At 43.4% G+C, this 119,849-nt stretch overlaps 3 protein-coding genes, 1 non-coding gene and 2 pseudogenes across 5 annotated transcripts; 5 read left to right on the top strand and 1 right to left on the bottom strand.

The window, feature by feature from the left end:
* The first annotated feature begins 16,575 nt into the window (after positions 1–16,575).
* Positions 16,576–18,141, top strand: LOC123459269 (annotated as a pseudogene).
* Positions 18,142–31,559: 13,418 nt separating this feature from the next.
* On the top strand, positions 31,560–31,665 carry LOC123459653. Its single transcript, XR_006636411.1, has one exon. It is a non-coding gene; the product is annotated as a U6 spliceosomal RNA (small nuclear RNA).
* A 1,690-nt stretch (positions 31,666–33,355) lies between these two features.
* Positions 33,356–75,205, top strand: Sec11a (SEC11 homolog A, signal peptidase complex subunit). The gene is made up of 7 exons (XM_045146108.1): positions 33,356–33,405; positions 34,194–34,689; positions 50,995–51,104; positions 58,404–58,553; positions 65,623–65,742; positions 74,343–74,400; positions 74,684–75,205. Exons 1-7 carry the CDS (start codon positions 33,356–33,358, stop codon positions 74,732–74,734), a joined length of 1,035 nt encoding a protein of 344 aa, XP_045002043.1. The 3' UTR covers positions 74,735–75,205.
* On the bottom strand, positions 57,193–57,291 carry LOC123459709 (annotated as a pseudogene).
* Positions 75,206–89,655: 14,450 nt separating the features above from the next.
* On the top strand, positions 89,656–93,089 carry Nmb (neuromedin B). 2 transcript variants are annotated; one of them, XM_004658207.2, is made up of 3 exons: positions 89,656–89,821; positions 90,362–90,534; positions 92,824–93,089. In XM_004658207.2, exons 1-3 carry the CDS (start codon positions 89,665–89,667, stop codon positions 92,959–92,961), a joined length of 468 nt encoding a protein of 155 aa, XP_004658264.2. In that variant the 5' UTR covers positions 89,656–89,664; the 3' UTR covers positions 92,962–93,089. The 2 variants fall into 2 exon arrangements, with proteins under 2 accessions (XP_004658264.2, XP_004658265.1); XM_004658208.2 differs by having other exon boundaries at positions 92,819–93,089.
* A 2,314-nt stretch (positions 93,090–95,403) lies between these two features.
* Wdr73 (WD repeat domain 73) lies at positions 95,404–113,924 on the top strand. The gene is made up of 8 exons (XM_004658100.2): positions 95,404–95,484; positions 95,769–95,836; positions 96,491–96,579; positions 104,953–105,041; positions 105,530–105,594; positions 111,211–111,375; positions 111,879–112,244; positions 113,081–113,924. Exons 1-8 carry the CDS (start codon positions 95,444–95,446, stop codon positions 113,314–113,316), a joined length of 1,119 nt encoding a protein of 372 aa, XP_004658157.2. The 5' UTR covers positions 95,404–95,443; the 3' UTR covers positions 113,317–113,924.
* Positions 113,925–119,849: the final 5,925 nt, after the last annotated feature.

Below are 119,849 nucleotides of genomic sequence, written 5' to 3'. Positions count from 1 at the left end.
AGGAGTGGGCAGACAATAGATAAGTAAATATGCCAAGTGGTGATAAGTGTTCTAGAGAAAAGCACGGGAACATAGAGGGATAAAATTTTGCCCATCTTATTATGACAAACCTCTTGATTTAAACCACACACCCCATCATGTATCAAATATGAATCCCAGTTCAGCCTGGGTTAGAGTGAGATCCTACCTCAAAAACAAAACCAAAAATAAAAAATAGAAATAATAAAGAAAGAAAGGGATAGTGATAAGCAGGCCAGCTGTGCCTCTACATTATAGGCAAGAAAGCATTAGAGCAGGTTTTCTGTTGTTTTTTTAAATTTATTAGAGACAGAGAGAAAAGAGTGAGAATGGGCATGCCACAGGCTATAGCCACTGCAAATGAACTCCAGATGCATGCACTACCGGGGTCCTTAGGTTTCACAGACATGCACCTTAACCACTAAGCCATCTCTCCAGCCTTTTTTTTTTAACCTAGATTTCACTATGAAGTCTCAGGGTGGCCTTGAACTCATAGCAACCCTTGTACTTCTGCCTCCTAAGTACTGGGATTAAAGGAGTATGCCACCATGCCTAGCCAGCCCTTTCTTATCTCTTGGATCCATCCGTCCACCAACTCTCCCTCATTGCCCTCCCCCCACCCAGCCCCCCTTTCATTTTTTTTTTTCACTACACTCCCTTTCCACTTTCTTTTTTTGCATTGTTGGGGATTGAACCCAGAGCTTTGTGCATGCTAGGTAAGAGCTCTACAACCGAGCAATATCCAGTCCTTTTTTTTTTTTTTATCTTTTAAAGATTTTTTTTTTTAATTTTGTGAATTTGAGTGGGAGAAAAAGAGGCAGGAAGAAAGAGAGAGGGAGGGAGGGAAGGAGGGAGAGAATAAGTGCACCAAAGCCTTCAACCACTGTAAATGAACCCCAGACACATGCACCACCTTGTGCATCTGGCTTACGGGGTCTTGGGGAATCGAACCCAGGTCCTTTATTTTAGCAGGCAAATGCTTTAACCACTAAGCCATTTCTCCCACCCCCTTTTTTTAATGTATGTTTAGAATTTATTTTTTAATAAAAAGATATCAGAGAATGCCCAGGCTTAACATTTCAATAAGAATATTGGCCTCCCAAGTAGCTGTGATTACAAGCCTGTACCATGAGGCCTCGCTTTCTTTCCCCTTCTAATACTTTCCTATGACCCCTGTTCTCCCCAAATTTGATAATCCTCTAGTCTATTCTACAACAATCATTGGTCACTATTCACTTTGCTCAAGCTTCTCTGAATTTTCAGAGATGAGAGTAACTTCCAGCTAATTTCTTCCTATCATAGTGTATTTTATAGATACCTATAAATGTGTATGTGTGTATATGTGTGTGTGTGTGTGTGTATACACACACACATACATACTGTATAATCTTATTTCTTGAATGTCAAGAATTTAAAGTTGGATTAAACATAATACATGAATCAGGACATCACATTTATTGATCTATGTGTTGCCTCTTTGGTGTCAGGGTGTGGGGGATGGAACTCAGGGCCTCATGCATGTGAGTAACATGCTCTAGCCACGCATGTGCCCTACAACTGACATCCCTATCTCTTGTGAGCTTCTTTTGCTACTTATCACTTATTCTAAAACTAGAATTGACAACTTACACATATCCTGCTACCTGGCACTCATTTTCACTCATTTTGTTATTGTGATTATTGATTTGGCTATAGTTTAAGAGTAGTGTACAAGACTTTAGATTCAACCCACAGCAATTTAAAAAGTTTTGTTGTTGTTGTTGTTTTGATTTTTTTTTTGCTTATTTATTTATTTGACAGCAACAGACAGAGAGAGAGAAAGAGGCAGAGAGAGAGAGAGAGAGAGACAGAGAGAGAGAGAGAGAGAGAGAGAATGGGCGCGCCAGGGCTTCCAGCCACTGCAAACGAACTCCAGACGCATGCGCCCCCTTGTACATCTGGCTAACTTGGGTCCTGGGGAATTGAGCCTTGAACCAGGGTCCTTAGGCTTCACAGGCATGTGCTTAACCACTAAGCCATCTCTCCAGCCCCTGTTTTGATTTTTTGAGGTAGGGTCTCTCTCTAGCCCAGGCTGGCGTGGAATTCACTCTGCAATCTTAGGGTAGCCTCAAACTCACTGTGATCCTTCTGCCTCTGCCTCCTAGGTGCTAGAATTAAAGACATAGGCCACTATGCCTGGCTTAAAAGATTTTTTTAAAATATTTTATTATTTATTTATTTATTTGAGAGACAGAAAGAGAGAGGAGAAGGGAGAAAAAGGCAGATAGAGAAAGAGAAAATGGTCTGTCAGGGACTCCAGCCACTGCAAACGGACTCAAGATGCATGCACCATTTTGTGAATGTGGCTTATATGGGTCCTGGGAAATTGAGTCAAAAAATATTTTTTTATTAATATAAAGTTTATTTTATTAGATCATTTTGATAAAACCATAGGTGATGAACCAGCTCTCAGGTGTTTTTCAGGCCGACCTTGACGTGTGACGCTCTGGCTCAGAGCCCAATGTAGACAACACTGTGTATCTGCCTCCACAGCTAATAGCATATTAAGGGTGGTTTCAGGCCAGGTTTTGACCCAGTAAGTCAACAGCTGCTCACAGGATAGGGCCATCACAACTTCAGATGATCCCATGTACATGCAGACTCCACAGCAACAGGGCAGTGGGCTTGGCTCAGTGTCAAGATAGAACAAGACTAGAGGAGAGACGAAGAATGCGGCCCCTCGGATCAGTGTGCCAGCTCCATCTAGAAGTAGGCTCCAGAACTCAGTCTGCTCAACAGCACACTAAAACACATTGAATGGCATTAAAACGTCTTAAAACCTCCATATCCCCGGGGGCTCCAAGGTCAGCAGGACACGTCACTGACACCGAAGCTGTGGTCAGTCATGGGGCCGCAACACAGTGCAGCCGATGCAGGCCCCGGGGAGTACGCAACTCCCACTCATGGCAGCGCACACACTCCCCGAACCCTCTGTGCACAGACCCAAAAGATAAAATTTTTTAAGCTGGGTGTGGTGGCATAGGGCTTTAATCTCAACACTTGGGAGGCAGAGGTAGGAGGATCACTGTGAGTTCGAGGCTACCCTGAGACTCTGTAGTGAATTCCAGGCCAGCCTGGGCTAGAGTGAAACCCCACCTTGAAAAACCAAAATAAATAAATAAAATAAATAAAGGTGTGTGCCACCAGGCCCGGCAAGATAGATTTTTTTTTTTAAGGCCTGGAGAGATTGCTTAGTGGTTAAGAAGCTTGCCTGCAAAGCCAAAGGACCCAGGTTTTGATTACCCCGTACTCACATAAAGCCAGATGCACAAAATGGAACATGTATCTGGTGTTTGTTTGGAGCGGCTGGAGGCCCTTATATGCCCATTCTCTCTGTCTTTCTCTTCTCTCTATCTCATTCAGATTGCAGATAAATATTTAAAAAACACATGGTGGAAGAACAATTGAGAAAGATACTACACATCAGTCTTTGCTTTATACACACACGTACTCACACACATACAGACACAGCCTACCACACATACACATGCATAAAATTGTACATGTTCACTTTGTGTGGTGCTTCTTTACATATACTTAGGGATTTTTAAAAAATATTTATTTGAGAGGGAGAGCGAGAAAAAGGCAGATATATATAGAGAGAATGGGAGTGCCAGGGCACTGGCCACTGCAAATGAATTCTAGACACATGCGCCACCTTGTGCATCTGACATTATGTGGGTACTGGGGAATTAAACCTGGGTCCTTAGGCTTTGCAGGCAAGTGCCTTGACTGCTAAACCAACTCTCCAGCCCCACCTTTTTTTTTTTTTTTTTTGCCTTTTAAAATTATTTCTTTGTGGTCTCAGAAGATTGCTCAATGGATGATATGTTTGCCGTACAAGCCTGAATAAATAAGTTCAGATCCCAGAGGAGAATTTACTGGAAACTTGTGGACCCGCCAGCCTGGAAAATGCAATAGCGAACAACTACAAGAATGAGAGACCCTGTTTCAAAATGAGGTTGAAGTAAGGACTGATACCTGTAAGTTGTCCTTCCACCACACGTGTGGTATGGCATGCACATGCCTATACTCACACACACAAACGTACATACACATGCCAAAAATTGTTTGTTCATACATTTAGTGGTGTCAGGAACCAAACCCAGGGTCTTATACATGCTAGAAAGTGTTCTGCCACTAACTTATATCCCCAGGCCTCCATTTTTCTGTTGATCAGTGATCTTTTTCTCACTAATTGTCAAGACTTCTTTAGTAGCCTTTTGTCATTCTTTTCTTGGATTTCAGTCATCCAGAAGAGGTTAATTTTCAAAATGTATATATATATATGTGTGTGTGTGTATATATGCATTTACATATATATGTGTATGTATGTATGTGTTTTTTCAAGGTAGTGTCTCAATCAAACCCAGGCTGACCTGAAGTTCACTCTGTAGTCCCAGGCTGGCCTCGAACTCACAGTGATCCTCCTACCTCTGCCTCAGAAGTGCTGGGATTAAAGGCATTACCACCATGCCTGGATATTTTGGGATTTTGTTTTGGTGGGCTTCTAAGTTATTTTTGCTTTGGAGGCAGGGTCTCAGGTAACCCAAGCTGGCCTCTACCTCCAGCGCTAGAATTATAGGCATTCACCACCATGACCAGCTTTGTTGTTGTTTTTTTATAGTTGTTGTTTTCATTTACTTATTTATTTTTATTTTTTATTTTTTGCACGTGTGTGTATGTAACTGAAGTAAGGCCTCTTGCCACTGGAAAAAAAATGCCAGACATACCACTTTATGTATATATATATTTGAGAGAGAAAGAGGTAGAGGGTGAGAGAGAGAGACAATGGGTGTGCCAGGGCCTCCAGCCATTGCAAACAAACTTCACATGCATGCGTCCCCCTGTACATCTGGCTTACATGGGTCCTGGAGAATCAAACTGGGATCCTTTGGCTTTGCAGGCAAGCGCCTTAACCACTAAACCATCTTTCCAGCCCTCAAAATTTTTTTAAAATTTATTTTACTTTGAGATAGAGAGGGAGAAAGACCCAGATAGAAAGAGAGAGAATGAGTGCATCAGGACCTCTAGCCACTGCAAAGAATCTCCAGGTGCAGACACCCCTTGTGCATCTGGCTTTTCGGGTACTGGGGAATTGAACCTGGGTCCTTAGGCTTCATAGGCAAGTACCTTAACTGCCAAGACGCCTCTCCGACACCCAGACATGCCACTTTTTGTGTCTGACTTATATGAGCTGCTTGGGAACCTAGGCCAGCACGCTTCTTAGGCAGGCACCTTTAACTGGTGAGCCATCATCCCAACTATCTTACTTGTTACCTTGTTTATTGTTTTTGAGACAGTCTTATTTTATAGCCCAGGCTGGGTTCAAATTTAGGACAGTCCTCCTGCCTTAGCCTCCTAACTGCAAGGGAGAGTCCTGAAAGGCTGACAAGGAGGAGGATAGAGCAGAGTAGATGGCACTAAGGACTTAATTATCTGCTCTTTCCCCTAAAGGTGCTCAATGGCGGAAGGAGAGCCATCTGAGGTAAAGGGGGAGGCCGAGCTTTGGATAGAAAGATAGTTTCCTTGTAAGCAGTAGGGAGAAGTAACAGGTGCAACAGGGACAGGTGTTGATTCTTAAGTAACCACAGGCCAGAGGGGAGGAATGTCACCCTTGGGGAGGGGCAAGGAGGGAGGGTGAGAGGGGAGAGAGGGAAGGGAGAGAGTGCTAGGGATTGTTCAGGGCTAGTGAACTGAGGGGGACACCTACCTGCCAGGTTGGGTAAGTTTTTCTCATGGTCCTGGCTGCTACAGAAAGCGAAAGCAGGCATTCCCCAAGGCAGGCCTGACATAGAATGTCATATGGTGGGGGCAGGAAGAATGGAGGCAGATGGTGGATTGCTTTACTTCGCTTTGCCAGCTGACTGGCAGTAAAGGCTGAGGTAGTATCTTTTTTAAAAAATATTTTATTCATTTATTTACTTGCAAGCAGAGAGAATAGGTGCACCAGGGCCTCCAGTCACTACAAACAAACGCCAGATGCATGTGCCACTTGTGCATCTGGCTTTACATAGGTACTGAGGAGTCGAACCCAAGTTGTTAGGCTTTTCAGGCAAGTGTCTTAACTGTTGTGCTATCTGAAGTAGTATGTTGAAGGTCTCAGAGTGTCACATGGCAATACATTGCAGAGAAGAAAGGTAAGGCAATAAACTTGAAGTTGTCCAACAACACTGACTCTGAAATGAAAGGAGAAAGTAAGACATTAACCAGAGAGCATTCCAGAGTCAAGTGAGGCATATTTTTCTTTCAAAAGGTCAAGAAAGCTGTATTTTATTTTAATTTGCAAAGCAGGAATTGTAGATACTGGCAGGAAAGGGGTAAAAGAGTCTGAAAAGTCAGGTGGGGCATCATAGCAACATAATATGGTAGTTAACACCTCTGTGGGGTCAGGAGTTTCCATAAAACTATGTTATCTGCAGAGGAAGAAAGGGGGCCAGAGAGGTTAAATAACTTGCCCTGGATCACAGCGCTAATAAAGGACAATGCCAGGGTTTGAACACAGGCCATGGGACTCCTGCAGGCAAGCAGGAAAGCCGGCACCTAGGTGAGAAGGGGCCCTTCTCTCAGCACTGAAAGAAAGAAGACAGAGCTGAAAGAGATTGCTGTACTTATGATTTCTCCATATGGGTTGTTTTCAGTTATTCTTCCCACTCACAATACTTTCAAGGGTGGCATGGTTTTTAAAAGCTTCACTTTACACTGAAGAAAACAGGCTGACCTTTCCAGAATCAAACAGTGAGTTGGACATGAAGAAGAAATTTCCATTGGAAGATTCAAAACAACTGTGTGGCTATTGATTCAGCTGGGCCTCTACCCCAGTCATGGGATCGTTACTTTGAACTTTATGCAGGATAATAGAGGTATAGTTGGGCGTGGTGGTACACGCCTTTAATCCCAGCACTCAGGATGCTGAGGTAGGAGAATCACCATGAGTTCGAAGCCACCCTGAGACTACATAGTGAATTTCAGGTCAGCCTGGGCTAGAGTGAGACCCTATCTCAAAAAAAACAAAATGCAAACAAAAAAAAAAAAAATAGAGAGCTATATTGGCAAGTTATGAATGACAATTACAAGGATGTCTACATGTATTTTTTGTTTTCTGTTTTCTTTATAAAAATTTTTGTTTATTTTCATGCGGAGGGAGGCCATGTCAGGGCCTCTAGCCACTGCAAATGAACTCCAGATGCATAAACCACCTTGTACATCTGGCTTTACATGGGTACCAGAGAATTGAACTCTGGTCCTTAGGCTTTGCAGGTATCTGGCTAAGACATCTCTCCAGTCCTCTTTCTTTCTGTCTGAGACAGGCACTCATGAAGCTCAAGCTGGCCTCAAATTCTCAAATTTGTTGAATTTGTAATTGTTTCTGACTCCTGTCTCTACATCCCAAAGCCTGGAATTACAGTTGCATGCCATCATAACAGGTTGTAGATGTATTTCTCATCTGTCATTATTTTCTGATGGAGGACTTCAAAATACCTACCTACAAAAAGGCCTCAGTTATGTTTGCCAGATTCCCATATGCAGTGAATGCAGGGAAAACAAAACCAAACCATAGGGCAAAGGAAACTGCAATGTCATGATCAGGTCACAGCTAGGGTCAGATGTTTCATGAAAACTGGGAACTGTGGTAAGCAAACTAGGCCAACAAGACCCAAGGTCTAGGACACAGGAGAAGGAGGGGCAGTTGCCACACCTATGCCCAACCCCCAGAGGCCACACTAAAGGTAATTGAGAAAATGCCAGGGTTCAAAGGCATCTAGACCAGGAGAGGACTAAAAAGCAGATCTAAGCAAAAAAGAAATGATCACCTGACCGAGTTACAGATTAACCCCTTCTTGTCCAGCTCAGGAGAAGCTTGTTCATCTTACCATTTTTTTGCGTAGAAATATGATGTGAGCCGGGAGTGGTGGTATACGCCTTTAATCCCAGCACTCGGAAGGCAGAGGTAGGAGGATCGCCATGAGTTCAAGGCCATCCTGAGACTACATAGTGAATTCCAGGTCAGCCTGGCCTACAGAAAGACCCTACCTCGAAAAACCTGTGTGTGTGTGTATGTGTGTGTGTGTGTGTGTGTGTGATGTGAGTCACATATGCAATTTAAATCGTTCTTATTTGGTGCTAGGGGAAGCTTTGAATTTCCAGTCAATCCTTCTATAAACCACCATATTTGACTCAGGAAGAAATTTAATTTTTTTTCTGTGGGGTAAGGAGATGATTCAGAGGTGAAAGACACTTGCTAGCAAAGCCTGTCAGCCCAGGTTCAATTCCACAGTATACATATAAAGCCAGGTGTATGATGTGGCACATCTGCAGTTCATTTGCAATAGCAATGTTGCAGTCAGGTTCACATTGCTGGCAGAAATCACCCAACCAAGAGCAGCTTGTGGGGAAAAAAAGGTTTATTTTGGCTTACAGATACAAGGGGAAACTCCATGATGGCATGAGCAGAGGGTGGATATCACCCCCTGTCCAACATAAGGTGGACAATTGTAACAGGAGAGTGTGTCAAACATTGGCAAGGGGAAACTGGCTATAATACTCATAAGCCTGCCCCCAACTGCTTCCAGGAGGCATTAATTCCCAAATCTCTGTCAGCTGGAAACCTAGGATTGAGAACACACCTAAAACCTAAGTTTATGGGGGACACTTGAATCAAACCACCACAAGCAAGAGGCCCACTGGTGTGCCATACTCCCACTCTTTCAGATAAATAATTATTTTTTAAAAATACATAATTTAGGGCTGGAGAGATGGCTTAGCGGTTAAGCGCTTGCCTGTGAAGCCTAAGGACCCTGGTTCGAGGCTTGGTTCCCCAGGTCCCACGTTAGCCAGATGCACAAGGGGGCACATGCGTCTGGAGTTCGTTTGCAGAGGCTGGAAGCCCTGGCGCGCCCATTCTCTCTCTCCCTCTATCTGTCTTTCTCTCTCTGTCTGTCGCTCTCAAATAAATAAATAAATAAAAATATTTTAAAAAATACATAATTTAGTTGGGCGTGACGGTGTATGCCTTTGATCCCAGCACTTGGAAGGCAGAGGTGGGAGTATTGCCATGAGTTTGAGACCACCCTGAAACTCCATAGTGAATTCCAGGTCAGCCTGGGCTAGAGTGTACATCGGAAAACCAAAATAAATAAATAAATAAATAAATAAATAAATAAATAAATAAATAACATGCTGGGTGGTGGTGCATGCCTTTAATCCCAGCACTCAGAGGCTGAGGTAGGAGGATCATGGTGAGTTCAAGGCCACCCTGAGACTACATAGTGAATTTCAGGTCAGCCTGAGCTAGAATGAAACCCTACCTTGAAAAACCAGAAATAAAATAATAATAAAATTAAAATAAAAAACATAAAGATTAAAATTCAAATTTCTTTTTTTTATTTTTTTAAAAATTTTTTATTTATTTATTTGAGAGCGACAGGCACAGAGAAAGACAGATAGAGAGAGAGAGAGAGAGAATGGGCGCGCCAGGGCTTCCAGCCTCTGCAAACGAACTCCAGACGCTTGCGCCCCCTTGTGCATCTGGCTAACGTGGGACCTGGGGAACCGAGCCTCGAACCGGGGTCCTTAGGCTTCACAGGCAAGCGCTTAACTGCTAAGCCATCTCTCCAGCCCTAAAATTCAAATTTCTAATAAACATGTTTAAAAGTGCAGATAGCCAGGCAAAGTGGCCCACACCTTTAATCATAGCACTCGGGCGGGGGGCAGAGGTAGGAGTATCACTGTGAGTTCGAGGCCAGCCTGAGACTACATAGTGAATTCCAGTTCAGCCTGGGCTAGAGTGCGACCCTACCTCAAAAAAAAAAAAAAGTAAGTAAATAATGTTTAAAATTAAATTAAATGTAGATATAGTGATTTCCACTCTAGAAACCCACACTTACCCCTTAAATGTGTATCTTTGTAATGTTTCTTCCCAATTCTTTTAATAAAAGACAAGTCAAATAAATTTTAATAATAAAGTTCATATATCAAAATTAATGTCATTTTTAGTTGTAAAAATATAATGGATATGTTCTATTCTTTTTATTGTTTTTATTTATTTATAAGGAGAGAGAAAGAATGGGTACACCTCTGGCCACGACAAATAAACTCCAGGTGCATGTGCCACTTTTCACATCTGGCTTTAGGTAGGTATTAGAGAATCAAACCCAAGTCACCAAGGTTGTTAGGCTTTGTAGGCAAGCTCCTTAACCACTAAACAATCTCTCTGGCCCCCTTTTTTCTTTTCTGAAACAGAGCTTCATTATGTAGTCCAGGACCCAGTATTTGTTCCTATTAAGTCTCCAAGAGCTGTGGTGTATTATGCCATACAGCATATCTTAATTTGAACTGGCCCTATTTCAAATGCCCAGGATCAAACCTGGCAAGTTGGCTCATACCTACAATCTCTTCATTTGGGAGGTAGAGGGAGTTTGATCAGGAGTTTAAGATCACGGTCACCCTTGGCTACATAGTAAGTTGAGTTAAAAATTCAAAACAAGGTGGCTGGAGAGATGGCTTAGCAGTTAAGGCACTTGCCTGTGAAGCCTAAGGACCCAGGTCCAATTCTACAGTGCCCACATAAGCCAGATGCACAAGGTGACCCATGTATCTGGCATTTGTTTGCAATGGCTAGAGGCCCTGGGGCACCCATTCTATCTTTCTCTTTTTCTCTGTTCTGTGTGAGAAGGATAAAAACTTCAGGTCTCAGTAAACCTTACTGGCCTCAGTAGCAGAGACAAGTGAGCTAGAAAAGAGATATAAACAAAAGAGAAAGGAAGAAAGGAGAGTACTTAATAGGATGGTATTGTATATATGTAAGTAGAATAAATTAATGGGGGTGAAAAGGCCCAAAATGAAGTCAGGGGTGTTGGGAGCTGTAGCTGTTCTTTGACCATGGGAACTATAGCTGGTCTTGGATCTTTGGGCACAGAGGCCTTATTGTAAGGCCTTGATAAAGCATACTTTAGACACAGAGACATTGACGGCCTTGGTGGAACGGACTTTAGGCACGTAGGCATTGTCAAGAAAGTTTCATTTTCTGTATAAGCTTGTGCTTGCTAAATAAATTTGAGACCTTGATCAGACTCTAGACTTGGTCTCCTTCTTTGTGTCTGTCTTGTCTCTCATCCAGGTTAATTTCCCCTCGGGTCCTTGTTTATCTCCCCACTGGCTGGGACAAGGGGAAGAGATTGAGTAAAGGAAAGGTGGAGGGAGGGCTAATCAAAATCTAAGAGGATATAAATAAATTATATGGAATCCTACTTTTTTGGACAATGGAACACTCAGGAGCTGTAGATTGTTGCTAGAAAATTTTCAGTGCCAGGGATGGGATACCTTCCAGTGAGTTGTTGGCCAAGGAGGCCCCTGATGCCCCCAAAACATTATAGGCCATTGCCGAGGCCCTTGGTTTCCCACCAGGAATAGATGGTAAGACCCTATTGCTGAAGACTCCACATACTTGGGTTGCAAGGCCACTGAGAAATCCTGCTGGAACTGAGCTGATAACCTCCTCCATGTAGACCAGCTGACAGAAAGCTAGAAGAAGCCATTCTGCATGCAGTTCAATGGGAGAAAAAGAAATCACCAGTGAAGATACTCAACAGTAGACACTGCAAGCCTTAGATTTGGCCAGCCAGGCCAAATGAGCCAACAGGTGCAATAGTGGCATGTCTGTTATGGGGGAAATCAACTGCCCTCTAATTGGACTGGAAGCCTGCTCCACAGGAGGGAATACATCCCTGATACTGAAAACTTAAAACAGGGGTAGTCATGAGCCCTAGGGGTATAACATCTGCTGTTGTCTGGCTAAATGTATATACTATGCTTATCAAACTGCCCAGTAAGCACTTCTGTTTATGTTCATACCCTTTTATCAATGCTACTCTCACTTTTGGTAGAGAATCTTCTCTTTTCAGATGGCACTGGCCTTGGGACGACTCAGAAGGCTCAGGGTCTAATGTGGAAGAGGTAGTGGAAAGAATGTAAGAGCCAGGGACTTCTGGTTAAGATGGCAGCATAGGAACCATGCCAAAGCAGTCTAGGGGAGAAAAAGCCAAAGAAAATCCAGCAAAATACATACTTTTACTAAAAAGTGAGGTGTATGAGAAATTAAAACAGCAGCAGAGAAGTAGGAGAGTCCCAGAGCATCCAGAGCCCACACAGGCAGGCCAAAGCAGCTCCAGCTGCGGTGCCCTGGCTCTGGTGGAAGCCACGGCTCCAGCAGCAACAGTGACAGCTCCAGCAGCGGTGGCTTCAGCAGCGGCAGTGGTGGACCCAGCAGCAGTGGCAGTGGTGGGCCCAGCAGCGGCAGCTTCAGCAGCAGTTCCAGCAGCGGGAGTGCCCATCTGCAGAGCCACAGTTGCCAGGCTGTGCTTGCCCCGCAGGAAAAGCCAGTGTCCAGCTCTAGAAAACAGAACAGCAGTTCAGTGACCCAGCCAGCCTACTTGACTGAGACAAAAATCATCCAAAAAGATAACTGGGATTGCACCAGGGAAGGGTCTCACTTGGTCACAAGCTGACTTGGAACCCTCAACAGACCAGGAATCTTAACCTCTTTGTTGATAGAGGATCTGGTTGTTACAACATCTACTCTTGCATAAATATTCGGTGCTGTTGTTGATTGAATGTATACAGTGTTTAGTTAAATTTTAGAATCTACCTGTATTTTGTTCCACTCAGCCTACTTGAATACTCCCATAGCAGGCAAACTCAACCCCTAGGAACACTTTCCTAGATACTCTGAGAGTGTTAAGAGACACACCTAGCACCTTAAGGTCCTACACTGAAGATATATAATATCAGATCAATTGATACAGCTAAGAATACTCAGCAAACTAGAAAATACAAGCATTACCTTAATCCAAGATGCAAAAATATATACATTATAACACAAGAAACACCAAATTCAAAATAATATAAATCCACCAAAAAGTATTAGTGCATCAGAGATGACCTCCAGTAAGAACGAGTTGGAGGAAATGCCTGAGAAAGATTTCAAAAGAATGATTGTAAATATGTTCAAAGAAGTCAAATAACAAATCAAAAGAAACAAAGAGGAAATCAAAGGAATCAAAGAAGATATAGGACACCAATTTAATGAAATAAGGAAGGCAAACCATCATGAAAACAAATGATCATAAATGTTGGCGGGGATGTGGAAAAAAAGGAACCCTTCTGCACTGCTGGTGGGAATGCAATCTGGTCCAGCCATTGTGGAAAACAGTGTGGAGGTTCCTAAAGCAGCTAGAGATTGATCTACCATATGACCCAGCTATAGCACTCCTAGGCATATATCCAAAGGACTCATCTCATTTCCTTAGAAGTACATGCTCAACCATGTTTATTGCTGCTCAATTTATAATAGCTGGGAAATGGAACCAGCCTAGATGTCCCTCAACAGATGAGTGGATAATGAAGATGTGGTACATTTATACAATGGAGTTCTACTCAGCGGTAAAGAAAAATGAAGTTATGAAATTTGCAGAAAAATGGATGGACCTGGAAAGTATTATACTAAGTCAGGTAACCCAGGCCCAGAAAGCCAAGCGCCACATGTTCTCTCTCATATGTGGATCCTAGCTACAGATGACTGGGCTTCTGTGTGAGAATGAAAATACTTAGTAGCAGAGGCCAGTAAGTTGAAAAGGAGACATAAAGGGTGGAGAAAGGAAGGGAGGAGGATACTTAATAGGTTGATATTGTATATATGTAATTACAATGATTGTAATGGGGAGGTAATATGATTGAGAATGGAATTTCAAACGGGAAAGTGTGGGGGTGGGGAGGGAGGGAATTACCATGGGATATATTTTATAATCATGGAAAATGTTAATAAAAATTAAAAAAAAAAAATAAGGAAGGCAATACAAGACATAAATAAGGAAATAGAAATAATAAAGAAAAACCAGTCAGAATTACTAGCAATGAAGAACACAGTTAATGAAATAAAAACCTCTGTAGAAAATCACACCAGTAGAGTGGATGAAGGAGAGGACAGAATATCTAAGCTAGAAGACCAGGTGGCAGATCTAATACAGTCCTACAAAGAGAAAGACAAACTTATAGAAAAGTATGAATGGGAATTTCAAGATATTCGGGACACTATGAAGAGATCAAACTTAAGAATTCAGGGCATAGTAGAAAGAGAAGAATTTCACTCCAAAGGCATAGTAGGTGTCCTCAACAAAATCATAGAAGAAAACTTCCCCCAAATTGGGAAAGAGGTGCCAATGCAGATACAGGAAGCCTTTAGAACACCAGCCAGACAAAACCCAGAAAGAAACTCTCCTCGCCATATTATAATCAAACTACCAAACACACAATCCAAAGAAAAAATATTGAAAGCAGTCAGAGAGAAAAATCAAGTTACCTACAAAGGCAAGCCCATCAGGATTACAGCAGATTACTCAACACAAACTTTAAAAGCCAGAGGGGCTTGGAGTGATATATTCCAAATTCTGAAAGATAACAACTGTCAACCAAGGTTATTTATCCTGCAAAGCTATCCATTCAAATAGACGGAGAAATAAAGACATTCCATGACAAAAGCAGGCTAAAGGAGTATTTGAAGACAAAACCAGCTCTACAGAAAATACTTGAAAGAATCCTCCATGCCAAAGAGAAGGAAAAGCACACATATAAGGAACCTGGAAAAAACAAGCAATACTCAAATACTAACTAACACAACAGAGCAAAGGTAGAACCAGAACCACAAAAGAAAAGGCAAACATAAATACACACCTTTCAATAATATCACTTAATATCAACAGCCTCAATGCCCCAACCAAAAGACATAGGTTTGCAGACTGGGTTAAAAAGCAGGATCCTACAATTTGTTGTCTCCAAGAAACTCACCTTTCTACAAAGGATAGACATTATCTTAGGGTGAAAGGTTGGAAAATGGTGTTTCAAGCAAATGGGCCCAGAAAACAAGCAGGGGTTGCTATCCTAATATCTGACAAGGTAGACTTCAGTCCAACGTTAGTCCAGAAAGATAAGGAAGGTCTCCATGTACAAGAATTAAGTCCAAATGGATTAAAGACTTTAATATCAGACCTGAAACTCTAAAACTGCTAGAGGAAAAAGTAGGGGAAACTCTTCAACATATTGGTCTTGGCAAAGACTTCCTGAATACAACCCCAATTGCTCAGGCAATAAAACCACAGATTAATCACTGGGACCTCATGAAATTACAAAAATTTTGCACTGCAAAGGACACTGTGAATAAAGCAAAGAGGCAACCTACAGAATGGGAAGAAATCTTCACCAGCTATATATCTGATAGAGGATTAATATTTAGGATACACAAAGAACTCAAAAAGTTAAATAATAAGGAATCAAACAAGCCAATCAAAAAATGGGCTATGGACCTAAATAGAGAATTCTCAAAGGAAGAAATACGAATGGCATATAAGCATCTAAAAAAATGTTCTATGTCACTTGTCATCAGGGAAATGCAGATTAAAACTACATTGAGATTCCATCTCACACCTGTCAGATTGGCTACCATCATGAAAACACATGATCATAAATGTTGGCGGGGATGTGGAAAAACAGGAACCCTTCTACACTGCTGGTGGGAATGCAATCTGGTCCAGCCTTTGTGGAAATCAGTGTGGAGGTTCCTAAAACAGCTAAAGATTGATCTACCATATGACCCAGCTATACCACTCCTAGGCATATATCCGAAGGAATCATCTCATTTCCTTGGAAGCATGTGCTCAACCATGTTTATTGCTGCTCAATTTCTAATAGTTGGGAAATGGAACCAGCCTAGATGTCCCTCAACAGATGAGTGGATAATGAAGATATGGCACATTTACACAATGGAGTTCTACTCAGCGGTAAAGAAAAATGAAGTTATAAAATTTGTAGAAAAATGGATGGACCTGGAAAGGATTATACTAAGTGAGGTAACCCAGGCCCAGAAAGCTAAGCACCACATGTTCTCCCTCATATGTGGATCCTAGCTACAGATATTGGGCTTCTGCATGAGAAGGAAAAACTCAGTAGCAGAGACCAGCAAGTTAAAAAGGAGATATAAAGGGAAGAGAAAGGAAGGGAGGAGGGTACTTAATAAGGTTGGTATTGTATATATGCAAGTAGAATGATTGAGATGGGGAGGGGATATGATGGAGAATGGAATTTCAAAGGGGAATGTGGGGGGGGGATTACCATGGGATATTTTTTATAATCATGGAAATTGTTAATAAAAATTGAGAAAAAAAAATAATGAATGTAAGAGTCAAAGGAAGGGTAGGACTCCATACAACATGCTCCCTCCAGACACAAAATGGTCTGGATATCCATGGCCTCACAGTGCCTGACACTACCTGTACAAGACCATTAAAAGAGGAGGAAACGACGCCAGAAGCCGCTCCCCTGTGAGGCTGCGGACCCTGAGTGGCGGCCGCAGGTCCAGGCGCCATGGCTGCGGAGTGGACCGGCCACTGCGAGGCTCTGGCAGCCCGAGCGCGCCTAGTCGGTGTGAGCCAGGCGGGAGGTCCCGGGCCCCGGGGCCCTAGCTCAGGTAAATAATTCCATAACTTTATGGAGAGAAAGGACTTTGAGACATGGCTTGATAACATTTCTGTTACATTTCTTTCTCTGACGGACTTGCAGAAAAATGAAACTCTGGATCACCTGATTAGTCTGAGTGGGGCAGTCCAGCTCAGACATCTCTCCAATAACCTGGAGACTCTCCTCAAGTGGGACTTCCTCAAACTCCTTCCCTTGGAGCTCAGTTTTTATTTGTTAAAGTGGCTCGATCCTCAGACTTTACTCATGTGCTGCCTCATCTCTAAGCAGTGGAATAAGGTGATAAGTGCCTGTACAGAGGTGTGGCAGACTGCGTGTAGAAATTTGGGCTGGCAGATAGATGATTCTGTTCAGGACGCTTTGCACTGGAAGAAGGCTTATTTGAAGGCTATTTTGAGAATGAAGCAACTGGAAGACCATGAAGCCTTTGAGACCTCATCATTAATTGGACATAGTGCCAGAGTGTATGCACTTTACTACAAAGATGGACTTCTCTGTACAGGGTCAGATGACTTGTCTGCAAAACTATGGGATGTAAGCACAGGGCAGTGCATTTACGGTATCCAGACCCACACCTGTGCAGCGGTGAAGTTCGATGAACAGAAGCTTGTGACAGGCTCCTTTGACAACACTGTGGCCTGCTGGGAATAGAGTACTGGAGCCAGGACCCAGCACTTCCGGGGGCACACTGGGGCGGTGTTTAGTGTGGACTACAATGATGAACTGGATATCTTGGTGAGTGGCTCTGCAGACTTCACTGTGAAAGTATGGGCTTTATCTGCTGGGACACGCCTGAACACACTCACTGGGCATACGGAGTGGGTCACCAAGGTGGTTTTGCAGAGGTGCAAAGTCAAATCTCTCCTGCATAGTCCTGGGGATTATATTCTCTTAAGTGCAGACAAATATGAAATCAAGATTTGGCCAATTGGGAGAGAAATCAATTGCAAGTGCTTGAAGACGTTGTCTGTCTCTGAAGATAGAAGTATCTGCTTGCAGCCAAGACTTCATTTTGACAGCAAATACATTGTCTGCAGTTCGGCCCTTGGTCTGTACCAGTGGGACTTTGCCAGTTATGATATTCTCAGGGTCATCAAGACACCTGAGGTAGCAAACTTGGCCTTGCTTGGCTTTGGAGATGTCTTTGCCTTGCTGTTTGACAACCGCTACCTGTACATCATGGACTTGAGGACAGAGAGCTTGATTAGCCGCTGGCCTCTGCCGGAATACAGGAAATCAAAGAGAGGCTCCAGCTTCCTGGCAGGTGAAGCATCCTGGCTGAATGGACTGGACGGGCACAATGACACGGGCTTGGTTTTTGCCACCAGCATGCCTGACCACAGTATTCACCTGGTGTTGTGGAAGGAACATGGCTGACACCATGAGCCATTACCACTGACTGACTTTGGATGCCAGGGCTGTGGGTTTTGGGTGCAACCTCTGTGGCAGCCGACTGCATGAACCAAAGTTCTCACCTAATGGTATCATCACGCAGTGCACAATCATTTATCGATGTTATCCAGGGGCCAGGGCTTGGGCGGGGAGGGCTTGTTTTATTGACATACACCATAGCATGCTAATGGGGCACACCGTTGACTTCATTTGTACTTAGTTATGTTGGTCAGTATAAGAGGATACATTTTAGGGTTTGTCATTCTTGAGTGGAATACTGGTTTTAAGTAAAGAAAGTTAAATGATTCATTAATCTGCTAAAAAAAAAAAAAAAGAGGAGGAAAAGATCATGACATCAAAATTAAAAGAGAGCCTGAGATGGGGAGGGGGTATGATGGAGAATGGAATTTCAAAGGGGAAAGTGGGGGGAGGGAAGGTATTAGCATGGGGTATTTTTTATAATTATGGAAGTTATTAATAAAAATTTGGAAGAAAAAAATCAAAACAAACTAGAGGGCCAAGCAGATATCTCAGTGGTTGGAGGCACTTGCTTGCAAAGCCTGTTGGCCTGGGTTCAATTCCTAGCTACCCACATAAAGCCAGATAGCCATTCATTTTGCAGTGGCAAGTGACCCTGTCACGCCTGTATGCACATGTGTGTGCACATGTGTGCACACACACACACAATGTGCATGAAGCCCTGGCATACCCATACTCTCTTTCTGTCTCCCAAGTAAATGAACAAAAATATTATGTACGTATATGTATATGTCAGAGACAGGGTCTCATGCATCCCAGGGTGGGCTCAAACTCACTATGTAGCCGAGGATAACTTTCTGATCCTCCTTATGGGATTACATGCATGGGCTGCCACACATAGTCTATGTGGTGCTGGGGCTCAAACTCAGGGCTTCATGCATGCTAGGCAAGCACTCTAGCCAGTTGAACTAATGTTATTATTTTTTAAATCATTTTTGGCCAGGCATGGTGGTGCACTCCTTTAATCCCAGCACTCAGGAGGCAGAGGTAGTAGGATCACCATGAGTTCAAGGCCACCCTGAGACTACAGAGTGAATTCCAGGTCAGCCTGAGTTAGAATGAGACCTTACCTCAGAAAACCAAAAAAAAAAAAAAAAAAAAAAAAAAAAATTTGAGAGCTGGGTGTGGTGGCACATGCCTTTAATCCCAGCACTAGGGAGGCAGAGGTAGGAGGATCACCATGAGTTCAAGGCCACCCTGAGACTGGATCCTGGGTCAGCCTGGACTAGAGTAAAACTCTACCTCAAAAAACAAACAAAAAAAAATTTTTTTTTGAAGCTGGGTGTAGTGGTGCATGCCTTTAATTCTAGCACCAGGGAGGCAGAGGTAGGAGGATCGTGGTGAGTTCAAGGCCAGCCTGGGGTTACACAGTGGACTAGAGTGAGACACTACCTTGAAAAATAAAAAATTATTTTGAGGCAGGGTCTTACTGTATTTCCCAGGCTAGCAGTTAAAGGGCCAAGTGATCCTCCTGCTTCTGGCTCCCAAATAGCTTGACTACAGGCCTGGCAACTGTCTTAGCTTCCCTTCTTGCTGTAAACATGCTAGGGTTATAAACATCCATCACAGCATCCATCTGTTTGGTTCTGGGGATCCAAGATCCAAACATAGATGTGCATGCGTGTGCAGAAAGCACTTAAAAAATTTATTTATTTGCAAGCAGCGACAGATAATAGAGTCAGAGAGGATGGGCACACCAGGAGAGCCTCTAGCCACTACAAACAGACTGCAGATACATGTGCCATTTTGTACATCTGGCTTTATGTGGGTACTGGGGAATCAAACCAGGGTTGTTAGGCTTGCAGGCAAGTGCCTTAACCACTGAGCAATCTCTCCAGCATGGCAAAGCACTTTATCTAAGGAGGCATCTCCCTGATTTTTGTGGGTTTTTTTTTTTCTTTTTTTTGGTTTTGTTTGGTATTGTTCTCCCCCACCCCCAGGTAGGGTTTCACACTAGCTCAGGCTGACCTGGAATTGAAATTCACTATGTAATCTCAGGGTGGCCTTGGACTCACAGCGATCCTCCTGTCTCTGCTTCCTGAGTGCTGGGATTAAAGATGTGCACCTTTTTTTTTTTTTTTCTTTTGAAAGAGAGAGAGAGCTACAGAGAGAGAATGAGAATTGGCACGCCAGGGCCTCAGCCAAAGCAATGGAACGCCAGACAATTGTGCCACCTAGTGCTCGTGTGCAACCTTGCGCTTGCATCACCTTTGTGCATCTCGCTAACATGGAATCTGAAGGGTAGAGCATGAGTCCTTAAACTTCACAGGCAAGCTCATTAAGGGCTTTAACCGTTAAGCTATCTCTCCAGCCCCTTTCTTGTTTTCTGAGACTAGGTCTCATATTATAGCCCAGGCTGGCTTGACAATCTTCCTGCCTCAGTTTCTAGCCTACTGGAATTATAAGCATGAGTCACCATGCCCAGCTGACTTAATTAATTGTTTTCAGTACTGGGGACCAAACCAAAGGCCTTGACTGTCCTATGCTAGTACTCTATCACCATTGTCCCGCCCCACACCTTTCTTTCTTTCAGCATGTTGCATAGGGTATGGCTGGGCTGGTTTTGGAAAGAAGTGGAGAAAAAGGCTCATATTCCGAGTCTCTAATTTGAGACTTAACTGTTATAGGCATAGTTCTCCCACATACATCAAAATAAATAAATAAATAAAATGAAAGCACATATAGGGCCAGCCATGGTGACACACACCTTTAATCTCAGCACTCAGGAGGGTGAAGTAGGAGGTTCACTGTGAGTTTGAGGCCACTCTGAGACTACATAGTGAATTCCAAGTCAATTCAATGAGTTCAAATTCAGCCTGGGGCCGGGCATGGTGACATACGCCTTTAATCCCAGCACTTGGGAGGCAGAGGTAGGAGGATTGCTGTGAGTTCGAAGCCACCCTGAGACTACATAGTGAATTCCAGGTCAACCTGAGCTAGAATGAGACCCTACCTCAAAAATCTAAAAAAAAAAATAATAAATTAAAAATAAATAAAATAAAATAAAATAACTAATCCCAGCACTCGGGAAGCAGAGGTAGGGAGATCACTGTGAGTTAGAGGCCAGCCTGAGACTACACAGTGAATTCCAGGTCAGCATGGGCTAAAGTGAAAAAAAAAGAAAAGAAAGAAAAAAAGAAAGCCTGGAGACCATAGCATAATTAATTCCTGCTTAATGTTGTGGGTTTTTGTTGTTGTTTGTTTGTTTTTCAAGGTAGGGTCTCACTCTAGCCCAGGCTGACCTGGAATTCACTATGTAGTCTCAGGTTGGTCTTGAACACACAGGGATCGTCCTACCTCTGCTTCCTGAGTTCTGGCATTAAAGGTGTGTGCCACCATACTCATGCTTTTTTTGTGTGTGGGGGGGGGGTTGCTAGGGATAGAACCCAGGGCCTCCTGCATGCCAAACAAGTGTTCTACTTCTGGGTTATGCTCCAGCCACTGTATTACTGTTTTTGTAAATGAGAAAATGAATGAATAATTAAAACTCACTAGAACAGTTCCTGACACTTGACAAATGATAGTTATTATCAGAATATTCGTCCCCTTAGAGGGATAATAAACTCCGGCTTACTCTTCCAGACCCTGTTCAAATGAAATATCTTTTATGAAGCCTGCCCAGACCTCCTTTGGGCAGAGTTATCACCCTTTTACTAGTTCCATGCCTGTATTTTATATGTGCTGTTTGTTTGTTTGTTTGTTTGTTTGTTTGTTTGTTTGTAAGCAGGGTCACTTCTAGCCCAGGCTGACCTGGAATTCACTATGTAGTCTCCGGGTAGCCTCGAACTCATGGCAATACTCCTACCTCTGCCTCCCAAGTGCTGGGATTAAAGGCGTGCACCACCATGTCTGGTTCTGATTCTTGCTTATATATGAAGAAATGGAGGCAAAGAAGATAAGGTTAACTTGTCCAAGCCACACATTTGTAAGACTAAAGCAGCTTGCCTCCAGACTGTACTTTATTAACCCCTCTTCCATATCCTGGGGCTGCATAGGTGATTGTGTATGTCAGGATTGTAGGGTAAAGTGTTGGCAAGAAATATTAAGAGACTGAACCAATGAGGAGGCAGGGGCCAAAGATTGCAATTTCAGCATGAGCACTTTGAAGTCAAGCTCATGATAGCCTTTAGCTAAGTCTGGATTTGGGGGTATTTTGATTTTTTTAAATATTTTATTTATTTATTTATTTATTTATTTAAGAGTGACACAGAGAGAGAGAAATCAAAGACCTAAATAAATGAAGAGATCGATTGTGTTCAGAAAAAAAAAAAAAAAAAAGAGTGACAGAGAGAAAGACAAAGACAGAATGGGTATGCCAGGGCCTCTAGCCACTGCAAATGAATTCCAGACATATGTGCTACCTTCTGCATCTGGCTTACATGGGTGCTGGGAATCAAACCTGGGTCCTTAGGCCTCACAGACAAAACCACCTTAACCGCTAAGCCATCTCTCCAGCCCCTGTTTTTTTGTTTTGTTTTGTTTTGTTTTTGAGACAGGGTCTCATGTAGCCCCAGCTTTGTCTTGAGAACTCATTATGTAGTCAAGGATGACCATCAACTTTTGATCCTTCTGTCTCCATCTCCTAAATTCTAGGATTACAGGCATGTACCATCACATCTGGTTTTATGCAGTACTGGAGATGGAACCCAGGGCTTTATGTATGCTGGAGAAGCACTTTACCAAATGAGCTATATCCTTAGCTTCTAGTTAAGTTATTTTTATTACTCAGTATATATATGCATATATGTATGCATATATGTATGATTGCTAATCATCATATCTTTGAATATGGTTAGATTAAGAGAACATTATTGGGGCTAAAGAGATTGTTTAGTGGTTAAGGCACTTGCCTGCAAAGCCAAAGGACCCAGGTTCGATTTCTTGGGACCCATGTAAGCCAGATGTACAAGGTGGTACATGTGTCTGGAGTTCATTTTCAGGGCTGGAGCCTCTAGTGTGCCCATTCTCTCTCTCTCTGTCTCTCTCTCATAAAATAAAATATATACATATTTTTTAAAAAGGGCAAACACTATAAGCTAAACATAGTGTTTTGTTACATGTCTTTAATCCCATTATTCTGGGGGCTGAGGTAGAAGGACAGCCGTGAGTTTGAGGCCTGCATGTTGAGTTCCAGGTCAGCTGGGGCAAGAGTAAAACCTTGCCTCAAAAAAAAAAAAAAAAAAAAAAAGAGAGAGAGAGAGAGAGAGAATAAACATTATATTCATACCCAATTTACTAGCCACAGTCTATTTCTGGTGGTGATTCACTACCTCAACAGATTCCTATAAGATCCCTTAAGCTATTAAGAAAAACCTCCTGCTGTTATATATAAGCACTCAAAATGAAGGACTAGGGGTGTGGGGGAAATAAAGAAAAAGAATAAAAGCATCTCATGAGGGAAGAAGGAGGTCCCAGTGGAGGCACAAGGCTGAAGTGTGTTCCCTGTTCTTGGTCTCTACCTACAGGACTTCCACATTGACAACAGGCCTCTCTCCTCTCTAAGAAATACAGGTTCCTTTCTTTTTTCAGCCAAAGCAGTATAGCATAGCAGGAAACTGGTTGTCATCCCCTCTGTCATTCTGTGTACACACCTACCAACCCAGAAAGCAGGCACTTCCATCTCCCAGCTGTCCTTACAGCTGTCTGGGATTTTACAAAAGGAGCTCTCCAAAAGTCTTTTAGGGAGATCTGAGTGACTCCAGTAATCCCTCCTTACAGCAAGTGCCTTTGATTTGGTGGGGGGATGGGGGGAGGGATGAGCTGTCTTCCTGACAGTCCATGCTATACAGAGCTTTTGTAACTATCATGGTCTCTAATTTCTTAACTCCTCAGTAGTGAGCAGAAAGTTCCATGTCTGCAGACCCCTGAGCTGACCTTGGAGATGCTAAATCCTTCTGGGCGACAGTACTGGGCAGAGCTTCAGCTTACTATGATATGGCTAGGCGACTTCCTTTCTTGGAAAGGGACTTTCACATACCACTTCCTTTATTGAGAAAGTCAAGGAGAAAAACTCGTAAGATTTTATTTATTATTCATTCATTCATTCATTCCTGGGATGGAGCCCAGGGCTTCACATGTGCCACCCATACCTTAGATTATAGTGGACTTTTTTTTTTTTTTTTTTTTTTTTTTTTTTTTTGGTGGGGTCTCGTTGAAGCCCAGGCTGACCTGGCATTAGTCTCAGTCTGGCCTTGAACTCACAGCAATTCTCCTACCTCTGCCTCCCAAGTGCTGGGATCAAAGGCATGCTCCACAATGCTTGGCTAGAATTCCAAGTTTAAGCCTGAGCTATATTGTAAAACTCTGCCTCAACAAAAAACCAATCAGACTAGGGAGTTGGCTCAGTCAGTAAAGTGCTTACCTTGCAAGCATAAGGACCCAAGTAAGATCCCTAGAACCAATGTGAAACAAAAGCTGGAGGGGACAGACTGCGGAGATGACTTAGCAGTTAAAGTTTATAAGGCCTGCCAGCCCTAGTCCAATTCCCCAGTACCCATATGAAGCCAGACACACAAAATGACACATGCATCTGGAGTGTTTGTAGTGGCAAGAGGCCTTGTCATTCTCTCTCTAATAAATAAATAAAATATTTAAAACAAAAGTAAACTCCAACTTTACTTCATACTAACTCATCCTGAAATTCTTTTCTGTAGAGTAGTTAAGAATCCTGACTTAGCAGTTAAGGCACTTGTCTGCAAAGCCTAAGGAGCCAGGTTTGATATGCCAGTACCCATGTAAGCCAGACAGACATGGGGTACATACATCTGGAGTTTATTTGCAGTGGCTAGAGGCCCTGGTGCACCCATTCTCTATCTGCCTTTCTCTCTCTCAAAATAAATATAAATAAAATATTTTTTAAAATGAATTCTGGCTTCCTTCCTAAATCTCCACCACCTAAGACTACATCTAAAGCCATTTTGCTCTTGAAGGTTTTAGAGCATGTACAGACTAGCAGTTAAACCTTAAATTGTAGTTAGGCATGGTGGCTCACATCTGTAATCCCAGCACCTGGGAGGTCAAGGCAGTAAGAGCACCATAGTAAGACTGTCTCAATAAAACAAACAAACAACAAAACAGCCTCATAAACCTTAAATGCCTAAACTCCTACAATTTCTTCTTTTCTGCTGAAAATGGTCCTAAAAGTTCTTCCAGAATGAGAGCTATGTAATTTTATTTTCCTTTTTCTTATTTTTGAGACAGGGCATCACTGTGCAGGCCATATGGACCTCAAATTTACTTTATTTATTTATTTGCAAGCTGAGAAAGAGAGAAGAAAGACAGACAGAGAGAGAGAGAGAGAATGGGCATGCCTAGGCATCTAGCAATTGCAAACAAATTCCAGATACATGTACCACTTTGTGTATCTGGCTTTACTCAGGTACTGGGGAGTTGAACTAGGGTTGTTAGGCTTTACAGGCAAATGCCTTAACCACTGAGCCATCTTTCTAGCCCTGTTTGTTTTATTTCTGGAGACATAGTCTTACTCTAGGCCAGACTTACTTCATATTCATTTTTTTTTTTTTTTTTTTTTTTTTGGTTTTTCGAAGTAGGGTCTCACTCTGGTCCAGGCTGACCTGGAATTAACTCTGTCATCTCAGGGTAGCCTTGAACTCATGGCAATCCTCCTACCTCTGCCTCCCGAGTGCTGGGATTAAAGGTGTGCGCCACCACTCCCGGCTCATTTTTTTTTTTTTTTAAAGGTAGGGTCTCACTCTAGCTCAGGCTGACCTGGAATTCACTATGGAGTCTCAGGGTGGCCTCAAACTCATGGTGCTCCTCCTACCTCTAAGTGCTGGGACTAAAGACATGTGCCACCATGCCTGGCTGGCATTCATTTTGTGGCCCCAGGCTGGCCTCAACTTCACAGTGATCTTCCTGAGAGCCAAGATTAAAAAGCATGGAGGAAAGCCAGGCGTGGTGGTGCACGCCTTTAATCCCAGCACTCGGGAGGCAGAGGTAGGAGGATTGCCATGAGTTCAAGGCCACCCTGAGATGACAGAGTTAATTCCAGGTCAGCCTGAGCTACAGTGAGACCCTACCTTGAAGAAGAAGAAAAAAAAAAAAAAACATGGAAGGAATGTTGTTTTGCTTTTCAGACAGTCTTCCTATGTTACCCTGACTAACTTGGAACTTGTAATATAGGTGAGACTGGTCTTGAACTTGTATTAATCCTCTTGCTTTTGTCTCCTGAGTGCTGGGATAACAGGTCTGTACTGCCATGCCTGGCTCAATAATGTGTTTAAAATATTTATTATTTTTTTTATGTATTTAAGAGTGAGAGAGAGACAGAGAGAATGGGTGTGCCAGGGTCTTCAGCCACTGCAGACAAACTCTAGATGCATGTGCCACCTTGTGCATCTGGCTTATGTGGGTTCTGTGGAATCAAACATGGGTCCTTTGGCTTCATAGGCAAGCACCTTAAACACTAAGCCATCTCCCCAGCCCTCAATAATATGTCTAAAGTATTTATTCCAGATAAAATGCAGAGATACATAATTAGCAGGTGAATATTTTGTTTGTTGGTTGGTTGATAGGTTTTTCAAGGTAGGGTTTCACTCTAGCTCAGGCTGACCTGGAATTCACTATATAATCTCAGGATGGCCTTGAACTCATGGCAATCCTCCTACCTCTGCCTCCTGAGTGCTGGGATTAAAGGCGTGCACCACCATGCCTAGCTAGCTGGTGAATATTTTAATAGAAATGGAATGAACTCTGTTCAGAAGGGGTGATGCAGGAGCTAAATTTGAAAGCAAGAAGGAATATACAATATTGGAGCAGAATGGAAGGCTTCCCAGGCACAGGAAGCAGCTCATACAAAGTAAGGGTGTGGCATTTAGGGAACCACATACTTTCATACATGAGAGAAGTGAAATTTGTTGGAGAAGTGGGCAAGGACCAGATCATAAAATGCCTCCTGTAGGAATATGACCTTATCCTAAAAGTCCTGGGGGTCTTCTGAAAGATTTTACTTAGAAGGGACCATAATCAAAGGTATGGTATGGAGGGCTGGAGAAATGGCTTAGTGGTTAAGGCGCTTGCCTGCAAAGCCAAAGGACCCAGGTTTAATTCCCCAGGACCCACTTAAGCCAAATGCACAAGTGGATGCATGCATCTGGAGTTCATTTGCAGTGGCTGTAGGCCCTGGCACACCCATTCTCTCTTCCTCTCTCTACCTATTTCTCTCTTTCTGTTAAATAAATAAAGAAAAATATTTTAATATTTTAATATTAAAAAATATTTTAATAAAAGGTATGGTGTGGAGACATCATTCCTTCTGCCGCACTGGAGAATAGGTTAGAAAGAGGCAAGACATGGAAGCAGAATGACAGACCAGGAAACCAATTAGAAGTTCATTGCAGTATTAGAAGCATGAACTAAGTCAATAACAATATAATAACAAAAGTTTGCATTACATTAGGAGAGACACTAAGAAAGTGGGTTAACAGGGATGGAGAGATGGCTCAGTAGTTAAAGGCAGATGCATAAAGTGGTGCATGTATCTGGAGTTGATTTGCAGTGATAAGAAGCCCCAGTGCACCCATACTTGACTCTCTCTCTCTCTTGTTTTTTTGAGGTAGGGTTTCACTCTAGCTCAGGCTGACCTGGAATTCACTAGGGAATCTCAGGGTGGTCTCGAATTCGAGGCAATCCTCCTACCTCTGCTTATCAAGTGCTGGGATTAAAGGTACGTGCCACCACATCCAACTCCCTTGCACGCACCTGGTTCCCTCCGCATGCCTTTAATCCCAGCACTCCAGAGGCAGAAGTAGAAGGATCTTTGTGAGTTCAAGGCCACCCTGAGACTACATAGTGAATTCTAGGTCAGCCTGGACTAGAGTGAGACTTTACCTCAAAAAACTAAAAAGGGGGCTGGAGGGATGGCTTAGCAGTTAAGGCATTTGCCTGCAAAGCCAAAGGACCCAGATCCTATTACTCAGGACCCACATTAGCCAGATGCACAAGGGGGCACACATGTCTGGAGTTTATTTGCAGTGGCTGGAAGCCCTGGCATGCCCATTCTCTCCCTCTCTCTCTTCCTCTTTCACTGTCAAATAAATGAAAATACAAAATATTTAAAAAAATAAAAAGATCTCCTCACTGATTTCATAAGTTAGTCACTGAGTCTTGAGCTGGCTCGCTTGTTTGGATCATTCACTCTAATGGAAGCCATTTGTTATGTGGTAAGCTGCCCCAAGGAGAGGACTATGTAGTAAGAAACTGAAGGAGACCAGTTTGGTGATCAGCCAAGCAGGAAATGATTCTTCAGTTCAATAACAGGAAGAAATGAAAACTATTCACTATCACCTCAGAGGAATTTGGAAGTGGACCCCCCCACCCCATTTAGGCCTTTAGGACCTCAGCCTCTCTGGAGAGCATGACTAGAAAGAACTTCTTGAGACCTTGAGCCAAAACTATTCAACTCTGCTGGCTTCAAGCTTCTGACTAATGAAAACTGTTAGATAATGCTCATTATCTTAAGTTGATAAATTTGGAAGGAATTTATTATGCAGAAACAGATAACTAATTCAGCAGATCAATAAAAATAAGGGAGGAGGTGAGTTGAGTTTCCTGGATCTAGCCCAGCTGGATAACTTTCTGCAACAACTCTAGACAATGTGCTCTACACTCTGGATACTATGCAATGCCTAACAGCATTTTTCTTTCTCTTTTTCTTTTTATGAGAGAGAGAAAGAGACAGAGAGAGAGAAAGAGAGAATTGGCCTGCAAGGGTCTCTAGCCACTGCAATCATACTCGAGATGCATGTGCCATTTTGTGCACATGTGTGACCATGTGCACATGTGTGACCTTGTGTGTCTGATTACTTTTGTTGGTTCTGGGGAGTTGAACCTGGGTCCTTAGGCTTCACAGGCAAGCATCTTAAATGCTAAGCCATCTCTCCAGCCCAGGATCTTTCTTTTAACTGTATCTTTTTTTTTGGTTTATTTTTATTTATTTATTTGAGAGCGACAGAGAAAGAGGCAGATAGACTGAGAGAGAATTGGGCACACCAGGGCCTGCAGCCACTGAAAACGAACTCCAGGTGCATACGCCCCCTTGTGCATCTGGTTACGTGGGTCCTGGGAAATTGAGTCTCAAACCTTTTTTTGTTTGTAAAACAGATCTTTCTGCCTGAAGTGCCTGTAATGCCAGTGTTTGGGAGGCAGATGCAGGAAGATTGAGTGTCCAGGCCAGCATGGATTACAAAGCAAGATCCTATCTCAACACACACACACCATTTTCCTCGTGAGCATGAAAGGCCCAAGAATTCAGATGCCCAGAAATACTATCACGCTCTAAAGGGAGCTTAAGCGGGCCCCTGCATACCTCAAACTCCAGGCTTTACTCTCTGTTGGAAGCAAGTAAAGAATCCCTCTTCTCATTATATCAGAGCCTGCTCCTAATATAAAACTAGTTAAAAAGGGCATGAGATAGCCCTCAAGGATGGGAAATGAGTAATAAAGTGAACCAATTATTTGGTGCCTGTAAATAGCCTGCACCATAAGCCTTAGTAGCCCGCACCATAAGCCGTAGCAGCCTGCCTCAGACCACCAAGGTCATAGGAGACTAATAACACACTATGCTACTCCCACCCAAGGACCTGCGCAAATGCTGACCACCAAGGTCATAGGAGACTGATTGGTCCACGAGGGGCTTGAACAAATTAAACTAATTGGCTTAGAAAATATGGAGTGGCACAAACTGACTGGCTTGCACCCCACGAGCTCCTGATGTTAAAAAAATGATTGGTCTAATGCACAGGCTTTGTTAGAAACCCTATAAAAACTGTCCCGTTCCTGCATTCAGGGCTCTGCAGTCCTCTACCCCTGCGTGGTGTACGACTGTGGGCCCCAGCGTGCTTGGAATAAAAATCCTCTTGCTGTTTGCATCAAGACCATTTCTTGTGAGTGATTTGGGGTGTGGCCATTTCCGGGCAGAGTGTGGGGTCCTCGTTCTGGGGGTCTTACAAGCATCTCCCCTCTGTTTCTTTTTTTTTTCAAGGTAGGGTCACTCTAGCCCAGGATGACCTGGAATTCAATATGTGTTCTCAGGGTGGCCTCAAACTCATGATGATCCTCCTACCTCTGCCTCCCAATTTCTGGGATTAAAGGTGTCACCACACCTGGCTCTCTTTTTTTTTTTTTTTTTAATTATTTATTTGAAAGAAGGGGAGAGAGAGAGAGAGAGAGAGAGAGAGGGAGAGAGAATGGGTGTTCCAGGGCCTATAGCCACAGCAAATGAATTCCAGATTCACGTGCCACCTTTGCGTCTGCTGGGGAATTGAACCTGGGTCCTTTGTCTTTGCAGGCAAGCACCTTAAGCCTTAAGTCATCCCTCTAGCGCTCCTTTTTTTTTTTTTTTTTTTTTTTTGGCTTTTCAAGGTAGGGTCTCACTCTAGTCCAGACTGACTGAAGAGCCCAAACCAAAGCAACACCATGAGAGGCTTTAAAGATATTAATAGGCCTAAGTTTCTGTATCCCTGCAGGGCCAAGTTACCGACATAGCACTTTGCAGTTACTGGGGAAAAAACCACAAACTTCCCAGTACCTGAAATAACCCCTGTAAAGGGCCAATCAAAAAGGACTGAGTAGATATTATACATTCCTGTGGCTGTTGTGGCTATAGATAAATTTGCTTAACGTTCATCAGCTACTATATAACCAATCAGCTTGTAACATGTATACTCTTGCTAAATGTCAACCAATCATGTAACTGCCAGGTTGGAAATTCCCCTTTTCTTTGTTTGAACACAATAAAAGCTTCTCCCAGATGCCATCTGGGGCTCTTCAACAGACCCACTGCATTGGTAAAGTCTGGAGCCCAAGCTTAAGCCCAAAATAAAGCTCTTTGCTATTGCATACATGTCCGACTATCTGGGTGGTCTTTGGGGACTCTGTGATCTGGCCATAATATCGACCTGGAATTCACTATGTAGTCTCAGGGTGGCCTCAAACTCACAGTGATCCTCCTACCTCTGCCTTCTGGGTGCTGGGATTAAAGGCATGCACTACTACGCCCAGCTCTTTTTTTTTTTTTTTTTTTTAATACTTTTGTTTATTTGCAAGCAGAGAATAGGCACACCAGGGCACCTGGCGGCTGCAAATGAATTCTAGACACATGCACCAGTTTGTGCATCTGGCTTTATCTAGGTCCTAGGGAATCAAACCCAGGTCCTTAGGCTTTGCAGGCAAGCTCCTTAACTACTAAACCATTTCTCCATCTCTGCAACTCAATTTTTTTTTAATATTCACTAAGTTATACAACTATCACCTTCCAAATGAAGCCCCATCCCAATTACCAATCACTCCTTTTCTTCTTCTTCTTCTTCTTTTTTTTTTTTTTTTCCGAGGTAGGGTCTTGCTCTGGCCCAGGCTGACCTGGAATTAACTGTGTAGTCACAGGTTGGTCTCGAACTCACGGCAATCCTCCTACCTCTGCCTCCTGAGTGCTGGGATTAAAGGCGTGCACCACCATGCCCAGCACCAATCACTCCTTATTTCCACACACCCCTGGGTGAAATTCTGCAGCGCAAATAAAACATTTAGAGGTGCTCACTTCGACAGCACATATATAAAATTGGAACAATACAGAGAAGACTAGCATGGTCCCTGCGCAAGGATGACATACAAATTCATGAAGCATTCCATATTTTACACACAAAAAAAGATTTAGGGGCTGGAGAGATGGCTATTAAGCTAAAGGTACTTGCTTGCCTGATAGCCTGGGTTCAATTCCCCAGTATCCATGTAAATTCAGGTGTACAAAGTGGTACATACATCTGGAATTCATTTGCAGTGGTAAGAGGCCCTTGTGTACCCATGTTCACTCTGCCTTTCTCTCTTTCAAATAAATATATAATAAAATTTAAAAAAAAAAAGATTTAGGGGAAGAGATTGAGTAAAGGAAGGGTGAGAGAGGGTTAACCAAAATATAAGAGGGTATAAATAAGTCATATGGAAACCTACTTTTCTGGACAATGGTGCACCCAGAAGCCATAGATTGTTAGAGAAAATTTTCAATGCCAGGAATGGAATACCTTCCAGTGAGTTGTTTGCCAGGGAGGTCCCTGATGTCCCCAAAACATTATAGGCCATGGCCAAGGCTCTTGGTTTCCCACCAGGAATAAATGGTAAGAACCTATTGCTGAAGACTCCACATTCTTGTGCTTCAAGGTCACTGAGAAATCTTCTGGAGCTGAGTTGAAAACCTCTTCCCTATAGACCAGTGGACAGAAAGCTAGGGGATAAAAGCTGGATGTGGGCTGGAGAGATGGCTTAGTGGTTAAGCGCTTGCCTGTGAAGCCTAAGGACCCCAGTTCAAGGCTCAATTCCCCAGGACCCACGTTAGCCAGATGCATAAGGGGGCACACGCATCTGGAGTTCGTTTGCAGTGGCTGGAGGCCCTGGCGTGCCCATTCTCTCTTCTCTCTATCGGCCTCATTCTCTCTGTCTGTCCCTCTCAAACAAATAAATAAAACAGAAAAAAAAATCTGGGTGTGGTGACACATGCCTTTAATCCCAGCACCCAGGAGGCTGAGGTAGGAGGATTGCTGTGAGTTTGAAGCCAGCCTGAGACTACCTAGTGAATTCCAGGTCAACCTGGGCTACAGTGAGACCCTAACTCAAAAAAACAAAAATAAAAACAAACAAACAAAAAAGCTGGACGAAGCTATGCTGCATGCAATTCCATAGGAGAGAAAGAAGTCCTCAGTGGATATAAACAACAGTGGACACTGCAAGCCTTAAGTTTGGCCAGTCAGGCCAAATGAGTCAATGGGTACAATAGTGGTATGTCTGTTATGGGGGAAACCAACCACCCTCTAATTGCACTGGAGGCCCTCTCCACAGGAGGGCATACATGCCTGACACTGAAAAACCTATGGCAGGGGAAGTCAGTCCTAGTGGATAACACCTGCTGGTGTCTGGCTAAATGCATATATTATGCTCGCCAAACTGCCCAGTAAACAGTTGTGTTAATGTTCATACCCATATATTAATGCTACTCTCATTCTTGGTTAGAGAAGCTTCTCTTTTCAGATGGCAGTGACCTCTGGGAGGACTCAAAAGGCACCATGGTGTTGAGAAGAGTGACAGAGGAGTGCTCAGCACTGAAATATCTCTATCACACTTTCCCAGCCTCAGGGTCCATTGTGGAAGAGGTGATGGAAAGAATGTAAGAGCCAAAGGAAGGATAGGACCCCTTACAATGCACTCTTCCAGACACAAGATGGCCTGGATATCCATGACCTCACAGTGCCTGGCACTACCTACACAAGACCATCATAATAGGAAAAGATGATGACATCAAAATAAAAGAGACTGATGGAGAAGGGGAAGGGATATGATGGAGAGTGGAGTTGTGAAGGGAAACGGGAGGGGGAAAGGACTGCCATGGTTTGTTGTCCATAACTAGAAAGTTGTCAATAATAAAAAATAAAAAAGACCCCCTAAAAGATAGATTTAGAGGACAGACGTGGTGGCACACGCCTTTAATCCCAGCACTTGGGAGGCAGGGGTAGGAGGATCACTGTGAGTTCAAGGCCATCCTGAGACTACATATTCCAGGTCAGCATGGACCAGAATGAAACCCTACCTCGAAAAACTTAAAAAAAGTTTTAGGGAGACAATACTGAAGGCAGGGTCAGTCACCCCAGAGTGTCAGGAAATAAAGACAATTTCTGTTTAGCAAGGGTCAAGATTGGGGAAGAAGGGGCTGGAGAGATGACTCAGCGGTTAAAGTGCTTGCCTATATAGACTCAGCACGATCCGGAGCACGACCAGTAGGAACCTAAGGACCCAGGTTCGATTTCCCAGTATCCATGTAAGCCAGACGACAAAGTGGCGCATGCATCTGGAGTTCGTTTGCAGTAGCTAGAGGGCCCTGGCGCGTCCATTCATTCTCTCTCTCTCTCTCTCTCTCTCTCTCTCTGCTTGCAAAAAAAAAAAAAAAAAAGGTTGGGGAAGAAGTGTCAGCATATGTTCCAGTGTTTGGTCGTTTGACAAGGTTTCAGTTTTCTTTCTAACCGGTCTAGAAACTCCTGAAAGGTTCACACAGTACTTTGAAAGTACCGTTCACCCTGACGTCAAAAGCGCTTCGTAGCAACGCCTCCGTCGTCAGCTTCCGGCACCCTGGGACCGAGGCGTGCTCTAGCTGAGAACTAACAGCCAGGCCACACGTCCAGTGTCACACCCAAGCCCGGGCCGCGCGCTGGAAGGCGTCAGCTGCCAACGGGCTTCCTCGGCCCGCCCAGACCAGAGAGACGGCTGCTGATTGGCCAGGCGTGCTCGAGGACCCGCCTTCCGCAGGTTGCGGGCCTATCTAACCCGGGGTCTCCGCCTCCGCGAGGAGTTACGGGAATCGGCGCGGAAAGCGGGTTCTGGGGAGGCGGAGGGCCGAAGCCGGAAGGCCGCGTATGCCGAGGCCAGATCCGGAGTGCGACTGGTAGCGGAGGTAGCCGCTTCGTCTGCTTTCAGCAACGAAAGGGTGGGGCCGCGTCGACTCCCGCCCCGGAAGCGGAAGTGCAGGCGTTGCAGGGGTCCAGTCCACTGCGAGCCCGTGCGCCTGCCGTTCCGCCCCGTGATCGTGTCGCGCCCTCTTCCTTGCCGGTAGCGTTCGCCGGTCCCACCATGCTGTCTCTAGACTTTCTGGATGATGTGCGGCGGATGAACAAGAGGCAGGTGAGGCTGGTCCCCGCTCTTTCTCAGGGTTCCTCGGCCCTTGGACGCTGTCCCTGTGGGTCCCCGCGGACCTCCGGGCCGGATGGTGAGGCCCTGCACGACGCTTACGCCCGGACCGTCCCCATCCTTTGCCGTCTGTGGCCGGAGACCGCTTTGTTTGCGGGGAATTCTTATCCCCGGGGCTGATGGTGGGACCCGGCAGGAAAGAACAACTTCGCGGACCATTGCTCTCCAGGAGGCAGGGGAGCAAGTGGAATCCGAAGGGTGACCTATAAGTGGGAGTGGGGATGCTCATTGTTTCAGACGTTATAAGGCGGCCGGCCGACTTGGGGTCTCCACGGGCAGAGCGACTCCGGATAGACTCCAGGGACAAGGCTGATGACTTCGCCGCCGCGCTGGCTTCCGTGGCGCTTGGAAAGGCGATGGCAGGTCCTCCCAAAGCCCTTCTGCCGCTTTCACTCCGTAGCCGCCCTTCCAGTGCAGCCGAGCTCAGCGTTCAAACAGTTATTCCACTTGTCCGTGACTACCCCCCTTCACAGTAAAGTGGCAACCCCCATCTGATGACAGATGTCAGTGGTACAGAGATACTGAAGTTTAGGTCTTCTGATTTTACCCATAGACCTTGTTCGATCTGTATCATCTAGATCGTGTACCAAAAGGCATTGAAAACACTAATTATTTAGTCACTACCAAAGGATTTGCCTTTTTGTCTTTTGAACCAGCTGTGTCTGGAGTGTAGTTTTGCTTACCGTTGAGGGTTTTTTTTTTTCTCCTTTTTACAGTATTTTGCTGTTAAGCATTGACCCAATATCACTATTTAAGCTTCTTGTTTTTCCTCTTGAATTTGTATTTTGAACTGTTATTAGAGAAGCATGGAGAATATAGCTTTCCCTTCTCTTCAGGCTATCTCTTTTTAGATATGTCTACAAAATTGTGAGAGTCTAGTCAGGGAATGAAAACAGCTTGGATAAAGACATGGCACTTAAGTTGAATCATTCATGACCCTTCTTTCTTTCTTTTTCTTTTGTTTTGGGGATTGAATTCAGGGCCTTAAATGCTATGCTACTACACTCGAAGTCATGAAGGACTTTTTTATTTTTCAAGGTAGCATCTCGCTGTAGCCCAGGCTGACTGGGAATTAGTTCACTATGTAGTCTAAGGATGGCCTCAAACTCACAGTGACCCTCCTACCTCCCTAGTGCTAGGATTAAAGGTGAGTGACACCACACCCAGCAAAAGACCTTGTTTCCTTATTTTAATCACTTTCCTTTTATTTATTTATTTTTTTGTTTTTCAAGGTAGAGACTCACTCTAGCTCAGGGTGATCTCAGGGTGGCTTTGAACTCATGGCAATCCTCCTACCCCTGTCTCCCCAGTACTGGGATTAAAGGTGCATGCCACCACACCCTGCCTATTACTTTCCTTTTTAAAAATATTTTTGTTTATTTATTCACAAGGGGGGAGAGAGAGAGCACAGCAAATGAACTCCAGATGTATGTCCTACTTTGTGCATCTGGCTTTATGTGGGTACTAGGGAATCGAACCCAAGTTGTTAGGCGTTGCAGGCAAGTCCCTTAACCTCTGAACCATCTCTCCAGCCTAACTTGTGTGTGTGTATGTGTGTGTGCACGTGCACCACTGTAAAGAGGCACCTGTGCTACTTTATTTTTTTCTTCTTTCAAATTATGTGGCTGGGGAATTGAACCTGGGTCAGCAGGCTTTGCAAGCAAGTCCTTTTAACCACCAAGCCATTTCTCCAGCCCCATTACCCTTTTTTTTGGCTTTTGGTTTTTGGTTTTTCGAGGTAGGGTTTTATTTTAGCTTAGGCTGACCTGGAATTCATTATGTACTCTCAGAGTGGCCTTGAACTCATGGTGATCCACCTACCTCTGCCTTCCAAGTGCTGGAATTAGCGGTGTGTGCCCCACGCCCAGCTATTACTTTACCTTTTTTTAAAAGAAATTATTATTTTTTTTATTTATTAACTACTTTACTTTTTTTTTTTGTTTTTTTTTTTCGAGGTAGGGTCTCACTCTAGCCCAGGCTGACCTGGAATTCACTATGTAGTCTCAGGGTGGCCTCGAACTCACGGCAATCCTCCTACCTCTGCCTCCCGAGTGCTGGGATTAAAGGCGTGTGCCACCACGCCCGGCAACTACTTTACTTTTTGAGGCAGGTTTTTGTTATGTAGTGAAGGCAGTCCTTCTGCCTTAGCCCACTGAGTGGTAACGTTACAATAAGCATACATCCCCCCACTTAGCTAGAATTACTGGTTGGTTTTGAAACTACTTAGCCCAGTCTGCCCTCAAACTCACTCTGTAGCCCAGGCTAGCCTTGAACTTGCATTCCTTCATCTGCCTCCTAGAGCTGGGATTACAGGGGCCTTTTGCACGCCTGTCCAAATGACATGTTGTTGTTGTTATTGTTATTTGAGGGGGATGCTGAGGACCAAACCTGGGTGCTTGCAATTGCTAGGCGAGTGCTCTACCACTGAGTTAAATTCCCAACTCATGACCTTATTTGTAAAGGTTTTTATTGTGTCTGTTTTTGCACTGCATACTAGGCAAGCACTCTGCAGCTGAGCTGCATCTTCATTTTTGTGGATTGGTTAGCTTTTTTGGGGGGGTGAGGTAGGGTCTCACTCTAGCTCAGGCTGACCTAAGAATTCACTGTGTAGTCTCAGGGAGGTCTTGAACTCATGGCAATCCTCCTATCTCTGCCTCCCAAGTGCTGGAATTAAAGGCGTGCATCACCATACCCAGCTGGTTAGCCTTTAAAAATATGTATATGTTATTTATTTGCAAACAGAGAGGCTCCAGATGCATGTGCCACCTTGTGCATCTGGCTTTACGTGGGCACTGGGAAATGAAACTGTGATTGTTAAGCTTTGCAGGCAAGCACACCACTGAGCCATCTTTCCAGTCAAGTTAACATTCCCCCCCCTTTTTATTTTTCAAGGTAGGTTCTCACTCTAGCCCAGGCTGACTTGGAATTCACTATGTAGTCTCAGGGTGGCCTCAAACTCAACAGTGATACTCCTAATTCTGCCTCCTGAGTGCTGGGATTAAAGGCATGTGCCACCACACCCAGCTTATTTATGTAATTTTTTTTTTTTTTTTTTTTTTGGTTTTTCGAGGTAGGGTCTCACTCTAGCCCAGGCTGACCTGGAATTCACTATGGAGTCTCAGGGTGGCCTCGAACTCACAGCGATCCTCCTACCTCTGCCTCCCGAGTGCTGGGATTAAAGGCGTGCGCCACCACGCCCGGATTTATTTATGTAAATTTTAAGATATTTTATTTATTTGAGAGATAAAGAAGCAAATAGAGAATGTGCATGCCAGGGCCTTCAGCTGCTGTTAACTTCAGATGCTGCATGTGCTACCTTGGGCATCTGGGTCCTGGGGAATTGAACCTTGGTCCTTTGGCTTTGCAGGCAAGTGCCTCAACTGCTAAACCATTTTCCAAGCCCTATTTATTTAATTTTTTTAAAATATTTTTATTTATTTATTTGAGAGCGACAGACAGAGAAAGAGGCAGATAGAGAGAAGGAGAGAAAATGGGCACACTAGGGCCTCCAGCCACTGCAAACAAATTCCAGACGTGTGCACCCCCTTGTGCATCTGGCTAACGTGGGTCCTGGGGGGGTCCTTAAGCTTCACAGGCAAGTGCTTAACCGCTAGGCCATCTCTCCAGCCCTTAATTTTTATATATTAATTATTATTATTTTTTTCAAGGTAGTATATCTAGCCCAGTCTGACAAGGAAATCAGTCTGTAGCCCCAGACTTGCTTGAACTGATGGAAGTGTTCCTCTCAGCCTTTTGAGTGCTAGGATTAAAGGTTTGTACCACCACACCCAGCTAATTGTAATTTACTTTTAGACAGTCTCAAGTAGCCCAGGCTGGTCCTGAACTCACTGTTTTACTACCTCCCAAGTGATGAGATTATGGGTATTTGCCACCCGTGTCCTCTGTTAAGTATCTTCACTGGTGATTTCTCTCTCTCCCCCATTGAACTTCATGCAGGATGGCTTCTTCTAGCTTTCTGTCAGCTGGTCTACATGGAGGAGGTTATCAGCTCAGTTCCAGCAGGATTTCTCAGTGGCTTTGCAGCCCAAGTATGTGGAGTCTTCAGCAGTAGGGTCTTACCATCTATCCTAGTGGGAAACCAAGGGCCTCAGCAATGGCCTGTAATGTTTTGGGGGCATCAGGAACCTCCCTGGCCAACAACTCACTGGAAGGTATCCCATCCCTGGCACTGAAAATTTTCTAGTAACAATCTATGGCTCCTGTGGTCCATTGTCCAAAAAAGTAGGTTTCCATATGACTTATTTATATCCTCTTAGATTTTGATTAGCCCTCCCTCTACCATTCCTTTACTCAGTCTCTTCCCTTGACCTCACTTAGGCCATTTCACCTCCATTAATCTATTCTTCTACTTACATATATACAATAACATCCTATTAAGTCCCCCCTCCCTTCCTTTCTATTCCCTTTGTATCTCCTTTCTATCTTACTGGCCTCTGCTACTGAGTTTTCTTCCTACTCAAACAGAAGTCCAGTCATCTATAGCTAGGATCCACATATGAGAGAGAACATGTGATGCTTGGCTTTCTGGGCCTGGGTTACCTCACTTAATATAATCCTTTCTAGATCCCTCCATTTTCCTGCAAATTTCATAACTTCATTTTTATTTACCGCTGAGTAGAACTCCATTGTGTAAATGTGCCATATCTTCATTATCCACTCATTAGTTAAGGGGCATCTAGGCTGGTTTCATTTCCCAGCTATTGTGAATAGAGCGGGAATAAACATGGTTGAGCAAGTTTCTGTAAGGTAGTGAGAGGAGTCTAGGATATATGCCTAGGAGTGTTATAGCTGGGTCATATGGTAGATCTATTTTTAGTTGTCTCAGGAACCTCCACACTGATTTCCACAATGGCTGGACCAGATTGCATCCCCACCAACAGTGTAGAAGGGTTCCTCTTTTTCCGCATCCTCACCAGCAATTATGGTCATTTGTTTTCATGATGGTAGCCAATCTGACAAGAGTGAGATGGTATCTCAACATAGTTTTAATCTGCATTTCCCTGATGACTAGGGATGTAGAACATTTTTTTAGATGCTTATATGCCATCTGTATTTCTTTTGAGAACTCTATGTAGTTCCATAGCCCATTTTTTAATTGGTTTGTTTGATTTCTTATTATTTAATTTTTTGAGTTCTTTGTATATCCTCAATATTAATTCTCTATTAGATGTATAGCTGGCAAAGATTTTTGTTTCCCATTCTGCAGGTTGCCTCTTTACTTTATTCACAGTGTACTTTGCAGTACAAAATCCTTGTAATTTCTTGAGGTCCCAGTAGTTAATCTATGGTTTTATTGCCTGAGCAATTGGGATTATATTTGGAAAGTCTTTGCCAAGACCAATATGTTAAGGGTTTCCCCTACTTTTTCCTCTAGCAGTTTCAGAGTTTCAGGTCAGGTATTAAGGTCTTTAATCCATTTAGACTTAATTCTTGTGCATGGAGAGAGAGAAGGATCTATTTTCATCCTTCTAAAGATACATATCCAGTTTTCCCAGCACCATTGCTGATAAGGCAAATATCAGGTAGCTGTAGCTACCTGGACTTACATCTGGGTCCTCTATTCTGTTTCATTGATCTACGTAAATGTCTGCTTTTTTTGCCAGTACCATGCTGTTTTTGTTACTATGGCTTTGTAGTGTAGGTTAAAATCAGATACAGTGATACCACCAGGCTTATTTTTGTTGTTTAATATTGGTTTAGAAATTCGAGATTTTTTTTGTACCTCCAAATGAATGTTTGGATTGTGTTTTTCTATTTGCATGAAGAATGCCAGTGGAATTTTGATGGGGATTGCATTTAAATGTGTAGATTGCTTTTGGTAAGATTGCCCTTTTTACAATATTGATTCTTCCAATCCAAGAACAAGGAGTATCTTTCCGTTTCCTAATGTCTTCTGCAATTTCTTGGTTGAGTGTTTTAAAGTTTCATCATAGAGATCCTCCACTTCCTTAGTTAGATTAATTCCAAGGTACTTTGTTTGTTTGTTTGTTTGTTTGTTTATTTATTTTTTGATGCAACTGTGAATGGGAGTGATTCTCTGATTTCATCCTCTGTGTGTTTGTTGTTAGCATATAGGAAGACTACTGATTTCTGTCTGCTTATTTTGTATCCTTCTGCATGGCTATAGGTGTTCATCAGCTCTAACAGTTTGCTGATAGAGGAGCCTTTAGGGTCCTTTGTATAGAATCAGATTCTGCAAGTCCCTTCCTGCTATTTCACTGCCTCTAACCACAGCGATTCTCAGTTACAGTTGCTTCCCTTTCACCTTCAAACTTTTTTAAAATTTTTATTAACATTTTCCATGATTATAAAAAAATATCCCATGGTAATGCCCTCTCTCCCTCCCCACAATTTCCCCTTTGATATTCCATTCTCCATCATATTACCTCCCCATCTCAATCATTGTACTTACATATATACATTACCAACCTATTAAGTACCCTCCTCCCTTCCTTTCTCTTCCCTTTATATCTCCTTTCTATCTTACTGGCCTCTGCTACTAAGTATTTTCCTTCTCATATGGAAGCTCAATCATCTGTAGCTAGGATCCACAAATGAGGGAGAACATGTGGTGCTTGGCTTTCTGGGCCTGGGTTACCTCACTTAGTATAATCCTTTCCAGATCCATCCATTTTTCTGCAAATTTCATAACTTCCTTTTTCTTTACTGCTGAGTAGAACTACATTGTATAAAAGTGCCACATCTTCATTATCCACTCATCAGTTGAGGAACATCTAGGCTGGTTCCATTTCCCAACTATTATAAATTGAGCAGCAATAAACATGGTTGAGCACGTACTTCTAAGGAAATAAGATGATTCCTTCGGATATATGCCTAGGAGTGCTATAGCTGGGTCATATGGTAGTAGATCAATCTTTAGCTGTTTTAGGAACCTCCACACTGATTTCCACAATGGCTGGACCAGATTGCATTCCCACCAGCAGTGTAGAAGGGTTCCTGTTTTTCCACATCCCTGCCAACATTTATGATCATGTGTTTTCATGATGGTAGCCAATCTGACAGGAGTGAGATGGAATCTCAGTGTAGTTTTAATCTGCATTTCCCTGATGACAAGTGACGTAGAACATTTTTTTAGATGCTTATATGCCATTCTTATTGCTTCCTTTGAGAATTCTCTATTTAGGTCCATAGCCCATTTTTTGATTGGCTCGTTTGATTCCTTATTATTTAACTTTTTGAGTTCTTTGTGTATCCTAGATATTAATCCTCTATCAGATATATAGCTGGCGAAGATTTTTTTCCCATTCTGTAGGTTGCCTCTTTGCTGTTTTCACTGTGTCCTTTGCAGTGTAAAATCTTTGTAATTTCATGAGGTCCCAGTGATTAATCTGTGATTTTATTGCCTGAGCATTTGGGGTTGTATTCAGAAAGTCTTTGCCAAGACCAATATGTTGAAGGGTTTCCCCTACTTTTTCCTCTAGCAGTTTCAGAGTTTCCGGTCTGATGTTAAGGTCTTTAATCCATTTGGACTTAATTATTGTGCATGGCGAGAGAGAAGAATCTATTTTCATCCTTCTACAGATATATATCCAGTTTTCCCAACGCCATTTGCTGAAGAGGCTGTCTTTTCTCCAATGAGTATTTTTGGCATTTTTATCAAATGTCAGGTGGCTATAGCTACTTGGGCTTACATCTAGGTCCTCTGTTCTGTTCCACTGATCTACATGTCTTGTTTTTGTGCCAGTACCATGCTGTTTTTGTTACTATGGCTCTGTAGTATAGGTTAAAATCAGGTATCGTGATACCAGCCTTATTTTTGTTGCTCAGTATTATTTTAGATATACGAAGTTTTTTGTGATTCCAAGTGAATTTTTGGATTGTTTTTCTATTTCCATGAAGAATGCCTTTGGAATTTTGATAGGGATTGCATTAAATGTGTAGATTGCTTTAGGTAAGATTGCCATTTTCACAATGTTGATTGTTCTAATCCAGGAACAAGGGATGTTTTTCCACTTCCTAGTGTCTTCTGCAATTTCTCGCTTGAGTATTTTAAAGTTCTCATTGTAGAGATTCTTTACTTCCTTGGTTAGGCTTATTCCAAGGTACTTTATTTTTTTTTTTGATGCAATTGTGAATGGGAGTGATTCTCTGATTTCATCCTCTGTGTGTTTGTTGTTAGCATATAGGAAGGCTACTGATTTCTGTGTATTTATTTTGTATCCTGGTACATGGCTGTAGGTTTTGATCAGCTCTAACAGTTTGCTAGTAGAGTCTTTAGGGTCCTTTATGTATAGAATCATGTCATCTGCAAATAATGATAACTTGATCTCTTCCTTTCCAACTTGTATCCTTTTTATGTGTGTCTCTTGCCTTATTGCTATGGCTAAGACTTCCAAAACTATATTAGATAAAAGTGGGGACAGTGGACACCCTTGTCTTGTCACCTTCAAATTTTTGACACGTTTCCCTTTTTGGCTAGATTTAATGTAGAACCATAGTGGAAAGGAGATTTGGGGAACAACCTAGTTGTAGCTTACCCAAATTAACAAAGTACAAAGCTACTTTAGCTTGCCTTTTGTTAACTTGGCATTTATTCACACCTACTCAAATCATAGTTAGTGTTCACATAAAGATGTTTATGATGTAATTTAACCTTTGTTTCTGTAATTGGTCATGTGGTCGTAGCTGTTTTCTTCTGCTGTTCTCATCAATACTTGGCCATACTTTTATGCCCATTGGGGTAACTCAGACCTTCTGCAGGGTTAATGTAATAAGTAGTCCTACATGTATTAGTGTATTTTTCACCAGCCTTTACACAGGTACCTAAGACAGTTCTTAAGGTCCTCTGTATTCATATTATTCTACTGTCTACCCAGTATCATAGTGTAGCAGCACTTTGATTTCTCTCTTAATGGTCTGGGTTGGTCACTTAGCCAATCAGTCGCCCCGTTCTTTGCATTTTGATTCACTGTCATGAGGAACCCAAAGTGGGTGGCAGTATTAACTTATAGTTGAATAGAACCATTGGGTTCCCTAAGTGGGTGGGTATCTCCTTTGAGAATTAAAATCTCTAAATTAGCAGGTGCCAAAGTATGAGCATAAGAAGCAGAATTCCACTAGCACCTCATGTGGGGTAAATAATGAGAGGAGTCTTTCCCATTTCCACCCTTCATTTCCTGGACTAGTGAATGCTAGCTACAGAAATAAAATAACTTTAATATCCCAGCTGCACTGAACTAGGTGCCATATAGCAGATGCCATATCTGCATCTTCAAAAGTTCTTTCTTAAAAAGTTATTTATTTATTTGCAGAGAGAGCTAGAAGAGAGACAGACACACAAGAGAGAGAATGGGCATGCCAGGGCCTCCAGCCACTGCTAACAGACTTCAGGTGCATGCTCCACCTCGTGCATCTGGCTTTAGTGGGTCCTGGGGAATCAAGCCTGGGTCCTTAGGCTTCATAGGCAAGTGCCTTAACCACTGAGCCATCTCTCCAGCCCTAAATTTTTTTTTAATTCATATTTTTGAGAGGGAGAGAGAGAATGGGTGTGACAAGGCCCTTAGGCTTCACAGGCAAACGCTTTAACTGCTGAACCATGTCTCCAGTCCAAAAATGATTATTTGTATTCCTTGGAAAACATATTTTGCCAGTAATTAAACAGGGAAATTTACTATTAAAGATCATTAACTCACAGCTGGCCAGTTAGCTGAGTTGCTTAGAACATTGTGCTAATAAAGATTGTTACCTAGTAAAAGATCCTTGACTAAAAGGTGTAAAAGAGGGTCCTAGAGTTGTCTTATTCACAAAATAGCTCCCACTTTCTGGGGTGAGATAACAAAGAAAAAATGAATTAAAAAATCACCTTTCTATAGTTCCCTCCTAAACTTGAGATTTGGACCTCTTTGGAGAGGATGTTACTGCCGAAAATATGCAACATGTTAAAAAGTGACATTTGCCAAAGTAGTGATCTGGTACTGTTCCACAGATGAGGCCTAAGGAGGTCGAGAAGTTTGTCAGTGGGTCTGTTGGAGCTGGAGGCTATCTGATGGTCATTAAAGCAAGTACTACCAGGCCCTCCTTCATGCACGTACACTGGCTACTGTGTAGAATAAAACAACACTCGAACCCAGAGAAGCCCCTTCCTCTGTAACCTTGTACTGGCCCTTCAACACTCTTTATTAATAAGCCTGATGTCAGCTGGGCATGGTAGCGCACACCCTTAATCCCGGCACTTGGGAGGCAGAAGTAGGAGTATTGCTGTGAGTTTGAGACCGCCTGGAACTAGAGTGAGTTCCAGGTCAGCCTGGGCTAGAGTGAGAGCTTACCTCTCAGCCCCCCCCCGCCCAGAAAAAAGATTAAGCCTGACCTCATTAATCCATCTGGCAAAGGAGAATGTTCATAGGATTCAGCTTGGCAGGAAAGGTAGATTTGGAGTTGAGATAACCCTTTGATAACTGGACACCATTCTGTTCCATTTCACACTAGCTTTAAAGATGTAGTGGGAAGAAGACACAGGCCAGTGAGTTCCATGCCCACATCTGTGCTGTAGTTTTAATTTTTTTTCTTCCCATGTATAAGTGTGTGGTGTATGTACACATGTTTCTAGATACTTTTTTAAGTATTTTATTTTATTTGTAGGCAGAGAGATGAGAGAGAGTGCATGTGGGAGTGAGAATGAATGGGCACTCCAGGACCTCTAGCCTCTGCAAACAAACTCTAGATGTATGTACCACTTTGTGCATCTGGCTTTATGTGGATACTAGGGAATTGAACCCAGGTTGCTATGCTTTTATTTATTTTTATTTTGAGAAAGAAAAAAGGGCACCAGTGCCTCCAGCCACTGCAGATGAACTCCAGATATATGCGCCACTTTGTGCCTCTGGCTTACCTGGATCCTGGGAATTGAACCTGGGACCTTTGGTTTTGCAGGCAAGCACCTTTAACTGCTGAGCCAACACCCCAACCCCTTTGTTCTTTTTTATGAGAGAACTGGCATGCCAGGGCCTCTAGCCACTGCAATCAAACTTCATATGTGTGCAACACCTTGTACCCATGTGTGACCTTGAGCATCTGGCTTATGTGGCTCTGGGGAGTAGAATCTTAGTCCTTAGGCTTTGCAGGCAAGGACTTTAACTGCTAAGCATCTCTCCAGCCTGATCCCTTTGTTCGTATTTTTGAGACAGGATCTCTCTGTAGCCATGCATGGTCGCAAACTCACTCTGTAGCCCAGGCTAGCTTTGAAACTCACCATACTGCCTCAGCCTCCAGAATGTTGGTGTTACTGATTCCCTGAGTAAGAGTTGAGTTCATTATGTCACAGTCACAAAGAATGACAAGCATGAACAAGCAAGGTTTTATTGAGAAGAGGAAAATAAAGTAAGAGCTCTCTACAACAGGGAGGGTCCCAGAAAGGATTGCCAAGGTAGTATTCACCTGAGATTTTTATGCAGAGAGTGAGCCTGATGGGTTTGGAAATTAGGCGTCAAGTTGGGATGAGCCTGATAGGTTAGTTTAAGTGTATATGGGGAACTCTGCTTGGTAGATGATGGGTTAGATGGAAAAGCACAGGTTCAGAAAAAGTCATAGGGATTACCAAAAAGTTTCAAGGAGGAGAAAGAACCAGGAGGTAAAAAGAACAAAGGGCTGGTGGTATTAGGCAGGCTTCTTGATTAATCAGGGCCTTTTAGATTTCAGTTTACTGACTATAGTTGCCCTCCTCTCTTTCCAGGGCAAGTTAATATTTTATGTTCTTTTGAGCCATTGCCCCTAACCAACTGCCTTTGGAGTGGGGCTGTCTTGCTACTAATCACTTATCACTAGGATTATAGACATGCCACTACTCCTGACTTAAAATATCTTTTTTTTTTCGAGATAGGGCTTCAGTGTAGTCCAGGCTGACCTGGAATTCACTATGTAGTCTCAAGGTGGCCTCGAACTCATAGTGATCCTCCTACCTCTGCCTCCCAAGTGCTGGGATTAAAGGCATGCACCACCACGCCTGGCTCAAAATATCTTTTATAGTTGAGAATCCTTTTATAATTTTTGTTATTTGAGTCAGGATTCAAAAACGATATGTTACATTTGGTTATTAGGTCTCTCTAATCCTTTCTAGTAGAGAACATTCTTGGCCCAGGGATATAGCTCATTTGATAGAATTAATGACTAGCATGAACAAAGTTCTAGGTTCAATCTTTGCACCTAATAAAACCAGGCATGGTGGTGCATGCCTATAATTCAAGCACTAGGGAAGTAGAGGCAAGAAGATCAGATACGTTCTCTGGTTACATAGGGAATTTGAGGCCAACTGGGGCTATATAAATCTATGTCTCAAAAAATTTTTTTTACCCATGACTTTTTTTTTTTTTGGTTCAAGGTAGGGTCTCACTCTAGCCTCTAGGCTCATCTGGAAATCACTATGTAGTCTCAGGTGGCCTCAAACTCATGGCGTTCCTCCAACCTTGGCCTCTGCCTTCCGAGTGCTGGAATTAAAAGCATGCACCACCCTGTCAGCAGAGAGAAAGAGAGCCAAAAAGGACACACCATGGCCTGTAGACACTGCAGACGGACTTCAGATGCATATACTACTTTGTACGTTAGGCTTTATGCGGTTACTGGGAAATTGAACTTGGGTTGTTAGACGTTAACGCCCAAGTGCCTTAACTGCTGAGCCATCTCTCCAGCCCTCAAAGTTTTAAAATTATTATTATTCATGTGTGTGTTCATGTGTGTGTGAACATGTTCATGTGGCAGTGTGGACATGCACATGCCATAGAAGACATGTGGAGGTCAGAGAACATTGAAGAGACTGAGACTATTACAGAATGTCAATATGCTTTATTTATTTAGTCAGTAAGTGCTGGAAATTGAATTACTTTGTTTTTGTTTTGCTTGAGTCAGAAATCTCCATGTATACCCTCTTGAAACTTGCTATGTAGTCAAGACTGGCCTTGAACTTGTGATGGTCCTCCAGCCTCTGCCTTCTAAGTGCTGGGATAACTGATGCAAGCCACCATGCTTAGTTTGAAATAAATATATAAAAAAATTAAAGTGTGCACATTTTAAGCTGGGCATGGTGGTGCTGCATGCTTTTAATCCCAGCACTTGGGAGGCAGAGGTAGGAGGATCACCATGAGTTCGAGGCCACTCTGAGACTACATAGTGAATTCCAGGTCTTCCTGGGCTAGAGTGCGACCCTACCTCAAAAAAAAAACAAACAAACAAAAAGTGCACACACTTTAAAACTTTTGTTTGTATACATTAAATTATATTATGTATGTTTTGGGGGCCCATATTATTGGTCCTACATTTAAGGCTCTCTATAATCTAAACTTAATATCATTTGCCATATTTCTTCCAGTAATTTCTGGTAGTGTTCTTTCATTCCTTAAACAATTTATCTTGTTATCTACTCATCTTCTCTACTTTTACCCACTTTTCCATTCTTGGCCACCACACTTGCATTATTTTTCTCAATTGGAATGCCTTTCTGGTATTGATTGTATCTGCTTATTCAAGTCATAAGTTCCGTAGTTTGTGAAGTATTGAAAATTTCACAAAACATAAGTCTGGTCTTCAATTTCTCTCTGTGTATGTATATGCAGAAGCCAGAGGTTGAGTCAGGTGTCTTCCTTAGTTGCTATTCACCATATTTATTGAGACAGGGCAGGTCACTAATCTAGCCAACCAGCTTACCTGTCCCCACTTCCCAGACACTAGGATTACAGATACATACCACCACTTGGCATTTATGTGGATGCTGGGGATCTGAAGCCATCGACCCAGCCCCTGGCCTTCATTTCTTGACTATGAATGACAAGCTGTAGAACTCTGTTAAAAACTATTCTCTCTTGGGCTGGAGAGATGGCTTAGCAGTTAAGCGCTTGCCTGTGAAGCCTAAGGACCCCGGTTTGAGGCTCAGTTCCCCAGGTCCCACGTTAGCCAGATGCACAAGGGGGCGCACGCATCTGGAGTTCGTTTGCAGAGGCTGGAAGCCCTGGCGCGCCCATTCTCTCTCTCTCCCTGTATCTGTCTTTCTCTCTGTGTCTGTCGCTCTCAAATAAAAAAAAAAAAAAACTATTCTCTCTGAATGTTTTCCCAACTCTCAAGATGGGATGTATTATTAAATGTTGACTATTACATACTTATGAAAGGAGACATTCTGTAGAAAATTAAGTATTATGCTGGGCGTGGTGGCGCATGCCTTTAATCCCAGCAGTGGGGAGGCAGAGGTAGGAGGATCGCTGTGAGTTCAAGGCCACCCTGAGACTACAGAGTTAATTCCAGGTCAGCCTGGACCAGAGTGAGACCCTACCTCGAAAAACCAAAAAACAAAAAAAAAAAAAAAAAGAAAGAAAATTAAGTATTAGAAGAGTTCAAGGAGGGTACTGTTGGCTGTGTATTGTGTGGGTGTAATTGAATTTGAGTTTCAGTGGTAATGAAACCCAAATGAAACAGAAGATTCTGAAAATATTTCGATATATAACTAGTGTTTTTAGCAAACAAAATAGAGGATAGTACATTGGGTAAAAGGTGTGCTGTTCTAGAATGTTGATTTATTATAGACTTTATATTACACACACACACACACACACACACACACACGCACACACGCACACACACCCCCCATAGCGCTGTCGGCAGGGCCTAGCGAGATGGCTTAGCAGTTAGAGATGCTTGTTTGCAAAGTCTGCTGGCTTGGATTCAATTCCCCACCTATGCACATGAAGCTGGGCAGGTGGGCTGGAGAGATGGCTTAGCAGTTAAGGTGTTTGCCTGCAAAGCCTAAGGACCCAGGTTTGATTCTCCAGGTCCCATGTAAGCCAGATGCACATGGTGGTACATGTGTCTGGAGTTTGAAGTGGCTAGAAGCCCTGGCATGCCCATTCTCACTCACTGTCTCCCTCTCTCTGTCTCTAATAATAAAAATAAAAGTGTCTTTTAAAGAATAAATAAAGGTGGACAGGCATTCAATTCCATGAGAACCAGGCACACATGCAAATAAATGAAGATTTATTTGGGGGGGGGGTTAAGGTAGGGTCTTGCTCTAACCCAGGCTGGCCTAGAATTCTCTATGTAGTCTGTCTCTGAGTGCTGGATTGCTGCCACCATGTGTGCCACCAAGCCCAGCTCAATAAATAAATAAATTTTAAAAAGAATGCCTTAGCAGAACAGAGCAGAAAGTAAAAGATAGCACACACCTGTAATCCTAGCAGTTGGGAAGTCTAGCAGAAGGATTAGAAGTTTAAGGTCAGCCTAGCTACACAGGGAATTCAAGGCCAACCTTCGCTATTGTAAGACCCTGTCTCAAAAAAAAAAAAAAAAATGTCTGAAGACTTGCTGTCCTAAGAATACTACTTGAGGGCTAGTGAGACAGCTTAGTGGTTAAGGTACTTGCCTATGAAGCCTAAGGATCCAGGTTCCATTCCCCAGGACACATGTAAGCCAGGTGCACAAGGCAGCACATGCTTTTGGAGTTCATTTGCAGTGGCTAGAGGCCCTGGCACACCCATTCTGTCTCTGTCTGTATCTCAAATTTTAAAAAGTTAAAAAATTATTTTAAAAAATACTACTACTTGGGCTGGAGAGATGGCTTAGCGGTTAAGCGCTTGCCTGTGAAGCCTAAGGACCCCAGTTCGAGGCTCGGTTCCCCAGGTCCCACGTTAGCCAGATGCACAAGGGGGTGCACGCGTCTGGAGTTCGTTTGCAGAGGCTGGAAGCCCTGGCGCACCCATTCTCTCTCTCTTCCTCTGTCTTTCTCTCTGTGTCTGTCGCTCTCAAATAAATAAATTTTAAAAAATTAAAAAAAAATACTACTACTTGAAGCTTTTATTGTTTCGAGTTTTTGTGATAGGGTCTCATGCTGTAGGACAGCCTGGCCTGTTTCAGTCTCACCCCCCCCATCCCCGCCACCCTAATGCTGTGATTACAAGCATTAGCCACCAAAGCCAGCTACTACTTGAAACTTACTATTTGCTTTGAGAACAGGATCTCATGTAGCTCAGGTTGGCCTAGAACTCACTATGTAGTGGAGAAATGACCTAGAACTTGTGATCCTCTGACCTCTGCCTCTGAAGTACTGGGATCACTGGCACGTGTGCATCACTATGTAGTATTGCTTGATACTTTTAATTTGATAATGCTGTCATTTGCTTTCCTAGGTGTGGGGCTGGGGAGATGGCTCAGCTGTTAAAGGCACTTGCTTGCTTTCCTGAGTGGGGGATATTGGTGGATCTGATTTCTTCTCTTTTGTTCTTACAGCTGTATTATCAAGTCCTAAATTTTGGAATGATTGTCTCCTCTGCACTAATGATCTGGAAGGGGTTAATGGTAATAACTGGAAGTGAAAGTCCAATTGTAGTGGTGCTCAGGTAACATTTTTTCTTTTCAAGACATGGAATTGCATGGGATTATTTGGGAGAAAAATTGAGATACTGAATAATTGTTAAACCAGTCCTTTAAGAACTATTACTTGCCAGGCATGGTGGTGCACACCTTTAATCCTAGCACTTGGGAGGGAGAGGTATGAGGATCCTGGTGAGTTTGAAGCTAGCCTAGGACTACTGAGTGAGTTTCAGGTCAGTCTGGACTACAGGCAAACGCCTTACCCACTAAGCCATCCCTCCAGCCCCAGCCTGGGCTAAAATGAGACCCTGCCTTGGAAAACAACAAAAACTGTTACTTAGAAGAAACCTTGAAGGAAATTAGTTACTAATTAATTATGAGGAAGTCTTACTTTGTGAGGTACTCCCATTCAAAACTCCAAAGGACTCATGTCCTTTCTCTTAAAAGGTTTTTATGTGTTGGGTATATATGGTGGCTCATGCCTATAATCCCAGGAGGTTCGGAAGGTCAAAGTCAGCTTCAGCTACATAGTGAGTCCAAGGCCATTCTGGACTACATGAGACCCTGTCTTTTTAAAAAGTGTATCACTGGCCGGGCGTGGTGGCCCATGCCTTTAATCCCAGCACTCAGGAGGCAGAGGTAGGAGGATCACTGTGAGTTTGAGGCCACCCTGAGAATGTAGAGTGAATTCCAAGTCAGACTGAGCTAGAGTGAGACCCTACCTCAAAAAAAAAAAGTGTGTCACTGTACTTTATTTTGCTAACATTCTGTCTTCTATTCCTTACTTTGATACATCAAGACTGAAATATAATTATTTGTTTATTATATTGTATAGTGCTGCCACAAAATAGTTTTCTTGCATCACATCCTTGGTGCTAATACAAAAGCATCACTAATGGCTTCCATATTTTTTGTTGACCTTTAAATATCATTTCTAATGTAGACTTCAAGAATTTTGAAGGTATTAACACCCTCCCAAGGTGACAAATAGTGCTGAACTTTTCCCCCATCTTTGCTTCCTTCCTTGTCTTTGGTCACATAATCTTAGTGATTGTAAAACCTAATTTAGTAACTCATTTTTGGAAAATTACTACTTGAATATTTAATTGAACCATTATAGTCTGTCTTGTTTGAGTTTGATTTTGTAACATCTCAAACCCTTTATAAGGAGATAATATAAAGCAAATAGAATCATGAGCGTTACCTAGAATGCTGATAGTAGTAGGTCACTCATTCTTTTGGGGGAAGTTGGTTTCAAGGTAGGGTCTCATTCTAGCCCATGCTGACCTGAAACTTATTCTGTAGTCCCAGGCTGGTCTTGATTTCACAGCAATACTCCTACCTCTTCCCTCTTGAGTGCTGGGGTTCAAGAAGTGTGCCACCACAACTGGCTTCTCACTGTCTTTTCCAGTTTTTTTTTTTTTTTTTTTTTTTTTTTAAGGTAGGGCTTGGCTCTAGCCCAGGCTGACCTGGAATTCGTTATGTAGTCTCAGGGTGGCCTTGAACTCACAGTGATCCTCCTACCTCTTCCTCCCAAGTGCTGGGATTAAAGGCTGATGTCACCATGCCCAGTTCACTCTCTTTTTTTTTTTTTTTAGTAGTACTTTTTTTTTATTAGTATTTTCCATGATTATATAAAAAAAATCCCATGTTAATTCCCTCCTTCCCCCACACTTTCTCCTTTGAAATTCCACTCTCTTTTCTTAATCACTGTATTGAGGTATGATTGGCAAGAAGAGGTAGGAGGATTGCTGGGAGTTTGAGGCCTCCCTGAGAATACATAGTGAATTTCAGGTCCTCCTGGCTAGAGTGAGACCCTATCTCAAGTAAACAAAACTATATCTATATCATCTATATCTGTATCTATATAATATTTTTGAGAGTGTTTATATGTCTGTCTATGAGGGAATGGGTGCGCCAGGGCCTCTTGCTACTGCAGGTGAACTCCAGATACATGTGCTGTATTATGCACCTGGCTTTATGTAGGTAGTGGGGAATTGAACCCTGGCCACTAGGCTTTACAAGCAAGTACCTTTAACTGCTGAGCCATCTCCCCAGCCCCATAAATTTCCTTTCTCTGACAGTTCCTCTTCTTAAAACTGTTTTTCTATATATACGTTATATATCTAGGCTGACCTGGAATTCACTGTGTACTTAGCGATCTTCCTACCCCTGCCTCCCAAGTGCTGGGATCGAAGGCAAACCATCATGCCTGGCTTATTTTATTTTTGTGTATTTATTTGATAGAGAAACAGGCAGATGGAGAGAATGAGCATGTTAGGAACTCCAGACTCATGTGTCCCATGTGCATCTGGCTCACATGGGTCCTGGGGAGTTGAACCTGGGTCCTTTGGCTTTGTAGGCAAATGCTTTAACTACAAAGCCATCTCTCCAGCCCTGTTTATATATTTTTTTAATTTTTTTTAAATTTTATTTATTTATTTATTTGAGAGCCACAGACACAGAGAGAAAGACAGATAGAGGGAGAGAGAGAGAATGGGCGCACCAGGGCTTCCAGCCTCTGCAAACGAACTCCAGACGCGTGCGCCCCCTTGTGCATCTGGCTAACGTGGGACCTGGGGAACCGAGCCTCGAACCGGGGTCCTTAGGCTTCACAGGCAAGCGCTTAACCGCTAAGCCGTCTCTCCAGCCCAATTTTTTAAATATTTTATTTATTTATTTATTTTGCAGCCAAGAAATAGAAATAGCCTAATGAACAGATGAAGAAACTATGGTATATAAACACAGTGAAATCTGTTCTCATTAAAAAAAAAAAATGATGGAGGTCTGTGGAGATGGTTCAGTAGTTAAAGGTGCTTGGTTGTAAAGCCAGATGCACAAAGTGTTGTATGTATCTGGAGTTCATTTGCAGGGGTAAGAGACTCAAGGGTACTCATACTGTTTCTACTGTTTCTCTCTCTCTCTCTCTCTCTCCCTTTCTCTGTGTGCTTGCAAATAAATAAATGTAATTTTTAAAAAGTGATGGCAGTTTAACCTCCTATTTCTATGACCATCACTGCCTTTGCACAATTACCAGTGTTGAAAACTAGGAGTAATTCTTTTTTTTGAGGAGGATGTTGAGATGTGGTCTTGCTTTCGCCTAGGCTAACCTGGAATTTACTATGTAGTCTCAGGCTGGCCTCAAACTCACAGTGATCCTCCTGCCTCTGCCACCTGAGTGCAGGGATTAAAGGCACGCACCACCATGCCAAGCCTTTTTTTATTTAAATTTTTTTTATTGACATTATTCATAATTATAGGCAATAACCCATGGTAATTCCCTCCCTCCCCCCACTTTCCCCTTTGAAACTCCACTGTCCATCATATCCCCTCCTTCTCTCCATCAGGCTCTCTTCTATTTTGATGTCATTATCTTTTCCTCTTCTTATGATGGTCTTGTGTAGATAGTGTCAGGTACTGTGAGGTCATGGATATCCAGGCCATTTTGTGTCTTGAGGAGCATATTGTAAAGAGTCCTACCCTTCCTTTGGCTCTTTCATTCTTTCCGCCTCCTCTTCAACAATGGACCCTGAACCTTGGAAGGTGTGATAGAGATGTTTCAGTGCTAAACACTCCTCTGTCAAGCACTGTGGTGCCGCAGCCTGCCCTTTTAAAAAATATATTTTTATTGGACTGGGGAAATGGCTTAGTGGTTAAGAGGTTTGTCTGCTAAGCATAGGGACCACTGTTCAATTCCCCAGGACCCACATAAGCCAGATGCACGAGGGGGCCGCATGTGTCTGGAGTTCATTTGCAGTGGCTGGAGGCCCTGGCATGCCCATTCTCTTTATCTGCCTCTTCCTTTCTCTCTCAAATAAATAAAGTATTTTTTAAAAATATTTATGTATTTATTTACAAGGAGAGAGAGAGGATGGGCACTCGAGGGCCATAGCAAGTGAACTCCAGATGCATGTTCCACTTTGTGCATCTGGTTTTATGTGGGTACTGGGGAAAAAAATCCAGGTGGTCAGGCTTTGCAAGCAGGTGCCTTAACCACTGAGCCATATCTCCAGCCCTAGTAGTTATCTTTTTTAAAATTTTTTTTTTATTTTACTTATTTATTTGAGAGCGACAGAGAGAGAAAGAGGCAGATGGGGAGAGAGAGAATGGGCATGCCAGGGCCTCCAGCCACTGCAAACGAACTCTAGACGCATGTGCCCCCTTGTGCATCTGGCTAACGTGGGTCCTGGGGAATTGAGCCTCGAACCGGGGTCCTTAGGCTTCACAGGCAAGCGCTTAACCACTAAGCCATCTCTCCAGCCCCCTAGTAGTTATTCTTGATTCTGCTGTACCTAATTTGCCACCAAATTTGTTTTTCCTCCCTCTCTTTACTTTTTTCTTGTTGTTCTATTTCAGGCATTTGGCATTTATCCTGCGTGGGCTATTGTAATGACCTTTAAAGAAATGCCTTTATAAGAGAACTCTGTTAAAAACTATTCTCTCTTGGGCTGGAGAGATGGCTTAGTGGTTAAGCACTTGCCTGTGAAGCCTAAGGACCCCGGTTTGAGGCTCAACTCCCCAGGACCCACATTAGCCAGATGCATAAGGGGGCGCATGCATCTGGAGTTCGTCTGCAGTGCTCTCTCTCTCTCTCTACCTGCCTCTTTCTCTGTCACTCTCAAATAAATAAATAAAAAGAATAAACAAAAAAAAGAGAGAGAGAATTAATATTTTCATTGTAAGAAATGTTGGAAACATACCAAAAACTCTAATTGAAACTGTCATTTTAGTTCTGAAATATAATCACTATTAACATTTCACTGTCTTTTTCACATATATGTTATGTAGTTGAGATGATTTTGTGCACACATCCTCTCCCTTATTTTTTTCTCCTTTCTATTTGCCTATATATCCCTGTTTATAATTTATTTATTTATTTGTTTTTTCAAGGTATGGTCTTGCCTGCTGACCTGCAATTCATTATGTAGTCTCAGGGTAGCCTCAAACTTATAGCAGTCTGCCTACCTCTGCCACCTGAGTGCTGGGATTAAAGTCATGCACCACCAGGCCTAGCTCAAATATTTTAAAGTATTTTATTTATTCATTTATTTATTTATTTATTCATTTATTTGAGAGAGAGAGAAAGGCAGATAAAGAAAGAAAGAATGGGCATGTAGAGCCTCTAGGCACTGCAAACAAACTATAGACACATGTGCCACCTTGTACGTCTGACTTTATGTGGGTGCTGATGAATCAAATCTGGGTCCTTTGGCTATGCAGACAAGGGCCTTAACCGCTCAGCTATCTCTCTAGTTCTATAAATTTTTTTATTAGTATTATTTGAGAGAGAGTACAGGTGCTCCAGGGTCTCCTGCCACTGCAGACAAACTCCAGATGCATACACCATCCTGTGCATCTGTGTTTATGTGGGTACTGAGGAATCGAGCCCAGGTCGTTGGACTTTCCAAGCCAGCACCTTTAACTGCTGAGTCATCTCTGTGCCCTCCCCCCTTTTTTATTTTTATTTTTTATTTTTTGTTTTTTCAAGGTAGGGTCTCACTCTAACCCAGATTGACCTGGGATTCACTATGGAGTCTCAGAGTGGCCTCGAACTCAGGGTGATCCTTCTCCCTCTGCCTCCCCAGTGCTGGGATCAAAGGCGTGCGCCACCATCCCTGGCTCAGTTTCTTTTTTCTTTTTTTTGTATGTGTTTTATTTTGTGTTTTATTGCAGGCCAGCTCATGCTAGACAAGTACTGTACTAGTAAGATATAGGCTCTATTTCAGCCTTACAGAGTTCTTTTTTGAGGCAAAATCACTCTTTCAGCCTCCACCCTCCCCCACTTTTTTTTTTTTTTTTTTGAGGCAGGACTCACAGAGAGTTTTAAATAACACTTTTAATGGTTACTAAGTTATTCATTTGTGGTAGTAACCTGAAAAGGTGGTCTTCCGGTCTATCTTCTCAATCATTTTTCGGTTTTTTTTTTTTCTTTATTTATTTGTTTATTTGTTTGAAAGTGACAGAGAGAGAAAGAGGCAGGTAGTGAGAGAATTGGCCCACCAGAGCCTCCAGCCATTGCAAATGAACTCCAGATGCATGCACCACCTTGTACTGTTTATTTATTTTTTATTTTTTTGGTTGTTTTTAAATTAATTGATTAATTTTTTGATTGACAAACATACGGAGCGCTTCACAAATTTGCATGTCATCCTTATGCAAGGCCATGCTAATCTTTTCTGTGTTCCAATTTTAGTATATGTGCTGCTGAAGCAAGCATTCAGTTTGCTTATTAACAAACAAACAAAAGATCCATGTTCTTTGCCATTTCCAAATCTTACTTTCCACTGGAATTACTGGGGAGCCAATGATGTCTGCCTCCCCTTCCCTGACTTTCTGATGTGAATGATTTGGCATATGACTTCATCTTGAGGATTGTTTACAAGTTGCGTAGGTTATTTCAATGTACAGCAAAATTTAAGAACCAGTGACAGATATTACTCCTTTACATAGAGAGGGACTAGAGCCTTCAAACAAATATGTTTGTGCTTTGATGTTATTGGTTTTAACTTTTATTACCTGCCTGTTTTCTTCTTATTAGAGCTCTTATTTTCTCACTTTTTAAAACCGTAAAATGGACTGCTTTGTTCTGAAATTCTTATAATAATGATCTCTAGTCTGTCTTTCTTATTTCTCTTTTTAAAATGAATAAATTGATAAAACAAATGTTATCTCTGTAGCTGTTTTTTTTTTTTTTTGACTTAATGAGTTGTTTTCCTCCACAGCGGGTTGGACCTGTAAGGTCATCTTGGCCTGTATCTTTATAAATGGCAGCAGATGATCCACTTCTCATTTGAATATTTGAATATGCGTAGTGGTTTCAGATGAAGTGAGAACAAGGGCAGTATTTTTAAAGTTCATTCTTTTATATGCTGTTTGTCATTTGAGATTTTAAAAGGTTAAGGAATTAGTAGCACTGCCCTTTTCAAGACTTAGGCTTCTTTGAATAGCAATGCTTGAAATGTAACTACTTACCAAGGTCTAAAAACTACAAAAACCTCTTATTAATTTAGGGAAACCTAGCTGGGTGTGGTGGAACACCCATGTAAATCTCAGTACTTGGGAGGTTGAGGCAGAAGGATTACCATGAGCTTGAGGACAGCCTGAGTAAGCTACATGGTGAATTCTAGTTTAGCCTAAGCTACAGGTTGAGACTCTGTCTCAAAGAAAAAAATAAGTTTAAAGAAACCTGTATTTTGAGAAAAGTACTAATGTATGGTGATGGGAGTTCTTAAATGTAAAGTATACCACAAAGGTATATTGGTACTTTTGATCACATTGTGGAATATCTTAAGTTTTGGGTTTTTTTGCTATTCTTTCTTTCCCAGTGGCAGCATGGAACCTGCATTTCATAGAGGAGATCTTCTTTTTCTAACAAATCGGGTTGAAGATCCTATACGAGTGGGAGAAATTGTTGTTTTTAGGATAGAAGGAAGAGAGATTCCTATAGTTCATCGAGTCTTGAAGATTCATGAAAAGTATGTGTCAACTTTATCTTACCCACTTTCTAAAAGTTTTGGTTTAGTGCTTGCAGTGTTTAATTTTTTTTTTTTTTGCATATGTGTGTATGTCATTTGTGTGGTATATGCACATGTGTGCAGATGGAGTGTCTCCACGGAGGCCAGAGGAGAACATCAGGTGTCCCTTTCATCACTAATCCGCTTGTGTCCTTGAGATAAAATCTCTCACTGATAGTAGATCTTCGCTTTTTCATGAGCCCCAGTGATTCTCTGGTCTTTGCTTCCCACAGGACTAGGGTTACCCACATGAATGACTGTGGCCAGCTGTTCACGTGGATGCTAAGGGAATCCAACTCCAGCAGTCTCAGGCCACCCTCAAGCCCTCATGCTTATTCTGGAAGCACTCTTCACCAGTGGCTTATCTCTCCAGCTTCTGCATTGCTTAATTTTGATAGATAAAAATTATGAAAGAGGACTGAGGATATATAGCTCAGGTACTAGAGTACTTGACTAGTATGCATGAAGCCTTAGGTTCAATCCCTAACCCTGAATTTTAAAAGAAAGGGAAAACAAACAAACAAACAATCCTGGCTGCACTATCCTGTAATTCTAGCACTTGAGAGGTGGAAGCAGGAGGGTCAGGAGTTCAAGATTACCCTTGATTACATAGAAAGCGTGAGACCAGCCTGAGCTACATGAGACCCTATGTCAAAAATTAATGCATAGCCAGGCATGGTGGCACATGCCTTTAATCCCAGCACTCAGGAGGCAGAGGCATGAATTCAAGGCCACCCTGAGACTACATGATGAAAATTAGGTCAGCCTGGGCTAGAGTGAAACTCTACCTCGAAAAAACAAAACAAAAAATAATAATATAATAATGCATAAATGAAAGAAGGAAGGAAGATTATGAGAGTTAGGGAGTGTTTAGGTTGTTTGCCTGCAAAGTCTGCCAGCCCAGGTTCGATTCCCTAGTACTTACCTATGTAAAACCAAATGAACAAAGTGGCACATGCATCTGGAGTTAGTTTGCAATAGAAAGAGGCCCTGGTGAGCCAAGAGGCCCTGGTGAGCCAATATACATACATACACAGTCTCTCTCTCTTGCTCACTCATTCTCCCCGTCCCTCAAATAAATAATATAAAATAAAAATGTACTTCAGAAAAGAGTATGAAGGGCTGGAGAGATGGTTTAGCAGTTAAGGCACTTGCCTATAAAGCCTAAGGACCCATGTTCTACTCTCCAGGTCCCACTTAGCCAGATGCACAAACTTGAGGCAAGTGCAAGGTTGCACATTAGGTGGCATAAGTGTCTGCAAGTTTGATTACAGTGGCTAAGGCCCTGCCATGCCAATTCTCAAAAAATAAAAATAAAGTTAAATACAATATATATATATATATATATATATATATATATATGTATATGTATATGTATATATAAAAAGCCAGACATGGTGGCGCACACTTTTATTCCCAGCACTCAGGAGGGAGAGGTAGGGGATCGCCGTGAGTTTGAGGCCACCCTAAGACTACATAATGAATTTCAGGTCAGCCTGAGCTAGATTGAAACCCTACCTCAAAAAAAGAAAAAAAAAAAGAATAAACGAAGGAAAGAAAGAACGAGTAATGAAACTTTTAGCCCTTCTCCTAGTCTTTTTTTTTTTTTTTTTTTGATGTAGAGTTTTACTCTAGCTAAGACTGACCTGCAGTTCACTATGTAGTCTCAGGGTGGCCTCGAACTCACAGTGATCCTCCTACCTCTGTCTCCTGAGTGCTGGGATTAAAGATGTGCACCACCACACCTGACTCTCCTAGTCCATTTTTATGAATATCTGTAGGTTTGATGAATAGTTAGAAAATTAATAGTTAGCTGGGCGTGGTAGTGCACACCTTTAATCCCAGCACTTGGGAGGCAGAGGTAGGAGGATCGCTGTGAGTTCGAGGCCACTCTGAGATTGCATAGTGAATTCTAAGTCAGCCTGAGATAGAGTGAGACCCTACCTTGGGAAAAAAAAAAAAAAAAAAGATTGAAGAGCCTGAATAGAATGTCTCCATATAATGGAACAATGTAGCCTTAACTTCCAAAAAAATGAAACAAAGCAAGCTCTATAAGGGAATCTAAAAGACATTTCAGGTGAGAACATATCAAGTTTGTTTTCTTTTTGGGTGCTTTGAATCAAACCCAAGGTTTCCAGCATGCTACAAATGCTCTGTTCTTGAGCTACAGCTCATCCCCAAATTTATCAGCTTTTAAAAATTCAAGCTGGGTGTAGTGGTGCACACATTTAATTCCAGCACTTAGGAGGCTGAGGTAGGAGGATCACCATGCATTCAAGGCTACTCTGAGACTACAAAGTGAATTCCTGGTCAGCCTGGGAGAGAGCAAAACCCTATCTCAGGGGGGAAAACAAAATTCAAAAAAAAATTCTTTGTTTTTGTGTTTGTTTATTGAGATAGGATCTTATATAAACTAGCCTAGTCTTAAACCTAATACTTAGCTCTGGATAACCTTATCACTCAAGAGGTAGAGGCAGGAAGAGCAGAGATTCAAAGATATCTTTGGCTGCATAGCAAATTTGAGGCCAGCCTGGGGTACATGAGACTCTACCTCAAAAACAAAAAAGGTGCAAGATTCAGTGACTAACACCAGCTACTCAGAAGGGTAGATAGAGTAGGAGGATTGGTAGATTGGGCTGGGAATTATGGGCCAGCCTGGGCTATGTAGTGAGGCCCTGTTATAAAAAAAGAAGAGGGTGCTGGAGCGTGGTAGCACACACCTTTAGTCCCAGCTCTTGGGAAGCAGAGGTGGGAGGATTGCCATGAGTTCAAGGCTACCCTGAGACTACATGGTGAGTTCCAGGTCACCCTGAGCTAGAGTGAGACCTACCTCAAAAAACAAAACAAAAAAAGAAAGAAAAAAGAGGGTGGCTTGAGAAGGGGCTCAGTCACGTGTTGCTCAAGCCTGAGTACTGACGTTAGAGTCCCAGGCCCTGTATAAAAAGCTCAAAACTCTAGCATGTTTCTGTAATCTCAGCATGCTGACAGTGAGATGGAAGGTGAAAACGAGAGAATTTCCTGGAAGCCTGTGGTCGGCACAGCAAAGAACAACAGAACTATAGTAGGAGAGCAAGATCCAGAAAGAGAAATCCTGCCTCGGATGAGGTGGGCAGGTGATGACCGGTGCAGAAGTTGCCCTCTGATCTGGAAGTTGTTCTCTGACCAAATTTCCTATAGACATTGCTCAGACGAGTTCTTCACTGAGGAAATGATTGCTTTTTATTATCACATTTCAGAACTTACTATAATTTAACTTCCCATGTGTACGTGCATGGTGGTGGCCAGTACTAAGCTATACTCCCAACCTTGACATGGTTTGGGCTGAGAAATAATGACTTAAATTTTTAGAAATTTATTTTGTGGTTGTGGAGATTTAGTCAAGAAGCAGTATTTTCCTGATTTTCAAAATGAATATTGTCTATATTAAATTGTACATACACACCTGAACCAACAATATATATGACCAAATGTATTTACTTAGGAAGTTCCATCTTTAGAAGCTACCATTTTGGGGTTTGTTTTGTTATTATTGTTTATTTGCAAGCAGAGAGAGATAAAAGAGAAACAGAGAGAATGGGCGTACCAGGGCCTCCAGCCACTGCAAAGGACTACAGATGCATATGCCATCTTGTTCATCTGGTTTTATGTGGGTACTGGGGAATCCAGCCAGGGTTGCAGGCAAGCACTTTAACTACTGAGCCCTCTCACCATTGTTGTTGTTGCTGCTGTTTTCATGATAAGGCTAACTTGGAATTCATTATGTAGTCTCAGGGTGGCCTTGAGTTCAGTACAATCCTCCTGCCTCTGCCTTCTGAGTGCCCCACCATGGGTGGCTTGGTTTTTTGGTTTTTGAAGTAGGGTCTTCCAGTAGCCCAGGAGTTCACTCTGTAGTCTCAGGATGGTCTTGAACTCATGACAGTCCTGCCTTGGCCTCCCAAGTTCTGTTATTAAAGGTGTGTGCCACCATGCCCAGTTATTTTTTCTTATCTTTTGAAAGAGGCTTCTATGTAATCTGGGCTAGCCTTGGAATTACCATGCAACTGAAGATGACCTTTAACTCCTGATTCTCCTGCCTGCCTCTGGCTCCCAAGTGCTGGAGATATAGATGTTCACCATCACACCAGGCTTTGTGGGCTTGTTTTGTTTTAATTTTAAGGGTCTCACTTTGTAGTCCTGGCTGACCTTGAACTTGCTAAGATCCACCTGCTGCTACCTCCTGAGTGCTAAAATTTTAGGCATGTGCCATAAGTCTAATAAGAGCTGGTTAGGACCAAAAAATGTTTGTTCCACCATTGAGTACATGAAGGAGTCTCTTTGCTTTTTCAAGAAATGTGTAGGGATATCTCCTGATAACAGACTAGTAGGGGAAATTGAGTATAGACTTTTGCTGACAATTCAGGTCTTTGGTAGTAACAGCCCAGATAGCATGCCTTCCTCTTACCTAGGGAGTTTTCTATTTCCTTTCTTTCCTTGTGTCTGATTTTATTTTTCTGCCTCTGAGGGACTGATATCTTTCCCTAGTTTAATTGACTCTTCCTTCCGGGTGCTCCTGACTCTCTGTCTTGCAGCCAGCCCCCTCCTGGAACCTGTCCTCTTTTTCCCTCCAGGACTTTTCAGACATTCTTTCACTTACTGAATTATCAGCTACAGGTTACATTTCTCTGTATATATTTGCATTCTTTAAAAAACTGGAACTTCATTTTTAATGTGATACTTGCACATAGCTATCTTGGGTGTTAGCAACACTTCCCAATTTAGGTTCATCTTCAGTCTTAACATCTTGCAAGTCAGTTTCTGAGTAGCTATTAGTCAGTAGAAATCTGAAGCTAATTTTCTTTTTTCTAGTATGTTGTTAACCCAAAGACACTTGAATTAATTTTAGACTGGTCTTTTTATAAGATTTGATTTGTTTCAATTAAATTTTAAAATACTTGAAATCTTATGTTTTTAAAAATAAGTTTTATTTGTGAGGGATGGTGCCAGGATTTCTTTCCACTGCTAACAAAGCCTAGAAACATATGCATCATTATGTGGGTCCTGAAATATTGAACCTGGGACTTCAGGCTTTGCAGGCAAGCACCTTAGCAGCTAAGCCATCTCTACCCCACTCCACCCCAGCTTTATTAAAAAAAAAAAAAAAAAAAAGATACTAAGCACAGAAATATACAGGTGGACATTATTTATACCTTGATCTGTGTTACTTTATGTTTCAATACCTTTTTTTGGCAGGGGATGGTTTCCAAGGTTGAGTCTAACTCTAGCCCAGGCTAACCTGGAATTCAGTATATACTCTCAGGCTGTCCTAGAACTCATAGTGGTCCCCCTAACTTAGTCTCCCAGAGTGTTGGAGTGCTGGGATTAAAGGCCTGTGCCACCATGCCCAACTTTAATACCTTTTTTTTTAAACAAATATTGTTCATTTCAAGCAGAGAAAGATAGGTGAGGGGCAGGGAGAGAATGAATGTGGGAGTGCCAGGAATCTTGCTACTGCAAACAAACTCCAAATGCATGTGCCACCTTATGCACCCTGCTTTATGTGGGCACTGGGGCCATCAGACTTTACAAGCAAATACCTTCAACTGCTGAGCCATCTTTCCAGCCTGTTTTATTTTTATTTATTTATTAGGGACAGAGAGGAGAGAGAGTGAGAATGGGTGTGCCAGGGCCTATAGAGACTGCAAACAGACTCCAGATACATGTGCCACCATGTGCATGTAGCTTACATGGGGCCTGGAGAATCAAACCTGGGTTCTTAGGCTTTTCAGGCAAGTGCCTTAACCACTAAGCGGTCTCTCCAGCCCCACTGCTCCTTTTTTTATGAGAAGGAGCAAGAGTGAGTGAGTGAGAGAGAGAAAATTGGTGCGCAAGGGCCTCCAGCCACTGCAATAAAACTCCAGACGGATGCCCCCACTTTGTGCACATGTGCGACCTTGCACGCTGTGTCACCTTGTTCATGTGGCTTACATGATACCTGGAGAGTTGAACATGAGTCCTCAGGCTTCACAGGCAAGCGCCTTAACCACTAATCCACCTCTCTAGCCCCTTTCTTTATATTTTTAATTTAGAGATTTTCTAATATGCATGGAAGAATCTAATGGCCACCCATGTACTACCATCTACCCAATGGTTAGTATATAACTAGTTCTGTCCATCTACATTACATTTCTATCTCTTCTTCCCTGCTTGTATTATTTTGAGTCAAGCCCTAGATATCATGCCATGCTATCTAAATATTTGAGTAATTATCTGTAAAACATGAACATTAGGCTCTTTTAGAAAAATAATTATTTATTTGAGAGCAACAGACAGAGAAAGTGAGAGAGAACTCCAGATACATGTGCCACCTTGTACATCTGGCTTATGTGGGTACTGAGAAATTGAGCTTCGAACCAGGGTTCTTAGGCTTCAAAGGCAAGCACTTAACCACTAAACCATGTCTCCCACCCTACATTATTAGACTTTTTATAAAATATAATTAACTAAAAGAATATCATTTCCATAATAGAATTGTTTTAACTGCAGTTTGCTATGATCTTTACCTTGCCACTTATATGTCCTGAGGGATAACATATTAATGTTCCTTTGTTCTTCATGTTTTCAGAAAAGTAGTGTTTGCATATAAATATCAAATGTGATTATAGTAAATGTACTATTTTGTAATTTTTTTCACTTAGTATAATTTTTAAGATCTTTTAATATCATTAAGCATTCTTTTACAACATTGTTCTTTTTGTTTTTTTCCAGGTAGGGTATTACTCTAGCCCAGGTTGACCTGAAATTCGCTATGTAGTCCAAGGCTGACCTCAACTCATGGCAATCCTCCTACCTCTGCCTCCTTAGTGCTAGGGTTAAAGGCATGTGGCACCATGCCCGGACATCTAAAAACATTCTTTTAGCCAATTAAATAATTAATACGAGGTATGATTAACTACCTCAGCACTATAGCAGTTGTTCATTAGCAAGAGCACATTTTGTACTTTTCAGTGCTGTGAGGGTGTATATGATGACTGGAGTCTCTTACTCTTTGAAGGCAAAATGGGCATATCAAGTTTTTGACCAAAGGTGATAATAATGCTGTTGATGACCGAGGCCTCTATAAACAAGGACAGCACTGGCTTGAGAAGAAAGATGTCGTGGGAAGAGCCAGGGGGTAAGTATAGAGTGGAACATCATTTTAAACATGGCCTTTTTATCTGATAATTCTCAATTGAATGCATAGTGGTTTGGTCCTGGTTCCATTAAGTCGCCTTTTTGTCCTTTGAAAAGTATGTATCTTAGGGCTGGAGAGATGATGCTTGCCTGCGAAGCTTAAGGACACTAGTTTGATTCCCTAGTACTAATGTAAAGCTAGATGCATAAGGAGTACACATCTTAAAAAGGCATCTGTGCCAGGCATAATGGCGCATACCTTTAATCCCAGCACTCGGGAGGCAGAGGTAGGTGGACCTCCATGAGTTAGAGGCCACCCTGAGACTATAAAGTTAATTTCAGGTCAGCCTGGAACCAGAGAGAGACCCTACCTCGAAAAAAACAAAAAACAAAAAAGCATCTATGTCTCTCTCTTTCTGTCTGTCACTCTATCAAATACATAAAACCTTTTAAAAATTTTTATTTATTTATCTGAGAGAGCAAAAAACAAAGAAGACAGAGAGAGAATGGGTGCTCCAGGGCCTACAGCCACTGCAAATGAACTCCAGACAAATGTGCCACCTGTGCATCTGGCTTATGTGGGTCCTAGGTAATCGAACCAAGGTCCTTTGGCTTTTTAGGGAAACACCTTAACTGCTAAGCCACCTTTCCAGCCCTGAAAATAGTTTTTGGAAAAAGGTCTGGTTTGATGGCACAGTGGTTAGACGCTTTTCCTTGCAAAACCTGACAGACCCAGTTTGATTCCCTAGTATGTATATAAAGCCAGGTACACAAAGTGGTGCATACAACTGGAGTTAGTTTGTAGTGGCAAAAGGCCCTGGTGTGCCCATTCTTATTCTCTCCAATACATAAATAAAAATATTTTAAATTTTTTTATAACACAGCCTGACCTCCAGATCCTCCTGTTTCAGACTTCTAAAAAAATATTATTTGAGTGAGTGAGTGAGAGAGAGAGAGAGAGAGAGAGAGAGGGGCAGATATGTAGAGAATGGGCGTGTCAGGACCTCTAGGCACTACAAACAAACTCCAGACGCCATGTGTCACCTTGTGTACCTGGCTTACATGGGTACTGGGTCCATAGGCTTTGCAGGCAAGCATGTTAACCCCTGAGCCATTTTTAAATTGAAAAAAATACATATAGGGACTGGAGAGATGGCTCAGTGGTTAAGGCACTTGCATGTGAAGCCTAAGAGCTCATGTTTAAATCTCCAGTTCCTACATAATCCAGACACACCCAAGGGGATGTACACATCTGGAGTTCATTTGCAGCAGCTGAAAGTCCAGGTGCTCCCATTCTCTCTCTCTCTCTCAAAAAAAAAAAAAAAAATATATATATATATATATATATATATATATTTACATATATATTTTTTTAAATATATATTTTATATATATATATATATATTTTTTTTTTTTTTTTTGAGAGTGACAGGAGGAGAAAGAGAGAGAGAATGGGCACGCCAGGGCTTCCAGCCACTGCAAACGAACTGCAGATATGTGCACCCGGCTAACGTGGGTCCTGGGGAATCTAGCCTCAAACCGGGGTCCTTAGGCTTCACAGGCAAACACTTAACCACTAAGCCATCTCTCTAGCCCTTAAAAATAATTTTATTTTATTTTTGTTTTTTTGAGGTAGGGTCTCACTCTGGTCCAGGCTGACCAGGAATTAACTCTGTCATCTCAGGGTGGCCTTGAACTCATGGCAATCCTCCTACCTCTGCCTCCCGAGTGCTGGGATTAAAGGCGTGCGCTACCACGCCCAGCTAAAAATAAAATTTTTTTAAATGCATTTAAGGGCTGGGGAGATGGAATAGGAGTTAAGATGTTAACCTGCAAAGCCAAAAGATCCTGATTCAATTCTCCAGGACCCACGTAAGCCAGATGCACAAACGAGTGCATGCATCTGGAGTTTATTTGCAGTGGCTGGAGCCCTGGCATATCCATATTCATATTCATTCTCTCTCAAATAAATAAACTTTTTTTAAAAAAATTTAAAATGTATCTTAAGTCTTTAGGCATAGTATCCAGGAGGGAAGGAACAGGGGTACAGAATTATTGGCATGAAAGAATAGAATGTTAGTGATGAGATAGTGTGTTGGATGCGACAATTTAAAAAACTCATTAGCTGGGCATGGTGGTGCATGTTTGTAATCCCAGCATTCAGGAGTGAAGACAGGCAAATTAGGAGTTTAAGACGAAGCTCACCCGGTAACAGTGAGTTTGAGACTAGCATAGGCTACATGAGATCCTTTGTCTGAAGACAAAAGAAAAACAACAAATCATCTGTTTATTCAGTTCATTCCAAGGTGTTACTGACATCCATACTAGGCTAGGATTTGGTGTTCAGAGTAGAAATAATGCTGCCTTGTAAAACTTAATTTCTCAAGAATTTATGGTTAGCAACTTCAATTGTTAGTCTAAATTAATTTTATTGTGTTAATTTATCCATACTTTATTTATAGTCTTGAAGTTGATGAGGTCAAATAAAATTTAAAAATTTTATTAAGCCTGTTTATTTCAGATAATATCAGGAGAACAGATCAGTGGAGGACAGGAATTGTAAGTTATTGGTGTAAGGAAGTATGGAATTGTTACTACCTTAATGTATTAATAGTATTAACAGTAACTCACCTTTATTAAGGTTTACAATATACCAAACACTCATTGTATGTGCTTTATAATTATTGCTTCATTTTAACCTCAAAACAACCCTAATACTCCCATTTTACAGATGAGGAAATATAGACAAGTAATGTTACCCGAGTTCACACTGATGGTAGTAGTAAGTGGCTGGAAACTACAGAGCTCATTTTCTTCATCAAACCAGAATTACTGGTATAATATTTCTGAAATGGGTAGTGTATTGTTCTCACTCTAGTTATTTCATGGCATTTTTGCTGATGTCAGAACATCTGGTCCTTCTGGCTTCGAATAAATAGTATGCAGGCCACCACACTGAGAAACTACTGTACAGAAGGAAATGGAAGTTTCTAAGTGAAAGTTGCCTCAGTTGTAGCATAAGAAATACAGTTTGGGACAAAGGAGATCAAGCCAGGTTTGATGACCCATACATTCAATCCCAGCACTCAGTAGGCAGAAGAGAGTCAACTGAGTTTGAGGCCACCTTGGGACTACAGAGTGAGTTTCAGGTCTGCCTGGGCTAGAGTGAGACCCTACCTCAAAAAAATAAACAACAACAAAAAAGGTTACATTAAAATAAGTACCACTGGCTGGGCATGGTGGTACATGCCTTTAATCCCAGCACTTGGGAGGCAGAGGTAGGAGGATCATGAGTTCAAGGCCACCCTGAGAATACATAGTAAATTCTAAGTCAGCCTGGGCTAGAGTGAGACCCTACCTTGAAAAACAAAACAAAGAAGAAAACAGGGCTGGAGGGATGGCTTAGTGGTTAAAGCATTTGCCTGCAAAGCCAAAGGATCCAGGTTCGATTCTCCAGGACCCTTAGCCAGATACACAAGTTGGCACATGCATCTGGAGTTTGTTTGCAGTGGCTGGAGGCCCTGGTGCACCCATTCATTCGTTGATATCCTCCTTCCCTCCTCCCCCCTTCCCCTCCCCCCCCCCCTGTCAAATTTAAAAAGAAGAAGAAAAGAATACCACTGTGAGGACAACTTCTCTTTCCTATTATGGAGCTACGCATGATTCAGGTTAGGTCGGCAGTGCTTCTGTCCCTCTCCCCCCAGTTCTGAGGGTGCTCTTCATGTGGTTTTTCAGGCTCATCAACTTCTTCTGAGCCTTTTTCCTCCTTTAATTATAAATGTACAGATACATATACAAACAGAAGGAAATCCTAGTCAAAGCAGTTTGAGAGAGGGCATGGTGGTTCACCCCTTTAATCTCAGCACTCGGGTAGCAGAGGTAGGAGAATTGCCATGAGCTCAAAAAAACAAAATAAAAGGGCTGGAGGGATAGTTTAGCAGTTAAGGTTCTTGCCCACGAAGCCTAAGGACCCAGGTTCAATTCCCCAGGGCCCATATAAGCCAGATGTACAATGTGGCATATGTGTTTGGAGTTTGTTTGCAGTGACTAGAGGCCCTGGCACACCCATTCTATCTGCCTCTCCTCTCTCTCTCTCCTTGCAAATAAATAAATAAAAATAAGTAAAAATTGATTTACTGTTCTCTTCTTCTGTAACTATTGGTTTAGTGCTTGTTAACTTTCATGTATAGCGATGCAGATATTAATATGTGTGTGTATTCATAAAACTTTTTTTAATGTTTTTGAGGTAGAGTTTCATTCTATTCCAGGCTGATCTGGAATTCACTATGTAGTCTCAGGGTGGCTTGAATTCATGGCAATCCTCCTACCTTCCCCCCTGAGTTCTGGGATTAAACGCATGTGCCACTGCATCAGGCTATCATAAAACATTTTTTTTTTAAATTATTTTCAGGGCTGGAGGGATGGTTAGCAGTTAGGGCATTTTCTGCAAAGCCAAAGGACCATGATTCAATTCCCCAGGACCCATGTAAGCCAGATGCACAAGGTGGTTCATGCATCTGGATGTGTTTGTAGTGGCTGGAGGTCCTGGCATGCCCATTCTCTCTCTCTCTCTCTCTCTCTCTCTCTCTCTCTCTCTCTCTCTCTCTCTCTCTCAAATAAATAAAAATAATTAAATTAATTAAAATATTTCTATTTTCAAACACAGAGAGAGTGGGTATGCCAGGGCCTCCAGCCGCTGCAAACAAACTCCAGATACATGTGCCTTTTTGTGCATCTGGCTTTACATGGATACTGGGGTAAGGTTTGCAGCCAAGTGCCTTTACTGCTGAGCCATCTCTCCAGCCTCATAAAAACATTTTTATGAGAAGAAATAATAGTCACACTATTTTACAATACTTTTTGCCACAGAAGTTTCTAGTATATTTACAAATGAATAAATTTAGTCTTTTATGGGTAGTTTGTACTGCTCTACTTAGTGTCCTTTCATTACCTACTTATTTCTAGGGGCTGTTTTGTTTTGTTGAGATAGCCTATGGCTTTGTTGCCCAGGCTGCTGTTTAACTTCTAGTTTCAGGTGTTCCTCTTGCCTAAGTTTCCAAACTAGCTATGGTTATGACACAAGCCACTGTACCTAGCTTATTTCTAGGTTTTGTTGTGCACGCATGCGTGTGTGTTATTGATAGCAATGTCATGACAATCTTCTTTGTTACTTGTATCTCTGTATCCCTGCTTAGTCTTCATGGTAAAATCCAAATGTAATTTACCAGGTAAAACACCTGCTTTATATATGCTCCTACCAGTATAAAATAGTGTCCCTTTATATGGGTTTTGATTCCTCATTGTTTATTACACCTGTGTCTGCTCACTCTGGCCCTTTGTTGGGTAAGATGTGTCATTATCCAAAAGGTTAGATGTGTCAGACTTTCTCTCAAGCAACTTGTTTTTCTAAAGAATTTTTGAAAAATACTAAATCTTACATAATGTTATTTCTAAAATCCCTACTTTGAAAAAGTAGATTTTTAATGACTTTTAGTAAAAATATTTAATAATCTGGTATTCTCTGAATTAAGTAACTTTTTCTGAAGTATAAAACATCTGGGACACGAACAGCAGGAAGGCAGAATCTTTGCTGTACAAATTCACTTTCCAATGATTATTTCACCACTTACCTTGACAGATAATGTAACATATCACCGTCTTTTGTGGAAATTGTATTTATAAAACACTAAACTGATATTTCAAAGTCAGGCTGTACACAAATCTTGAAGATAGAGCTTTTATGCAGCAAGCTGTAACTGTGATACAAATATCTTTAAGCATTTAAGAAAAATGTTTTAAAACCACAGCAATCTGAAGCCTAAAGCTCTGAGTTATTTGGTGGTGGCGGGTGGGGGGCAATTGTGCATGTGTGTGCAGGTGCTTGTGCATGTGGATGTACATGTGGATGCCAGAGGTTAACATTGGGGTGTCCTCCTTAGTTGCTCTCCACCTCTTGTTTTTTTCGAGGCAGGGTTTTACTGTAGCCCAGGCTGACCTGAAATTACTATGTAGTCTCAGGATGGCCTCAAACTCACAGTGAACCACCTACCTCTGCTTTAATCCCCAAGTGCTGGGATTAAAGGCATGTGCCACCATGCCCAGCTCTCACCTTGTTTTTTGAGACAGGGTCTCACTGAACCTAAAGTTCACCAATTTGGCTAGTCTAGTGTGGTGGTTTGATTCGGTTGTTCTCCATAAACTTATGTGTTCTGAATGCTTAGGTCCTCAGCTGAGGGCAGTTTGGGAAGCCTCCAGGAGGCAGTGTGTTGTTGGGGGCGGGCTATGGGTGTTATAGCCAGCTCCCGTTGCAGTGTTTGGCACACTCTCCTATTGCTGTTGTCCACATTGTGTTAGCCAGGAGGTGATGTCTACCCTCTGCTCATGCAATTCTTTCCCCCTGCTATCATGGAGCTTCCCCTTGAGTCTGTAAACCAAAATAAATGCTTTTATCCCACAAGCTGCTCTTGGTTGGGTGTTTTCTGCCAACAATGCGAGCCTAACTGCAACATCTAGTTAGCCACTGAACACTAGAGATCTACAGTCTCCTCCCTAGTGCTGGGATTAAACGTGTCTGACATTTTAACATGGGTCATCTTCCCAATCCCTCAAAATTGTTTTTAAATTTTTTGAGCTAGCCAGGCCAGGCGTGGTGGCACACACCCCTTTAATCCTAGCACTCAGGAGGCAGAGGTAGGAGGATCACCATGAGTTCGAGGACACCTTGAGACTACATAGTGTATTTCAGGTCAGCCTGGGCTAGAATGAGACCCTACCTTGAAAAACAAACACAGACACACATAAATTTACAGATAGCCAGGGGTGATGCTACACATCTTTAATCCCAGCAGTTAGGAATCACAGGCAGGAGGATTGTTATGTGTTTGAGGTCAGTCTAGGCTAGAGTTACACCTTACCTTGAAAGAAAAAAAATTTTTTTTTTGCAACAGAATATCACATAGACTGGGATATAAAATTCACCATTTCAAAATGTGTAATTCACAGGCCTTTCAGTATTTTCACAAGGTTGTACATCCATATTACCACCATCTAATTCCAGAACACTTCTGTCATCCCCAAAATAATACTCCATACTCCTTAGCAGTCACTCCTCATCTCCTCCTCACAGTCCCTGACAACCACTAATCTTGTGATACTGTGGATTGCCCTAGTCTGGATGTTTCATGTAAACGGAATCATACAGTTTGTGGTCTTTTGTGTTTCGCATATTTCACCTATCCTAATTTGCAAGGTTCATTCATCTCGTTAAAAAAAAAATTATAAAATGAAACTAATGCTGACTCTAAAATCGGGAAGTTGAAAAACACAAGAGGACTTAGTTGAAGAGTAGAGAACATAAAAGGAAGAAAGACTAGCAGAACTTTAGGAAACAAAAATCTTACAATGAAAAGAACAAAACTGTAAAGAGAAGAACGAAAATAAAGAAGTTTGAAGTTTCCAGACAAAGAAATGTTCAGCTGAACAAGAAGTAAAGTGTATTCTTATAAGGAAGCAAAGACAAAATGTCTTTATCACTAAAGACAAAATGTCTGCTGTTGAAGTTTGCCTCAGGCTTTGATGGTAGAAAGGAAATAGACATGCTAGTTACCCTGATTTGTTTAAAATACATGATACGCATGAGTTGAAATATTAGATCGTATCCTATAAAAATTAATGTATTATATGTAAATCAAAAACAAAATTTATTTTTGGGCACATTGGCACATATCTGTAACCTTGGCTACTTGAGAGGCTGAGGCATGAAGATCACTTGAGGTTGAGGCCAGTCTGTACAATGAAACAAGACCTTATTTCAAAAAATTAAAAATAGGGACTAGGAGCTGAGCATGGTAGCATATACCTTTTTTAATCCTAGCACTTGGGAGGCAGAGGTAAAAGGATCCCCATGAGTTCAAGGCTACCCTGAGATTACATAGTCAATTCCAGCTCAGCCTGGCCTAGAGTGAGACCTTACTTGGTTGGGGGGCGGGGGGAGAATGGCTTAGTTTTTAAAAGGTACATGCTTGCTTCCAAAGCCTGCTGGCCTGGGTTCACTTTCCAACCATCCACATAAGCCAGATGCAAAAAGTGGAATTTGTTTGGAGCAGCAACAGGCCCTGTGTCTGTGTACACACACACACAACACACACACATAAATTAAGAAAGGAAGAGCCAGCTATCTTAGCATATTCCTTTAATCCCATCATTTGGTAGGCTGAGGTAGGAAGGTAGGAAGATCACCATGACTTCGGTCATGTTTACTGGTCTCCAACATTGGCAGCTCCATAAAGGTTACAGGGTCACACTTAACATGTAGCACTGCATCAGCATGTACCATTAGCATTACCAGTGGGGGAGCTAAAACCTCCAATCTGGTACAAATCTGCCACACACCTTGGGCTCATCTGTTTCCTCATCTATAAAATGGTGATAGTCCTAACTTCCCTATAACAGGCTGTTGAAAGAAGCAAATATAATGTGTACAAGTGGACTTTATGAACTAGAAATTAGTATTCCATGGAAGATACTGGAAAGATACAGTAAACGGCAGTAGTAACTTAGGAAATTCTTCTGTGATGATCAGTTCTTTGTTGGTATTTTTAGATTTGTTCCTTATATTGGAATTGTGACAATCCTCATGAATGACTATCCTAAATTTAAGGTAAGAGCTCATTCTGTATGTTTCATTAACAGTGAAGTGAGAGGATTTGGGGTTGAGGGGTGTAGTTCAGTGGTAGAACTCATGCCTATCATGTGTAAGACCCTGGATTCAATACTTCTCCCTAAAAGTAATCATTTGTTTAATTTTGGAAACTGTTAAATAGATCACAGAGATGAATTGGTTAGTTGAATAACTTATTTTGATCATAAAGCAAGTTTATTAAGTCTAAAAATGGAAGAATTTTTACAGTTTCTCTGATCTGTGCTTCTGTTTTATTCTCTAGTATGCAGTACTTTTCTTGCTGGGTTTGTTTGTGCTGGTCCATCGTGAGTAAGGAGTCTGCTGTTGCTGTTTCGGGGAAGGCCGTGCTTTTTGTTCTGAATGTTTGGAGTCGATCCTGCTCTGTGGAATGGAAGACACACATGTTGGCGCTTCTTGGTAGCACTGGTTTGCATTAGTTTATGTTTCCACGCCCGAGTATGTGTGGGCGGGTATATATGCACCATGGAGTGCACGCGAGGGGACTTTTCAATCACAAAATTTCATATGTTGTCATTGTCACACTTTCACATTTTTGTACATCAGTGAATTTTTTATATTAAAAGGTTGAGCCAAAGCCCCCAGTGTTTGTATTTTGAAGCCAAGCTTCACTTCTAAAGTGCCTACAGAGTTCTGTAAATGAAAATGCAGCTCTGCATGAGTTTGAAGCTGCCATTCCTCCTTATAATTGGAATGGCACGTATTAAGATGGTCATAAGTCTTAACTTTTCAAAATTTTAATAAATAAAAGACTTTGCACATTGAACCCCTTATCCCTGAATTGTGTTTGTTGGGCAGCTTCTCTAATTTGCCTTCTTTGGCTATTCTTAATACCCATAGTGGAAATAAACATAATGGCTTTGAATTGTGGCTGGGCATGGTGGCACATGTCTATCATCCCTTCGCTATATGGGAAGTTAAAGCCATCCTGGGCTATTTGAAACCCTGTCTCAAAAAAAGGGGGGGGCTTTGATATGAATAGTCACTAAGCTAAGAAAGTTTGGCTGGAGAAATGGCTTAGTGGTTAAGGCATTTGCCTGCAAAGCCAAAGGACCCATGTAAGCCAGCTACACAAGGGGCACATGCATCTGGAGTTGTTTGCCTAGCATGCCCGTTCTCTCTCTGTCTGCCTCTCATCTATCTCTCTGTCTCTCTCTCTGCTTGCAAATAAATAAATAAAATTTAAGAACGTTGGGACTGGGGAAATGGCTAAGCAGCTACAGCATTTGCCTATGAAGCCTAAGGACCTGGGCTTGATTCCCCAGGACCCACATAAGCCAGATGCATAAGGGTCACATGTGTCTGGAGTTTGTAGGCAGTGGCTAGAGGCCCTGGTGTGCCCATTCTCTCTATCTGTCTCTTTCTTTCTCATAAATAAATAAAATATTTTTTAAAAAATTTAAGAAAGTTGCCCTAATATTAATTGTTTTTGTTTTGTTTTTGTGAAGCAAAAGTAGCCATTGATGTTCATAGGAAATCCCTTAGTCATTCAGTTTATTCTTCACTAGGACATGAGTCATATGTATATAAACCCACTTAGTGTTGCTGAGAAGTTCAGAAAAATCTTCAGCTGGCTTTAGAAACACATAACCTTTTGTATGCCTTGAAACAGTCTCAGCTGTTTCTATCCCGTGACATTGTATATTAGCATCTGGACAAGGCAGGAGAAGGTAGGTGCTAGACAGCAAGCACTCTTTCTTTTAACTCATAACTTGTCTCCACTTGTTTTTTTCATTTGAAGCAGGACCTTACTCCAGCCCAGGATGACCTGAAACTCACTCTGTAACCCAGGGTGGCTTGAACTATTCGCAGTCCTACATCAGCCCCATAAGTGCTAGAATTAAAGGCATGTATCACCTTGTCCATCTTGAACTTCTTCTAAGTGCCTGGATTTGCTTTTCTCTAATGCAGACTTAAGAAGAGTTGTAAGTAGTGACTACAAAATCCACTTGTATGTTTTTAATATTGAGACCACCAGGGAAATAGGGAATGCCAATATCTGCTCCTAATTCTCTCTCTATTCCTGGTTTTGTTTTTTTTTTCCCATGTATTTATTTATTTGAGAGCAAAAGACACAGAGAGAAAGGCAGAGAAAGGGGCAGAGAGAAAGAGAGAATGGGCATGCCAGGGCCTCCAGCCACTGCAAACAAACTCCAAACGCGTGCACCCCCTTGTGCATCTGGCTTACGTGGGTCCTGGGGAATCGAGCCTTGAACTGGGGTCCTTAGGCTTCACAGGCAAGTGTTCAACCGCTAAGCCATCTCTCCAGCCCTGTTTCTGGTTTGTTTTTTTTTTTTTTTTTTTTTTTTTGTTCATTTTTATTTATTTACTTGAGAGTGACAAAGAGAGAAAGAGGCAGATAGAGAGAATGGGCGCGCCAGGGCTTCCAGCCACTGCAAACGAACTCCAGACGTGTGCGCCCCTTGTGCATCTGGCTAACGTGGGTCCTAGGGAGTCGAGCCTCGAACCGGGGTCCTTAGGCTTCACAGGCAAGCGCTTAACCGCTAAGCCATCTCTCCAGCCCTGTTTCTGGTTTTTTGAGGTAGGATCTCACTCCAGCCCAGGGCTTGTCCTGGAATGCACTGTGTAGTCTCAGGGTGGCCTCAAACTCATGATGATCCTCCTGCCTCTTCCTCCTGAGTGCTGGAATTAAAGGCGTGTGCCACCATGCCCAGCCTCTTTTCTGGTTTAATATGAAATTTCAAAGCAAGTTTTCTGTGTTGGGCACATGATCAGATTCTCTTATTTGTTTAGCTGAGGTGACATTCTGCTGACTGCTAATGGAATGGGAATAGAGACACACTTCTGAAGCTGTCCCTGTAGAGAATATTGCCATCCTAAATCCATTTACTAGACCTTAGCCTTCAAATTCTGGATATGGGCACTTAATGGTCTCAACAGAATATGAAACTTGGCAAATCACTGCCAAGTTTTGATCCTGTGAGACTTATGTAGTACTTATATTTTCTCATAATCCAGAAGGGTGCTACAGCAAGTATCCCCCCTTCTGTTGTAAGCAAAGGCTAAATTTCTCTGAAAAAGTTAAGATATTTTTTAAAAGTGTGATTCTGGATTAGAGAGATGGCTTAGTGGTTAAGCACTTGCCTGTGAAGCCTAAGGACCCCGGTTCAGGGCTCGATTCCCCAGGACCCACATTAGCCAGATACACAAGGGGGCTGCATGCGTCTGGAGTTTGTTTACAGTGGCCCCTCCCCACCCCACCCCTTTCCCTCTCTCTCTGTCACTCTCAAATAAATAAATGAAAATGAACCAAAAAAATTTTAAATGTGATTCTGCTGCTTTTGATACTGCAAAACAGGTATTTTTTAAACATTTTCTTTGTTTATTTATTTATTTGACAGAGACAGAAAGAGAGACAGAGAGAGAAAGGCAGATAGAGAGAATGGACACACCAGGGCCTCCAGTCACTGCAAACGAACTCCAGACATGTGTGCCCCCTTGTGCATCTGGCTAACATGGGTCCTGGGGAATCAAGCCTCGAACCGGGGTCCTTAGGCTTCACAAGCAAGTGCTTAACCTCTAAGCCATCTCTGTAGCCCCCAAATGAGTATTTTTACAGCACATTAACTTTTAAAAAATGTGAGTCACTTGATTATCCAAAAATAAAAACAGTATTTTGGGGAGAGGTATTATGTACCCAGTTTTCATAATGTCTAGCACTAAAACATAGACTTAAAGCTAAGAGATTGTATTAATGAATATGTTTTAAAAGCTCTTTAAAAACAAAAACAAATGAGTCAGGTCTGTCAGCAAGTCTGCAGTCTCAATAGCACAGGAGGCTGAGAAAGGAAGTTCACTTGCTCTGGTGAGTTCCAGCCCAGCCTGGCAGCACAGTGGAATCCATCTTAAAACACACCATGCATGGTGATGCACCCCTTTAATCTCAACACTTGGGAGGCAGAAGTAGGAGCATTGTTGTGAATTTGAGACCAGCCTGAGACTGCATAGTGAATTTCAGGTCAGGCTGGACTAGAGCAAAACTCTACCTCCAAAAAACAAAACTAAAAAACCCTAAAATATAAGAAATGCCGGAGAAGATTAATTTAGTTGAATGGACTTACTTACTCTTTGGCATTTGGCAGGGTGAATGAGAAGTTGGCAGGAGGGGGGTGGTTGGATGGGTAGTTCAGCCATCGAAGGGAATAAAAAAAAACGGAGAACTGACAAACCTTTATTTTTATTTTATTTATTTGTAAACAAAGAGGGAGAAAGAAGAGAGACAGAATGGGCATGTCAGGGCCTCCTGCCTCTGCAGACAAACTCCAAATGCATGTACCACTTTGTGCATCTGGCTTTACATGGGTACTGGGGAATTGAACCTGGGTCCCTTGGATTTGCAGGCAAGTGCCTTAACTGCTAAACCATCTCTCCAGTCCTGATAAACCTTTAGATAATTTAATAGTCTGATTACCTCTCAGTTGTTATCCATGCATTTTTACAGCTTCAGTTTATAAATCTCTTTGTGTCATTTCCAAACACCTGTCTTCAACTCTAGTCCCACATATCTGCCCCTGCTGGACAGTGACTTCATTGTTTCATCTTTAAACTCAAGCTAGTAGTCATTCCTTCAAACTGTTTCTCCAACTTTCAGTCAAATGCTCACCTAGATTTTGCTTTGTCCTACCATGTCTAGTCACTTAGTAAGCCCTGCATTTCCCCCACTGGTCCATTCGCATTGACATTCACTGTCTGCCTGCTGCTTGGGTACTAGTGGTATGTCTGTGCCCATCCTCATTCTCTGTTCTGCCATGTCCCCCTGCTGCTTGATCCAGACTTTGGTGTGATCATTTCCACCTGCTAATTAGTTTCAGTGTACCTTTTACTTTTCAGAGGTGTCTTTTAGTTGAACTACAAATTTTGTGTTCACTCTACCTTTCTTTTTAAATATTTATTTATTTATTTGAGAGAGACAGACACAGAGAGAAAGACAGATAGAGGGAGAGAGAGAGAATGGGCGCACCAGGGCTACCAGCCACTGCAAACGAACTCCAGACACGTGCGCCCCCTTATGCATCTGGCTAACGTGTGACCTGTGGAACCGAGCCTCGAACCGGGGTCCTTAGACTTCACAGGCAAGTGCTTAACCGCTAAGCCATCTCTCCAGCCCCACTCTACCTTTCATCTATGTGTAAGGTTCAGTCTTTGAATACAGGTAATATTAAGAGTCCTTACACTATCCTTCCTGGTGTTTCCACTTTATCATTTCATTCTCTCCTCTCTGCTGGCCTGAGTCTCACAATCTTCAGAAGTAACTGTACTTCCACTGCTACTCAGCACTGGCAGCCTTCACTGTTTTGAATTGTAGATAATGGCCTCAGGATCCTTGGCAGATTATAAGCTCTGGTGCAGAAGCCCTGTTTTATAGACATTTCACTCTGTTTCCCTGGTAGCATGAAGCAGTCTAAGTTAAATGCTCAGTAGTATTGTGCATTGGAGCCAGAGGCAGTAACTTATGTTTCTGTTTTGTTGAGCGGTTACTCTGGAGCAAAGCATATGAATCATTACCGTGATTTGTACTTTCCTGTCATTTAGCAAGTACATTCTCTTGGTCTTGCCAAGTTTGAATCTGAAAACTTCCATCTCTCCATGGTTCTTTTAAGCAGCATGTACTCTTTAAGTGTTAATCCTGCTTCCGTGTTTGTGTGCGCCTGTGACTCTTCCTGTGATCGCTTTCTTGATGGGAGAAGTAGTGACATTAGTCACTTTACTGAGGGAGTGAAAACCCTCTATGAGCCTGGGCTTGCTTTCTTGTTGTTTTCTTTTTTCTTTTACTGTCAGAGAATGGGTGTGCCAGGGCTCTTCTAGCCATTGCAGATTAACTCCACATGCCACCATGTGCATCTGGCTTACATGGGACCTGGAGAATCAAACCTGGGTCCTTAGGCTTTGCAGGCATGTGCCTTAACTGTTAAGCCATCTCTCAAGCCCAGCCTGGGGTTTCTTGAGTGCTTATGTGTTTCTGTTTGTTTGTTTGTTTTGGTATTTGCATAAAGGCTTTTTTGTATGTTGCTTCGGTATTTTTGTGTTTTGCCAAATTTGACTAACCCTTCATAACATGAGGGATGCCTTTTCAGCATCAGGGTACATCCTTTGATGTTGAATTAATTTTTAAATTATAACTATTTTATTATTTTGGGGGGGTTCAAGGTAGGGTCTCAGGGTAGCCTCAAACTCACAGCAATCCTCCTACCTCTGCTTCCCCAGGTGCCACCATGCCCAGCGTACAACAATTTTTAAAAAATTTTTAATGGCAGTTTCTATGACTATAGACAGTAAGCCATGGTAATTCCCACCTAACCCACATTCTTACCCTCTCACATCCACCCTCCATTGACTCCTTCTTTCCAATTAGTCTGTCTTCTCTTTTGTGCATCTGGCTTACATGGTCCTGGGGAATCGAACCATGGGGTCCTGAGGCTTCGCAGGCGACACCTTAACTGCTAAGCCATTTCCATAGTTCCTCCCTCTTCTATTTTGATGTCATCATCCTTTCCTCCTATTATGAAGGTCTTGCATAGATAGTGTCAGGCACTGCAAGGTCATGAATATCAAGGCCATTTTGTGTCTGGATGATTGCATTGTAAGGGGTCCTACCCTTCCTTTTGCTCTTACATTCTTTCATCCACTTCTTCCACAATGGACCCTGAGCCATGGAAGGTGTGATAGAGATGGCTTAGTGCTGAATACTCCAATGTCACTTCTCACATTATGGTGACTTCTTTTTTTTTTTTTTTCCCTGAGATAGGGTCTCACCCTAGCTCAGGCTGACCTGGAGGTCACTATGTAGTCTCAGGGTGGCCTTGAACTCACAGCAATCCTCTGACCTCTGCCTCCCAAGTGCTGGGATTAAAGGCATGCGCCACCACGCCCAGCATTCTTATAACAGTTTTTAACACTGTTAAACTTAGGATATGATCCAACTGAGGCTGTCTGGTTAAATGGATTGACTACCTCAAGAAATTCATTCAGCTGGGTGGGCCTGTTCAGGCAATTTTCTATCCTGGTATAGCTTCATCATTGTTCACCCCTGCTTAAACTGTAAACAAACCTGTGGGCTTTTCCAAGTAACGTGGTCTCTGACCATTTACACACAAGTATCTAGATATAGAAATATAGGTATCTAGGTATGTAGATATAGAAAGAATGCTGTGTAGCCAAGAAATATTACAGGAAGTAGAATGTGTGAGGCTTACCAAAAATTGTGAAGACATTTTCCAAGCGTCACTGCAGGTCCTCAGGACTTTTCTTGCCTCAGCTTTCCCCAAGCCCCATAGTCCTTCATCCATATGAGTCTGACTGTACACATATATACTTTTTGCTTATCTGGAGTGCTTGCTGACTTCTCATCCTGCTAAGAACACGTTCATTCACCCAACAGACATTTATTGGACATGTGCTGTGCCAGATGTAACCCTGGGGTTATGAAGGTAAGGCCTTGTGGGAAGGACATGTGGAAGCATACTTTTCCATACAAGGTCATTAATGTATTAATAAAAGGATGCTCAGGGAGCCTTCTTTATTAAGCCTTCAGGTATGCATAATGCTTCCTGCTTGGGGCTGTCCTATACTTTTTTCATGTTCCTTTTAACGTTACCCCTAAGGGTGGGTTGTTTTCTGGGTGTTCATCTCACCCACTAAAGGAAGAGCTGGGAGCCAGTTCCTTGAGGCATTGAGAAAAGGCCAACTTCAGATTCTTATTTGTGTATCTCCTAGTTGCTGTCACAATACTTTGCTTACTTTCAACTTTCAAAACTTTCAAAAGACCAACTTGGACTACATAAGACCTTGTCTCAAAATGAAAAAAAAAAAAAAGAAAAAAGCAAGCCACCTCATTGAATCATCCAGGAATCTTCAACCTTCCCAAGTAGCAGTGTTCTGTGTATTTAAAAAAAAAAAAACTCTGGCTGGACAGATGGCTCAGTGGTTAAGGCGCTTGCCTACACAGCTAACGTACCCCGGTTCAATTTGTCAGGACCCACATAAGCCAGATGCACAAGGTGACACATTGCACCTGGAGTTTGGGAGCAAATGGCTGGATGCTCTGGTGTACTCATTCTCTCTCTCTCTTCCTCTCCCCCCGCCTTCTCTCTCTTTCTCTCAAATATAATATTTTTTAAAAAAAGTCAAATGGGCTCTTGGTCCCAAAGGTAGCAAGACTGGAGATAGACTACCCCTTGTACTTCAGCCAAGCCACAGCTGAATCCACAGAGCAATTTGGGAGATGAGCAGGAGTGCCGCTTCCATGTTGTTCCTGATAATCAGCACCAGGTTGAAGGAGACAGACCCTCAGGACACTCAACACCTACCAAAGTAGAGATTCAGAGACTTCTTAAGAGCTCATTAGTAAAGTAGACTTAAAACTCACCCACCATGGCTCAGGGAATTTTGGAGAAGGGAGGGGGTGGAAAGATTGTAAGCCACAGGTTGAGACATCATGTCCCCCCCAAAAATAACTGATTACTGCTCCCACAATGCATAACCCACAACCCCATGGGGAATACCTGCAACCCCATTCAGGAGTGTCCCCAATGGAGTGAGGGCAGGGACAAAAGAACAGAGGGTGCCAACATACGATGTGTCCATACAAAACATCTTGTTAATAATAAACATTTTTAAAAAAAAAATCTCATGGCCTGTACTGGGGAGATGACTCAGCAGTTAAAGTTATTTGCTTACAAAGCCTGGTGACCTGGATTAGATTCCCCACTACCCACATTAACACCAGATACCAAAGTGACATATGCATTTGGAGGTCATTAGCAGTAGCAAGAAGCCTGTCTGTCTCTTGTCTCTCTCAAGTAAATAAAAATAAAAACATGGCCTCTTTTAGGAAGCAAAAATCTGATAGCCTCATTTTTCTGATAAACACACCCCTAGCCTCTGATCAACCAAGAATATATTACTTTGATTTTTCCTAAATTTGTGTTGTAAAAACAATGCTCTTTTCTCATATAGAGTTACATTATTCTATGGAACATGACTTTTAAACTGCATATATTGGGCTGGAGAGATGGCTCAGCAGTTAAAGTCACTTGCTAATATAGCCTGATAGCTTGGGATCGATTTCCCCAGTACCCTTAAAGCCACATACACAAAGGCTGGAGTTCATTTGCAGTGGCAAAAGGCCCTGGTGCACCCATTCATATTCTCATATTCATTCATTCTCTCTCTCTCTCTGCTTGCAAATAAAATATTCTAAAAATGCAGACGTGTTCACTGCATATCCTGTCCTTGTCCTACCAGTCTTAGGAGTTTCCAGGATGTTTCTGCCCACTCTCAATTAAGAGTCACTTCTCTGGAACCATCATCTTAATTGTTCCATCTATTTAGGTTTAGGTAAGCCAGGTTCTTGCTTTAATTTAAGGAGTCTAGTTAGAGGAATTTATACTCAAGACTTAATGTGAGGCAAGTAAGTAAATCAGCATCAAGCTTTATAATCAAAGCTCTCAGCCTGACAATTTAAGCCAAAAATAGGATGCTTTATAGAATTCTTTTCTTAGAATTGGACAAAAATTGAGATATATGATGTGTTGGCATTTTGGTTTATGAAACATGTCGTAGGCATGTTGCCAGGGTTGTACCCATCATGTGAACACCCTGGTCTTTACTGCTACCAAGGGACATCCCCTCACCCACCCCACCCCCACACACTGATAATAGGACTTACAGCAGGCTTTACTATTCCTAGGATCTAGCCACTAATGCTGAGTGCTTAGGTCGTGCCAAGTGTTCTAAGTGCTTTATAGTTTATAACAAACTTTTTATTATGTAGTAAGCATCAAAACAACCTCTATTATACAAAAGAGAGAAACTAGCTCAGGAGTTCTTTGGGTCTACTGGTCATACCAGAGCACTGCTGCTTTTACCACATCCCCGTCGCTGTTCATAATCCCACCCTACCTTTGTAAATTGAACAGGATCTGTAGTCAATCTCAATTTGCAAAGACCTATGGAATTTCAGTATTGAAGGTTTGGTTTGTTTTTTTTTTAATCCCTGGATTTTCTTGGATTATTAAATCTAGGAATATTGAGATTTTCCATCAGATTTTTAAGCATTTAAACTTCTCTGAGTGCCTAATGTGGTTGCATACACCTGTAATCCCAACACTCAGATGACTAAGGCAGGGGGATCATGATTTGACACCAGCATGGGTTCCACTGTGAAACGGTCTCCAAACATGAGAAACATAAATTTTAAGGTGGGGGGGAGAGATGGTTCAGTGGTTAAGGTGCTTGCCTGCAAAGCCTAACAATCCAGGTTCAATTCTCCAGTAACCACATAAAACCAAATGCACAAAGTGGTGCATGAGTCTGGAGTTTGTTTGCAGCAACTGGAGGTTCTGGTGTGCCCATTCTGTCTTTCTTTCTCTCCCCTATCTCTCTGCTTTCAAATATTTTTTTTTTTTTAAGTTTTGGGCTTTGAAGATGGTTCCATGATTAAACAAGCATACAAGCCTGACAATTGGAATTCATATCCCCTAGCACCCACCCACATGGAGCCAAACATGCAATGGCACATTTGTCTGTAATCCCAACTTTCCTAAAGCAGTGGAAGGCTGAGTCAGAAGAATTCCACAGCTTGAAGGCCAGCTAGTGGTAGCCTTAGGAGCTGGGGGGGAGTGGTAGGAATGAGACCTTGTCTTAAACAAGGTGGAAGGAGAGGACCAACACTCCAAGGTGGTTCTGACCTTACACATGCATCATGGTAGCTGTGTGCCCATACACACATTGTATTAGGGCTCTCTAGAGGAAGAGAAGGAATACACAGATTGGCTTGCAGAATACAAGCTGGGCAATCCAACAGTGGCTGTCTATAGGCAGCAGTACAGACCTGGTAGCTTCAGTCCACAAAGCTGGATACCTCAACAATTCTAGTCTGGCGTTAAAGGCCTGGAGGATTCCTGGAGAGCCACTGATATTCAATCCATGTTAGAAGGCTGGGTTCCAGTGTCTGTGAAGGGTGGCCATAACAAGGTAGATGTTTTGGCAGCCTGCCAGCCAAAAAGGCAGTCTTGTTTTGTTTTCCTGGAACCTCTCTGTATTCTAGATAGGCTGACACGGGAAGGGCTGTCCACTCTGGGGCAAGGTCTTCCTCAGTTAGTCCCTTCCTAGAAGTGTCCTCACCGACCTGCCCAAGGGACATCTTGATTCCTGATCTGGCCAAGTTGACAACAGAAATTTAAGTCTCTCTCATGCACACACAATCTTTATAGTTGAGTGGATTTACTTGAGTTACATAAATGATATGTAGTGCCTAGTCCACCCTGAGAACTTGACCCTCAACGTGGTGTAGAAATAGGATGGTAAAGTTGGGTGTGGTGGCACACACCTTTAATTCCAGCAATCAGGAGGCAGAAGGAGGAAGATCACCTGAGTTTGAGGTCAGGCTGGGACTACAGAGTGAACGCCAGGTCAGCCTGGGCTATAATGAAGCCCAACTTCGAACCTCCCCCCCCAAAATAAAATAGGAGGAGTGGACATGGTTGCATCTGCTCTCAGCACTGCAGGCATGAGAAGGCACAACACTTTGGAAGCCTGACTCCTTTGAAATGTCTGGACAAGTGACTCAAGCTTTCTGAGGCTGGGTCCAATAGAAGGAGAGAAACTTATCAAATAAGTCCCTCCAAGCATTTAAATGAGGCAGACCTCACTAAATACCAGATCCTTGCATTTCTACATCCATGGATCAGAGGCTGTGTGATGGGAGAGAGAGGAGGTCGCAGAGGGAATGATTATTAAGGGAAGGTGATAAGAGCTATATCTGAATACCATGGCTAAGCTGTGACAAGAAAACAGAGAGGTGTAAATGTCAGGGTGAGGGGTGAGAAGGAAGGAGATTGGGGAGAAAAGCCAGGGCCAGAAATGGACTGTCCCTGTCCTGTGTGCCATGCTCCAAAATTTCACCACAACAACATGCCTGTCAGAAAGCTTCCCTTCTACGATAGTCCGGTGTTGGCAGGCCTTGCTTACCTAGTTACGTGCACAAGTAATGATGTGAGGCAAGCATGGTGGCCCACACCTGTACATTTGTAATCCCAGCACTTAGGAGGCTGAGGCAGGAGAATTGCCTGTACACCCTTCCCCACCCCCACTCCACACAACAGCAGGTCTCATTATTGAGTTAGACAAGTAGGTTCTGTTTCAGCCACACTGTCCAGTTTTTGGGAGGGATCCAGAGGTTGGTCACTCCAATGCCAACTAGTCACTCTGGCCTAGTTTCCAATGAGAAGGGGAACTCAATCTCCTGTGCACTGCTCCCCCTCCCACACACACATACAGTGATTCAGTGTTGATTTGCAGTAACCAGATAAGCAAAACAAAGGGACATTATGGAGCAGTGTCTGCCCCTGCTCTATTTTTTTTAACATTTTATTTATTTATTTATGAGGGAAAGAGAGAGAATGGGTGCCACAGAGTCTCTAGGCACTGCAAATAAACTCCAGATGAATGTGCCATCTTGTGCATCTGGCTTATGTGGGTTCTGGGGAATTGAACCTGGGTCCTTAGGCTTCCCAGGCAAGCTCTTAACTGCTAAGCCATCTCTCCAGCCCTTCCCCCACTCTTTTTTAAAATATTTTTTATGACTTTATTTAAAATTTTTTTTTTTTTTGAGAGCGACAGACATAGAGAGAAAGACAGACAGAGGGAGAGAGAGAGATTGGGCGCGCCAGGGCTTCCAGCCACTGCAAACGAACTCCAGACGCGTGCGCCCCCTTGTGCATCTGGCTAACGTGGGACCTGGGGAACCGAGCCTCGAACTGGGGTCCTTAGACTTCACAGGCAAGCGCTTAACCGCTAAGCCATCTCTCCAGCCCATGACTTTATTTTAGAGAGAGGGGGCAGAGACAGAATCGGCACACCAGGACCTCAGCCACTGCAAACAAACGCCAGATGTTTCCACCACCTAGTGGGCATGTGCAACCTTGCGCTTGCCTCACCTTTATGTGTCTGGTTAATTTGGGATACGAAGAGTCAAACATGGATCCATAGGCTTTGTAGGTAAGTGCCTTAACCACTAAGCCATCTCTCCAGTCCAAAGCAATATTTTTAAAGATTTATTTTTGGTTGCTTGCTTTTTGAGGTAGGGTCTCACTCTAGCCCAAGCTGATCTGAAAAACTCTGTAGCTCCACATTGGCCTTGAACTCAATGATCCTCCTACATCTGCCCCCTGAGTGCTGGGATTAAAGTTGTGACCTACCACACCCAGCCAAGATTTATTTATTTGAGACAAACACACATAGTATGGATGTGCCAGGGCCTCTTGCCACTGCAAATGAACTCCAGATGCATACGCCACAGTGTGTCTGGCCTTATGTGACTACTGGGGAAATGAACCCTGGCCCTCAGGCTTTGCAAGCAAGAGCTTTTATTTTATGTTTTTGGTTTTTCAAGGTAGGGTCTCACTCTAGCCCAGGCTGACCTGGAATTCACTCTGGAGTCTCAGGATGGCCTCAAACTCACAGTGATCCTTCTCCCTCTGCCTCCCAACTGCTGAGATTAAAGGCGTGAGCCACCATGCTGGGTTTAAAAGTGCATTTAAAAAAATAAGGATAGGGCTGGAGAGATGGCCTAGTGGTTAAGCGCTTGCCTGTGAAGCCTAAGGACCCCGGTTGGAAGCTCATTTCCCCAGGTCACACGTTAGCCTGATGCACAAGGGGGCGCACACGTCTGGAGGCCCTGGCACGCCCATTCTCTTTCTCTCTCTGTCTGCCTCTTTCTCCATCACTTTCAAATAAATAAATAAAAATAAACAATAATAATAATGTAAGCCGGGAGTGGTGGCACACGCCTTTAATCCCAGCACTTGGGAGGCAGAGGTAGGAGTATTGCCGTGAGTTCAAGGCCACCTTGAGACTCCAGAGTGAATTCCAGGTCAGCCTGAGCTAGAGTGGGACCCTACCTCAAAAAAACTAAAAAATAAAAAATAAAAATAAATAAATAATGTTAAAAGGGGAGCCCCACACACACACCTTGGGAGGCAGAGGTAGGAGGACTGCCAGACTCCAGACTCCAGAGTGAATTCCAGAGTCAGCCTGGACTAGAGTGGGACCCTACCTCGAAAAACCAAAAAAATAAAAAACAAAAGGGGGAAGGATTCTCTCTAGCCCTGACTGATGTAGAACCACGCTGTATCCCAGGCTGACATTGAACTCACAGTGATTCTCCTACCTCAGCCTCTTGAGTGCTGGGATTAAAGGCATGTGCCACCATATCCATTCTGCCCTTGCCCTTAAAATGATGCCATTTATCCAAATGTTTTTTCAAAGATAAATCATCTATTCTTTAGCAGGAGGGCAGGGTGCTAGTCCTGTAACAAAATTAACAGTAAAAATGTAAAATTATTCAATGCACACAACGTTATCTCCTTTTTACAATTGAAAGCAACCCCTGGTCCAGCACTCTTTCACTCCAGGATCCACTGCCTCCTGCCCTGCTCATTAGCCAGGTGCCACTACTCGGAGGATGGCCCCTGGCTCCCACCCTCCGTCGGTCTCCATCATTATACCTTCCTGTGGCGAGCACAGAATATTTTCAGATTGCCCAGTTTGTCCTTTCATTGGAGCGCAGAGCAGTAAGAGCAAGGGGATCATGCCCCAGGAGGGAGGTCGGGGCTCCTACTGTAAGAGACGCTGTAAAATGCCTGGGTTGCCCAGCAGGGTGAAGGCTTCTAGTTGGTTGGTTGGTTAGTTGGTTAGTTTTGAGAGAAGGGAGAGTAGAGAGTATGGGTGCGCTATGGCATCTCGCCACAGCAAACGAACTCCAGATGCATGCGCCACTTCGTGCACCTGGCTTTGCCTGGGTGCTGGCTGGGAAATTGAATTTGGCCTACCAGCCGGCAGGCTTGACAAGCAAGTGCCTTTAATTAATTAACTTATTTCTTTATGGGGCGGGGGGTAGTTCTTGCTTGAGCTTTTAGCTTCAGGGAGAGGGCTGAAGTAACGACTTGGCCAAAAGGTGGTGGCAGTGGCGAAGAAGAGTTAGGGGAACCGTCTTTGGGATGGGGGTCCTACCAGTGGCTTGGGCCAGCCCGAGCCCCGCAGGCGAAGCGGCGCAGCGCTGACCTTTGCAGGTGTGCGGGGTTCCCCGAGAGGCTGGGGGCGAGGGGCGGGGCGAGCGGGCCTCCTCCCCGCAGGCTCCGCCCCCGGGCGCGGGTTTAAAAGGAAGGAGGGCGGGCGCCCGAGCAGAGCCTGCCGAGCACCGCTATGACCCGCCGGGCGGGGGGCCCCCGGCTGCTCCGCAGCCTCCTGCTCTTCGCCCTGTTCACTGCCGGCGTGGCCCCATTCAGCTGGGATCTCCCGGAACCCCGCAGCCGTGCCAGCAAGATCCGCGTGCACCCGCGGGGTAACCTCTGGGCCACAGGTAAGTCTTAGGGGACCTCAGCAAGCGCCCCCTCACCCTGCTGGGGTGGGGCCGAGTTTCTTAACCCTCCCTGAGCACGTGGAAGACCCTTGGGCTCATCTGATTTATCAGACGGGCATCTTGAGACCCCAGCAGTGAGTGGCTGGCGTGGCTAAGAAAAACTCACCAAGTTTAAGACAAGCTGGACCTGCATCCTAGAGAGCCGGTTGGTGCCCAGAGGGTAACATCTTCTCGCCAGCATGCGTCTTCTCTGCCTGCACACCTTGACATTCCTCACTTGCTTCCACCAGCATCCACCAGGCAGCAGAGCTTCTCCCTGGTTCCAGACTGGGTACCCTTCTTTCGGCTGTGCTGCCCACCCTACCCTGTCTGATCAGGCAAAGCTGGGGTAGTCGGCTTTGCCTCCACCTAGACGTCTACGTGGCTCCTTTGTGAGGTTTCTTTATCTTCCTTCAGCGAGGTGGGAGACAGAAACTTGCCTATCAGAGTAGGATCCTCCTCACTCCCTGACTTCTGTGAATCGTGACACCTCCTTTCTAGGTCACTTCATGGGCAAGAAGAGTCTGGAACCCCCCAGCCTGTCCCTGGTGGGGACAGGGCCCCCCACTTCCGAGCGGGACCAGAGACTGCAGCTGAGTCATGATCTCCTCAGGATCCTGCTACTAAAGAAAGCTCTAGGCATGAGTCTTGGTACCCCGGCACCCCATACCCAGGTGAGCCAGGCCCCTGACCCCATACATGAGAGCTCAGATGTTCTACCCTCACTCCAGCATGGAGCAGGCAGTTACCAGCCAGCATTGGTTCAGGGTGGGACTGCCCAGCTGGGCATAATGGATGTGGATCCCAGAAAACCAGGGTTCTAGGCTTACCCTATGGTTGAAAGGAGGAACATCCCAACAAAAGAGGACCTGGCAGACCCATGGGAAAGAAACTCCCCATCAGCCATCCTGTCTGAAGTCACAGACTAGGATTTAGCCCCTTGCAGCTGGACCCTTTCCCCCAGCCCACACAGCCTGGCCCACCCCAGCAGTCCTTCACTGCATTAGTCAAGCCCACCAGGCTGTGTCCTTATGACCCGAGCTGGGACCCTGAGACTCAGAGAGTGGAAACAGAACTGGGCTTGCTCATCGTGACCAGCACTCCCCACCCCCTTCTCCCACTCACCAGTGGCAGGCTTTATCACCAGCAGTGCAGTTCATGCTCTAGGCAGAGGAATTCTGTCATGGAGCTTTCTGAGTACTGTCTGATGTTTATTGACGTTCTGGTCTATACCCACGAGGTGCCAGCATCACCCTCCCTTCCCTTACCAAGTTGTCATAACCAAAATTGCCTCCAGGCCAGTCATGAGGCACAAGCCTGCAATCCCAGATACTTGAGAGGCTGAGGCAAGAGGGTGGCTTGAGTCTACAAGTTTGAGGCCAGCCTGAGCAAGACTGTCTTTAAAAACAAAAACCAAGCCAGGCGTGGTGACACACACCTTTAATCCCAGCACTCTGGAGGCAAAGTTTGGAGGATCGCCGTGAGGTCGAGGCCACCCTGAGACTACATAGTGAATTCCAGGTCAGGCTGGGCTAGAGTGAGACCTTACCTCAAAAAAAAAATAAAATAAAATAAAAACAGCTGGGCGTGGTGGCGCACGCCTTTAATCCCAGCACTCGGGAGGCAGAGGTAGGAGGATCCCCGAGAGTTCGAGGCCGCCCTGAGAATACATAGTGAATTCAAGGTCAGCCTGAGCTAGAGTGAGACCCTACCTTAGAAAACCAAAAAATAAATAAATAAATAAATAAATAAAAACAAAAACCAGTCAAGTGTGGTGGCACCCACCTCTTAGTCCTAGCACTCAGGTGGCTGAGATAGGAGGATCACTGTAAAGTCAAGGCCAACCTGGGACTACAGAGTGAGTTCCTGGTCAACCTAGGCTAGAGTGATATCTGCCTTGAAAAACATAAAACCAAACAAAAATCCCTCCAGACATCAGCTGGTATCCCCAGGTGTGAGGTGGGCTCAAATAGCTCTTGGTTGTAAAGCGCCAATCTGTGGAGTTCAAGGTCCTGACGCAGGAGCCAAGCCCGTCTTAGTGTCCTGCCTGACTGGGTGGCAGTCCCTCCATGCCCTCTGCCCCTGGTGCTGTCCCACTGCTCACCAACCTCCCCGCTGCTTATTGCTGTGTCGCAGTGAGCAGTGTGATGTGATAGAATACATGCTTCAGTCATAGGGTAGCCTCTTAGTAGCTGGGTGACTGAAATAAGGCCACTGAAATAAGCCTCATGTTCCTCATTGATCAAGTGGAAACATCAAAGGCCCATCTCCCATTAAATGAAACCACTTATGTCACGTGCTGTGTATGGTGCTGGGCACACAGAAAGTCTTTGGAGTTCTTACCACCAGTCTGTGGGGTCCCTGGTAGAATCTACTCCTGGCTCAACTTTGTAGCCCTCACTGTGCTAGACAGTGTGTACATATTGAAAGGGAGAAACATTCCTGGAGAAGATCCACCTCCAGACCCAGCCAGCATCCCTAACTTTCTAATGCACATAACCCCTACCCCTTGGGGACCATAGATGCAAGGGCAGGAAGTTTGGGCTAGCTGAGTCTAAAGAGAAATAGAGTTGCCTCTAGGACTATTATTTTGAAGACCTTAAATATGAACACCAGCCAGAAAATCTGAGAGGAAGCAGTGCTGCTATAGCAGAGAGAGAGAGAGAGGGCATCAGAGTGAGTCTGGGCAGAGTGGCACTGACCATTGCCTAGGGTCTGGCATTGCACTTGGACTTGACTTCTGTGACCGCCTTTGTCATGACTTACCTTGTGAAACTGGGGCTGTGTTCTGAGAAAAACCACTGCTCCTGACTCCTCCCTGGCCTTTCAGGGACAAAAGAGGTACAGGGCCAGACTCAGCTGAGAGCCTGCGTCTGCTCACCCAGCCCTTGGGGGAATGGCAGCAAGTCCCCTGTTGTTTGTTCCCTCCCCTGTCAATTCTATTCTGTTTTCCTTCAGTACAGGAGGCTGCTGGAGCAAACACTGCAGAAGTGATGCCAATAATGGGGCAAAAGCAACGACAACTCGGCTTAGATTGTGCCCAGCCACGGACGCTGCTGAATGGAACCCTCATAATGACCCCGTTTGGATGTAAATCTTGAACTCAAACATGTTACTCCATTACTGTGATTTCTGGATAGGTCACCGGAAACAGTGCAGATGCAGGCACAAATTTCTGCTGTATTTATTGCTTCCCTGATGAAGTTATGAATTAAAATCATGCTCTGTACATAGAATGCCTGGTCTTTCCCTTCCAGCCACAGTTGAAGGAAGGGGGGGGGAATGGCTCTGCAGGGTGGGGAGTGCAGTGAGATGAGATGGGGTCCAAAAAGCCCAGAACACTCTCTGCCATGACACAGGCAGTTACTTTGGACTCTCCACACAGGTACCTTTGAGGGCTCTATGCCTGGTGTGCGAGCCCATGGTTTCTGCTCTCTCCTCTGCCATCTACTGGCACTAGCAAGTTATCACCTCTATTCTTCCCTGGTAACTGTCTGCCTAGGACTCTATGCTGATAGGACACTGCGCTGCACTACTCTCCCTGTCTCCTTCCACCCCTTTCCAAGCTTTAGAGAAGTACCTGACATACAGACATACAGGGGACAACCACACTAGAATCCAGCCCGGCTGTGCTCTTCTTTTAAAAAAAAAATTTTGTTGTTCATTTTTATTTTATTTGAGAACGACAGACAGAGAAAGAGGCAGATAGAGAGAGAGAGAGAATAGGCGTGCCAGGGCCTCCAGCCACTACAAACGAACTCCAGATACGTGTGCCCCCTTGTGCATCTGGCTAATGTGGGTCCTGAGGAATTGAGCCTCAAATCCAGGTCCTTAGGCTCCACAAGCAAGCGCTTAACTGCTAAGCCACCTCTCCAAACCTCTCTCTATATATTTCATTTATTTACTTTGAGAGAGACAGAGAATGGGCATGCTAGGGACTCCAGCCACTGCAATGAACTCCAGATGTATGCATCACCTTGTGCATCTGGCTTATGTGGGTCCCGGAAAATCGAACCTGTGTCCTTTGACTTTGCAGGTAAGCACCTTAATTGCTAAGCCATCCCTCCAGCCCCCAGCTGTATGCTTGCTGTCTTCCCTGGACTTAGGGACTTCCTTGGGAGTTGTCAGAGTTAACAAATGAAAATAAAGGACACCAAGTTAGTTGGAATATCAGATAAACTATTTTGAGCTGAAGAGATGGATCAGCATTAAAGGTGCTTGTTAAACCAGTTGTGGTGGCCCACACCTTTAATCCCAGCACTCAGGAGGCAGAGGTAAAAGGATCACGATGAGTTTAAGGTCATCCTGAGACTACAGAGTGAATTCCAGATCAGCCTGGGCTAAAGCAAGACCCTACCTTGAAAAACAACAACAACAACAAAAAAGATGTTTGCTTACAAAGGCTGATGGTCTGGGTTTGAGTCCCCAGTACCCACCCAAAGCCAGATGCACAAAGTGGCACATGCATCTGTAGTTTGTTTACAGTGAAGGTGGCCCTGGCATACCCATACTTACTGTTTCTCACCCTCTCTCAAAATAAATATTTATCAGATGAACTTTTTAATATTTTTATTTATTTATTTGAAAGAGAAGGAGGGAAAGAGGCAGAGAGAGAAGTGGGGACGAATGGGCACACCAGGTCTTCTAGCCACTGCAAATGAACTACAGATGTATGCACCATCATGTACATCTGGCTTATGTGGGACCTGGAGAATTGAACCTGAATCTTTAGGCTTCCCAGGCAACCACCTTAACAACAAAGCCAATTCTCCAGCCCTGAACTTTTTTTTTTAAGACAAGATCTCATGTAAATCAGGCTGGCTTCAAACTTGCTATGTAAGCCAGGGGTGACCTCCAAGTTATGATCCTATTTCAAGTATTTCACAACTGCTGGGATTACAAGTGTGTGCCACCATGCCTGGTTTTATGCAGTGCTGGAGATCCACCTCAGGGCTTTGGCATGCTAGGCAAAGCTCTCTATAAGCTGAAAGCTACATCCTGAGCCCAATAATATTTCTTTCATACAAAAGTCCTCAAGGGCTGGAGATGACTCAGGGGGTTAAGGCCCTTACCTGCAAGGCACAACGACCCAGGTTCCCCAGTACCCAAATAACGCCAGATGCACAAAGGGGCGAATGCATCCGGAGTACATTTGCAGTGGCCTAAGACCTTGTCCTGCCCATTCTCTCTCTCTCTGCTTGGAAATAAATAATTTTTTTTTTAAGTTCTCAAACTTGTATGTGCGTACATACATGCAAACTCTTACTCATCATTTGCCTGTATTATATCTGGCTTTTGGGGCACTGACCGCCTTTTGTGGTCCTGGTCCTAAAACGGTGTATTTAGTCCCTCCAGCCCTGCTTGGAGCTGACATCTGGGGCTCTCTAATTTCACCTCGCTTTTTTCATTTATTTTTAAGTCCGCCCCGCCCCTCGGAGTATGTGAGTTACAGCCCAAGCCCTTTGCCCGGCGCTGAGAGCCCTGGGAATCCGCTAGGCTCCGCCTCCCAGCGGCAGGCCACGCCCACTCCTCGCCAGCGGACGCGCCTGCCCAGAAAGCCTCGTCCCGGAAGCGACCGTTACCATGCAGTCGGCGGAGGACTGGCTGGTGGAGTCCTTGCGCTTGTAAATCCTTGGGGCTGGAGAGTGGGGGGTCGGGCCGGGTGCCGGCCTGGGGGGCAGTGGAGCGTGGAGGGCGCGGGCGGGGGCTTGGCGGGCGGGGGCCTCTCCCTCCGGGAAATGCTCGGCCCCGCGTGCTCAGGCTGAGCGACGAGAGCGCGCTGGTGAAGGGTGGCCATGGTATGAGTGACCAGACTCGGTCCCCTGACCCCTGACCCCTGCCGCCATCCCCGGGTTCTCTCTAAAGGACCTACCATACGCCGTGTGGTTTTGTGTCCCCCACCCTGCAGGTACCAGGATTTCCATGCATTTGACCTCTCAGGAGCCACCCGAGTCCTTGAGTGGATGGGTGACAAAGGTAATAGGCTTTTCTGCCCATAAAGGAAATGGACTCCCACTCCTCAGGCTGGGTTTCAGGAGTCTCACACTAGCAAGATGCAGCCCACTGCTTCTGGAAGCCTGAGGGCCTCTTGTCACTTGTTGCAATCTGGTGCCTCCTCAGCCTTTTTAAAAATTTATTTTATTTTATTTATTTGTTTTTCGAGGTAGGTGCTCACTCTCAGGCTGACCTTGGAATTCACTATGTAGTCTCAGGGTGGCCCCAAACTCACTGTGATCCTCCTACCTCTGCCTCCTGTGTGCTGGGATTAAAGGCTTGCGCCACCATCTCAGCTTATTATTTATTTGTGAGAGAGAGAGAGAATGGGCACAATAGGGCCTCCAGCTACTGCAAATGAACTCCAGACACATGCACCATCTGTTTTACATGGGTTCTGGGGAATCAAATCTGGGTCCTTGGGCTTTGCAAGCAAGTGCCTTAACCGCTAAGCCGTCCCTCTGGGCCTCGTCTGCCATTTTATTCCACTTATGAAGACCTGCCATTCCTGGATCCAAGGCCACACGCTATGGGGAAGGAATGTATCCTTGTCTGGGGGGATTCCGCAGGAGTTTATAGATCCAGCCTTGGTCCACACTCTTGTAATCATTTGTCACAGCTACTTCTTTGTTCCAGGAGTCTTTGTTGCTGGCTACGAACTCCTGACAAAAAACGAGATACTTCATCTGATACTGCCTCTCAGACTTTCCATAAAGGAAAATCAGGTAACTCAAAATGTAAATGCCACTGTTTGTGTCAGCTTTTGCTTCTAAGCATGCATAGAGTTCCTCTTACCTACCAGGTATTGTCCTGGATACCAGAAAAAGAAAGACAGACACTGGGCCTGTTGTTTTAAAAAATATTTTATTTATTTATTTTGAGAGAGAGGACAGAATGGGCATGCCAGGGCCTCTAACCACTGCAAAAGAACTCTAGACACGTGCACCACCTTGTGCATCTGGCTTATATGGGTCCTGGGGCAATCAAACCTGAGTCCTTTGGCTTCATAGGCAAGGGCCTTAACCACTAAGCCATCTCTCCAGCCTTGGGCCTGTTCTTAATAGAGGGAGACACAAGGTTGATGCTGTGAGGAATGTCACATAGTTCACAAGAGGGCCACTACAGGAAAAGGTCAATCTCACTTTATCAGAAATAGATTTAGCTCAGTAGTAGCACATTCACATACCACGTGAGGAAGGGACAAAGAACTCCTGTGTCCTTTACATTAGCCATTTCAAATAGCTAGGGTGTGAGACCAGAGCAGTGACCTTACAGGATAAGAGGGCAAGAAATCATGAGGGAGGAGGCATTGTTAAGCAAGGAAGGGATAATGGCTGGGCAGTTTCTTGAGGCATGTGGATAACCTACTTCCTTATGTGCTTGTCACCACATGATGACTCCATTTTGGGAGCCCCCAAACCTAACGTTCCAGCCTTTTGTTAATGATAAGAGATGAAGGTTAATTTCTTCATGCTGACCTTAAGGACCATGAATTTTTTTTTTTTTTTTCCTGAGGTAGGGTCTCACTCTGGTCCAGGCTGACCTGGAATTAACTCTGTAGTCTCAGGGTGGCCTTGAACTCATGGCTATCCTCCTACCTCTGCCTCCCGAGTGCTGGGATTAAAGGCGTGTGCCACCACGCCCAGCTCAAGACCATGAATTTTTATGGGAGAGGCTGGGTAATGCAGTCAATGGGTCTCCCTTCAGGACAGGTGATGAGGCAGTTTCATGGTGGCTAGAGGTGACAGAGTGGTGAGATCAATAGTGTCAGTGTAGTGTGTTGTTATGACTTGGTCCTGAGCAAAGCAGAGACTTCTCTCATACCACCCCTGTATTGAGCTGGCATCAGGGCAGTTGCTGGCAGATACCTGTTATAGAGAAGGTGAGGGAGATGGGCTCTGTGCACCCCGTGAGAAGAAAGAAGGGAGAATAAAGGAACTTGTTATTCTTGTCAACAGCTATGACATCAAAGCACCATGCAGCTGGGCGTGGTGGCGCAGGCCTTTAATCCCAGCACTCGGGAGGCAGAGGTAGGAGGATTGCCATGAGTTGGAGGCCACCCTGAGACTCCATAGTGAATTCCAGGTCAGCCTGGACTAGAGTGAAACCCTACCTCCAAAAAACAAAAAAACACCAGGCATAAAGGGAGGATGAGCATTCAGAGGTAAGAGATAGAGGCCTTGGGGCAAGAGAGGAGGCAGAGGGGCATTTTGGGATCAGGGGAAGAGTAGGAACACAAGAGAGTTTAAGTTTGAGAGTGCCCATTGGGTTGACAGGGTAGTTATCCCTGGATGAGATAGGGTAAAGCTAAGGAAGGAGGGGGCCTGAGGAATAGCTCTGATTCTGGCTAAGGCAGGTGGGAGGAGCTGGGGTAAGGGTAGGTGAAGTTAATCAGGGACAGGCAGAGGCAGAAGGCATAACTTAATGTTCAAGTTTAGTATTGTAAGTCAGCATCAGACAGAGGAGCCTATTAGTCAGACTCATTGTTTATATTGTAGTTATATTTTTTCTTACTGGGTGATTAAGACCATGTAGGTTGCCAGAATTAACTTCACATTTTGGAGGTCAGTAATGGTGCTGTAGGAGAGACTTTTAGGGACCTGTGAATTCTATGACTCTGAGCATTGTCATCTGCTAGGATAAGTCAAGGCCATGCTGCCCAAGTGGCCCTTCCTCTTTTGGGAAGCCTGGAGGAGTGATTTTCCTCCAGTGTGACTCTCCTGTTGCAAATACACTGACTTGGAATTTATCTCTGGATTTCCACATCCTCTCTGATCAAGAAGACAGGTAACTTATCAGAGGCTAGATGTTCAAGTGTCCCATCATCTCCCGTGGCCTTCTGACCCAGGAGCAGGAAACAAAATATTGGTTATCCTTTTAACTCCAGTTTTTCCAGTTGATTTTGGCTTCTACATATGGTTATTACTCACTCAGGGAGACTGTACATATCTGATTAGCAGAACAGATTAGTTAAAAAGATACAGAACATATCTGACATAATATATGACACAATAGTTTAAAATCTTTTTAAAAAAGATTTTATTTTTACTTATTTATTTATTTATTTGACAGAGAAAGAGAGAGGGAGAGAGAATGGGCGTGCCAGGGCCTCCAGTCACTGCAAACAAACTCCAGACACATGCGCCCCCTTGTGCATCTGGCTAACATGGGTCCTGGGGAATTGAACCTGGGTCCTTTGGCTTTGCAGGAAAATATCTTAACTGCTAAGCCATCCTTCCAGCCCTAAAATCATTTTGGTTAATATTTAAGTTTACTTGTCAGGTGACAATGTAAGCTATATTTGGAACACAGAAAGCATACACATTCTATCTTTTATGTATCTGTCATTTATAAGTATAGGCAGAACATTTTAGTGGCCCTGAAAGCAATATTTTATCACTAACTCTAAGGCAATTGATTTAATCTAGAAATTGTATGCCAAGAAAAGACAAAACAGCATAAAAACTTAGCATGTGTTTGAAAACAACTTTGGTTAGTGTGTATACCAATGCAAGTATCAGTTACCCCCCAAACTGGAAGCAGAACAACAATTTAAGATTATTTTTGTAGGGCAGGAAACATGTCTTAATTATTAGTATTTCTATAAGCAATGAACGTAAGATACCAGAAATGAGACAGTTAATTAAGGAAACCGTGACTGACACACACTGATTACACATAGCTCAAGAATAAAATAAAACTTGGTCACTGTTGAGTTATATTAGAGATAATATGACAGACACAAAGTAATTTCTTAAATAAGTACCTTTTACCATTGAACAATTTTAAAGTTTAACTAAAGAAATATTTATGACTGTAACATAAGCTTAACAAACTATATTCACATTGTGTGCAGTGGATTTTCCTAAGACATGGGGAGCTTTTTCAGTTTTCTTAAGAATAAAATCACAATAGTCACTTTAAAAAATATATTTTATCTTATTTATTTATTTGACAGAGAAAGAGAGAGGAAGGGAGGGAGAGAGTGAGAGAGAGAGAATGGGCACACCAGGATCTCCAGCCACTGCAAACGAACTCCAGACATGTGTACCCTGTTGTGCATCTGGCTGATGTGAGTCCTGGGGAATCAAACCTGGGTCCTTTGGCTTTACAGGCAAACACCTGAGCCATCCCTCCAGCTCATAAGTCACTTTTTGTAGGACTTAGATTATAACCTAGTTGATAATCATCCAGCAAAACTAGCATGAACAAGACAGGAACCATTTTTAAACTACAGAGTTTTAGCCAAGCATAGTGTTGCATGCTTATTGATAGCCAAACATCATGGATTTTGTATAAACCAAATTACAATATTCTGATATCTGGAAAAGTCTGATACTGACAAAAAGTAGAGTTTACATATTTAAGGCAATTGAGGCTACAGAGAGTAAACTATGAACAAAAGATCTTGTGACAGAATTTAAAATAAACAAAAAATCCATATTATGTAGTAACATGAAGACATCAAAAATTTTATAATTTTTGACCCGGGCGTGGTGGCGCATGCCTTTAATCCCAGCACTCGGGAGGCAGAGGTAGGAGGATCACCGTGAGTTCGAGGCCACCCTGAGACTACATAGTGAATTCCAGGTCAGCCTGGGTTAGAGTGAGACCCTACCTCGAAAAAAAAAAAAATTATAATTTTTAAAGTTACCCAAAGAATAGAGGCACTGGATTAAATGGCCATGATCTAATGAAAAAATGAGGCGTCTCATGGAAAAGAGAGGGAATGGGCATGTCAGGGCCACTTGCTACTGTTATATATTTCCAAGTATATGCTCCACTGTCTGCATCTGGCTTTGCAAATAAGCACCTTTAACTGCTGAGCCAAAAAGAAATATTTTAAATCTCTTCCAAATCAATTTTATAGAACTATGTTGAATTTCAAACATACACAAAATTTTATGATACAATCTATAACTATTCGAACTTTAACCAACTCTGTAATTCTGCCTGTGATATTTTGGTAAACTTGTTCAGTAATGATGTAAGTTAAAATTAAAGTATTAAGACTGATTGTTAGAGGAATTGAGGAATTACATCTTAACTAACAACATTACTTGGTTTAGAGTTTTCTTTTAATGTTCACCATGAAGTAAATAGTTTCCAAGTATGAGACAGGTAAATACTGTTTAATATTTCAAATGTGGTCAATTTACCTTATAAAATAGGAGGAAAAAAAAACGAGGAAATAGTTCCTCTGTGAGATTTTTTTTTTTTTTTTTTTGAGGCAGGGTTGTAAATAGAATAGCCTTAAATTAAATATTAATGAGTCAATTTTAACCTTAAGATTTAAGTAAAAGGTTGACAAACAGAGGAACTTAGTTAACTTGCTTGGGTACTCTAAATTCAGTCTTTCATGACCATTATTATGACCAGATTAACATCAGTAAATTAAAGTTAAGTTTACAACCTGAATACCATAGCAACTTGCTACCAGCCAGGGCCATCCTTTGTTAGTCTGATGTAAGCCGTAGGCTGATAGTCACTTTATATATCAAGACGTCTGTAATCTGATTAAGTATTTTGTCTTTAGCCTTCTGTTTAGGCTTACTCATATCTTCATCTACATACTTTTACCTTACAATCCATGTAACCACTCTGTAATAATCTGTTTCATCAAACACTTAACATCAAACATTTGAAGGTTCCTCTCCAGTTTATCTTCTTAAGTCAATTCATCTTATAACTACTCATAACTACCAACAGAAACTTTTATTGTTCTTACCATAAGACTTTTAATATAACCATTTAAGGTTTTGTTTTTCTTTAGTTTGTGTGTTTGGTAGTTTGATTATTCATTTATTTATTTATTTATTTATTTGAGAGCAACAGACACAGGGAGAAAGACAGACAGAGAGAGAGAGAATGGGTGCGCCAGGGCTTCCAGCCACTGCAAACGAACTCCAGACGCGTGCGCCCCCTTGTGCATCTGGCTAAAACGTGGGACCTGGGGAACCGAGCCTCGAACCGGGGTCCTTAGGCTTCACAGGCAAGTGCTTAACCACAAAGCCATCTCTCCAGCCCGGTAGTTTGATTATAATATGGCGAGGAGAAGTTCTTTCCAGGTTTTGTCTGGCTGGTGTTCTAAAGGCTTCCTGTATCTGCACTGGCACCTCTTTCACAATTTGGGGGAAGTTTTCTTCTGTGATTTTGTTGAAGATTCCAACTATGCCTTTGGAGTGAAATTCTTCTCCTTCTACTATGCCCTGAATTCTTATGTTTGATCATTTTTTGCTTTTTTATTTAAGAGAGAAAGAGAGAGAGAGAGAGAGAACAGGTGTACCAGGGCCTCTAGCCACTGCAAATAAATTCCAGGTTCAATTCCCCATGACCCATGTTAGCCAGATGCACAAGGTGGTACACGCATCTGGAGTTTGTTTGCAGTGGCTGGAGGCCCTGGCATGCCCATTCTCATTCCCTCCCTCTCTCTCTCTCTCTTTCTCTTTTGTATAAGTAAAATCTTTAAAAAAATATGAAAGCAGATTTGAACATTATTAGAAATTTTAGAATTTTTTTTACAAACTCAGTATTGGGTACTTCTAAATTTAAGCATAAATATTGAGACTGTTGTTTGTTAGTAGTTTCATAGAAGCATAGAAAGACAAAGTAAGTGTAAAACAGACCCCATCTATTCACAGCAACTTGGTATTATTCATCATCATGCTAGAGCCAGGATCTTGAGATTCCCACTGGCTCTGCAGGGAAGCTAAGAAAGAGCCATGTCTTTTATTCCTAAATTCCAGCGAGAGTTTTGGCAGCTTTCTGATCCTGCCATTTTATAACATTTTAAAAAGAATAGGAGAATCTTGTTTTTTGTTTTGGTTTGGTTTTTGTTTTAGCCTATGATCTTCATTACTTTTAGTGTTCCTTCTGGGGGACACTCAACAGTAAAAATTGGCTATGCTGTCTAGTACAGTGGGCTTGGTGGAGAACATTCCCACAGTGAAATGGCACTGCTTAGAACAGAAATCATTCTGCAGCCTTAGGGCTGTGTGCCACATACATACTCATACATACACATTCACTCTAAGTGCACTTTTCATATAACCATTTCCCCTTCACTCATTCATTCATTTTTTTTATTCAGAGGTTATGCATTCCCATTTTAAATTTTTATTCTATTTATAACTTTGGAGACTAAAATCAAAGCTTGTTATCAGGCAGGTGGTCAGGAGAGGCTGATGGAGCTAGAGGAGCCAGAGGAGCTGTTGGGGCGAGGCCCTGTATGGTATCCGAGTCAAAAGCAGAGGTGAAGACGAGTATGGGGGAGGGGTTGCATGAGAGCGCATTCCTGAGACCTTGGCTATAAGGACCTGGTGAGAAGAGCAGGTACAGTAGAGAGAAGGCTGTGCATGTAGAGTGAAAATTTGGGTATTTTGGACCATTTGCCTGTATGTTGGCTAAAGTTTTTTCAATCAGTGAGAATTTGGAAATCAAAAGTACTTTTCTCAGGCCATTTGGACCCATTCTAGCGTATATTGTCCAGACAGAGTTGCAGGGAAAAATAAGATGTTGTCCAAGAGTCGTAGAGGCTTTAAGTTCTTAGGAGACAGGGAAAGAGCAAAACAAGGGTGAGAGAAAGGAACAAGGGCTTAAGCTGGGTTTACACAGAGCACCAGTGTGACCCCCTGGCCTGTCAGGGTGAAGGGGGCCTGCACCTCCCATGTGGGCAGAGGCTGTACAGGTTGCAGCTTTTTAGGCTGTTAGTGGGCAAGGAGGGCAACTGTGCTCCTGGTGGCGAAAGTGGCTGGCAGTGGAAGATGAGAGCTCAAGAGAGGGAAAGTGTCCTGAGTGGTGCAACCTAACCAAAAGGCATCCCTTAGGGTGCAGTAGACCAGAGAGTGAGAGACTCAAGGTTTCAAGAGTACGTCTTTCCCAAGACCTGGGGTTGGGGCCCAAAAGTGGTCAAGGGGTGTAACCTGGCGTGCTGGCATGGCTTCCACGAGGAGGAATTAAACCAAAGAGCAGGCCAACCCAAGAGGGACACTTACCAAGGAGGGAGAGACGGAGAAGGGCAGAAGAGCAAGGTCGAATTGTGGTGGATGGGAAAGCCTGTACCAGGCAGACATGGTCCAAAGTCTTCAGAGGGTCAAATGGCAGCTCAGTGGTCTGGTCGGGGAGAGGAGGTCTGTCCACCCAAGAGGGCAACTGGAAGCCGCCTATCTGAGTCATGAGCACCAGATGTAAGATTGGGGAATGACCGAGACCATGGAAACCACTCTGAAACAAAGATGGAAGCTTTTCTTGGGGAAAAGCATGAGCTGCCAGGACTGACTCTCAGGAGCGGAGCACAGCCAACTCGGAATTCCAGATAGTGGGCTCTATAGGGCTCTTCATTTGGGGGAAGGTGTGGAAGGGAAAAGAACTCCTTTGTTCTTTACATTAGCCATTTCAAATAGCTACGGTGTGAGACCAGAACAGTGACCTTACAAGATTAGGGAGCAGGAAATCATGACTTGGGGGATTGTTAGGCAAGGAAGGGATAATGGCTGGGCTGTTTCTTGAGGAATGTGAATAACCTACTTCATTATGTCTTTGTCACCACACAGTGACTCCATTTTGGGGAGCCTGTCCCATCCCAACAGTTTGATAATCCTTGATTTCTTCGATGCAGCTGTTAAGTTCTCTTGACTCTCAGGAAAGCTTGGATGTGTTTGTGCAATAGTGACAGGGACTGGTGAAGCTCTAGGAGAAGGCTTTGAGCTGGGTGGGGAGGAGAAGATGTTGTTTACATAGTCAGTGAACAGCATTTACAAACAGCAGCATGCCAAGACCCTGCAGAGAGAAGCATCTGTCACCAGCTGAGTGACTTCTATGGCTTCCTGCAGGCCAGAGTCTGACTCTTTTTCAGGTCTTCTGAAATGTTTCTTTGTAGAGTAGGGTCTGTGCAAAGCCAAAGGACCCAGGTTCGATTCCCCAGAACCCATGTTAGCCAGATGCACAATGGGGTGCAAGCATCTGGAGTTTGCAGTGGCTGGAAGCCCTGGCACATTCAGTCTCTCTCTCCCTCTTTCTCCGTCAAATAAATAAAAATAAAATATTTTTAAAAAGAAAAAAAAGAGTAGGTTCTGACTGGCCACTCCTTTGTATTTTAGGGCTTATTCCCAGAAAGAGATTTCAAGGTGTGCCATGGAGGGATTTCAGACACATCTGTTTTTGATTTAAAGCACGTGCCAAATACCAGGTATGACCAGTTCTGGGACTTGGACCTTCCATTGGGAAAGGGTGGCTAGAAATGCTTAAGAGTAACCTATGGACATGCCCACCCCTAAGCACACAGACAAATGTGGGTGTGTGTGCACACATGCACACATACATACATACAAAGAAACCATTAGCCTTGAAGCTGTTTTTGGTGAATGGAACCACAGGTGAGTTGCTCCAGGGATTATGTGCAGTACAGAACAATATACTTGGGTTTCTCAGAGAGTGATGGTAGGTAGACAGTTGGGTAAATAGAGGATGGAAATTTCTGGGTTAGGGTTGTATGTTCAGGTTCCCCATGGTGTCTTCCCTAGGTTCATAATGACCTGTAGAAGTCCATAGCTCTGTATGAGCTGTGGGCCTATCCCTAAAGCAAGATGTATCTGCTTGGGCTAGAGGGGGGGAAGCTGCTGGGATGAGGGTAAGCTTTCTTCTGTTTAGACAGGATTTTCTATCTATCTGGAACAGGTTGCTGGTGACCAGTGGGCTTCCAGGATGTTACCTGAAGGTGTGGCAAATTGCAGAGGATAGGGGTGAGTGACTTTGACTTGGTGGATCTTTAGGTTCTAGGATAGTAAGTGACTCACACTCTCCTGTTCCCTACTCTGAGCCAGTAAAGAGGTTTTCAGAGTTGGAGAGATGGCTCAGCAATTAAAAGCACTTGCTTGAAAAGCCTGATGGCCTGGATTCAGTTCCCTTATTACTCATGCAAAGCCAGATGCACAAAGTTCCACATGTGTCTGGAGTTTGCAGTGGCAAGAAGCCCTGGTGTGCCCATTTGCTCTCTCTCAAATAAATATTTTTAAAATATTTTCTTTTAAAATGGTGTGAGGAGCTGGGCGTCCTCACTGCCTCACTGTGAAGCTTCCCACGAACAGCCCTCCGCAGCAGCCGTTGGCTTTGCTTGAACTTGACTGCTGCACAGAGGCAGTTCCTGTTTCATTTGCATCCCAAGGTCACTGGCACTTTGCACTTTTCTTGTCACTAATCCTGTGTGATGGTTTCCAGATCTTTGCATCATTCACTTGTAGGAATATGTGGCAGGTGCATGTTTATTTTACTGAGGTTTTTCCTATCATATAATTCACCCATTTCAAGTGTAAAGTCCAGAGATTTAAAAAGCAAATTTAAGAAGTTTTTCAGTCTTCACTATAAAACAGTTGTTTTATGAGTTATAAATCAGTTTTAGAGCCAGGCATGGTGGCACACACCTTTAATCTCGGGAGGCAGAGGTAGGAGAATCACTGTGAGTTTGAGGTCACCCTGAGACTACATAGTGAATTCCAGGTCAGCCTGAGCTAAAGAAACAAAAAAAAACTTAAATAAATAAATCAGTTTGAGAATATTTTTGTCAGTCCAGTTAAATCTATCATGCCATTTACTATTTGCATGGTGCTGCATGCCTTTGATCCCAGCACTCAAGATAAGGATATCACTATGATTTTGAGGCCAGCCTGAGCTGCAGAGTGAGTCAGCTTGGACTAGAGGAAAACGGGAGGGCGGGGGGGACAAAAGCAGACAAAAAATTTGCATTCCCATACCCCAGCCCAAACAACTATTAATCTTCTTTCTTAATAGTAGACCTGACTGTTCTGGAAAATTCCCATCAATCCATCAATGGAATCTTTCACATACTCTTTTGTATCTGGCTTCTTTCTCTTAGCATAGTGCTTTGGAGGCTCTCCATGTTTTAGCATGCACCAGTAATTGGTTCCTTTAAAAAAATCTATTTATTTATTTATTTATTTGAGAGAGAGAGAGAGGGTGGGGGGGGGAGAAGCAGATAGATTGGGTGCTCCAGGGCCTCCAGCCACAAACTCCAGATGCATGTGCCACCTTGTGCATCTGGTTTACGTGGGTAGTGGGGAAATTGAATGTGGGTCGTTAGGCTTCATAAGTAAGCACCTAAGCCATCTCTCCAGCCCAGTTTATTCCTTTTTATGACTGATTGTATTCCAGTATGTGTATGTACCATGCTTTATTTATCCAGTCACCAGTTGATGGATCTAGTTTAGGGCTATCAGGAATAATGCTGCAAAGAATGTTAACATACAAATCTTGCTATGGACATATGTTTTCATTTCTCATGTGTAGATGCCTATCAATGAATGGAGTGCTGGGTTATGTAGTCTATGTTTAATTTTCTTCAGGAACTTTAAAACTTTACAAAATGGTTCCATTTCCATTCCCACTAGCAATGTATGGGGTTCCCATTGCTCCATGTCCTCACCAATATTGTTACTCTGTGTGTGTGCATGCATGCACGTGTGCTTTGGGAATGAAACTCAGGGTGTGAGGCATGCTAGACAAACACTGATCCCGTCCCTGTCTTACTAAACCCATGCCAGTGGCTGTGGATTGGATACTGTTGAGGCTGGTGCACATTTGCATTTCCATACTGACTAATAGTGCTGAGCATCCCATGTGGTTAGTAATCATCCACTGAGACCGTTCACCTAGGTTTAATTGGATTGTTGATCTTTATTGGGTTACAAAAGTTCTTCATGTGTTCTGAATACAAGGCCTTCATTAGATATATTTGCCAATAACTTCTCCTAGCCTTTTCATCTTCTTAATGTGTTGGTTTAGTAAATTAGGTGATGGTTTCTTTTTGTTGTTGTTTATTTGTTTTGTTTTGTTTTTCAAGGTAGGGTCTCACTGTAGCCCAGGCTGACTTGGAATTCACTCTGTATTCTCAGGGTATCTTTGAACTCACAGTGGATCGTCCTACCTCTGCCTCCTAAATTCTGGGATTAAAGGCATGTGCCACCATGACTGGTGAGGTGATATTTTATTTATTTATTTGAGAGAGAGACAGAGAAAGAGGTACACAGAGAGTGAATGGGTGCCCCAGGGCCTCCAGCCACTACAAACGAACTTCAGATGCGTACACCTCCTGATGCTTTATGTGAGTACTAGGGAATCAAAGTTAGATCCTTAGGTTTTTGTAGGCAAACACCTTAACCACAGATCATCTCTCCAGGCCTTGGTGAGGATTTTTTAGATGTGGGCGCTTTATCCCTGAATAGAAAAGAACAGTTCTGACTTTCTTTCTAGAGGAAAGCATGCTGGAGGGGGAATGTGGGGCTTCACATGTATGCTATACCATTGATCTACAGCCCGGCCTGATTTTTGTCTACTGTAACTATAGAGCATGTCTCTACTCAGGAGACCTCAAGCCTTTGTTTTCACTGAATCAGTCATGCAGCCAAGGTGGAACCCAGCTGAGCAAGCACGCTAGGCAAACGCTCTACCATTGAGCTACAGATCCAGACCCCACTGAATGTTTTGTGTGTGTGTGTGTGTGTGTGTGTGTGTTTTGTTTTGTTTTGTTTTAATTTTTTAAGTAAGGTCTCACTGTGGTCCAGGCTGACCTAGAATTAACTATGTAGTCTCAGGGTGACTGAATTCACAGTAATCCTACCTCTGCCTCCCAGAGTACTGGGATTAAAGGTGTGCACTACCATGCCTGGCTTTCTTTTTTAATGGAAGAGAGCGATTGGGGGTGGGGGGGATTGATACACCAGAGCCTCCAGCCAGCCACTGTCTTCGAACTCCAGATACATGTGTCCCTGTGTGTGCATGTGCGACCTTGCACTTGCCTCACCTTTGTGCATGTGGCTTACATGGGACCTGGAAAGTGGATCATGCTTTGCAGTCAGGCACCTTAACCACTAAGCCATCTCTCCAGCCCCCACTAAGTCTTTGAACTAGGCAACCTTCCCTTGGCTCAGAGTAGCTGGTCTTGAAAGAACTGGTTCCATGCCCCTTGGGCTCTGTGGAAGGGGTGAAGAGGAAGTGTGGCCCAGCAGAGGCAAGCAGGCTGTGCCGAGGCAGCTTTGGCTGCAGGCTCATGGTCCCTCGGTAGAAAGCAGCTATCACCCCAAAGCTCAGTGTTGTGTCTGCTGTAAGCCCTGCAGCTGAGGTGGTGGGAAGTGTGGATGTGTCCTCTGTGGCCATCACACAGGAAACTGTCCCAAGTGAACGTACTGCTGCTTGCACTTGCATTTGAGTGTCCTTCTCGCATCCATTTTCATCATTCTGACCAGTACTGGTCCTCCAGAACAGAAAAACCACACAGATCTTCATGTTCTGCAGATAATGTGAAATGCAAATAGTGAGTTCCCTCTTGGATCAAGAAAATATAAAACGAGGGGCTGGGAAGACAATTCAGTGATTAAAGACATTTGCTTGCAAACCCTGCAGGCCCATGTTCACCCAAATATACCCAGGTGGGCACAGGTGCGTGTGTGTGTGTGTGTTGGTGTGTTTGCAGAAGCAACAGATCCTGGCATGCACATAACACGCATACACACCTGCATATGCATCTGTGCAAATAAACACGTTTTGAAAAACTGAAAATGAGGGCTGAAGAGCTGGATCAGTGGTTAAGGTGCTTGCCTGCAAGGCCTGAGTTTGATTCCCCAGTACCCTTGTAAAGCCAGATGTACAAAGTGGCACACACATCTGGAGTTTGCAGTGACAGGAGGCCCTGGTGTACCTATTCTCTTACTGTCTTTCTCTTCTATATCTATCTCTCTCTATTACATTTTCCCTGTTACAATGATTTGTTCCAAACTGTTATGAATAATAACATTATTAAAAGCTCATCTGGGCGTGGTGGTGCATGCCTTTAATCCTAGAACTAGAGAGGCAGAGGTAGGAGGATCGCTGTGAGTTCAAGGCTACACTGAGACTACATAGTGAATTCCAGGCCAGCCTGAACTAGAGTGGGACCCTACCTTGAAAAACCAGAAAGAGGAAAAAAAAAAAAAAAAAGTAAAGTTAAGTTCAAGCTGGGTGTGGGCACACACACCTTTGGAAACTGAGGTAGGAGGATCACTGAATTTTAGGTCAGCCTGAGACTACATAGTATATTCCAGGATAGCCTGGGCTAGAGTGAAACCCTACCTAGAAAAAAAAAAAAAATGCTCAGGGGTTAGAGAGGTGGCTCAGCAGTTAAAGATGCTTACTTGTAAATCCTGACGGCCTGGTTTAATTCCTCAGTATCCACATATATAGCCAGATGCACAAAGTGTCCACTGGAGTCTGTAGTAGCAGAAGGCCTAATGTGCCCATTCCCCACCACCACCACCTCATCCCCCTCTCTCTCTGCTTGCAAATAAATAGTCAATAAAAATCAGGAGCCAGAGATAGGACCACTGAGTTTGAGAACAGCCTGGGACTACAGAATGAGTTCCAGGTCAGCCTGGGCTAACGTAAGATACTACCTAAAAGAAAACAAAACAAAAGTAAAATCTTTTTTGTTTGTTTTTCAAGGTAAGATCTCACTCTAGCTCAGGCTGACCTGGAATTCACTCTGTAGTCTCAGGATTACCTTGAACTTTCAGTGACCCTCCTACCTCTGCCTCGCAAGTGCTAGGATTATAGGTGTGAACCACCATGCCCGGCTACAACATTACTTTTTTTTGGTTTTTGTTTTTTGATAGGGTCTCACTGTATCCCAGGCTGACCTGGAATTCACTATGGAGTGTCAGGGTGGCCTCGAACTCACGGCAATCCACCCACCTATGCCTCCTGAGTGCTGGGATTAAAGGTGTGTACCACTATGCCTGGCTTTTCCCACATTTTAAAAAAATGTATTTTAAAGCCAGGCGAGGTGGCAAACACCTTTAATCCCAGCACTCGGGAGTCAGAGGTAGGAGGGTTGCTGTGAGTTTGAGGCCACCCTGAGATTACATAGTGAATTCCAGGTCAACTTGGGCTACAGTGAGACCCTACCTTGGGGAAAAAAAAAAAAAGGCTGGAGATACGGCTTAGCAGTCGAAGTGCTTGTTTCCCCGGTCCATGTAAAGCCAGATGCACAAGGTAGCACATATATCTAGAGTTCATTTTCAAAAGGCCCTGGCATGTCCATTCTCTCTGTGTGTCTGCCTCTCTCTTTCTCCCCTCTCAAATAAATAAAATAAACCAAAGCCATCCTCAGCTACATAGTGAGTTCAAAGCCAGCCTGGGCTATATGAGACCCTATTCAAGAAAAAAATCTAATATCCTCTTAGCAGCTGTCAACTCCCTTTCTTCCTTGACCTTCTGAATGTTCAAGGGAAGATTTCTGGCCAGTCCTCACCATGTGATGTCTCCAGTGTTCATTAACGTTCTTGACTTTAGCCTGTTCTCCTTTCCCTCAGATGTCATTCAAGCCACTGACACCATTGCTGTGCATGAGAAAGAGGGGAGTCTCTGGTCTCGGATGGCTGTCTTCTCCTCCATGGCTCCTGGAATCCTTCATGGGGTACGGCTCAGTGGCCTGAGGATTGTGGATCTGGAATCCCAGAAGACTTCATACAGTTCAGGTACTAAGGAGTGTACCCTTGCTGGCTCCTCCTGCCAACCGTACCCCTCAGTCCTACACAGCCACATCGAGGTTCTGCCAGCTACTGGGGAAGCATGCAAAATGATGCAGGTCTTGGCCACCACAAGCCTCATCATGGCCTAGGGAGAAGTGCCAGTGCCCAGAGTCCACCCAGTGGAGCTGACTATGGTGACATGAAGGGGAGGGGGAAACGATGAGACTCATTCTGCCTGAGATTGCTGGGACCAGCCAGCCCTGCCAAGTTGACTGATCTGTCAGTCATCTGACAGCTTTCTTTCTTTTTTTTTTTTTTTTTTCTTTTTTGGTTTTTCGAGGTAGGGTCTCACTCTGGTCCAGGCTGACCTGGAATTAACTCTTGTCATCTCAGGGTGGCCTTGAACTCATGGCAATCCTCCTACCTCTGCCTCCCGAGTGCTGGGATTAAAGGCGTGCACCACCACGCCCGGCTCTGACAGCTTTCTTATGTCACTCTTGGTCTTTCAGGTGTCAGTGACGGTGAGGAGCTGAGTAGCCTACAGGTCCTAGATGCAGACACCTTTGCTTTCTGCGGTACCTCAGGCCGGCTGGGGATTGTCGACATCCGCCAGAAGTGGGCACCAGTGGAGAATCTCGGCCCAAATCCTGAGTCTGGGGGAGAGAGATGGTGTGCAGAAGTTAGAGACAGGGGCCAAGGCCCTGGGTCCTGCATCGCCAGCCTTGCCTCAAATGGGCAACTCCGTCTCCTTGATCCTCGGAACCTTTGCCATCCTGTGAGCTCAGCCCAGTGCCCAGTGTCCACACCTAGCCCTGATCCAGATCTGTTGCGAGTGACTTGGGCTCCACGCCTGGACAACTGCTTGGCTATTTCAGGTACTGCTGAGCAGCATGTGTGTCTGTTACTTGATTTCTGTCTTCCAGGAGACAATAAGGTGCTCCGAAAGGATACTGCAGCCTTATGATAAATTTGGGTGCAGAAGTTCAAATTGTCCATAGAGGGCTGCAGTTTGGTCATTGGGTTCCTCCAAGGCAGCAGCCCTCCCAAGCCTTGCAGGGATTCAAGTCTGTTGAGAGAGTCACAGAGTAAAAGCTGGGACAGTCGTGAGGCCTGCAACAGGATCTCGCGAGCCTCTCAGTCTGCTTGTGCTTGAGTTGTAGCAAGCCAGCAAGGGCAGCAGGCTTCTGGACATTGGCGAAGACCCTCATTGAATGGTTGAGTGGGGCCATCTAGAAGCCAGTGAGGGAGAGAGGAAGGACTGAAGGAATATTGATATCACAGGAAGCAAAGCATCAAGATCCAGAACAGAAAGATAGCAGGATGGAATGGGGATAGGTGCAGCTCGTGAGGGGGACACGAGGGTAAACATTCTCGAGGGCTGTGTTTCCCACATCAAGGAAGAGACAGGGCAGTCTGCTGAGCACCCAGCGGTACAGGGATTGGGACCAGTTGAAAGGTGTGAAAAAGTCTCATATATGTCCATTTTCTGGGTGAGAGAGGGTTTTGAGGATTAAAAATACATATTTGGGATTTGTCTCAAGAGCCTGACACATGACAAGTTTATCACAGACGTGCGTAGGAAATCCTCAGGGACCAACATGGAGGCAGGTGTAACCTTGCTCTTGATTAACTTCTGTTTTGTTACAGAGGAAGTCATCACCAAGTCTGAAGGATTCAGGGTCAGTCCTTTGTTTTCTGTGTTCTTCCTCAGGCTTTGATGGGACAGTCCAGATCTATGATGTCACTTCATGGGATGGACAGAGAAGCCAAGTGAAGCCTCTCTTCACTCACAGAGGTCACATTTTCCTAGATGAAACTAAGATGGAAACTGCTCCACTGGTCACTACCCACACCTGGCACCCCTGCAAACCCAGGACTTTGTTATCAGCAGCAAGTGATGCCTCTCTGCATGTGTGGGACTGGGTGGACCTTCAGACTGCCTGTTGACACAAGTGGCTCCCCTCCCAGGCCTCTGGGAAGAAGAGGAGCTACTCACATGGCAAGAGCACTGTTGCAGGACTCTTGAGTGACCATAGGTCCACCACAGGCTACCAGCTGTGTGGCCTCAGGCAAGTTAGCCAGCCTTACTTGGCCCATTTTCTTATCTGTAAAATAAGGATAGTAATAACTGTTTTACAGAATCGTAGCGAATGTCAGAAGTAAAATATCAGAACATGGTTGGTTGGATACATGGCACAGTAGATTTGGCAGGAAGCCCCATCTCCCCCAAGTGTGCAGTGGCAGTCTCTGTTACTGCCTTGTCTTAGTATCAAAGTCAATGAGTGCCTGGGTGATAGATAGCTCAGTTGGTCAAGTGCTCCATGAGGACTTGAGGCCAGGTTTCCAGAACCCATGTTAAAAACACAAAGCAACCACAAAACCCCCAGCATGTTGGTAAGCACTTGCAATTCCAGGGCTGTGGAGGCAGGGACAGCAGATCCCTGAGACTCACTCACTGGCCAGCTATCTAGCCTGCCTGTGAGTGCCAAAACAATGACAGTCCCTGTTTAAAAAAAAAAAAAGTGGACATTAATGATGTATTCTACACACATGTACACATAACATGCACATGCATATACACATAAAAGAAGAACTCATGAATGGAAACATGTAGGAACTTTTACACAGGAGAAAAAAGGTATAAAGGCATTATAGTCAGGTTCACATTGCTAGCAGTAAATACCTGACCAAGAACAGCTTGTGAGAAAAAAAAGAAAGGGTTTATTTTGGTTTTCAGACTCAAGGGGAAGCTCCATGATGGCAGGGGAAAATGATGGTATGAGCAGAGGGTGGATATCACCCCCTTACCAACATCAGATGGACCACAGCAACGGTTGAGTGTGCCAAACACTAGCAAAAGGAAGGTGGCTATAACACCGTAAGCCCGGCCCCAACAATATACCACCTCCAGGAGGATTTAATTCCTAAAATGCCATCAGCTGGGAGACCTAGCATTCAGAACACCTAAGTTTATGGGGGGACACCTGAATCAAGCCACCACAAAAGGCCAATAAGCATGAAAAGAAGGGCTGGACACTGAGAAATCCTGCTGGAACTGAGCTGATAACCTCCTCTATGTAGACCAGCTGACAGAAAGCTGGAAGAAGCCATTCTACATGTAGTTCAATGGGAGAAAGAGATACCACCAGTGAAGATACTCAACAGTGGGCACTGCAAGCCTTTCAATTGACCAGCCAGGCCAAATGAGCCAATGGGTGCGATAGTGGCACGTCTGTCATGGTGGAAACCAACTGCCCTCCAATTGGACTGGAGGCCCACTCCATGGGGGGGAACACATTCCTGATACTGAAAACTTAAAACAGGTAGTCATGAGCCCTAGGGGTGTAACATCTGCTGATACCTGGAAAAATGTATATACTATGTTTATCAAACTGCCCAGTAAGCACTTCTGTTAATATTTATACCCTTATATTAATGCTACTCTCACTTTTGGTAGAGAATCTTCTCTTTTCAGATGGAAGTGACCTTGGAATGACTCAAAAGGTATCATAGTACTGGAAAGAAGTGACTGGAGTACTGAGTAACATCTTGATCACCCCTTCCAAGGCTCAGGGTCTAATGCGGAAGAGGTGGCAGAAAGAATGTAAGAGCCAAAGGAAGGGTAGGACTCTTTACAACTTGCTCCCTCCAGACATAAAGTGGCCTGGATATCCATGACCTCATAGTGCCTGACACTACCTACACAAGACCATCATAAGAGGAAGAAAGATCATGACATCAAAAGTAAAAGAGAAACTGATTGAGATGGGGAAGGGGTATGATGGAGAGTGAAGTTTCAAAGGGATAAGTGTGGGGAGGGAGGGTATCACCATGGGGTATTTTTTATAATCATGGAAGTTGTTAATAAAAAATATTAAAAAAAAAAAAAGAAGGGCTGGAGAGATGGCTTAGCAGTTAAGGTGCTTGCCTCTGAAGCCTAAGGACCTAGGTTTGATTCCCCAGAACCCATGTAAGCCAGGTACACAAGGTGGTGCATGCGTCTGAACTTTGTTTGCAGTGGCTTGGAGGCCCTGGCATGCCCATTCTCTGTATATGCCTCTTTCCGTCTCTCTTCCTCTGTCTCAAATAAATTAAATACTTTTTTTAACCATGAAAAGAAAACCCCAATAACAAGCCAGGAGTGATTAAATCAAGACTATGTCACCAAATTGCCATGTGGTAAGAGCTGACTGCTTTGAGGTTGCGTGATACTCAATGCAAAGGAAGGTCTGCCTTCCTGCTATGTTCTGTACGTAAGTTTTAAATGTACTGCCAAGGTACCCTTTGTAGAGAGTATGCCATTTTCTTCTACCAATATGATGAATGCCTTTATCCACCGCTTAGCGGCTTCTTTGACTTTTGTTAGTGTTACTAGTGAGAAGTTGTTATACTCAGGTTTGGTGGGCATGTCTCTCATGTTTCTAAAGGGATAATAACCAACGTAGGGAAGTAGCAGCCCTGGTAGTTCAGGCCAAATGAGGTGACCTGGGGCTTCTCACTGTTTTGTCTTTTTTTTTTTTTTTTAATTTTTTTTGGTTCATTTTTTATTTATTTATTTGAGAGCGACAGACATAGAGAGAAAGACACATAGAGGGAAAGAGAGAGAATGAGCGAGCCAGGGCTTCCAGCCACTGCAAACGAACTCCAGACGCGTGCGCCCCCTTGTGCATCTGGCTAACGTGGGACCTGGGGAACTGAGCCTCGAACCGGGGTCCTTAGGCTTCACAGGCAAGCGCTTAACCGCTAAGCCATCTCTCCAGCCCTGTTTTGTCTTTTTTGCAGGGCTGGTATTGGAATCCATGGCTCATGCATCCTATGTGAGCGGTGGTGGTTTAGTTCAGGTGTCCCACATAAACTTAGGTGTTCTGAATGTTAGGTTCCCAGCTGATGGAGATTTGAGAATTAACGCCTCCTGGAGGCAGTATATCGTTGGGGGCGGGCTATATGGGTGTTATAGCCAGCTCCCCCTTGCTAGTGTTTGGCACACTCTCCAGTTATTGTCTATCTGACGTTGGTGAGGGAGTAATGTCCACCCTCTGCTCATGCCATCGTTTTCCCCTGCTATCATAGAGCTTCCCCTCGAGTCTGTAAACCAAAATAAACCTCCTACCTCTGTATCCCTAGGGCTGGGATTAAAGGCAGGTGCCACCTGGCTATAGATGCTTTTCTTTTGATATGGGTCTCAGGCTTTTGTGAGCTCAAGTGATCCTCCTGCCTCATCTTGCTGTGTAGCTTGTACTACAGATGTATATCACCGTGCTTAGTTCCGAAATGAATGTTTTTGTTTACTTAACAGTGAAGTTCATAAAATGGTGGGTTTTGAAGGCTTAACATTTTTGATTTTAGGGCTGGAGAGATGGCTTAGCAGTTAAAGTGCTTGCATGCAAAGCCTAAGGACCCAGGTTTGATTCTCCTAGACCCACATAAGCCAAGATGCACAAGCCAGAGGCACATGGGTCTGGAGTTCATTCGCAGTGGCTATAGGTCCTGGCACTCCCATACAAACACACACACACTCAAATAAGTAAAAAAATATTTTTAATTTTTTTTTTTATTTCAGCTGGGTGTGGTGGCACATGCTTTTACTTCTAGCACTTGGGAGGCTAAGGTAGAGGATCACTCTGACTTCCAGGCTAGTCTGGGCTAGAGTGAGATCCTGCTTCAAAGAAAAAAATTTTTTTTTCAATTTCAAGATGTTTCCATTCTTACCATTTCCTGATTCACTTTGCCCTCCTGATGAGAACTTATTCTGAAGATCTCATCCCAACTCACTGTGTTCAGTGATGTCATATTGATAGCTTGAAATTGACCATGATGGGAATATTTACAACTCAGAATCTGGCAAATGTTACAAAAGCAGAGCTTTTGTTTAGTCCCTAGAGAGCTGGGTTACCAGCCCTCTGCTGACTAAGCTGTAGTATTTCACCAAGTAAAAGCAGTAATTTAGAAAGTGGTAAAATTGATGTGTGCATTTAAAAGCTGCTTTTCTGAAAATATTGTTAAAATGTGTATCAGTCAGTCATGTTCTGGGCCAGGAAGGCTGAACCCACACCAGGTAATTTAGTTGGCATTTAATAGGTTTCTGCAAAAGGAAGGCGGGGCACTCAGAGGTAAACAGGAAGTTGCCATAGAGGGACAAAAGGAGGTGGCTGGCTGTTGGCAAAGCCTAGTGGTACTTCCAGTATCTTGCTGGTACTTCTGACCAAACCTACCTAAGGACTCCCTAGCAGGAGGCCTGAGAAGTGCAGTGCATAGGAGTCAGCCCACTGCAATACAAAACAAAGCGCTGTTTGCAGACATCAAAAGCAGGAGAGGGGGCTGGAGAGATGGCTTAGTGGTTAAGGCGTTTGCCTGCAAAGCCCAAGAACCTCTGTTCAATTCCCCAGGACCCACGTGGTGCATGCGTCTGGAGTTCATTGGCAATGGCTGGAGGCCCAAGCACACCCATATTCTCTCTCTGCCTCTTTCTCTCTCAAATAAATAAAGGTTTAAAATAACTATTTTTTTAAAAAAAGCAGGAGAGGGGGCTGGGGCACACCTGACTAAAAGTGTGTTTGCCGGGCTGGAGAGATGGCTTAGCAGTTAAGGCGTTTGCCTGCAAAACCAAATGATCCTGGTTCAATTCTCCAGGACCCACGTAAGCCAGATGCACAAAGGGGTGCATGCATCTGGCATTTGTTTGCAGTGGCTGGAGGCCCTGGCACACCCATTCTCTCTCTCTCTCTCTGCCTCTTTCTCAAAGTGTGATTGCAGGCTAAAGAGATGGCTTAACGGTTAAGTGCTTGCCTGTGAAGTCTAAGGACCCTGGTTCGAGACTCGATTCCCCAGGACCCATGTTAGCCAGATACACAAGAGGGCGCTCGCATCTGGAGTTCGTTTGCAGTGGCTGGAAGCCCTAGCACGCCCATTCTCTCTGTCTCTCTCCATCACTTTCAAAGAAATAAATCAAAATAAACAAAAAAAAAGTGTGATTGCTAGCTGGAGGGATGGCTTAGTGGTTAAGGTATTTGCCTGCAAAGCCAAGAACCTCAGTTCTACTCCCCAAGACCCACTTAAGCCAGATGCACAAGGTGGCACATGCGTCTGGAGTTTGTTTGCAGTGGCTGGAGGCCCTGGTGTGCCCGCCCTCTCTCCCTCCCTCTGTCTGCCTCTTTCTCCCTCTCACTCTCTCAAGTAAATAAAGTTTAAAAAATGAATAAAAGTGTGATTGCCTAGCATGCATAAGACCCTAGGTTCCATTCCTAGCATGGAATTAAAAGAAGCAGCAGGAGAGCCCTGTGCAGCTCACATTAGGTAGTACGCAGTATGAGTGACAGACACTTGCAGTTAAGACATGGTTTTCTTTTCAGACTGCTAAGTAAATCTTTGTCACCGTCTGCATTTTTATTTATTTATTTTTTTCAGGTAGGGTCTCACTCTAGCCCAGGCTGACCTGGAACTCACACATGCTAGACAAGGACTCTTATCACTGAAATAACATATATCCCCAATTCTCTTACGAGCTGGATCCAAGGGGCCTGGCTCTGTGTAATCTTCCAAACAAAATTACTATTTTCTCTAGTTTTATAAAGTAGTTGTGTTACTGGAAAGTTAGCCAGATGCACAAGGGGGCACATACATCTGGATTTCATTTGCAGTGGTTGGAGGCCCTGGTGCACCCATTCTCTCTCTACCCCCTCTTTCTCTGTCAAATAATAAATAAAAAGAAATAAAATATTTTTAAAAGATATTTAAAGACAGAAAAGAGATGAGAAAGAAAGCATACTGCCCAGGTTGTGGATATAGTTCAGTGGTAAAATACTTGCCTAGTTAGTTGGGCGTGGTGGTGCACGCCTTTAATCCCAGCACTCGGGAGGCAGAGGTGGGAGGATCACTGTGAGTTCAAGGCCACCCTGAGACTACATAGTGAATTCCAGGTCAGCCTGGTCTAGAGTGAGACCCTACCTTGAAAAACAAAAAACTTGCCTGGTATGTGTGATTCCCCCGGGTTCCACCCCAGCACTGCAAAGACAAAACAAAAAAACCCAACAGTGTCTTGTGTGTTTGACTTTCAGTCACTGTAAAAAAAAAAAAAAAAAAAAAAAAAAAAAAAAAAAAAACTGACAAAAGTAGAAAGATTTTATTTATTTATTTTTGGTTTTCAAGGTAGGGTTTCACTCTAGCTCAGGCTGACCTGGAATTTACTATATAATCTCAGGGTGGCCTCAAACTCATGGTGATCCTCCTCCCTTTGCCTCCCAAGTGCTGTGATTAAAGGCATGCGCCACCATGCCTGGCTGTTATTTATTTTTTTTTAAATATTTTATTTATTTGTGAAAGAGAGAAAGAGGGAGAGAATGGGCATGCTAGGGTCTCTGGCCACTGCAAACAAACTCCAAACACATGTGCCACCTTGTGCATCTGGCTTACATGTGGGTACTGAAGAACTGAACCTGGGTCCCTAGGCAAATGCCTTAACTGCTAAGCCATCTTTCCAACCC

Source organism: Jaculus jaculus, chromosome 3, assembly GCF_020740685.1.
Source record: "Jaculus jaculus isolate mJacJac1 chromosome 3, mJacJac1.mat.Y.cur, whole genome shotgun sequence".
Taxonomy (NCBI): Eukaryota; Metazoa; Chordata; class Mammalia; order Rodentia; family Dipodidae; genus Jaculus; species Jaculus jaculus.
Note: the sequence above shows the minus strand (reverse complement) of the source record. Positions and strands in the feature narration are given on the sequence as shown.

What these genes read in the sequence shown, in the direction of transcription:
- Sec11a (XM_045146108.1), top strand. Translation starts at nt 33,356, where the DNA reads ATGGAGAGTGGAGTTGTGAAGGGAAACGGGAGGGGGAAAGGACTGCCA. An exon ending in AGGGGGAAAGGACTGCCATG is followed by an intron (nt 33,406 to 34,193) that starts GTTTGTTGTCCA and finishes CCACACGTCCAG; the next exon opens with TGTCACACCCAAGCCCGGGC. An exon ending in GTCGTGGGAAGAGCCAGGGG is followed by an intron (nt 65,743 to 74,342) that starts GTAAGTATAGAG and finishes TGGTATTTTTAG; the next exon opens with ATTTGTTCCTTATATTGGAA.
- Nmb (XM_004658207.2), top strand. Translation starts at nt 89,665, where the DNA reads ATGACCCGCCGGGCGGGGGGCCCCCGGCTGCTCCGCAGCCTCCTGCTC. An exon ending in GGGTAACCTCTGGGCCACAG is followed by an intron (nt 89,822 to 90,361) that starts GTAAGTCTTAGG and finishes CCTCCTTTCTAG; the next exon opens with GTCACTTCATGGGCAAGAAG. An exon ending in CCCCGGCACCCCATACCCAG is followed by an intron (nt 90,535 to 92,823) that starts GTGAGCCAGGCC and finishes CCTTCAGTACAG; the next exon opens with GAGGCTGCTGGAGCAAACAC.
- Wdr73 (XM_004658100.2), top strand. Translation starts at nt 95,444, where the DNA reads ATGCAGTCGGCGGAGGACTGGCTGGTGGAGTCCTTGCGCTT. An exon ending in GAAGACTTCATACAGTTCAG is followed by an intron (nt 111,376 to 111,878) that starts GTACTAAGGAGT and finishes TTGGTCTTTCAG; the next exon opens with GTGTCAGTGACGGTGAGGAG. An exon ending in CAACTGCTTGGCTATTTCAG is followed by an intron (nt 112,245 to 113,080) that starts GTACTGCTGAGC and finishes GTTCTTCCTCAG; the next exon opens with GCTTTGATGGGACAGTCCAG.